Below are 134,767 nucleotides of genomic sequence, written 5' to 3'. Positions count from 1 at the left end.
TTCTCCGGCTTCCCCTGGGCATCCTGCAGCAGGCAGCTCTCCTCCCGTGCTTCTGTCCTCTTTTCATGATAAAAATCAGAATTCTCGCCCTTGTCGGCTGGCATGGAGCCCCAAGGCACTGTGGCTGCAGCTGTCCGTCTGAGCTGACGGACACCAGCCATGGCCTCCTTCCTGGGAACGGTGGCCCTAAGCGTGCCTCTCGCCATTGCCAAGCCCTCCCCATGCCGTGTGCTCCAGGGTCTTCTCCCCTGTGCCTGTGAAATGGACAGTCCCCAACTCGCCCCTCGCTCCTTCTGTTGGCCGTGCACTCCCCAGGCCGTCAGACACCCCCGTGATTTTCCCGGAGGATGCGCTCCCCATGTCCCCGGGAGACAGGCGGGGGTGCTCGGAGCCCCCAGGCCACAGACCCCACCTCTCACCCCAGCAGCCACAGCCGGGGCCCGGGGTGCCGCTCTGCGTGGCCCAGGGGTGGGCACAGAGGTCATGGGCGCTGGGATGGTGAGGGATCGGGGTGCGGGGAGTGGAGACAGTTTCCTGCCGGGGCCAGGGCCGGGGCCGGGAGGGCAGGAGCTGAGGTCCTGAAGACTGGCCCACGGGAGGATGCCTGCCTGCCCAGGGTCTCTGCTGGGGACGCTGCCCGGTGGGCCGGAACGGATGGTGGGACTCTGTGACCGCACGTGCTCCTGAGCCGGCCCTCCGCGGGCCACCTCTCACAGTTTCTCTTTCTTTGTGGTCACGGACATGTGACCGCATGGGCCACCCTCGCCCTCTGTAAGGGCCAGTGACGTGGCACCGAGCACAGTCCCCTCCTTCCTGCCTCTCCCAGAGCAGAAGGTCCCGGGACGCACCTGGCCTCCTTGGCCCTGACCCCCGTGGGCAGACGGATGGGGAGGCAGCTCCAGGTCAGAGAGGAGCCGCCCGAGACACAGAGAGGCCAGACGTTTTCCCCGAGGTCTCACAGCAAATATGTGGCAGAAGGGCCCCCACTGGGTGGACGGAGGGGAGACATGGCACAGAGCCCCGAGTCTCTGAGACAGGCGACCGAGCCTGCCCTCCGGACGGACAAGGCTCCAGCCCTGCCACCCACCTGCCGGCCGGAGGCTTCACTGGGCCGCCCTGACAGCAAAGGGGGGGTCACCTCCCAGCCTCTGGTTGTCATTAGCCGCTCCTGGGTGGGAGGGGGCCCCGCAGCCAGCGAGGGTTGGGGCTAGTGCAGGGCACCTGGGCCTCATTAGCCTCCAGGGTTGGGGTCTGCTCCCCGCCCCCAAGTCCAGCACGCTTGCCCTTCGCCAGAGCAGAGCGGAGCCGGGCTCTCCCCTCAGAGCCCAAGGAGCGTTTGTGGAAGGCTTAGCGCAGTGGCAGAATCGGCTGGAAGAAAGGGGCGGGGGCCAGATCTGGTCCTTTCCCAGCTCTGCGGGGCCTCTGTCTCCCTACGGTGGCCTGCGTTATGCGGCCGAGGCTAGCGCCGCCGCCCCACCGCTGACAAGCAGGAGAGTCTGGGGCATCTTTCCCGCCAGCCCCAGCCTGGGACAGACCCTCCTGGCTCTCCCCCAGACCCCCCACCCCTAGGAAGCCTCCGCACACCATGGGGCCGGGGGACCCTGGAGAAGTCAACCGTGGCCTGGCATCTCCATGGAGTCCGTGACCCCACTCTGTCGCCACAGGGGCCCCAAGGTCCCCAAGGACCCCCTCAAGGTGGCTTCGAGCGAACACCTTCAGCTTACAGGGACCGAGCGGGCCCGTGTAGGAAGGGGTCGCCACCTGGGGTTGGGCCCCTGGCTGAAGCTGAGTGAGGCTTGAGTTCTGACCCCACGTGGAGCAGAGGCCCGGAGCGAAGAGGCTCGGGGCGGGGGTGGAGGGCAGACAGCAGGGCAGGACCCCGGGGCCCGAGGCCGGCTGGGGGGCCGGTGGTGAGAGTTGCACACGCATCCCCATCTGGTCATCGGGAGCTTGGGAAGGATCCCGTGGCCCTCCTGGCTGACCACAGGAATGTGCAAGGTGGCTGCTGGGGAGAGGCAGGGGTGGGGCGGGGCGGGGCGGGCCTCCGAGTGGCTGACCTGAGTGATGGGAGCACATCCCCACCTTGGCGTCAGAACCTCCGTGCTTTTACCCACTGAGCAAATATACACTAAATGAGACACAAACGAGCACGGCCAAAGGAACGGCCGATTCTGTCCTTTCTTCTTAATCCCTTTGGCTTAGGATTTCCCCGGCCTGGACAGCCTGTCCGAGGGGAAGGCTGCCCAAGGGCACACGGGCATCCGTCCGGGGACATTCAGGCAGTGACCAATCCCTGGCCGCCCTGGCGTGCCCCCTGTGCTGTGGGCCTTTGCCCAGCCGGCTGGCGTGGAAGCAGCCACTGTGGGTCCTTGAGTCTTGGTGAGACGGCGCAGGATGGACCAGGACGGAGACCGGCGCGCGGCCGTTCTGTGTGGGACGGAGGAGCGCGGCCCAGGATGGAAGACATCTCTGCTGTCCTCTCGGCCAAGCCACAAAAGCAGCCCTCTCCCCCTAACTCCCAGCACCAACCAACCCGGAGACCACCCTGGCCGGAGCCCAGCATGGCCACCACCGCGTCTCGGCCGTCCAGCTCAGGACAGGTCAGTCCCTGCAGGTCGAGGCGGGAGATAGTCCTCGAAGGGCCTCAGGGTCCGGCTGGGGCGTAGGAGGGCCAGTGAGGACTCCTCTGCGTGCTCGGAGAAGACTGCTAGAGCTGGCCTGGGCTCCCGTCCTAGAGGAAGGTGATGCCTCCCTTCGGCAACCATCACCCGAGGAGAGTCCCGGATGCCGGCTCTGGGCCGCAGGGTACCCAGACCCCACCTGCAGACGGCTGCCTGGCAGACGCGGCCCAGGGTGGAGCTCGCCTCCTGCCGCAGGCAGGAAATGTCCTCAATGCCACTGAACTTTGACCTCTTTCCTCCCATCCCGGCTTCCCAGGAGATGGAGAGCAGAACCCGGGCCCTCCTGGAGGCTCCTTGAGTCCCAGAAGGGCGCCCTCCTAGCAGACGAGCACGCAAGCCCCCAGCTCCCACGGGACAAGTAAGCTCCTGCCATGGGTCCCACTCGCAGCCTAAGTGGCTTTGGGAAAAGCAGACCTCATCAGGAGGAAACCCCTGGGCCGCCCGCCCTCATCCCTAGCCCCAGCCCTGTCGGGCTGGGAGCTATGACCTAAGCAAGCAATCAGTGTGGGCTGAGAAACCGGGACCGGTCCGCACACGACTCCACCTGTCCTGCCCCCCACCCTCCAACCTGGTCTTGAGCTCAACGATGCATTTTTCTGGGACCTCCTCTGGATGCCATCCAGCTCTAACCCAGGGGAGGGGTGACGGGGCTGCCGTCCCCTCACAGGAGAGCACAGAAGCCCAGAGAGGAAAGGGGCAGGGGATTGGGGTCCACACTGGCCTGGATGGGGTCCTGCCCTCCTCACCCCAAGGGGAGGGTCCTGGGGATGGGGCAGGGACAAGTGAGTGGCTCAGGTTTTCTAGAAGGTTCTTCCGTATCTCTTGTGACTGAGTCACTCAATGCCGCTTCAGCGGGGCTGGGCTTTCTCTCGGCCGAGTGGGACGAAGCCCCCTTCACCGGGGCACTCACCGCTGGCCATGAGCGGAGCACCTGCCCTGGACCCCAGCCCCGGGAGAAGGGCACTCAGCCAGTCCTGGAGACCACCGTCTCCGCAGGGCCTGTCCTGCTCCCCGTGGGGCCCAAAGACGCCCCAGCCTCTTGGTGGGGCAGCCACGAGAGACGAATGGGGCCCCGGGACCAGCACCCTCCAGACACCGTGCACGCTGCTCGCCACCCCATCCCGCCAACCTCTGAAATAATTGGTGTGTTCAAGTTTTGCGTCCGCTGCCGGAGGGAACTCCTGCCTGCCCACCTGCCCGCTGCCCGGCCCAGGCCTGCTCCAGCCCACGGGGTAGCAGGCGGCCCGCGGGCACACGCGGGCATTACAAAATGGCAGCCCGTCTGGCTTCCCTCGGCAAGAAGGAAAGATGCTGCTCTTTGGCCAAGTGGGCGCCGCTACCTCTCTCCACGGCCCCCGCCCCACTTCTACTGCTCTCGGTCCCCCAGGGAGCAGCCCCCAGGGCTCCCGCGTCCACACTCCCGGCTCCAGCCACAGGGACACTCTTGTGTCCAGGACCGATGGCCCGTCCTCCCTGCTCGTCCCCAGCACCCTTCCTCTTTTCCTTAACGTCCACATGGTCCCCATGAAGACCCTTCATCCTTCCCAAGTTCTCCCACCTGTCCCGCCCGCCTTGTCCGACCAGCAGCCTAACCCTAACCGCCCTGTGGTCTCCACTCCTGGACTCTTCCGTGTCCTTGCTGGTCCCTCCTCCCACCGTGGCCAGAGGGTCGGCAGGTGACGCCGGTTCAGAGGGACGTCGGGCCGTGCAGATACGGTGGCCCAGGGATGTTGCCGACCTGCTCCCGAGGAGGTCCCAGGATGGGGGGTGAGGCAGGTAGGCGGGCGGGCCGGAGGGCAGGAGAGCTGGCTGTTTCTCTGGGAACCGTTGCAGGGAGATCCACACCCGGGCCAGCCAGGGGCCCGGGGAAGCGCTCTCGTTTGGAGCCAGGCAGGGCCATGTCTGGCCGGGCAGGGAAGTGGCTGCCCCATCTGGGCCTAAGCTTCGGGTCTGGCACGGAGTGCTGGTTGCTACGGGAACCACACACAGCTTGGACCTGGAACCCACCATGTCGTCGCCCTGGGCGGATGCGCCAGGCCGCCCCCTTCCTGAGTCACCGTGGGGTCCCCACTGTGGCCTGAGCACCACCCCGGAGCCTTTTCACAGTCCTCCAGGAAGCCCGGTGGGACTGGATTGGGGGTCCTTGGAAATGTGGGGAGACTGGGGATCCAGAAACAATCCAGCTACCAGGCCAAGACGGCCAAGGCCTTACTTGAACAGGGCTTCCCATCCCAAGTCGTCCAGATCCAGCCTCGCGGGGCCACGGCCGCCCGCCGGGTTCCAGGGGGGTCCGGGACGCCCTGTCCCCGGGCTCTCCCACCTCTCTGTGCGGCCGGAGTGCGGCTGGCTGGAAGAGGAAGCGGGCCGGAGGGTGGGGAGGGGAGGGCGCCTCCGCAGGTTCACTCCCCGCTGGGAGCAGGGGAAGGCCGAGGTGGACAGGAAGGGCTCGCGGAGGGAGAGGTCGGAGAGAAGGGGTCTCAGGGAGGGCGGCAGCATGGTGGACAGCACGCACGAGGGGAAAGGGCCGGGCCCCTGGCATGCGGCGGTCCTGGCCCCTGGCATGCGGCGGTCCTGGCCCCTGGCATGCGGCGGTCCTGGCCGGTCGTCCCTCCGGAGGCGCGCCACGGACCGCCTGGCCGGGCTCTGCGGTGTGTGGAGTTTGTAGAAAGTGCTGATCTGCCGAGCCCAGAAGCCAGGCGTGGAGGGGACAGGAAGGAACTTGCTGCCCACGTAGGCATTACATTTCTAGGACACCACAGCCACCAAATCCGCCAGCTCTGTGCCCGGGGACGGGCTCGCCGCATCGCTCGGGCTGGGTTGTCCGCCGTTTCCGGGCAGACGGCGGGGCACCCACCCTGTCTGCTGTCCCTGTCCGGGTCCCTCCCCATCGCCTCCCCACGGCCTCCTCCAAAACCCTGGATGGTAGCATGCCTCTCCCTTGGGACCAGGACGGGGAGGAAAGCAGAGGGAGCCGCCCGACCCCACTAGCCCCAGGGGCGCCTCCCGGGCACCCCTGCCTGCCAGCCTGCCTTCCCTCTGCTCTCCAGCTCTCAGGAGCCCCACACCCAAGGCAGGAAGGCCGGACCTCTGGGCTAACTAGCTCCCGCCAGGCCCCGGACACTAAGGGTCATGCTGGGCAGTCCGGGGTGGCCCTAATCTGTAGGGAGGGGTCTCCGAGGAGCTGGGAGGGCAGCCCAGAGACAAACCCCAAGGGTCTGTCCAGGAAGAGGGGGCCAGTGGGCAGCAGGGAGAGCTCTGTGTGTCCTCAGCTGCCCTCTCTGGCCCCGGCTGGTCACTCTCTGAGGGTCACAGACAAGTGCGTGGGCCATGCCACACGTGAGGTCAGTTTCCACAGGGTCAAGCTCAGGGGTCTGTTGCGGGTCCTGAGGGAGGAAAGGCGGAGGGCTTGGGAGGGGTCACGGGCCAGAGGCAGGCCGGGTCATCCAGAAATGCGGTGTGTGGCCCAGAGCCGGACCTAAGGGTGACTTCTTCCAGGCGCTACCTTGTGTGGGCCTGGAGAGTTCCCGGGGGGAAGAGAGGCTTGGATCCAAGCTTGATCCCAGGCAAGTGTGATGGGAGGCAGGGGGAGGGGCCCTGGAGGAGGAGGAGGACGCAGGACGCAGAGGGCCTGGCCAGGGCCCAGCAGTGTCGGGGACCCAGTCCTTTCCGCCAGGTCGGGGACAGGCAGAGAAGGGCCACAGAGGCCCTTAGGGCTCCGTGGGCTGAAAGGTGGACCAAACTGAGCTTGGGTGGGGGGTAAGACGGCTTAGGGGCTGTGCCCCATCCGTGGTGGGAAGTCAAGAAAGTGTGTCACAGGGCACGGGGTGTTCAGAGGGGAGGCGGGCGGCGTCCTGCGCAGGCAAGGACAGACACCCAGGCCTGGCCGACGCGGAACCGAGCCGGTAGCACCTGAGCCCGACCGGCTTTGGGGTGGAGGGTCCTGGGTTGGGGAGCTAGGGCAGCAGGGCCCGGGGGCACAGCTCTGCCAGTGTGGGTGGGGCCGGGGTGAGCAGAGCCAGCGCGCAGCCCCCTGCCCCGGTGGGCCACCCCACCCCCACCTCCGGCCCACCGCTGCCCGCCCGGGCTTCTGGATCCCATCACGTGCCGCAGCAATCTGGCTGAGACATGATGAGGCCGGCCGGGGTCAGCGGGGCGACCTCTCGTGGCCCCGATGTTTGGAAATCCCCAAATCGAAATGACCCAACCGAGGAGCCCGACACTGGGCTTTCCGTGCAGGCTCCTTCAATACCCAGCAGTGGGGGCAGGCGCGACCAGGCCCCTGAGATGACCGTCTCCCCCCAGACAGACGCACTCTGGCGCCCCGGGACCGCCTGGGGCCCCAGGGCCGCCCCCTGCCCGAGGATCCTTGAGGCTCCCCCATCCCGGGGCAGAGCTGAGCTCACTCCAGCGGACGCGAGCGGGGCTGGCACCGGGTAGGGCCGAGTCCCAGACACAGAGGGGCCCCGTGTCCGAGCCGAGTCACTAACTGGTGTTGGGGGAAGGGGTGGTGACCACGCAGCGCGTCCTGCCCCTCTCGGGCTCAGCCCCGCGCGCCCCGCGTCCTCGTCCCTCCCTTCCAGGTGCTGTTCGGAAAAACAAAAACAAAAAAACACACAAAACTTTTCAAATTACAGCTGAAAACTTGAGCACGAAGATTTAATGTCGGAGACCCATAACCTCTTTCCAGAGATAAGACACAGCCCAGGAGGAGCGGAGAACCGGATCCCTCCGGCCCAGGGAGTGGCCGCGGGCTGGGGAGGCGGCCAAAGCACGGGGCCCAGGCTGGGGCCACCCCCATCGTGGCCGGCCTGGATCTCCCTGGAAATGCCTGTCTCTGGCCCACCCTTGGGGTGGACGGGCCTGTCTGGCGTTGGGACCTGACATTTCTGTAGCTGGGGTGGCTCAGGCATCCCCATGATGCCCGTGGCTTCTTCCTCAGACCCTAATTTAGGCCTTGAGACTCCTGGCCGGCACGGCAGCGCGGCTCAGGTTGCCGACAGCTGACATGGGAAGGACAGCTGGGTCACGGCCGCACACGACCTCTCCCAGCCCGGTCCCTCTCCCTCCGGGACAGCAGCGCCGCCCTTTGGGAAGACGGTGCATGCACGAGTGTGCTTCCAGGCCCGTGTCCTGGGGGGGCTCACCGCCTCCCACTGCCCCGGACCCTGCCCCGTTTCAGATCAGCTCTCGGCCCTCCGGCGGCCAAATCTGGGAGTGGGCTTTGGGCATTGCCAAGTGCCCTGCTCGGGCCCCGGTGCCTGCCTCGGCTCAGGGTTGGGGGAAGAAGGTGAACGGTGTGCTTGCCTGGTTTCCTCCAGTGATGCAGATGGAACGTTCCTCAGGGGTCCCCAACAATCCCCACGGGAGCAAAGGCTCGGCCTCAGCTCTCAGAGCACCGCCAGACCCCGGGCCCCAGGCCTCCCCTGTCCCCCGAGCAGCAGCCCCGCACAGGCAACTCTGGAATGGGGGAGCCCCTTGGCTGCATGGGGGCCAGACCCCAAGTGCTGGGACCACATTCCAGGGCAGGGAGCGGTTAGAGGCACCTGGGATGCAGGGGCCTGGCGTGGGGCAGGGTCCCCCAGGCTCCAGGCCACCGTGGACCACCCTCTCTCAGCGTGTGACAGTGCTTCCCTCGTCAGGCAGCCGCCCCCGTGCCTCCGTCCCAGGCAGCTGCCCCCGCCCCTCCGTCTCAGTGACCCTCCCCAGCCCCGCTCACAGGATTCTGGGATCCTCACATGCTGAGGCGTGGGGGAGCTGGGGCAGGGTCCCTAGGTCCCCCCACCTCTTAATAGGAGATCTGGACTGGGGGACATTTGTCCTGTGAACCGATGGCCCAAGGGCCCCCAGATCTTGGGTTTCCAGTGGCCTGAGCCCCACTCTTAAAAAACCCTATGCCGGGGGACCCTGAACCCCAGGGGTTCCTGGTCATGTCAGCCCAGATCCCACCCCTCCCAAGGTGTGCTGGCGCGGGGTCGGACGGCACAGGGACAGGACAGGGGCACCCAGGTCCCCAGGCACGGCTGGAACCAAGCCAGCCCACGAGCTGCTTCTCCCAAACTTGGCGGTGTCTCTGAAGCCGTCCCACCCCCTCGGGGGGACGACCAGGAGTCAGGGGGCCCCTCTGTTGTGGGCTGTTTGCCGGCCCCTCCCGGCGTTGCCGTGGCGATGACATGGGGGACGGCCGGAGCCATACCTCAGAGGTGACTAAGTGCGCCATGCCGCCCTTATAGCGCCCGGCGCCCTCCGGGGCCTCTCACACCTCGGCCCCGGCCCCCGGCCCCCAGCAAGAATGTTCCATGAGCCCTGCGGGCAAGCACGTGGCCCGGCATGCCAGGCGGAGCGCGCCGGGCCGGCGCCTGCTGCTCCCCTCCTGCCCGGCCGCCCTGCCGTCTGGGCTCTCTTCCCCGCGGCGGTCAGGCCCTGGCTTCCTGGTGCGGGAGGCTTCCTGCGTTTCTATCTGGTCCGTGCACGCGGAGCCTCGGTGGCCACGGGCGTTCTTCCCGCCCGGCACCCCAGCCGCCCTGCACAGCACCCCACCCTCGGCGGGTCCCCTGCCGTCTCTGACCCCTCGGTTCTGGGGCCGGCGGTGGGAGGACCCCAGGGCAGGGAGAATAATGCAGCAGACCTGGGGCTGGGGCCTTGGGGTCACCAGAGGGTCCCCTTCCCACCCCCCTGCTCCTGCGGGCTCCGGAGAGCCCCCGGCCAGCAGCCCCCGGGAAAGGCCGAGGTCAGGGGGCTCAGAAGAGGCTACTTGGGCAGGGGCCGTGTTGAGCGACGGGGACAGCTGTGCCCTGCCTCCCGAAGCTATTCCCGTCTTAGCAGGAGTCAGGGAGGGTGGCTCTCGGGCTTTCCGGCATCCAGGCGGGCAACACGATATTTCCAGATAAAGGGCATTCCTGGCGCCCCCCATCACTGTCCTCGGGCAGCTGTCGGCTCCACTCACCCCCTAAGCCCCACAGGAGGCCCAGAGCAGTCTTCCCATTCCGTCCCGGCCCAGGGGCCAAGGCGGATTTAGCCGGGGTGAGGCGGGGTACGGGGCAGGCAGGGGATGTTCTGGGAGGTGAGGACAGGCGAGATGGGAACAGCAGCTGGTCGTAATCCCACTGGGCCTCCTTCAGGACCGGCCCCACGAGGCCTCTTGCCCAGTTTTTATTTTTAGGGGGCACCTCCTAGAATTCACGCTGCCCCGTCCTGGGGGCATGGGGACAAGCTCAGCACAGTCACGCACCAGGTGGCCCCTGGTGCAGGGCAGACCTGGGGGGCGTGGGTCCCTGGGTCCTGGTACCAGGACTCTGGGGACACGTGGCCCAGAGCCTCAGTCAATCTGCCCACGGGACACTTAGCCACACCTACACCCCAGCGCAAGGGGGCTGTGGGCAGGGTCCTTTCCCAAAGCCCCTCAGGGCCTGGCCTGCAGGGCGGGGTGGCCAAGCCACCCCTCCTTCACACACCTCTCGCCCAGGAGCCCCGAGGAGTGGGAGGGAGAAGGTCACCAGCCCCTGACGAGGAATGCCATGTCTGCTCTGGGGCTGGAGAGGGGGTACAGGAAGGAATCAGGTAACCATAGGCTTGTTTCCTTAAATGGGAAAAAACCCCAGCAGCGGCAGGAAGCCTCTCTGGTTGCTGGGCCTCCCGAAAGCAGGCAGGGGATCTGGAGGGTCCCCTGAAGCCAGGGAGGAGAGTAGGGAGGGGCGGCAGGAGGCAGGACTCGGGGCTGGTGGGGGACCCCAGGGCAAGGGTGAGATTGCTCAAGGCCCGAGCCAGCCCCTGTGCAAACTAGAAACGGCCCAGCGACGGGGCGGGTCGGCCGTGTGGCCCGCTGACCTCGCCCTTGCCACCCCAGGGTCAGGGGCCAGCAGGAAGGGAGGTTTCTGTCCTCAGCCAGCAGAACCAATGGCGTCTCCAAGGATGTGGCGTGACTGGGGGCCCATGGGGCAGGGGCTGTGGGTTCGCAGCCGGGTGTGTGGCGCCCGCTTCCGGCACCGCCTCCGAGGCCTGGACAATCTCCTGCGGGGTTAGACACCCCATGAACCTTCCCACACTATGGCTGTCCGACTCCCGTGGGCCCCTGCCTTGGGAGCTCCGCCACACCATGGCCGGGCAAGGGAGCTCAGCCCAGACCCACGTGCCACGCCCAGCAGAGACACAGGACGTGGCGAGCCACGGAGTGGGGGTGACGGACAGCCATAAGGACAAAGACCGGGCTGGCACTCGGGACCGGGACACGCGTGGGTGGAGAGCAGAGCCTGACGTCGGGGGTTGGGGTTCCCGGGAGCAGGGCCCTCGGCACCTTCCTGGCTGGTGTTCACACTCCCACACTTCACACAGGGAAAGGTGAGCCCACAGCCCAGGGCCTCCCAAGCTCGAGGGGAGACCAGGACTTGGCTCCAGGAGCCCCTCCCTGCAAAGCCTCTGGGCCTCGTCTGTGCCCCAACATGCTGTTGGCAAGGGGACCCTGCCCACAGTGGATGGCCATTGTCTGCCTGCTCTTAGGAGCTGGGGGGCAGGAACCGGTGCCCAGGGGCCCCGGGGAGCCCTGCACGGCCCCCTGAACACAGGGAGGGCCCCTCACGCACAGGGTCTCCTTGTCCTGCTGTCAGGTGGTGTAGCGGCCTCGGAGAGCAGGGCGGCCTTGGGAGGGCACGGCGGAGGGCACCCCAAGGGCGGGCTGAGGCCCAGAGGATGAGGCTCTGGCAGTGGTGGGCGCCTTTACAGGAGGCCCTTGCTCCCGGCCTGGCCGGCATCCCCAACCAGCCAGCGTGTGTTCCGGAGGCCCCTGATCTGGCCTTGAATGAGCACCCCTGCTTGTGGGTCCTCCTCAGTGCCCCTCCATGTCCTGGGGGGCTTATCATCTAGACTCCCCCAAGATGGCCCTGAGCTGGGTGCTTCGAGGCTCTCACGCCACCAGCGCTCAAGAGCACGTTCTTGGTGGCGCTCTGGGCCCGGGGTCACCCGGGACCTCCCAGGCCTGCTGCTGGGGGCAAGGACCAGCTGGAAGGAGGGAGCCCCACCGTCGTCAGTCAGGGCTGGCTCCCAGTTGAGAGAAGCCTGAGGGGCCGCCCAGCTCGGAGCGCGGTGGCTGCCCCTGACCCTGCCCACCGTCTGCACCTCCAGGCCCACTCCCCAAGGCTGTCCAGTGGGAAGGGGCTGCCCCGCCTCCTCCCCGTGCCGAGGCTGTGGGGCCGAGCCACACTTCCTGGTGAACGAGGCCGCGGCAGGCGTGTGGGGCTCAGGGGGGCCAGGAGCGAGGCAGGAGCCCCAGAGCCACCCCTCCCTCATGGCTCTCCACACCAACCTGCTCACACAGCGTGTGCCTGCGCCGGGAAACACCGGTGTCTTCAACGCCGGGCTCGCGCGGCCCCCCTCTGGCAGCAGACGTGGGGTTTTATTAGTGCTACAAATCAGATATCACACAGTTGGGGGCTGACATGGTTTTTATAAGAATTATTTAGGGCCCTGGCCGCCGGTGAAGTCCCAGGGAGAACCTGCCGGGGAACATCCAGCTGTTTGGGCCGTCGGAATTCCCAACACTTCGTAAAGCGGAGGTATGAGAGGCCGGCACCTTGTTCTGTTTAAGGGGGCGCGTCCCCCCTGCCCTGGGCCCGCTGCAAAGGCTTCTGGGAGGCACCTCCCCCGCGGCAGGGAGTGAAGGCCTGCAGCGGCCAGCGGAAGGGGCTGGGGGCCCCGCCAACACCCACCTGGGGGCACTGAGCCCCCTCGGTGTTCTCCCCAGCTCCGTGGAGGATTTTCGAGCTTCCCCTCCCGGCGGGCAGGGGGCCCAGGCCCTCCGGCAGACGTCGTCCGGCTCGCTCTGCACCAGCCGCCCCGGGCCTGTCCCTGGTGCCACCAGCTCGGGGCGGGGGGGGTGTCTTTGGGTTGCCCCCGGCACTGCCCCCAGCACCGTAGGTGATGTCATAGGACCCAGAGAGCTGTGCGGGGTCGAGGTGCCCACGGCGCCCGGTAGAGACCGCCGGCAGCCATCTCCCAGCCTCCTGCGGCCGGAGGAGCGAGGGCCACCAGCCCAGTCTCTGGCCCGCAGGCTCCCGTCCCTGCAGAGTCAGGCGCACCGGGAACCCTCCTCCATGGGGAGCTGTGGGGCGGGGGCTGGGCAGGAGATCTTGCCTGTCATGCGTCCCTCAGGGACAGGGGGTGGCAGAGATCCTGGTGTGTGTGGGGGCAGTGGGGATGAAACGCCTGCATGGTCCCGGGGAGTGGGGGACACCACGGAGATGAAGGCCGGGCCGGGACTCCGCACAGGGACGGCCTTGAACATAGCCATGGGGGGCAGAGCCTGGACTCCCCCTACAGAGCCCGGGCCCAGGCAGGGAGCACACAGACCTGCGGGCAGAGGCCTGGGGTCTCCCTCCCCCACCCACCCCTCCCCCGGCCAGGCCTTGAGCGGGGAGGGAAGCAAGGGAAGCGGCAAGGCCCCTCCTCATAACGTCAGGGCTCCAGCATCCATCCGAGGAGGCTGGGGCCAATCAAAGCCAGATGTGGGGGCAACACAAAAATGCTGATGATTTTGACTAGGAAAAGCCCTATTTACCGAGAAATAATGAAGTGATTTGGGGGGATTGTAGTGGGATGACCTCAGTCGGGAAGGAGCAAACGCAGATGCTGAACCGGTCTCCCAGTCCTGGGGTTCCCGTCGGTGGGCGGGCAGCGGGGGCCTCGCTCCGCTGCCCGCGGCTGCTGCTCCCTCTGGGCTGAGCGGGTGGAAGGAGGCCTGGCCCCTTAGCCCCCCAAGCCCTGCAGCCCCCGGGGCTGGCAATGGCCGGAAGAGGGCGCTCCCCGCAAAGTGGCTTGGGGTCGCCCCGGAGGGTGTCCCAGCATGGTGGGGCAGTAGGGCAGTGGGGAGAGGAGGGCTCCTTCTTTGCCCCGAAGGGACTTAGAGTCATCCGCACACAGATGACGGGGGCTCTGCCCGGGGCCCCCCGGATGTGTGGGGAGCAGCCCACACTGTACCAGCCGCCCCACACCTGGGCAAACAAGGATTCCAGAGGGTGAGGGCGGGGTGGTGTGTGAGGGGAGGGGTGCCCCAGGTGCAGCCTTCAGGGAAGGAGCAACATGGGGGCTGGGGTCCCCGGGCCCAAAACCCCTCCCTGTGCCAGCCTCGCTGGAGGGGAGGCTCCCCACTCCCACGCCCTGGCTCCTGCCCGGCCAGCAGAGCCCAGGCCTCGGTGGCGGGGACGGCCGCACACATGGCCAGCACTGCACAGCGTCCACGGACGTTTGGGACCGAGAAGCGTCCGGCTCGCCTGGGACACTCTGAGAGCACCCAGTCCTCCCCGGGGGACAGACGCGCACGGCCCCCAAATCGCGGACCCAGAGCAGGAAGCAACCCCAGGGTCTGCCAGAGAGTGGACCTGCCCACGTGGACATACACCACGGAGCATTACATGGCCGTTCACAGCACGTCCTGAGATGTGCCAGGCCACGACGGACCTGGGGACGCGGTGCCGACCACCGAGCCCGCGTGGGGCGGGGTCCCGTGTGTGCGACCTGCGGGGCACAGGCTGGGCCCGAGAGATGGAGAGCGGAGCTGAGGCCGACGGGGGTGGGGCAGGGCGGGGGTGGCCACGGGCTGCTTTCTGGACGACACAAACATGTTTTTAACAGCGGATCACAGGGCTAGAGACGCAGCTCTGTGAATGTGCTCAGACACCTCACGACATACTTGCAGGGGGCGGGCGGTGGGGTATGCGAGCTATGTCTCCAGAAAGCCGCGTGGAGATAGGAGAGGCCATGCGAGCCTTGCCCTGCATGCCGGGAGGGAGGCCCCCGGGGCCGGCGCTCCCCACCCAGCACCCACCCACGCCTCACCCAGCCCCCAGCCCCCGGGCTGGGACGCGGGGCCGTCACGTCTGCCTCGGCGGGCTCACGGGGCCAGCCGTTCCCCGGTTATGCTCCTGCACAGACTAGCAGAATTTAGGGTCACATGAAAGCCAGGAAGTGGGGGGAGCACGGTCACTCCAGACGTGCCTTCCAGGAGGCCCTGGGGCGGGGTGGGGGGTGGGGCAAGAGGAAGTGTGGCGTCCCTGGGCCTGGATCCTCCGCTTGGGGGGGGACCCATGGGGAGGGGGTGCACACGGGGGCCAGAAGGCGGGAGCCCACCCGACGGGCGGGGGGTGTGTGTGTCTGGGCTGTGGGAGCCGTGTGGGCACTTTCCCGGCAGAGGGCCCCGCGGCCTCTGCGCCTGGCGTGTGGGTGGCGTGGGGACCCTGCCCCAGCTCCCCTCTGTTATCTGCAGTCAGAGACTTAAGCCCTGGGTTGGGAGCTGGGGAGACGGCCTGGCGCAGCCTGGGGGAGGACCCGTTGGCCCTAGAAGAGGAAAACCAGCCGCCGACGGAGAGACTGCGGCCAGATGGGCGTCTGCTCCGTCCAGGCGGCCCTGGGCGGCTGGGCCTCACCTGCGGCTGCTGGGCGGGGGGCGGGGGGTCTCGTACACGTCCCCGGGGGCCTGGGCACCCACCCTGCTGCCGTCATACCTCATCGCACACTCCGGGAACTGGGCAGAGCACGCGCCAGGCCCCAGGGCCCTTCCCGGCCCCAGCCCCCCTCTGCCTGCCCTGCCGGCCTCTGCCCCCTCTAACCTGGCGTCCCCGTTCTCACTCCCTTTTGCAAAGTAAACAGACCTCCCACATGCACACCCCAGAAGATGGGGGGCTCACGGGGAGGTGGGGGAAGCGCTGGGGGCCCTCCCTCTCTCCCTCGGCCCAGGGACCTCCCCCACAATCTGGGGCCCTGCCTGCTCCCCACAGGACCGTCCCCACAGGAAGGGGCACCCAAGCCCATGCGAGATGTCCAGCCAAGGAGGGCCTGCTGGCCGCCCATCTGCTGTGTGGGAGACTCCCCACTCTGGTCCCCAAGCAGAGACCCGGAGCTCGTCTCCCGCTGTGCAGGAGAGGGGACACTGAGTCTCCGCCAGGACACCCGGGGCTATTGTCATAGGCCCTCTCCCTCCCCAGCCTCCAGCCAGGGAGCAGCCCGGAGGGGGAGGGGTGTCCAGCAGCTCCTCCCCGAGGCTCTGAGCCTGGGGGTGGGTGGAGCAGCCCCCCAGCCTCAGGCCCACTTCCTGGATTCCCGAGGACCTGCAACCCCCACCGCTGCCCTCCCCTCCACCCTCCTTCCCATGGGCCTGTCACGGGGCCCCAGCCAGGGAGGGGGCTCTGGCGGCCTGGGGCAGGGGGGTGGTGTGCAGGGGAGACCAAGGACACAGCTGCTCTCCCGCCCCTTCCTACTCCCCCGGCAGAAAGATGACCGTGCCTCTGGGGTGGAGCGGGCGGGGGGACCCGGGGGTCTTGGGGAGCTGTGGAGTGGGCAGACAGGGAGGCCAGCCGGCGGGGGCGCTGTGCCGTGTGTGGGGCGTGCGTGGCGGCCCGCACCGGACGTGCTCAGATGAGCGATGGGATTCCTCTCCCAGCCTGGAGTTGGGGTCCTCGGGGCCGCGGGGCCCCATGAATTATTTCTCCAAGGAGAATACCGTCGACTCGGCTCTCCGGGCGCCTTCCGGACCTTCCCCGTCACTTTAAATCAATGCTGAAAGGCGGCGTTTGCCCGGACCTTCACCCTCCAAGTGGAGGGGGCCGTGGGGCCCACGTGACGCCGCCGTCCCGGGTCTGGGTGTCCCTCGGGGCGGAGGGGAGCTGCGGAGCCAGGCCCCCACTTCCTCCTGCCCCTGCAAGGCCCCCCCGAGGCGGGAGGCAGCAGGGCTCTCCTCCCTGAGGCCTGGGAGCAACCGTGTCCTAGCTCAGGGGCCGTGGGGCCCACCGGGCTCAGTACCCCGGTGCTTTGTGGTTTGCTCCCAAGTCCCTAGGCCCGGCCGGCCTGCATGAAACCTGCACGCGGACACACGCCGGCAGCCCCGGCTCGGCAGCCTCGGCAGGGGCGGCCCCTTTCCCGCTGCGCGCGCTCGGCGCACTGCACCCAGGGCTCCCGGAGCATGACCACAGGGGCCTGTGGCACACAGAGCCACTGGCCAGCTTGGCCGCTGGCACATCTCACAGCCGCAGCCCCTCGGTGCACGCCCTGTGGGTCCTTCTAGACTGTCCAGCCCAGGGTGCCGATGGCCACTGCCCATGCTGTCCCATCCCGGGGCCTTCAAGCCCCTGATCCTTCCCACCTCGTCCCCCCTTTCCTGCCTCCTGTTAGCTTGGTCTGCTGAACACGGCTTCCTCTGGGTCCTGCCTGTGGCGCCGGGGGGTGCCCCTGGGGCCTCGGCGGGACCGGCCCCTGCCCGAGGCGCTCACCCTGGCTCTCCTCACAAGCTGCCCACACGACCTTCCTCGGAGACCCTGCTCGAGCCCCAGCCGCCGGCCCCGCCCCTCCCCAGCCTGAGGCTCCCAGGGCCGGACCGTGTCCCTGCAGGCCGGTGCCCTGTGTGCGGGGGGCGCTGGACAGAGGACACAGAGCCTGGGGCTTTGCTCCACACGTGGGACTTTACTGGGGCCGTTACAGGCCGAACCAGCTGGGCACGCCACCGCGCCGGGGATCCTGCCTCTGCCTCTGCCGCTGCTCCTCCAGGAGCTTGTCCTGGATGTCGTCGCCGCTGGGGCTGCCGTCGGGGCTCTGCTCTTTCTCGGGAAACAGGTCGGGGAACGTGAAGGTCTGTCCGTGGGCCTGCAGGGGAGACAAGTACTTGGGCTTGGACACCACACCGGCCCCGGGACCCTCCTGCCCCAAGCCCCCAGGGATGGCCACGCGGCCACATGTCCGGGGCACTATCCCTGCCTGGAACGCAAACACGTTGGCCGGCCACTGGCTTTTATCTCCCAGCAGGAAGCCAGGACTCTGGACAATGCCCCTTTTCATCGGCATTATCTCTTTATGGAGGGGTGTCTGCGGCGGCAGAGGCCTCGTTAAAAGCAGCCCAGCAAAGCACGCATTCACGGGCGCGGGGGCAGCCCGGTCGGACCGGGGGGCAGGAGCGAGGCACAGGAAAACACGGCACAAATCACGTCTGGTGCCGCGCTGAGACTTTTTCCAAAATACCTACAGGCCTTCACCCACATTAAAGCCTACCCCTCCTCCTGGCTCGGAGCTCGGCAAATAAAACGCATATAACGTACAAAGAAATGTACATATGCAGCAGTCTATAAATCAAGACCGGCTTTGCAAATTAACTGGTTTTACGTCTTTCACTAAAAGTTCAGAATGGGCCAGCGCCCGCCAAGCCCCAGCCCAGACTCCCAGCACGTGTGCACGGCACCGGCCCTCGCGGGCGCGGAGGAAGGAGACCCCAGCCACCATGAGGTGCCCTTTCAGTTCACCTCGGCTCACGGAGCGGCCCCCCAAGATCAGGGCATGGGGGTGGGGGAGTGAGGGAGGGGGGCGCACACCAGGGCAGCGCTGTCTGTTTCCAGACGGGCAAAAAAGCATGGAGGACGGCATCCCTATCTGGAAAATTGTAATAAGTAAAATCAGTAAAGCGCACTGGTTCTTGGAGACCCTTGTTTTGTAAAGAAATTTGGCTTTGGGCAGGCGGCCAAGTTTGATCTGAAACAGCCCACACGCCCCACCCGAGAAGGGAAGGTTTATAAATTCTGGTCGCATGGCGTGGCGTGTGGGCCCGAGTGTAGACAGTGGGGCCGTGTGCCCTTGGTAGCCGGCCGGCGGCAGGGCGAGCTCACCCAGCTCAACAGGGCACTTTCTTCCTTCTGTAAAACACTGAAGGGCAGCAGTTTCCACGCAGGCCGACTGCCCAGAACAGGGACTTAGTTTAACACATCGAGGTGATTTTGCTGGTTTGGGCGGGGGGGGGCCCGAAACGACATTTTAAAATATAAACACCAAGATGCCAGTTTGCAAGAGCTCCGGGAACACGGAGCCGGTGGAGGGTCTTCCCTTCTCACCAGAGACCAGAGCCACTTGCGGACGCCCCTCTCTGGGGACTGTCACCCTGGGCTTTTCCAGCATGAACCCTCGACTCCTTCACGGCGCAGAGAGAATGGGTTGGCAGAACAGGCCAGGGAAGGAGCAGTGTGGGAACCGGCCCGGGACCGGCGCTCCCAAGCGCCCCCCGGGGCCACTGCCTGGGCCCCAGAGGGCTTCGGCTGGCCGGTGACGTGCGGCGGGCCGTGGGGGGGACGCAGGCCCGCAGAGATGTGTATCAGGTTGGCGGGGGTGGGGTGGGGACATGGAGCCCCCGCCCCGCCGGACGGGCTCTTCCGCAGCAGTCAACTCAAAATAGATTCGGAAACTTAATTTGTGTTCGTGATTGACCCTCTGTGTGCTTTACAATTAGCTCTGTTTTTAGAAGCCCCAGAGCGGGGCCCATGGGGACACGCTGGGAGAGGTCGGCCCGGCAGAGGGGGGCAGAGAAGGGACCCCTTCAGGGGGCAAGGGCCCCGAGCTTCCTGCTGGTCTGCAGGCCGGGCCGGGGCAGGGCACTCGGGTCCCTGCCCCCGGCCGCGCCACCCGGCTTCGCGTGGGCAGAGGCATGCCCCGCGGCAGCTGCGCCCACCGGGTCGGAGCGGGCTGAGGCGGGCCCGGGGCAGAATGCAAGGGCTCGGCTGACTCAGAAGCCACTTGTAACCGTCGCTGGCCCGCGGAGGGCCGGCTGGCGAGTGCCCGCGCAGGGGGTGTCCGCCCGCACGCGTGACAGAGACAGATGGCCTGATTTCACACTCAGGACACAGGCGCCTTTATACGGCCAACGGGCGCTCTCTCCACCTGGACTGGCGGCTTTCATGCGCGGCAAATATCAGGCCAAATAATTACACGGGCCCCTGTTTAGAACAACACCGGCGACTGTTCCTCAGAGAGCTCCGCGCTAACCGCTCTCCCGACCAGCGGCCTCCTCTGCCGCGAAGGGCCCGCGCGGGCCAGGTCTGCACAACAGCGCTACTGCCATCTAGCGGCCACGGGCGGCCGCCTCCCGCTGCAGGCTCGCCGGGGGCCGTCCACAGGGTCTGGAAGAATCTAGAAGCCCCCCACCCACGCTGGGGGTTTCAAACAGTGGGGGCAGCGAATGGACCCTGCTAGCAGGGCCGTCCCTGGCAGGTCTGCACACAGGTGGCGGGGGACAGGCCGTCTCCGGGAGGGCTCCTCTGCCGAAGCTCGGCTGGGGTCCCCGCGGGAAGGGCAGAGCCTAAGCAGGGGGCTCTGGGGCCGTGGGTCTTCCTCTCCCCTGGACAGAGATGGGCCATGGACCCTCTCCCCACGCCCCAGGACAGGCAGGAGACACGGTCAAGAGAACACTGCAGAATGTGCTGGAGCCCCACAATCCAGCCCAAAGGGAAGGGGGCTGAGCCAGGACCCCGGGGCATCCGCAACGGGTCCAGCTCTAAGATCCAAGCCATCAACTGCCTCCCCTGCCCCCGTCCCCCGGGGGCCTGTCCCTCCGAGGACACGCTCTCCAGAGCCAGGAGCTTTGATTTCCGTCTAAGCCCAGGCCCCCGGGCCTGGGTGGGCCTGCCCAAGCCCACAGCACGCTCAAAGTCCAAGGGCATGACACAGCGGGCCACGCCGGGTCCTCCCAGGGGCTGACTGTGCTCTGAGCCCCAGCTCTGCCTGGGGCTTCGCTGGGGCTTCAGACTAAGTGCAGGCTCTGCCCCGCACCCGCCACAGGCCTTGAGCTCCTACCTCTCGGGGCCTCCCTGGGCCCCAGGCGGGGCCGCTGCACAAACACGTCCCCCGCACCAAGGTCACGGTGCTGGTAAGTCACGCCCAGCACGTGGGCCTCTGCCCGAAGCCCACTCACCAGCTGCACGTAGGCTACCTTGTAGTCTGGTCTCTTCACCCTGACGTTCCTGTGGTCCCTCTTCCTGTTGGAACCTGTTTGGGGGGGGGGACACAACACACTGTAGTCCGAACACGAGACCTTCAGTCCAACTCATCCAGGAACGTACTTTCTAGAAAGAGGCAAACACGTCAGACTTGGGTGGTCTCCCACAGATGGCAGTGGGTCCCACCCGAACGTGACCAGTCTGTGGGCCCAGCGCCACCACTGTGGGTCTCCGCTCCCGAATGGGTCTAGAAGAAATCAGGAGACCCCTTTCTCCCATTTGTCAGCACAGAGGCCCTACAACTCAGGGTGCAGTGGGGGGTCGGGGCCCACGGTAGAAGAATGAGGGGGTCAGGGAACCAAGAGGAAAGCGCTCTGCTGACCCTGCTTCCGAGGCAGTCGAGGGCAGAGCCCAGAGCAGGAGCGGGGCTGCCCACCCAAGCACCAGCCCCGGCTCTGCCCCGTCGGCAGTGTGGGCCCGGGAGACCACTGCGGCCCCGAGCAGCTCGGTTCCCGAGCAAGAACCAGCCCCCCCAGAGGCTGGGATGAGGCCTCCTGGGCTCGCCCTCCCCCACCGAGGGCAGCGGGGCCTGGCACGCACCGTGCTGCACCCTTGTCCGCACGGTGGCCACGGGCACGTTGTAGATACGCTCAAGGTAATTCCGGAGGTCCACCCTGGTCATCCTGAGGTCAAGATGGAAGAAAAGCAAGTCCCAGCCAGGCTGAGATGAATAGCAGCCACGTGACCCCACTCGGGGTCTCTCCCGTCCCCTGCATGCAAGTAGGGAGAGGCCACAGGGGGCTTGTGCTCACTGGGGGCCAGGCTCCCTGGCAGAGCTCTCCCCAGGGAAGGGTTAATGTGGGGGTGCCCCAGGCTGCCGGGAGCCCAGCCCACCAGGGCCCGTCCTGTGCACAGTGGCTGTCCCACCAGGCCCTTTCCGAGACACGCGGTGCTGATGGGTTAGGCCCCCTCCTCCTCCCACCTGAAGTGGCATCGTTGACACGGCCCTGCCCAGCCACCCCCAGCCCCTTGCACTGGGACAGTCACACTCTGAGGCTGTGCAGCAGGGCCCTGCAGCCTGGGGACCAAGTTGTGTGTCCCTCTGGCGCTGGGGGCCTCTGTAAGGGAACCACCAGGAAAACTAGGTTTTTGGAAGCTGCGGTAAACAGCTCTGAGAGCCTGGGGCCAGGCGCCTGGGAACAGCGCGCGGAGCTCCATGCAGTTAAAGAAGTGTGGGGCCTCCACGGGGCTTCCCCCCGCAGGGGGAGGGGGCAGTAGCTGGGGGAGGGGAGGGCGTGGGGGGGCAGCCCGGCCTCACCCAAGGCTCTGCAAACAGCAGGCCCTCGGTCAATATTTGCAGAGCAGCTCAGAGGGCCGCCTGTGGTGTTTTCACAGCGGGGAGAAGCCCCACAAACGAGCCAGGTTCTGTGACCCCAGCAGAACGAGGGGACACTCCCCGGCCCCGCATTCCTCAGGGGCTTACTCCATGGGGATCCGGAACTGCACGGTGTCCTCGGGCTGGGCCGTGCCGGGCCGCACCAGCCGAATGAAGAAGTTTGTTCGGAAGACGCGGAGCTGGGGGTTACCCAGCTGGTACAGGGGGTACCTGGGGAGGGGGAGGCGTCCGTGTCAGACAGAGCTCAGGACCCCAGGGTCGCCCCTGGCAGACCACCATTTGCTTACCCACCGCAGCAGCAGCAGCGGGAAGGCAAGGAGGCAGCTCTCCACAGGCCAGCGCCCCAGGGTCCCCTCGGTTCGCTGCACGGTTCTGCCCAGCGTGGGCCCCAAGACTCGAGTGCCCACCAGCGTGTGTGGGCTGCAGCCCTCAGGAAAGGACTGTCGAGTGCCTCAAGCAATAGGCCTGCCGTGGGGCTGCAGCCCTGGTCCACCCCGCAGCAGGGGCCGGCGTCACTTGCACAGTCTCCGTGTGGGTGGGAGAAGCACCCATCACCGGGACCATCACCCCACCCCCACCCTGAAGCCCGCCCCCACCCCCAGCGAGCAGTGAGAGGTCACCACCCACCGCCACTGCCAAGTGCACCACAGCCAGGGGAGGACAGTGGTCTGCAGGGGGCCAGGCCTGGGGGGTTGGGCATGCAGGGACCCGGCACCATCGCGGGTCTCAACCGTAACCCTGGGGGCCGCTCTGCAGCCCTGCCCGTGGCCCCTGAGCTTGGCACGACCAGCACCCTGAGAGGGGGGCTCAGGGAGACCAAATTCTGTGCTGGTGAGGATGAGGAGGGCCGGGGGTGAGAGGAGCAGCGAGCCTCGGGGCTTAGCAGGCACCTGGGGCGTGTGGACGGTGCGGGGGCTCTGGGAGGCCAGGGCACCTGTAGGACGGGATGGTCACATGCCCTCTGCCTGTGACCATGTCGCCGCGCGGCAGCTGCCCAGCAGGGTGGGCACTGGGGGAGGCTGGACGGGCAGCTGCTGGAGGGTGCGGGCCTCGTCCTCTCCCGCCCGGAACAAGAGGCCTGCCTCGTTTTACCCTCCACGGCAGGGAGGGCCAACGGCCGGCCACCCAAGGGCTCACTTATTCCCCCTGCTGACCAGCTGTGGCACTGCAGGGGGGCAAGGGCAGCCCTGGGGCAGCTAGGCGGGTAAGGACGCGGGGCTCAGACCCGGCCTGGGGCTGGACGCACGCCCAGGTGAGGGTCAGAGGCATAAGGCGGGCAGGACAGGGCTCTCCCCTGGCGTCCAAGGCCCGCTGCCCCTCGGCCCGCCGGACCCTCCCGCGGATTCCCCAAGCCCGACCCTGCTCAAGGGCAGCTCCCGACTGCCCCGGCCTGCTCCCAGCACAGCGCCCTGGCGGGCTGCCGCCGGCCCTACCTCCCCGGGGCCCCGAGGGTGACTCACCCGCGCCCCCGCCCTCCCCCGCGCCCCTCCCGAGCCGCCCCGGCCGCCGCGTGGACACGCCGACCCGCGGCCAAGCCCGCCGCCCTGCCTGCTCCCCCGGCCCGCGCCCGCCCTCGGCACCTGCCGGCGCCCCCGCCAGGCCAACGCGCATGCGTGCAGGCGGCGCTCGTTCGCTCGGGGCCGGTCCGCTCGCCCCGAGCCTGTGCGTCCGCCTGCACTGCGGGGGGGCCCGGGGGGGGCGCGGGGGTCCCGGCGACGCGGGCGGGGCGACCCTCCCTCGCGGGCGCCCCACGTGTGCGCCGCGTCCGCAAACCCCCGACCTGCACCGCCCCCTCCCCGCCCCCCCTGCCCCCGCGCCCCCCCGCCCCCCCCCCAGGCCCGCGCCCCCGGCCACTCACAGCACGTTCCGCGCCATCGCCGGTTTCCGGGCCGCGGGCGGAAGGAGGGGCGCGCACGGCCTGCGTGGACCCATCACAGCGCCCCCTGGCTTCCGGGAGGGCCCTCGGCGCCCCGCCCACTGCCCCGCCCCTGCCCCGCCCCGCGCACCTGCCCCACCGCCCCGCCCCGCTCACCTGGCTTCCCGCCCCGTTAACCGGCTCCGCCCACTCGGTCGCTCCGCCCACTGCGTCGCTCCGCCCACGATCCTCCCCCCGCCCCCGCCTATGGCCTCAGCCCCGCCCCGAGCACCTGTCCCCACCGCCCCGCCCACTGCCTCGCCCACTGCCCCTCACTACACACCTACCTCACCGCCCTGCCCACCGCACCTGCCGCACTCACCACACCTGTCTCATTCTGCCCCACCTTTCTGTCTCATCGCCCCCGACCCACGTCCCTACCCCACTGCTCTTGCCCCACCCACTGTCCCTGCCCCACGCACCTGGCCCCTACCTGGCCTGCCCATCTGAGCAGCACCGCTGACCTGCATGCCCTGTAAGAGCCCAGAATCTCTCATGCCCCTGGGTCTCTCCCAAGTCCCGCACACCCTTCGAGCGTCCAGAACCCATTTTGCCCAGTCCCGTCACTCTGCCCAGGCACCTCGCCTTGCCCGCTCCCTGCCCCTCACACCCCGCGGTGCCCTGCAGCATCCCCTTAGTCCCACGTGTCCCCCACACCCTTCTGCACCCCACACTACCCCATAGGCCACGCCCTGGTGCCCACAGGAACTGTAGACCATGGCCAGCCAGTCTTCCAGCTGCTGGCAGAGGTGGGAGGCGGGAGAGTGGGGAAGGGGGCTGAGTGGTCCTCGTCTGAGGCTGCTCTCTCCACCTGGCCAGGGTGGCTTCATCCCTTCCCTTATCTGGGGCTCCAAGGCCCCTCACAGTGCTTCTGGGCAGCCCTGGGCACCTGTTCCCATCCCCTGGGCCCCCTTCGCCCTACAGCTTCCCATACAGCCCTTACTCAGGGGACGCCCACTCTGTAGGGCACATCTGGGACCCAATGCCCCCTCCTCCCAACCTGCATGAGGACCTTTGGGGAGGGCCAGGTTGCAGCCTCCTCCTCCAGCCGGAGGCCCCATGCTCCACCGGCTTCCTGTGCATCGTGGCTTCTGGCCGTTCCTCGATCCCCTTAGCTGCCTCTCCCCTGCCACAGTGGCCTGTTGACTCTGCACCAACAGCAACTTCAATGCTCGTCAGAGCCGGGAGGACATGAGGGGGGTGTCAGGCGATCTGCAGGGAGAGCATGGGCCCCTAGGAATTAGGGAGAGGGTCTCACCTCTAGGGTCGGGATGGGTCGTGGGGAAGGCAGCAGGGGGCTGAAGCTGATGGCTGCCCCAGGCTGAGAAAAGGAGAGACTGGGTCGTGGAGAGGGGCTGGACCAGGGCCCTCCTTCTCCCTGTGTTTGGCGTAAGTGGGTTCCCCTGGAATGAAGATCCTAAAGATGAAGGGCAGGCACTGGGGACGGGTTAGCTGCGACAGTGGGGGCGGCCTTCCTGCTGGGGGAGGCCAGGAGAAGGCAGAAGGGCAGGCGCCCAGGCCCTGTGCGGGAAGAAGTCAGTGGGGAGGAAGCACGCTGAGTGGCAGGGAGAGTGAGGGAGCTGGATCCTGGGGCTCCCCGGGGCCAGAAGGCTTCTTTTTAGGAGGCGCTATTTGAACTCCCAGGCATGTCATTGTTTGGGAAGGGCCTTTGGAGGTGTGGCTGGACGCTGGACTCAGATTTGCGTGTGGCTCAGTGGGGGGCAGCTGTCAGTGGACTCTGTGTGGGTTGAGGGGGGCTGCTGCTCCAAGGAGGGGGTCCCGTCTGAATAGGGAGCTGAGGCCCTCACGGAGGGTGCGGGCAGGGAAGGGGTCTCCACTGTGCAGACCCCTCACACTCAGCCCCCACCTCTCTGATTCTCTGGGCACGGGGCTCCTCCCCAGCAGGCCTGGGGTTTCTAAGCGGAGGCTCCCGTCCGAGCCTGGGGCGCCCGAGAGCCCTTCTCTCTTCCTCCTCCTGCGGTCTCCTCAGATCGATGCTCCGATAACTTTTTATTTGTTTGTTTTCAATTGTTTTTAGTAGACATTGTTTTTAGAGCGTTTTCAGGTTTACAGAAAAATTGCACACAAAGTACCAGGAAATTCTAGTGTCTACCTTCCTCTCCCCACCCGGTTGCCCCAACTGTGAACAGCCCCGCTAGCTGGTCTCTTTGTTGCCACCGACGCGCCGAAACTGAGACATTGTTCCCGACTGAAGTCATTGACCTTAGGATTCACTCTTGACCTTCGATGTTCTGTGAGCTTAGAGGAAAGTATAAGGACGTGTATCCACTATCGTGGGCGCATGCGGAGTGGTTTCATGGCCCTAATCCCCTGTGTTCCTCCTGTCCCCCCCCACCAGCCTCAGCAACCACGATCTCTCTGCTTTCGCCATCGTCTAGCCTTTCCCAGAAGGTCACATTGTTGGAATCCCACAGGGTCTTGCCTTTTCACATGGGTTTCTGTCACTCGGTAAGATCCCATTCAGGCTCCTCCATGTCTCTTCATGGCTCGATGGCTCATTTCTTTTAGGGTTGACAACCCTTCCTTGTGTGGGTGGGCCGCCACTCATCCGTCCACCTGCCGAGGCCCGCTTTGCTCCTTCCAGGTCCTGACAGTTCCGAGAAAGCGGCTACGGACAGCTGCGTGCAGGCATGTGGGTGGACATGCATTTTCGGCTCCTCTGGGGACACACTAAGGAGCACCCCTGCTAGACCGTGTGGAAGAGCGCGTTCCGTTTTGCACGGAAATGCCCGGCTGGCTTCCAGCGGCCCCGTCCCATATTCCCGCCCGTGCTGAGAGCGTTCCCGCTGCTCCTTATTCCTGCCAGCGTTTCGTGCTGTCAGCAGCGTGTTGGACGTTGGCTGTAGTGACAGGCGTGCAGGAACGTACATCTTTTATCTTCGCATGCGTCCTCGTTGGCCAGCATCTGACACCCCACCCGCCCCCGCCATGGGCTGGTGTCAGGGAAGCCTCAGGAGTGACGGGAGCTGGCCCAGGGGAGGCGGAGCCCCCGCGGGCCGACAAGGAGTGCGCCCAGGCAGGAGCCACCCTGGGAGGCCTGCTTACATGCCGAGCCTCCCAGGCCAGGCTGGGGAGCTGGGGGTCCTTTCAGACAGCAGCGGGAGACCCTGCGCCGCAGGGAAAGGGCGAGGTGAGCTTGGAGGCGACTTCAGGCTGCAGACCAAGAGGGGAGGAGGCCGCAGAGAGGCCGCGTGTGCACTCACTCATTCACACACTCATTTATTTCTTGCGCCTGTGTCGTCTGGGAACCTACTGAGTGTCCTCCCAGGGGCTGGCGACACAGCGCCGCACAAAACTCTACACCAGTAAAGTCGCCGCCTTCGTGGTCATGGCCCCCAAGTGAGACAAAGGGCACCCAAGTCAACCAGCGAGATACAGCAGCTGCCCTTGGAGCTGTGTGCGGGGCAGCGTAGCGGGAGGTGGGAGGGGCGGCGTGTGCAAAGGCCTGGTGGTGGGCCGGTAAGCCCTTGGCCCTCAGAGCCCCTTGTCACCTGAGGGGAGGCCACCCCGTTTTCACGGAAGGGCTCCCCCGAGGATAGGAACTGTGGGCGGGAATGGGGTTGAGAAGGTTTCTGGAGGGAGGGTGTCCCAGCTCCCCAGAAGCAGGGTTCTGGACCTCACTTGGGTGAGGCCACACTCCCCAGAACCACACTCCCCAAGAACCCAGCTCACCTGCCCAGGAGAATGGGTCTCACAGTGGGACGCGCCTGCCTTCGCGGCCCGGCTCTGAGACGCTGCCCTGTGAGTCTGCGGTTCCCTCCCCGGGAGGCCCCACACCTGCTCCGTGCCTGTGTCGGCTTCCCCTCGGCACCTGTTCCTGCAGGAGCTGCCTCTACCCAGATCCGGCACATAACAACCAAGCTTAGTACCCCTCGTCAACCCAGGGCTAAAACGCGGTGTCTCACATGTTCGCTTTTCTATTTTTTGGTGACAAGTGTTCGTAGCCTGCCCTGCATTTTCCATTCATCGCTCATTTGCATTTCTGATTCTGTGACTTGTGTGTTTATGTCTTTTGCTCATCTTTTTTCCTGCGAGGGTGTGCTATGGGCTGAGTTGTGTCCAGTCCAAGGTGCTGTGTTGGAGCCCTGACCCCCAGCACCCCAGGATGTGGCCCCATCTGGAGATAGGGACTTTACAGATGTCCTGGAGGGAACACAGGGTCACTGGGGTGGGCCCTGACCCAATGTGACCGGGGTCCTCCTAGGAAGAGGGGATCAGGACACAGATCTACACGCAGAGGAATGACCTACGAGGACTGTCCACACGCAAGGAGAGAGGCCTCGGGGAGACCCTCACCCCCAAAGGCATCCTTGAACCCTTGTAACCCCTTCCCTCATCTCTCCCTCCGCCGCTCCCCATGCCCCATCCAGCAACCAGTGCCATGGTTAGCTTGCATTTTCTGGAGTTTTCTATAAATGGAAGCATGTAGCTTGTCCTCTTCTCTGTCTGGTTTCTTTCTCCCAGTGCAACTATTTTGGGACTCATCTGTGCTTTTGCATGCCTCAACCCTGCTTTCCTTCTGACCTCCACGGTATGGATGAGCCACAAGTCGTTTACGCGTCCCTCTGCTGATGAGCGTTTGGGCTGTTTCCAGTTTTGACGATTAAAAATAAAGCTGCCATTTACATTCGTGTGAAAGTCTTTGTGAGGACAAACATTTCCTCTTCTCGTGGGGAAATGCCTGGACGTAATGACCACATCACATGGCAGGTGTATGTTTAACTTTCCGAGCAAACAGATACTGCCGAGTGTATGGTTCAGCATTTCCACCAGTGATGTGAGGCCCCGCTCCATTCTGCCCAGCGTTTGTTATGTTTGAAGGGCTTTACAATTTTAGCCATTCTGATGGAGTGGTGTCCTGTGATGTTATCTTGTATCCCCACAATGACAGAGCTGTGCGTCTAGTCACGGGCCTCGTCGCCGTGCATCCGTCTTGTTTCGTGAGCTGCCCGTTCTGATCTTTGGCCCATTTTTAAAAGCTGCGTTATCTGCTTTCTTATTATTGAGTTGTGAGAGTTCTTTCTGTTTTCTGGATCAGCCCTTTATGAAATATGTCTTTTGCTAAGGTTTTCTCCCAGCTGGTGTCTTAGGGTTTCCTTCTCTTCATGGTGAAATACAATGAAATTTGAAGAGCAAATTTTAAACATTTTGATGAATTTCAGTCAGTCAGTCTTGGTGCGGCTGGGGATTGGGTTTGGTATTACGTCTGGAAAATCTTTGCCAATCCACATTGGTCAAGATTTTTCCTATGTTTTTATAGTTATTTAGGTCTACGCTCCATTTTGAGTTAGTTTTGTATTCAAATAACCCTCTTCTTCCTCCTCTTTCTTCCTTCTTGTGAGGCAGATATCCACCTATTTTAGCATGATTTATTGGGAGAGCTATTATTTCTGCATATGTATGGGTCTGTTTTATTTTCTCAATCTATTTGAAGATCTTTCCACCAATAGCACCATTTTGGTTACTCTAGACTGATCCTAATTCTCAGAATGTTAGCCTGATTTCATGCTTTTTCGGGATTGTTTTGGTTGGTGTGGGTCCTTTGCATTTCCATATGAATTATAGAACAGCCTTGTAAATTTCTGCACAAAAAAACCTGCTGGGATTTTGGCTCGGGCCGCATAAATCCACAGGGTAAACTTAAGGAGACCTGGCATCTTAACAGTGTTGAACAAGCCTCCAGTCCATGAAGACCGCTCATCCCTCTGTTCATCCAGGTCTTTAACTTTTCAGCACTGGTTCATATTTTCAACATGTAGCTCTTCCGTACCCTTTTTTCTCATTTTCCCCTATTTCTTGAAACTACTAGGAAGCGGTGTTTTTAAAATGTCAATGTCAATGTGCCAGGAAACTTGATAAACTCCCTTGTTATTTCTTGTAGCTTTTCCTATAGATTCCACTGGACTAGATGATCCAGTTGTCTGTGAAGAAAGCAGTTTTCCTTTCTCCTCTACAGTTCGTGTTACTTTTTCTTGCCAAATTGCACCGGCAAGAACCTCCAATACAATGGGAAAAGGAAGGGGTGAGCAGACATCCTTGTCTTGTCCCTCTGCCTTTAGCAAGAAAACTTTGTCTTTCACGATTTGATGGCGGGCGTTAGGTTGAGGGAGTTCCCTCTATTCCTGGTTTGCTGAGAAATTCTCTCTCTCTCTCTCTTTTTAAAATCAGGAATGGATGTGGAATTTCGTCCAATGTTTCCTCTGCACCTATTGGGATGGCCCTATGACTTTTCTTTTTTAGTTTGTTAAAATGGTGAATTACTCTGATTGATTTTCGAACGTTATACAAACCCAACCTTCCTGGGATAAACCACACTTGGTATGTAATCCATTTCATACATTGCTGATTTCCACCTGCTAAAATTTTGTTTTTGCATCAGTGTTGGTGAGGGATAGCGGTCTGTAGTTTTCTTGTATTGTCTTTGGTTTTACTTCCTGTTCTCTCTCTTGTTCCTAATTAAATTGATTAGAGTTTTGTCAATGTTTATGGATCTTCTCAAAAAACCAAGTTTTGATTTGATCTTTGAAGATTTTTTCTATTTCTTTTTTCTGTTTTCTATTTCATTGACTTTCATTTGATCTCTGTTATTTCCTTTCTGATGCTTACTTTGGGTTTCATTTGCATTTATTTTTTGACTTTCCTGGAGGTGGGAGCTGAGGTCATTGACTCGAGACCTTTCTTACTTTCTACAACAGTCATGTGGTGGTATAAATGCCCTCAGGACTGCTTTGATGGCATTCCGTGAGTTCCCTTAAGCTGCATTTTCATTTTCATTCAGTTGACAACACTTCCTAATTGCCTTTTTATTTTCCTTTGACTCATGAATTATGTAGTAGTGTGTTATTTAGATTCCAAACATTTGAGAATTTTCCAAGGATCTTTCTGTTATTAATTTCTAGCTTAATGCCACTATGGTCAAAGAATATAATTTATGTGACTTGAATCCTTCTCAACTAATTAAGTTCTGTTTTATGGCCCAGAACGTAGTCTGCACTGGTAAATGATATGTATTTGAGAGGAGCATTCTATAAATGTCAAGCAAGTCAAGTTGGTTGGCAGTATTGTTCAAGTCTCCCATGTCCTTGCTGATTTTGTGCTTGCTTGTCTGATTAATTGTCTAGAGAGGGTGTTGAAATCTTTGACCAAGACCAAGGATTTGTCCATCTCCGTTCAGTTCTCTTGGTTGTGGCTTCATGTAACTCTGTCATTCCTTATAATCAGTTGGTGTGTTTGTTTGTTAAAACGAGTTTCTTCCAACTGAGGGCTGCTGGAGGGGGTTGCGGAGGGGGGCTGGGGTAACTGGGGGGTGGGCATTAAGGAGGGCACGTGATGGAATGAGCACCGGGTATGATATGCAACGGACGAATCACTGACCTCCACCTCTGAAACTAATAACACAGAAGATGTTAATTAATTGAATTAAAATAAAATGAAATAAGATAAAATGAGTTTCTCGCAGGTAGCACAGAGTGAGGTCTTGCTTTTAAAATCCATTCTGACCATCTCTGCATCTTAGTTGGGCTGTGTAGGCCGTTTATGCTTAATGTACTTCTTGGTGTGGTTGGCTGTGAGTTAATCATCTTGTTACTCGCTTTCCATTTGTTTCACCCATTCTTTCTACTCCTTTCCTCTTCTTCTGCCTTCTTTTGGATTCATCAAGTCTTAGTTCTTCCCTTTTATCTCTTCTGTTGTCTCTTGAGCTGGGACTATTCGTTTTATTTTAGTGGTTGCTTTAGGGGTTTAAGTTTACAGTGTTAACTTATCACAGTTGATTGATTTTCTCCTCCTCGTGGGTCACATTCTCATATTTCTTTGTCTGTTCGATCATTTTTGATCAGATGCCAGACATGATGAATTTTTCCTTGGTGGGAGTGGGGTATTTTTATATTTCTACCAACCTTCTAGAGCTTTGTTCCAAGCGGCAGTTAAGTTACCCAGGCACAATTTGGTCCTTTCCGGTCTTCTCTTTCTGATTTGTAAGGCAGGTCTGGAGCGAGGGCTCCATTATTTATCCAGTGTTAATTATTCCTGCTACTGAGACAAGACATTTCTGAGTTCCCAATGCCTTATGAATTATTCACTTTTCCAGTCCGTTCGCTGGGCACAGACCCTCTTCCCACCCCTGTGTGAGCAGTAGGCCTTGGTCTCTCCAATCCTTTCCAGTGGCTCCCTTTTAGCCTCGGACAGTTTCTGTCCAGACCTGTGCCCTGCGCCTTGCTGAATGCTGGAGGACGCCTCTGCATGCCTCCAGCGTTCTCTCCCTGGGCACTCCATAGGTCCTCCTTCCTGCCCCAAGGCCTGGAAACTCTCTCAAGAAAGCAAGCTGGGCAATCGTAGGACCCAACCTGACTGCTTCCCATCTCCCTGGGAACACTGGTATTCACTGCCCAATGACCACACTCTTGAAAAACATTTTTTTTTTCCCTTTTTGAGTTGTTTCAGACAGGGGGATAAATTTGGCTCCTGTTACTCGATCTTGGCTAGAACTGGATGTCTGCCTTTTGATAAACACTTCTTGATATATAGAAACTCAACATTTCCCAGTAATGAAATTTACCGAGCTTTTCCTTGACTTCCCTGATGCTTCTGTGAGCTTAGAAAAATTTCCCCAGACCGACATGCACCTACATTTCTCACTAGTTCTAGTTTTAGTAATTTTTTTTCATACCGAACTCTCTCATTCTCCTGACGTAGATTTTGGTATTTGGCATGGAGTGAAAATCTCATTGCCTTTTCCTCTTCACACGCACGATTGGTTTTCTCCTTCATTCAGTATCTTACCACCCCACTTGCCCCGATCAGGCTGCTCTTAGATGCTTACGCGTACGTGGTATCGTGCTGCTGGGTACTGGAGGATTGGAAGAAATTAAGCAAAAGGGGTTTTGTCGGACCATGAGTCTGCAAGGAGCTCCCAGCACATATCAACCATAATACCTTCACTTGAGAAATCTGCTCTTAATTTTCAAATTTTCCTTAGCTATCCCTGCCTATTTTTCCTCCTCTATGAATTTGAGATTCATCTTGCCAATGACCTCCCCACTCCCTGGCTCACCCTTCTCTCCCAAGTAAATCCTGTTCGAGTTTTGGTTGAAAACCTGGCAAACCTGTACGTTGATTTGGGAAAGAACTGATTTTTTATAAACTTCCTACTCAAGAACAAGTTGTGTTTTTCTCTCTCTTTCTCATTTTTTTTTCAAAGTTCATTTTATGTTTCTCATTAAACTTTGTCCTTCTCTTCCTACAGACCCTGGACATTCCTAAGAGGGTTATTGCTGAGTATTTTATGCTCTTTGGTTGGTTTGGTTGTGTTTGAGAACCGTGTTTTTGTTCCAGTTTATCTTCTTGCTGGTCGTTGCTACAAAATAATAAAAAATGTCTATTTAAAATATGTATTTTGCATCTGGCTACTTTCCTGAGTTCTCTCATTTATTCTGAAAGCTCTTCCGTTGACTCTCTCGGGGCTCCGAGGAATGTGGTAGTTCGGTTTCCTCCTTTCCAGAAGTTATACGTCTTATCTCCGTTTCACATCTCTCTCATTGTCTTTCGTTTCCAGCCCAGGGTTGAAGACTAATGGTAAAAGCAGGCATCCTCGTTTGGGTCCTGTCTTGGACCGAAATGCCGTCGTGTTCCACCGCCAGACGTAGATAAAGGAAGTTGCTTATTTATAATTTCTATAGTTTCTCGAGCCTTTGTTTTGTTCTCAGAAATAAAGATTGAGTTTTGGCAAGTGCCCTGCCCCCGATGTTTAACAATTATGAACTATTTCAGATCACCAGAAGGTGTAAGTAAACATAGGAAGAACCTGCGTTTCCCTGCCCACCGCTTGGCTGAGAAATAGAGCATGACTCGCCCTGTCTCAGGGCTCTGGGTTGCCCTTTCACAATAAGAGCCCCTTCACAATAAGAACCCCTTCCCCTGCTGGAGGGGGGCAAGCCGCCCCGTCCCCCCGCGCCTTCTCCTGAGCGCCGGAGCCCGCGGCCCTGCCAGTGCTGGCTGCGTTCTGACCCGGTTCCGGTGCACCTGCTCCCCCGACCCCGAGCCCCCGGGAGGCTGTGACAGGTCTCAGAGCAACGACCTCTGCCTCCACAACCATGTTTCCACCATCACGCCACTGACACACGGGTGGCACAGTGTCCTCTGTCGCTTGGGGCTTTGGAATGGCATGTGATCAAGGCTGGCGCATTGTCTTTAATTGTCGTGCCCTTTCCCTCTTTTTTAATTTTCTTTTTGGGGGGCGGGGGGCTGTCAGGTCAGGGATGGTTTTGAAGAGTCTGCGCCGGATGTCTCGAAGGGGGGTCCCACAGCCAGATTTGTTGGGCGGTTTCTTCACGATTCGAATCGGGTTGAACTTTGGGCTAGAATATCTCGGAGGCGGGGGGTCTGTGGCGCGACCTCTTGCGGGGGCCACCGCCTGGCCGGCTGCACCCGCTTCTCCGTTTTCAAGGTGCTTTGAGCTTCACAAGTCATCGGCAGGGCTGCTGCGCACCCTGCCTGGAGGGGGCTGGGGGCGCCACTCGGGCTGCACCATCGTTTCCCGCCCCCCCGACCCTCACCTCCCACCTGCCTTGACCACGGCAAGTGGGGCGGCACAGGCGAGCCTTTCCCGCCCCATCCCCTCATCGCACACACAGCCGCCGTGCTCCCCGGAGCATGAGCCCCTCCTTCCCCTAACCCGCCTCTGTCCTTTGCCCCCCTCGTGTGTGCGGACTGGCGCTCCGTGGCCGTGTAAACGTGGTCTCCTGCTTCGCCGACATTCACTGACCGTCCAGGCTCTTCTCTGTGCACTCCGTACCCCCTTTGCCCATTTTCCTCAGCGGCTTGCCTTTCCCCCGGTGGTGCCCCGAGGTTCCTCCCCTACACCCGACCCTGGCCCGCGTCCGGGATGTGCCACAGAAGCCCACTCTCAGCACCTGGCTTGCGGTCCACTGGGCCCATGGCATCTTTTGGCGCAGATGTGGGAAGAGACAGCAGGAAGAGACAGACGGGGTCCCTTGTCTGGAGCCCACCGCCAGGCAGCTGAGCCCCCCCCACCCCCTCCCCGCTCCCCGTGTGGCCTCACCCTTTGTTTCCCGGGGCTCCTTCCTGCCGGCGCCTTGGCGCTGCCTGAGTCCGGAGGCCCCGCACGACGCCAGCGAGGACTTCAGAGCTCGCTCGCTCGGACCTTGTTTTCTAACCCGGAGAGATTCATGTTCTTAAAACACGCTTTACGCCGTGGCATTTGTCAAAGTCTTGTCCTATGCCTCGGAGCGTTCACACCTGCATGAAGCAAGCACCCTGTCCCGACAGCTTTCCGACGCTCTCCACGGCCACTTCCTGAAGTGGGATGTTTCCCTTCTCAGGCTCCCTTCTTCGAACAGGGGCCGACTCGCGGGGGACGGTTGTGAGGGGTGCGTGGTGTCCCCTTGTTGATTCTCAGAGGCGGTCCGTCTGCCCCTCAGCTCCCGCCGCCCGCCCGCCCCAGCACAGCCGCGTGCCCGGGGCCCTGCGCGCGGGGCTGTCCTCAGTATCCGCGTCCACGCCCGGGCCTGGGAGCCGGGTCTCCCCTCACACGGCCTGTGTTGTCCCCTCCTTCCCCACGCGTTAGGATCAGCGCAAATCTACACATGTCCTCGGGGGAACGTGGTTGAGTTGCCCTGAATGCACAGATGAATTTAGGGAAAATGAACAGTTTTAAGGCAGGATGCTTTCTCTCAGGGACATAAACCTCTCCAGGTATTGGTGCTTTTCAGATGTTTTCTCTCTTTCTTTCTTTTTTGAAAGATTTTATTTATTTATTTGACAGAATGAGAGAGAGGGAGAGCATGAGAGGAGAGAGGGTCAGGGGGAAAAGCAGACACTCCGCTGAGCAGGGATCCCAATGCAGGACTTGATCCCGGGACTCCAGGATCATGACCTGAGCTGAAGGCAGTCGCTCAACCAACTGAGCCACCCAGGTGCCCTTTTCAGATGTTTTCAATAAAGCGATTCTCTTATGCCTGGCCGTCCTACACAGGTTGGGCTGGATTTACCCTTATTATCGTACATTTTTACATTTCTGTTGTAAACGGTATCTTTAAATATTGTCCTCTAACTCTCAGCCCTTCTGTCTCATGCTCTCACGTACCTGCACGAACTCTTGATTTTGGTAATTCAGAATATTGCAGATTTTCTTGCTCATTTTCTTTTCTTTCTTTTATTATTATTATTTTTTTGTAGATAATCATTTGGTTGGGAATAGTGCCAATTTTTTAAGGCACAAGTAGGTAAGACAAAAAACTTTTTTGCTCTTCTGTCCTTTTTTTTTTTAAGATTTTATTCGTCTATTTGCTGTAGAGAGAGGGCATGAGAGGGAAGAGAGGGGTAGAGGGAGAGAGAACCTCAAGCAGACCCAACGCTGAGCCTGGAGCCCGACATGGGGTTCGATCCCACGACCCTGAGATCATGACCTGAGACCAAGAGTCAGACGCATCGGTCACTTGCTGCTCTAGAACCATCGGAAGCACCTACGGCTCCAGAACCCAGGGAGAGGGGATGACATCATCCAAAACAATTCCTTGCACTTCCAGCAGCTCAGCCTCTCGGGAACGAGACCCGTGTGCTCACGTCTCGCTCTTCCCCTCGAGTCAAGGCAGTGACGTCCTAGTCCCCGAGAAACTGGCCATCGGACGCAGTTTTCAAGAACACCGTCACGAAGCGGTTTCTGACCTCTCTCCCCCCAACCCCGGGGCTCTTGCCCAGCCTCCTGGTGTCCACCGCAAGGTGCCAGGCGGGGCCCCAGGTGTGTTCGTGTTTCTAAACATGCCGGTAAGTTTCCTGCCACAGGGTGGGACTGGCCGCAGAGGGCTGGCCTCGGGCTCCACGTGCTGGTCACAGGCCCAGGCTGAGGCCGCTCCTGGAAAGCATCACGTGTGCTCCCGTTTGCAGGAAGGACCTTCCACCTATGCCCGTCTCCCCCGCCGGACTGTCCGGTTCGAATCTGCCCCCATCCCCGCGGCCCTCCCGGCTTGTCCGCCGTGCCGATGTGCTCTCCAAGCTCCCACCGAGACCCCGGGCTTGTTCGTGTTCCCTGCGGCTGGCGGGTGCCTCGGGAGCTCACCCCTGTGGGGGCAGGGGGGAGCTGGCCCTCCTGACCCCGTGCTGACGGGCGCCCCAGGGCAGCCTCTCAGAACAAGGCGGCGGGAGCGGGGGATGGAGAGGGGGCTCGTGGGTCCCTCCCGCTGCTCCCCTCACATGTCCACTGTCGAGCTGGCCGGCTGTTAGAGTGTCTGCATACAGGGGTGCTGTGTGGAGCTGGGGGGCACGTACCGGGGGGCACGTGCGTGCTGGCAAACTGGTGAGCCCCACGCGGGGTGTGTGTTCACGTGGGGCGCGGACATGTGCGCTGGGACTCACGCGCTCGCCCCTGCTGCTGGGTCCCCCCCCACGGCAGACCGGGGGCACGCTCCCTCCTTCCCTGCAGCCCGCGGAGCCTTCCCGGAGGGGCGGCTCTGACCCTGGAAGCCTCGTCCGTGAATAGTCTGCTGTGCGAGGCTCCCCGTCTCCGTCCAAATTTTGTGATTTATATTTTCCATAATTCTGTTTGGTCAGGATTTTCACGTTTATTACACAGCTGGGCACTGTGCTCTCTTACAATATAGACAGAGCGGTCTGTGTCTGCCGAGTCGGCCTCCTGACACGTGCTTTCCTGCTCCTTTCCTCTGGGGGCGAGAGGCCCCGCAGGCTGTGTGCGCCCCCTTGTTCTGGACCCTGCTTCTGCCCCCACACTCCAAGGCAAAGCCCTTCTGCCTTGGCAGCGGAGCGCACTGAGGCGCTGAGGGACCGCTCTCGGGGGGCGAAGACCTCGGCTGAGGTGCAGATCTGAGGGTCAGAGGGCCTTGCGGGCCGGGGGCCGGGCAGCCGTGGAAGCCGCTGGCAGAGCCGGGCGGGGCGTCCCAGTTCCCGTGGAACCATGTGCCCTGACCCCCAAAGGGAGCCCCTTTGGGCCCCCGACCTGCGCTTCTCTCCTCCCTAGCCGACCCGCTCAGCCTCTCCTCCAGTCCGTGCCCCCCAGAGCCCCCTGTCCGAGAGCCAGCACACACTTGGGAAGGGAGTCCGTCAGCTTTATTCACAGACCCCAGGACATGGGGGAAGCCAGGACAGAGACGTTTGGAGGGGGGGCCTCCGCCCCCAGGCGTGCGGGCCGGACGCTGCCCCACGGGCTGCGTGGGCCAAGGGTCGCTGCCTCTGGGACCTTCTCTGGCTGTTTCACTTCCAGCGCCCGCCGACTTTGCCCTTGGCCGGGGCGCCGGCCTTCTTGCTACTGCAAATGGAAGCAAGTGGACCGTCAGTGGCTGGGTGTCTGGGCCCCCAGTCCAGCCCCTCCTTGGCCCCTCGCACGCCCCCAGTCCTGACAGCTCTGCCCACTCAGGCCACTGTCGGGGCAAAGCGTCCAGTCTGGCTTCGAAGGCCCAGGCACACACTCCAAGCTCCGGTCACTCACCTGTACGTGGCCAGGCTGGGCCGGGGCGCTTTGTGCTGGGACAGTTAGTGTGGTTAGGGGAGGGACCAGAGAGCACAGGACACCCTCCAACCCCTGCCAGGAGCTTGGGCTCCAGTGGTCCCACCTCGGGTGGACCCCAGGCCTGCCGGGGAAGCCGTCTCTACAGGTGGCTCTCATCGCCCCAGTGACTATGGCCTGGAGAAAACGGCCCAGGTCACAGCCTCCTGGGGCAGGAGAGATCCGGACAGTCAGCGGCCCTGGTCCTGACTCCTGGTCACCAGGCCGGGCCCGGCAGACTCGGGGCCGGGGAGGCCTCTGTCCCAGCCCTTCAGTTCCATCAGAGCTGGACCATGGAGTGGGGAGGAGGTCCACACCCTGCAGGGTGGCCGTCCTTAGGAGCCTGGCCCTGTCTGTCTGAGGCCCTCTGCACACCAGGGAGCCAGGAGGGACCTGGGTGCTGGGTCAGGGTCCCGCGGGTGGGGAATAGGGTGTGTGGGCCCCAGAAGCCGACCCTATGGAACGACTTCTGGCCGGAGGAGGCCATGCAGTTCCCAAGGCTGGCTTCGGGAGAAGCCCCGGCACCTGTGACCGTGCCTGTGGCCCGAGTCCTGCGGGGTCGGCCCGAGAACACTTCCAGGCGGCACACACACACGCACACGCACACACATGCACACGCACACACCCAGAAGGGCTCTCACGGGGCCCACGTCCGCACACAACAGAGCCCAGGGAGGAGGGGGTCCGCTTCACCCGTCCCCCGGGCTGGAAAGTCCAGCTCCGGGAGCAGGAAGTGGGCAGGGGCAGGGGAGGAGGGGCGGGAAACCCCATTCCAAGCAGTCCTGGGGACACTGCCCTGTGTGGGGTGGGAACCGGCCCTGAGAGCAGGCTGGGAGGCAGCAACCCCCCGTGGTGAGGCGGGAGCACAGGCCTCGGGGACAGGCAAGGTGCGGGCCTCTCTAGGCCCCTCTCAGCCGCTGTGCTGTCATGGAGCTCGCAGCCCCTGGGGTGACCTTACGGACAGAGGGTTCGTGTCCCGAGGAGCCAGAGGCTCCCCCAGGGCTGCAGGGAGACCCGTGACAGAGCCCGGCCTGGACCAGCTCACTGCTGAGGCGGCCCTGTGAGAGGGCATCTGGGAACCTTGTCTGGCTTTGCCAGGCCGCGGGGGAGCTGGCCCGGGGTCGCTGGCCCGGGGTCACCCACGTCCCCAGGGTCGGCCTCCTCCTAGGCTCTGGGGGTGAGGAGGGGGCAGATGGAGGCTGCCGGTCCAGGGGCGCGGGGCCCCGACCCGCAGCCTCCCTCAGGCGCTGGTTAGTCTTGTTACTGCTCTGTGGAGGGCCGGCTGCCCCCGGGACTGGCCGAGATCGCGGGGCCCAGGGGCAGACAGTGGCGGCCAGCCCCAGGGGTCCACGTGCCCGGCACAGAACCCCGAGGGCTACTCACTGCTTCTGGGCCTGGTCGATGCGGCTCCTGAGGTTGATGATCTGCGGACAACACGGCGACTTACCTGGCGGGTCGGGGCAGGGCCAGGCCGGCTGTGGCCGACGTACCCTCCTTCAGCGGAGCCCGGCCGCCTTGCCCGGGCCGCTTGCTCCTTTCCTGTGTCCTGGCTCCTCCGGGAGGAGACGCCAGCCCTCGGCCCTGGGGACGCTTGCCTCTGACGTACTTTGGGTGGCCCGCGCCGGAGCCCTGGGCCAAGACACACAGCAGCCCTGGAGCCACTTACCTGGGCAGGCGGCGCGGTGCGGGCGGGGCGCGGGGACGGGGCCGGGCTGGCAGGGCCCTGGGGCTGGTGGCTGTGAGCGACCAGCTCCGTGGCCCTTGGCTCCCCGGCCCAACGTCTCCTTCCTCCCCACGGCCTGGCGGAGAGGATAGGGGGAAGGCAAGGCCCTTCCCCACGTGCCAGCAGGGGACCCCTCAGGTGCAGGGGAGGAGGCCGGGGCGGGAGGCCGGCCCCCGTAGTCTCCGTGCCCGCCGCCACCATCCGCAACGAACCGGCTTTGCCATGCGGGAGGCTCACTGAGCAGTGCACACCACGAGCCCGGGCCAGGATGGGCTCTGGCTACTTACAACTTGGCCAGCATCTCCACTCTGGCCCGCATGTTCACGATCTAGAAAGACCGAGATTGTTAACGGGCGGGGCGGCGGGCTGAGGCTCCGGGGCCTTGCTGTGTGCTGGGCTAACCTAGGCCTGGGCCCTCATGGCCCTTCTAGCCCCCCGGGGACCCCCCATGGGTCGTGTACCTGTGTGTCGGGAGGCAGCGCGTCCCTGACTCCACCCCGTGGACCCACAGTGGCCAGCCGGCGCTCCCAGGGGACCATGGGGAGAGGGCAGTGCCGGGGCCGGCAGGACGGTCCTCCCCGGGGAGAGGTGAGCAAACCAGAGGAGAAGGCCCGCTGCCCTAGGGCTCCTGAGAAGGGGCCAGGAGTCACCAGTCACTGCGCACCCTCTATCTTGGTGGCCTGCAGGGATGGCCACAGGAGACGCCCCTCGGGTGTGAACTGTCTTCCCCCAGGGACCCGGGAGGACCCTGAGGGGCAGGGGCAGGGGCTGTGCTGTGATGGGGAAGCTGCGGTGTCTGCGTCTGCATGGAGCAGGTTGGTTCCCAGGACATCTCCTGCTCTCCAGGCCCCGCGGGGCCTCCGAGGGAACGCAGTCCGAACAGGACTGCCGTTCTGAGCTGCGTGCCCTTCCCAGGAAACTCTACGCAGCCACCCCTGAGACGATCCAGCCCCAGACCCATCCCCAGCTGCCAGACGGGGGCCCGAGGAGGTGACCGCTCAGGGACCGAGGCTGGGCTCCCCAGGGGCTCTGAGGAAGCTGATGTCTCCGCGGGCATGGCTGGGACCTCACTTTACAGGGAAGCTGCATCCAAGAAAGCTACTGGCATCAGCCGGGGGGGCTTTCCGCGAGCAACCGGCCATTCAGAAGCTGGACCGAGGCCGCTCGGTCTCTGCTTTCTCCCGCGGCCCTTAGAGCAGGGCCAGTTGCTCGGGGGCACGGAGGCGGGCTCAGAGGGCGCCCCAGGCACGGTCCCTGGCTTCTCGGAGGCGGTGGGGACTTGTGGGGGCGGCGGCCCTGCGGGCGGCCGAGCTGCGAGACGTCCGCACTCACGTCATACTTCTGGCGCTTCAGCTTCTCCCCAAACTCAAACTTGTCAGTCTCCAGTTGGTAGAGGGTGTCCCAGAGCTCCTTGGCCTTGTCCCTGGGGGGTGAAGGTGCAGTTGGGCCGGGCAGGCGGGGTCAGCAGGGTCCAGGCCCCCTGCCGGCTACCGCGGAGAAGCAGGGCGGCCTCCGGGACCCACCTGACCCCGGGGCTCCGGGATCCCCCACCCCGGGCTCCGGACCCCCCTACCCCCCGCCCCGGGACCGGGTCTACCTCAGCTTGTCCTCGCTGAGGTGGTCGATGTTGAGCGGCTTGCGCCTCTCGGCCAGCACCTTCTTCTTCATCTCCCGCGCCGTCTGCTTCTTGCCTCTCTTCTGGTCGGCCTGCGGGGCACGCAGAGGGGCCCGGCCTCAGGAGGGGCCCCGCACATTGCTGGGCAGCGGGCGTGGCGGGGCCGGGGCTCACCTTGGCCAGGTAGCTGCTGTAGTTGGCGCCCATGGAGGACAGGGCCTTCTTCTTCTTCAGGTCGTCCTCCGCCCTCCGCTTGGCGTCCTCCTCCTCCCTGCGAGCTTTCTCCTCCTGCGGAGACCCGGCCCGCGGGCCTCGGTGCCGGGCAGGGCCTCTCTGGCGCCGCCCCCCCCCACCCCACGGGGCAGGCATCGAGGACCCACCCTGGGCCCGGCACCGTCCGCAGGTTCTGCAGGACGTGGGGAACTTAGCCGCCCCCCACCCCGGTCCCCGGCTGGTGTCAGGGGGACGCTCGGGAGGACAGGGAACCTGTCGGGTCAGGGGTGCGGGGCCAGGCTCACCGCCAGCCTGTTCTGGCGCTCCCGCTCCTTCTCGGCGCGGATTCTCTGCTGCTCCGCTCGCTCCGCGCGGCGCTTCTCCTACGGGCGGACGAGCAGGTGGGCCCGGCCCTGCCCCTCTGGTGTCCGGCGGCCCCGCCCCACCTGCCACCGCACGGACTCACGATCCTCTCCTTGAGGGCGATCAGCTCCTCTTCCTCCTTCTTCCGTGCCTCAAAGTGGCTGTCGATGAGCGCCTGCAGCTCCATGAGGTCCTTGTTCTGGCGCTTCTTCTGGATGTCCTGTGAGCGGAAGGGGCCCCTTCTCTCACACCGCACCCTGCCTGGGCCACCGTGTGGCAGGTGCACCCTTCCTGGGCCCCGGTGGGGACGCCCTCCCTCCTCTGACCACCATGAAAGCTGAGGGTAACAAGGGACCTTTTGCCCTTGCCACATCCCCATGGCCAATGCGCTCCTGGGGGCCAGAGGCTGCCGGATCCCTTAGCTCCAGGGTAGGAATGGTAGCCTCCCCGCAGGTGAGTCCAGGCCCTGCACAGCCCTGAGGTCATCGGCACCCTTGGGAAGGACTCGGACTTGGCCCCAGAGATGCTCTGCATGGGCCCGACAGAAGGAAACTGGTGAACGAGGTAGTTTGTTGGGTGATGGATGGGTGGATGGATGGATGGACGGATAACGGATGAAGAAGAGGATGGGTGGATGGATGATGGATGGACGGATGGATGGACAGATGATGGATGGATGGATGGATGGATGGATGGACGGACGGACGGATGGGTGGATGGATGGACAGATAGATGGATGGATGGATGGACGGACGGATGGATGGATGGTGGATGGATGGATGATGGGTGTGTCGGTGGGTGGGAAGGAGGGAAGACGGGTGTCTGATACTGCGGGTGTTTCCCCTGATCCAGAAATAAATGAAGGCAGAACGGCCTGCAGCCAGGAAGGGCTAGCTCGGCTGCTTGGGAGCAAATGACCTTCACGGGTCTGGAGGCTGAAGGCTAGGGCTTGGAGGGTAGAGGCCGTGTGGCTCCAGGTCCCATAAACTTACATCAAAGTCTACTTTCTCCCCTTCCGGGATCTTAGGAGCAGTGAGTCTGGAAGAAGAGAGGCTCATGAGTGGGGGCAGATGGGGACCCTACCGGGGGGCTGGTCGTCCTGCCCTTCCCTTGGGACCCCAGCTGAGGACCCCCTGCCTGACCTTTATTCTGGTCAGATGTATAACCCACGGTCCCCAGAGTGGCCTGACCCCTTTGAGGACGTTTCAGTCTCTTCATGTCCCTCCGTTTCGCCAGCATCGGGACATCGAGAGGGCCGTTTCACCCCGGCCTGTGCAGGTAGGGCACTCTCGCTTTCTTTCTCAAGCAAAGAAAGAAGCACAGCCAGGCCAGGCCAGACGCAGCGTGGTCACTGCAGGCCCCCAAGGGGTGTTGGGCTCTGTGGTCGGGAACGGCTCTGTCTTGACCCTTCCCAGTCTCTGACCCCTCTTGAATCTTTCCTTCTGGGGACCCGAAGGAGGGGGGTTGGGCAGAAAGCAGTTTGGGGAAGAAATGAGACCCCGGGACCTGGCCGGCTATGACCCGCCGTCAGCCCCGGGCTCGGCCCCCGTGCATTCCAGATGGAGCAAAGAGTTAAAACAACAACACGGTTTTTCAAAACAAGCCACAGAAGGACGTGGAACCGAATATGGACCCAAATGCTGGAACAGGAGAGGCTTTCCTAAGCTCAGAAGCCCCAGAAGGTCCCGCTAGGGGAAAGATAGCCAGACGACTCCACGCAAATGAAAAACTTATGTATGTGGGGGAAAAAAAAGCAAAAATTGAAAGGGGAAAAAAAAAACCCCAACCCAGACTAGAAAAATATTTTCAGCAAGCACAGAGAAGACTTATATCCTTGTGCACGCCGATGGCTGAAAACACGGGGAGACGTCTGTGCAGCGAGATAAATGGGCAGGAGGCGCGCGCCGCCAAGTCTCGGGAAGAAAGGTGGCCAGTGAGCGGGCACGCGGGAGGCGCTCCCGGAGCCCTCGGAGACGCGCGGACAGAGCGGCCCTGAGAGGCCCCCCTCATCCATCAGTGTCCCCCGGCCGGGCGGTGGCGGCGCGGGGCGCAGACCCGCTCACGTCCGCGGCGGAGCCCGCCCTGGCACGGCCCCCGTGGAGAGCAATTTGGCAGCGAGCGCCCCAGCCTGAAGAACGCTCGCACTCTTTGACCCAGTAATTCCAGTTCTGGGAACGCGGCCTAGGGAAATAACCCGAAAGACGGAAAATGCTTTCCACCCGGCGTTATTTATGATAGTAAAATATTGGGGGAAGCTTTAATGTCCTGCAGAAGACGGACGGTTAGAAACATTATGGTTTGTCCAATTCATGGAATATTATGTGGCCATTCAAAATATTTAAGAAGACGATGTAAAAACACGGAAAAATGCTTATGAATAGTGCTGAATTTTAAAAAAGCAGAATGGAAGGTTGTACAGACAGTGCGATGTTTGAAAAACAGCTCAGAGTTTAAATCTTTTTTCCGAGCCCAGCGCACGGAAAGAGCGCGTAAAATTCCTCCCCGGGCCTACCCGCAGTCTGGCTGGCGGGCTGGGAGAGTTACAGACGATTTTTTTTTCTTCATTGGACTTTTACGTATTTTCCAAATTTTCTTTAATGAGGTGTTTTATTTTCATCATGAAAACACAAACATTTTTTGAAAACTAGAAAATATCTAGGACCCGGCAGCGCTATTCACCATTGCTGGAAAACCAAGTGCAGGGGACGGGAGCGTGCCGGCCGAGCCCCGGGGCTTGCCGCGGGGCCCATGCGCCCCCGAGGGCACCCCAGGTCCGGCCAGACTGCGCAGAGCGCAGGCAGGACACTCCGCGGGCCGAGGGCTGAATCGCACACCGTGTGCCCCAAGTGCTCGCCCAGCACTAGACGTCAGAACCGACGGGTTAAAAAACAAAATCCCTGAAATCGCCCCAAGTGGGTAAAATGAGGGAAAGGCCCCCCCCCCCCCCAGATGAGGAGGACGGCGCCCGGAGGCCCCGGGGCAGCGAAAGATGGCAGGTCCGCCGTGGTTCTGCTCTGAAGGGGCCACAGGAGTGAGACCCTCCCTCCCGCTGCCTCTCATGGTTGCCTCTCAGCTAGGACTTGGGGGCACCCAGTGGCAGGCTGGCAGCCGCAGGGGGCAAGAGAGCCCATTCTCTCTACCCCGTCTCCCCCAGCTCCCTGCCCTCCCCGTCCTCCCTGGGCCCCCGCCTCCTCCTGCAGGGAGTCCTCCTTGCCCACGCCAGACAGTAGGGCACAGCCACGCCCTGCTGGGCCCCCAGAGTTCATCTTTGCTCCTTGCTGGGGAAGAAGTGCCCCAGTGAACTCTGCTCCCCACCTGTGGGGGAAGGCACCAGCTCCCCCAAACAATCCCACTTTCTTCAGGGCCCTTCGTCAGACGCCTAGAGCTTTAAACACCAGATCAAGGAGCACAGACACGGCCACCTTCCCTCAGGGGCTTGGGGTGCCTTCTCCATGGTGCCCAAATGCGCTGTCTTTCGTGGGACCCCAGTTTCCCAGGTGACCTTGGTCCTGACCTCCAGGCCTCCCACACCGCCCATCCCCCACACCTGGCATCTGGCCCTGCCTGGGCCCGCACTCACCTGGGTCTTGGCTTCTCCTCTGGCCACCACAGCGGGCATGGGGAAAGGGAAGAGAAGCGTGGTGAGTGGGGTGGCCCGCTCCTGCCCACAGACTGCCTAGGGCCTGGGTTTCCTGCCTCACGCCCACCCGCTTCTCCCTCTCCTGCTGAGCCTGCTGCCCGTGCTCCTGTCCTGCCAGCGACAAGAGAAGGTGCCTGTGGGGTCCCAGGCCGAGAGCTCAGGGTGCGTGGCCCAGAATGTGGCCCAGGAGAGGGAATGCAGGGGGAAGGAGGGATTGCCAGCCAGAGGCACGGGGTCCTCAGGGACCAGCAGGGCCGGAGGAAAGGAGGTGGTCTGATGGGAGGTGGCAGACATGGGGACCCAGTGGGAAGGCAGGATGCAGCCCCCTTCCAGGCCCCTGGTCTGTCCAAGCCTGCTGGCCGACGATCCCCACTGACAGCCCCGCATGCAAGGCCTGGCCCGTGGAGCCCCTGGCGGGACGGTCAAGCCTGACCCCGGGAGAAGAGGAGAAGAGAAACACAGACAGGCGGGTCGTGCCATCCAGACACAGTCTGGAAGGGCTGTGGCCAGTGGACCTGAGGGCCTGACCTTCCCCGTCCTCCCTCTGCTCCTCCACAGCGGCGGTGGGCCAGTGGTCTGCTGCGTGGGGAGAGGGCAGAGTTGCCGGCTGCATCGAGGGTTTCCACGGGGGCCTGGCGGAGCCCACCCGGGAAAGCTGAGACCCTCCCTAACACTGGAACCGTGGAGCCGGGGGTGGTCCCTGCGGCCCAGGCTGGAGTGCTCCGAAGGTGAAGGGGCTCCCGACCTCCCCAGGAGACGAAGAGCCTTCTCTTCCTGACGTGGGAGGCGCCCCTCCTAGCTCGCCCATGGCCACCTCCTGCGGCTGCGTGTGTCTGTCCACCCAGGCCTCCAGGCCGGAGGCGAGCCCCTCCGGCCTGCGGGGGGCTGGATGCCCTCACGTGGGGACGCTTTCTCTCGGGGCGTGCCTAGCTGGCCGGGTCCCAGCCTGGGGTCGGCACAGCCTGGCAGGGTCTTGCCCTTGCCCCTTGGTCTCTGCTCTGGGCCCTCGGGCTCTCTAAACCCAAGCAAGCCCGGCTGGGAACACGGGCTGAGTCTCCTGCCTTCCTTCCTCTGCCCGCGGCCGTCCAGGCAGGGGACGGGGGGGGCGGCTGCTGGCGCACAGCGTGCGTGCCCTTGTCTCCCGCTGGGCTGGGGTCCCCCTGGTGCTCGGGCGCCTGCTCCACGCCCACAGACAGCACCTTGGCTGCCCACAAGCGCCCTTGATGTCACCCTTTCCCCGCACCTAGGGGGCTGTGGGCGTGAGGGAACTGAGCAAGAAAAGGGGGTGCTTTGGGGGCAGGAACCTGACAGAGGGGCAGAAGGAAGGGCTGTGGGGAAGAAGGTGCCACTGAGGTGCTCTTGCCTTCTCCGGGGGCCTGGCTGGAGCCGTCCCATGTGTAGGGGGCGTGTGAGGGGAGGCCGAGGGCTGGTGGGAGGGGGCCCCGCGCCGGAGGTCCCGCAGCGTGTCTAACCTCGCGTCCCCCCCGCGCCCCATCTGCCTGTCTGACTCTCAGCCTCAGGGTGGGCTCCGGGGACCCTGCTGACCATGCGCCCCTACAGGCCCGCAGCCCTCTAGACGCCTCACCCTGCACGGAGAGTGTCCACCGCCCCACACCGGGGCCGGCACCTCCCTTCATCGGCCTGCGGCCTCTCTGGGGCCCCGGGAAGGGGAGTCGCTCCCAGGGCTGTGCTTGTGGTTCAGGCCCAGCCCGGAGGCCCTGCGGCCCCGCCGAGCGGGGGGCCCCTGACTCGAACCTGGTGTCCCCTGCCTCCGCCCGGGCACGGCCCACCCGGGGGCCTCCTCACACCAGGATGAGACTGGCTGTGGCCCAGACGGTGGGTGGGATGCGGGGCCTGAGTGATGGTGCCTTTGCCCGCGAGGCCCCTGACTGTTCAGTCTTGCCTCGGGCCTCCGCCTGACTCTCCGCTTCACCCCTCCTGACGCCCTCTCTGACATGCCCCCCGGGGCGGGGTAGAGGCACCTTCCCTGTGTCTCCTCCTCTGCTCTTCTCCACCTGACCCTGTGTGGTCTAGAAGGCCCTGGCGGACCTCAGCGCCCTCGTCCCCAGGCCGGCACCCTCTCAGGGCTCTGCGCTCCATCTCAGGGCCGGCCGCCCCCACCTTCCTGCTGGCGGCCCTGGAAGGGCCTCCTCCCCGCACCCCCCGAGGGTCCCCAGCCCATGGGAAGGTGGCAGGAGGCAGGCAGGGAGCGAGGTGGGGGGAGACGTGCGGGGATGGGACGTACCTTCTTGGACCTCCTCTGCGGGAACAGTGCGGGGGACGGGGAGAGAGAGAGTCAGCGGTGAGCCTGGGCGGAGGCTGAGGGCAGGGGCAGGGGCGGTGGGAGTGGGCGGCGGCGCGGGGCCCGAGCGGAACCACACTGGACATCGGTCACACGGCCCCTCTTGTTCCTGCGTGGCCCGGACGCCTGCTCGCCCCTACACGCGTCACTCGTGTGCACGGGCACCCACACGGGACTGAAGTCAGGGCACATACCTGGTTCACGGACTTCACGGGGCAGGGAGGGCAGCAGAGCAAGAGGTCAAGGAGGAAGGATCCGAGGTTAAGGGGAGCATCGGTCGCCATTCGGGAGGGTCAGTGGCCGAGGACAAGGGGCAGGGGGCATGCGGGAAGCCAGTGAGACACGGTCAGTGTTGGCGGGCACTGCCGTCCCCAGATCCTGTCCCTGCCTCGCTGACCTGATGGGGAACCAGGGCTCAAAGGCGGCTCTCTGGGGGACACTGGGGTCCCTCCTGTCCTTCACCCCCAGGAGGGATCGCAGGGGCTCACGGGCTCTGGCCGCAGCCTGATGAGGGGACCCGGGAGCTGGCCAGGCAGGGCCCACAGCCCAGGGCAGCAGCCCCAGAGGGCACCGCACTTCCTGCCCCCACTGTCCTTCTGGTCCTAGCCTCTGGGGCACACAGACCTGGGCGCCAGTCTCGGCTGCCCTGCCCACTGATCCGACAGCTTCCCCGACCTGCCTGTCTTTACCCTAGGGCCCGAGGAGGGGTCCACGGGGCAGGATATGGGGGGATGATTGCAGAGTGTCCCTGCTGGGGGCTGATGGGCTGGACCTCGGTCACCCTGTGCTCATCCGCCCTCTGGCCGGGGGCCCTGCCCTGGTCCAGGGGTCAGACTCAGCCGCGGGCCTCAGTTTCCCACCCTGGGCCTGGTTTCGGGGCCGGTGAGGCCGGGTCTATCCAGCAGTCCTGCCACCGACCCGGTCTCCCTGTGCTGGGGGCATGAGCCCCATCTGCAGCCCAGTCTGAGTCAGGGGGCTGCCTGGCCCTGGGGGACCCCCCACCGTGGTCAAGCGTTGGCGGTGGTTAGTGGGTGATGTTACGGCCACATGTGGGAGTCCTTTGCTGGCTGGCGCCTCGCTGCCTCCCTGCCCTCTCCCCCACCCCCCGCGGGCTCCAGCCAGGCCCTGGGCCCCACATGGGGACCAGAAGTCCGAGGTGCTCGTACCTTCTTCATGGACTTCTGCGGGTGGAGGAGGCCGGGTGCACAGGCGGCGGCGGGAGAGAGGAGAGGTTAGGCCAAGAGCACACAGCATGTCCTTAAGGGGTGGGGGCACACTGGGGGGAGGCAGAGCGCTGAGAGTTCTTGTGGGGGCCGCGGTCTGGACCCCGCTTACCCCACTTACCTTCCTCCTGGGCCTCCTCTGACGTGGGTGCAGCGGGAGCGGGAGGGAGAGAGGAAACAAGGATAGTCGTTTAGGGGTTCACGTGGGGTGGTGGGGAAGGAGGTCTCCGCCCTGGGAGAAGGGGCAGCTGGCACTCCGGGCTGGAGGGAAATGGCGAGCCCTGGAGACCCGGACCGAGGCCCCGCCTCTGTCCTGTGACCCCGTCTGGGACCCCAGGGCTCTGGCTCCTTTCTCCCTCCTTGGGGTCTGGGTCCCCCAGATGGGCCTTGAGACCCCGCCGCCTGCCTGCCGCCCCAGCATGGCATGTCTTTGGTGTAGCCCAAGTCCTGCTCTGCGGGGGACGGGCGTGAGGACAGGGGACGAGACCCACTGTGGTAAGAAGCGCCTGGGAAGGCCTGGGCGGGTGACGCGGTCTCTGTGCGTGCCCGAGCTGACGTGGACACGGAGGGTCTTGGAGGAACACGGGGGCAGGGGACCCTTCCTGCCCGCCACGTGGCCTTCCCTCGGGGAAGGGGCGGCTCCCCAGGACCACGTGGCCCGCTCAGAAATGAGTCTTTCCACCTTTTCAGCACAGAAAAAGAAATGTTTTGCTCACGTTGTTAGGGTAGCCAAGTGTTTTCAAAATATTTTCAAAACATAGCACCCGGCACGACTTACAGCTGAGCCTGCCCGGCGGAGTCGCGTGGACGCTTCCCCGGGTCTGAGCGGGTGCCAGGGCTCTCCAGGGCCTCCCACTGGGCTTGAGAACCGCCTCTCCGCGCGGTTCCCAGGTGCGGCGGCTCCCGTGCGCCCCACACCTGCCCGGGCACGACTGGGAGGTTCCCCCCAAAGACGGGCTGTGCGAGGGAGGGGTCTCCACGTGGGCCTGGAGGTTAGGGCCCCAAGGCGGGCATGCTGGGAGACACGGGGACACAGAGATGGAGGGAGACAGGGACAGAGGCAGAGAGGGAGACACAAGCAGGGTCCACACAGCCCAGCCCTCGAGGTCAACCAGGGAGAGTCATGACGCACACGTCAGCTCTGTCCACACGGCGTTCCCAGGGTGGGGATTAGTGACGAGTGTGTGTCTGTTCGTGGATGCGGACATAGGAGACCAGTGCTGGTAGCAAGTGGGTAGGGCGGGCTGCGGGAGCCGAGAGCGCAGTGGGGCCGAGGCCGGGAGCCGAGGCAAGGGGCAGCCTGGGTTGGGGCGTGGGGCGTGGGGTGTGGGGCGTGGGGTGTGGGGCGGCAGCATTACCTTCCTCCTCGCACTGCTCTGTAATGACAACATGCAGGAGCCGTGTTAGAGGGCGGCCCTGGGAACCAGCCGCCCCACTCCCAAACCACCGAGGATGGGGTGTAAGGGGCCTTGGGCCCTGGACACCCCGGGATTCCTGTCGGGGTGGGGGCTGGGGGCCAGATCCCCCTGGGAGAGTGTGGCGGGGACCCGGGCCAAAGGCTGCCCCGGACAGGTCTGTGGGGCAGGCTGGGTGCACAGAGAGAACCATGTCTTGGGATGTGTCCTGGGAGGAAGAGGGCCCCGGGTGCGGGAGCAGGAGTGGGGAGCCCGCGTTCAGAGGGGCCGTTCTGCTGCCCCCTGCAGAGCACAGCGAAGCTCCAGCTTCCCGCCAGGGCTTCCCGCCCTGTTCGGGGGACAGCCCTGCTGTGGGCGGCCGGATGGATCTGTGTCATGTGGGACTTGTCCACTGGGTGTGGATGTAGGGGGGAAATCACCGGACACTTACCCTCGACCTGCTCACTGTGGGGGGCCGAGGGTTGGGGGGGAGAGAGAGAGAGAGAAAATGTGTGAGCTGGGCTTTCACTCAGTGTCTCCCAAGAGCCCCGGGTCCTCTGGTCTCTGCACGCAGCGCAGGTGCGGCCCCACGTGAGCCGGGCGGTGACCAGGGCTGTACTCACACTTCCTCGTCAGACATGGCTGAGCGGTGGTTTCTGCAGGGAAGAGCAGGACCAGAGTCAGAACGGCCTTGGTCTGGAAGTGCTGGCAGGGGTGAGCTCCTGGGGCTGGGGGCGTGAGGGGACATCCGGGGACAGGGTGGAGGCCAGCCCTCTGGCCTTGGCGGGCCTCTTCCACGGCACCCCCCCCCCCCCAGGGTTCCTGCCCTGGCTCCAGCCCGGAGCTTGGAACCCCAGGGCTGGACGGGATGTTGGGAGGTCGTGGCGTCCACCCCCACCCGGGGCAGACATCCTCTCCACAGCCTTCCCCGAGGGGGTCATCCAGGATGCCCGCTGCCAGTCCAGGCTGTTTCGGATGCAGGGCAGTTGTGCTGGAGGAGCTCGGAGCCCGTTTCTTGACTGCCTCTGCCTTTCGCCGAGGTGGTTGAGGGGTTTGCTGGGACCCCCGCTCTCCCCGTGGACATGCTGGACCTTCCTGGGCCTTTGGGCCTCACCAGCGCCCTGACAGCCCTCCTGGTGTGAACCCAGAGCTCCCTTCCCCAACTGACGGTTTACCACAGGGACCCCACGTTCTCCTACATGGGTGCCCTGGGAGTCCCCCACGGCCCCTGTGCTGGGGTGGGTGCCCTGGGAGTCCCCCACGGCCCCTGTGCTGTCCCCCCCACCAAATCACAAGGGTGCACAAGCTGTTCTCCTTGTCTTCGCCCTCACCCCCGCCCGGAGCAGACTGGGCCCCAAGCTCATCGGGCCGGGGTCTGGGCTGTTTCTCTGTGCCTTCCCCAGCCCGGGGCCCTGAGCAAAGGTCTGCGTGGACAGCCCCATCTGGCCGCCCCCTCCCCCCGCCGGCTTTCCCAGGCCCGGGGATGCTCTTGAACTCGTCAATGTCTGCAGAGGAGCTCGTGCCTGGGTCCCGCCCCGCATGCGCAGGTGCGGCCGGGGCGCTCGGGGACCCCGGCTCCGTGAGCTGGCCTGCGCCCCGGCTGGGGCGGCCCGGGGCCTGGGAGCGCTCAGAGCAGCCGCCTCCGAATGCTGGCCGGGGGCTCAAAACACAGCGTTCACGCCGGCCGAGCGCAGCCCAGTGGAAGGCGACCCTTGGGCCCCCAGCCCCCCGGGAGCCCCGTACAAGGAAACCACAAGCTCATCATTTCAACATGCGAGTCCGTCCCACCGCTAAGGCGGGAACGGCTGTCTGAAGCCTCCGTCCAGAATGTTAATGTCCCCAGAGCCGTTGAAGCCCCGTGCGACGTCAACCCCCAGATCTCTGCTCCCCGCACCCCAGCCCGAGACGCGGCTGTTTCCCGAAGCAGGACTCTGCTGTCCCCTCAAGTTACAGCCTCCCGCCTGTCTACAGCGGGGGTCTCAGCCTCCTGGTGGGCCCTGCCCTCGCCCCCCCGCCACCCCCCAGGGCCACTCTCCGGGGTGGGAGGGTCAGCCCAGGGCCTCGTCCTGCTGGCCCCCCTTGCCCTGTCCAGGCCCTACACCTGTCAGCAGTCTCATGAGGGCGTGGGGTGGCCCGAGCAGGGGTGGGTTATTTTTAAGAAGCCTGTGGCAGCTGAGGTGTCCAGAAATAGGCACCCGAATTAGCCAAGACGCCTCTGACCAGAAACCCAAGACGCAGGGAGGGGGGCTGAGGGCAGCCGCTGGCTCAGGTCTCCACCTGGCCCGCCCCCCCCCCCCGGCCCCCGCCGGTGTCCCAGGCCTGCCTGAGCTCCTGCACCTCCTGCTTTCTGGGCTGGAGCCCGGGGGCGGCAGGAAGACCCCCGTATCCCCGGGTGGGGTGCCTGGAAGCCGCTCGCAAGTCAGGGCGGCAAAGCCCCACTGACCCCGGGAGAGACACTGGCTTCTCCGGGATCTTGCCGCTCCGTCCAGGGGAGCCCCGGAGGCCACACCACAGGGTGGATCTGTCCCCCCAGCTCGCCATCTGTTGGGAGGGGCTGGGCTGGGGCGTGCCGGAGGGCAGGGGACATCGTTTCGACGGTTGGGCGGGATGTCAGATGTCCGTTTCATGCTCTGCCCTTGGCGGTGGGAGGTGGGGTGGAGGGAACCCAGCCACCGAGGTCAGACCTCCTTGGAGACACACACCTCCTTCCCAGGTGACCGGACGCCCGGCCGTGTCGTGTCACCCCGCACAGCCTTGGCCCCCGTCCTGTCCTGCAGGGGCTCCTGGCCCAGGTCTCCCCCCAACGAGGGCTGAGGGTGTGCAGAAGGAGCTGGCCGGTGAGGGTGCTGGGAGGGTGGTGCAGGCGAGGCCGTGGGGAGCGGGGAGGGTGGGGAGGGCAAGGAGTCTGGGCAGGGCCTCTGGGTGCACGTGTTTCTCCCCCGTGGGCAGCGGCGGGACGCGTCCAAGGCAGCAGGATAGAGCCCAGGTCCCCAGTCCACCCTGGCCTGGCCCTGTTTGCTCCTGTCCTTGGCCTCTAGGAGCTGTCCCTGAAGCCCCCACCAGCCACCTCTCTCCGTGGAACCGCTCCTGGGTGAAGTCCACCGGACCCCTCGTGTTCGTCTCTTCACGTGGCGGCACTGAGAGCAATGGCCACTTGAGGCCAAGAGCCCCCAGCCTCTGAGGGAAGCTGGCCCGGGCCCCTGCACTGGCTGGAGCCCTGCAGAGAGGCCCAGATGGCCCTGGGGGTGAGCCAGGACCCGGCACTGGGCGGCCCTCGGAGCTGTGGGCAGTGGCCTTCCGGGGCCCTTTGTCTCGACCCCTGCACCTCTCCCCACTTCTCCGGCCCCTTCCCTCCAGGGAGGCCCCTCCGCCCCCTCAGGCCTCCCCGGCTGCCAGGCTGCGGTCGGGGACAGCTTGCCCGTGTTCGCACCCTAGGGCATCGCCCTCCGTGGCAGCACCCTTGGGACCCTGGGTGGCTTTGCAGGTTCTCCAAGCTGCCGTGCTCAGAGCTGAGACGTGGAATCACGGCATCCTGGACCCTCAGCACCCCAGAACCCCAGGCGCGCCTCGAATGGCAGGCCGGCCCTGCCCAGCCCTGCGCCGTACCGACCTGTGGCTGAGTCCGGAGAGAAGGGCTGGAGCTCCCTGTGGACAGGACGGCTCAGACACTGCCCGCCCGGCTCACAGCCTCATGTTATAGTGACATTTGATCTTGCCCAGAAGCCCATTGGCCGGGGACTGGGTGGCCGGGCGCGTGGGGCAGGCGGGAAGGGGCTGTGCCCATGCAGGCCCCTTACCAAGTATAGGAACAGCAGAGGGGGAGGCCCAAGGAGGCAACGGTGGGGGACGCGTGCGGAGAAGGGGACAAGGAACTGTCAGCTTCTATTTTTAACCCCCCACCCCCTTGACAGCGGGCACATTCCTGACGGGCTGAGGAGGGCTGACAGGATGGACCGGGCGGCCCAGGGCTCTCAACCAGCCCCAGCCTGGGGCCCTGACGCCCCCAGCCCAGCCGCCCGCGCTCTGCGGCATCTGGGGCACATGTTCCTCAGCGCAGCCCCACCTGCCTCCTCCGTCAGAGCACGTGGCCCGAGGGCCTGGGTCTCCCGTGGAGTGGAGGGCTCGGCCAGTCCTCAGCCAGGCGTCCGTCGTGTCTGAGCCCCGCTTAGTGCCCAGACCTGGGGCGTGCGGGACAGATGGGCCCGAGAAGTAACAGCCCAGGCAGGAGCTCGAGCACTGAGGGTCCTCGTCACCCCAGGGACTGGCCCTCCCCAAGGCCAGAGCCACACCTCTGCCCTCAGCCTGGGAGCTCCCCGTCTGGGGGTCCAGACCGTGGGGACCTCTGGCCCCAACAGCTGAGCTCCGCGAGCCACTCACCGCACGTTCCGCCCTGTGCTGGGGGGGCCTGGCCTTTCTGTCTGTAGCACTCCACGTGGCGCCTTCTGTCCTCAGGACTCTGGGTGGCACGGTCCAGCTGGCAGACATCTTGCCCAGGCCTCTGCTGGTCCCCTTGCTTGCCCCTCGGCTAGGGAAACCGAGAGACGGAGAAGGGCCACAGCCGTCAGGCACCTCCTTCTAGACCGGAGGGCACCGGTCAAGGGGCTGCCGAGCACGGACAGTGGGGTCCGCAGGACGGCTTGGTCCAGGGCAACAGCTGGCGGGCCAGCACGTGGGACAGGATGAGTCCTGGCGAGATGCAACCGAGGCCCCTGACCTCTGGAGGCTTCGAGTCAGGGACGACAGCGTGGCGGGCAGGAGACGCACGCCCCAGCTCCAGCTCCACACGGCCAGTGGTCCTCGGGGCCTTCTGGAAGGGTCCCACTAACACCTCATTCAGTCCCCCAAACTGGGGATAAGGCCACAGGGACCCAAGGCAGGACAGGCATACCTACAGCTGTACGGCGAGGGCACACAGAAACCCTCTCCCACCTGCCCTCCCGAGGCCCGAGCTGCTGGGGACGGCCCTGCCCTCCTTCTCCGAGTGCCGCTGTTCCCCCCACCTGCCCAGGTCCTTGGACTCACAAGGGCTTGGAGGACCCCATGCCCTTGACCCTTGGCCAACTCTGCCCAGTGGGTCACCCGTAGAGTCCTTTCCAGGGGAGCCCCCGGGGTATCTCCGGGACTGCCTCCTCCCCATGGCGGGGCTTTCCCTGGCTCTTGTTGCTCTGCTCAGAGACCTGCGCACAGCCCCCGACCCTGCACACACAGACAGATGTGGGCACGCACATCCTGCAGCGTTTGGCCTTGTCTGTAGGTCGTGCTGGAGTCTGGCCCGGGAGGCCCCGCGCGCACCCAGCCCCGCACAGCCCACGGGTGCCCGGCTCCTGGGAGCTGCCAGCTGCCCCGTCGCTGGGGCCCGTGGTCTTAGCAGCTGCACCTGCGGTGGCCCTGCCCGGACCCTGCAGTGGCCCTGCTCGGCCAGCAGAGGAGGGTGGCCGCCAGCTCAGTGGCCTTGGCCCCTGGCAGGTGCTCTCCTGTGAATGGGCGAGCCAGGGAGCGGGCGCTGAGGTCAGAGGAATTGCACAGGTTTTATTTTGGGCATCCGTGACCTCCTCCTCGGGGCAGCAGGCCCGGGGTGCAGCGGGACAGTACTGAGCCGGCATTGCTGGATAGGCCGCAGGCCTCTGAGAGCCTTCGACAGGTAATCCACACCCTAGTCCACCGGGCCTGGCCTAGCTTGGGTGGGAGGAGAGGGCCGGGCAGGAGCCTGCTCTGGGGCCCGGATGGCGTCTGGAGGCCTGGGGGGAGGCAAGGGATAGGGGTGGCCCAGCCCTGGCTGGGGTGGAGGACTGATCTCCACCCCAGAAAGGGGTTGGCTAGGGGGACCTCGGGGACAGCTCGGCCCGGGGATGGTGGGGTGCGGGCTTCGAAGCCAGCAAAGCTGTTGAGGCCACAGAGGAAGGAGGAAGCTGCGAGGAGAGGCGGTGCCCCAAATATCTTGGCTCCGGCTGTCTTCAGAGGTGACCCCAGGGGGGTGGGGGGAGATCAGGGCCCCCCACAGTCTGGGTTCCGGCCCGTTTGCATGGATGGGGGTGGCGTGGCCCAAGGGACCTTGAATGGGTTCTGGGCCAGCACCACCAACTTGGGCTCTGCCAGGCCCCAGACAGAAACTGCGGACTCTGCACTTCGGGGACAGTCCCTCCCAGCCCTGGGCACCTGCCAGCCCGCACACCCTGGTGCTCCTTCAGGACCTGTAGAGGACGGGTCGGCTCCTGTGTCGGGGGCAGAGGAGTGGTGGGGCGGACGGGGCTCTCAGGCAGGCAGGACATCCCAGGCCAGGGACCCCTTGGGCAGAGGCCATTCCAATCCTCGGGACCCTTTAGTGGGTAGGCCCTGACTCAACGTCTCTGGGAGGTGGGGGCTTGCCATCACCGCCGTAGTGGGGTCAGCGGTACTCAGAGGTTGAGCCCTGGGTCCTCATCCTCAGAGCGCAGAGCAGGTTGAGCGGGGCCTGCATGGGTCCGGGCTGCCTGGCTGGCTGGCTGGCAGCATCCTCCCATCTGCCTCCCATCCCGTGGTGCCATCCACGCCGTCCCTGCTCTGTGTCCAGCCCTGGACCTTTCGTGGTCAACTCTGCTGCTGCCCTTGGACGGCCCATCCAGCTGGGTGCGAAGGGAGAGAGTGGTGTGTGCCCTGGGGGAAGTGCCCCCCAGCAGAGCGGTCTCTGAGGTGGGCTGTGGTGGGAGGACATGGCTGTGGCTTCGTGGGGTCTGAACGCTCCGGAGTTGGACCTGGTTACCCCATCCTCGGCGAGGCAGGCAGATTGTGACCCGAAGACCTCAAAAAGTGGACATCCGAGCACAGCCAGGCCTAGAATGCCAGAGGCCTATCCGTCCTGCCCTTCGAATGGGTTCCCCAGATGATGAGGGCATCAGGGCCCAGGGCTGGGGAGCACGGCCTCTAGCCGTCTAGTCTCCCCCTTCACACTCTGGTCCACTTCCGACTTCCCCAACCATTTTCTCCCGTGCATCCATCTCACATTCACTATCTGCCTTCCTCCCTTCCACTGTCCGTCCAAGCAGCGTACAGCACACTCACTACCAACACACTCACCCAGCCTCCCAGCCTCCCAGATGGCTGTCCACCCACGACTTATCCATTTTGTCTTTCTATTCATACATCAGTCCATCTACCCTCCATCCCCTCACCCCTTCACCCGCCCATCCATCCACTCATTTACCCACGCTTCCACCCACCACCCACCATCCAACCATCCAACCATCCACCCATCATCCATAATCCATCCATCCAACCATCTACCCATCATCCATTCATCCTTCCATCCATCCATCCAACCATCTACCCACCATCCATACATCCATTATCCATCCATCCGTCCATCCATCTTTCCACTGATCCATCTACCCACCCTTCCAACTATCATCCATTCTTCCACCCCTTCACCCATCACACATCTGTCCGTCCACCCATCCATCCGTCCACTCGTCTGTCCAACATCTCGTCCATCCATCTACCCACCCTGCCATCTATCATCCCTCCACCCAACCACCCACACATCCATCCATCTGTCTACCCATCCATCCATCCATCCATCCATCTCTCCACCCCTTTACTCATCATCCATCATCTGCATCCATCCATCCACCCTTCTATCTATCATCCCTCCACCCCTTCATCCCTCCCTTCATTCATCCCTCCACCCCTTCTCCCATCATCCATCCATCCACCCACCCATCTCCACCCTCCCATTGTCCACCACCTACATCTCTCCATCCACAAATCTTCACTGAGCATCACCCAGGTGCCAGGATAGGGAATAACCCCAAGGGGGGGTGTTGTTTTGGGAGGGGGCACAGTCTAGGGACAAAGACCAGAAATGCACCCTGTTTCATGCGCAGTAAAGTTTAATCAGGCCAGTCAAGGGGGGAAGCATCAGGGGGCTCTGGGAGAGGAGGACCGGATCTCAGCCATCACGAGCACCCGGGCCTAAGCCACCACGCACCTCGGATCCCAGAGTCTAACACTGCGGAGGGCCATGGGACAGGACAGGGTGTCTGAACCTGGAGGCCAGAGGCCTGGGTGCTACCCTCTCCAGGGCGGGTGGGGAGGGCTTCCCGACTGGGCTGACGCGCTGCCTTGTCCCTCCCCCGGTTAGTGAGCACAGAATGAGCACGTGGAACGCACGAGGGCTTTATTGCACCAGGAGGAGGCGGCTGCAAGCGGGGGTTGGGGGCCGGCCGGGGCCTGAGCATGTGGTGCAGGAGGCGCACTCTCTTGACCTGGAGACCCCCCGGCAGGTGATCTCTCTCTGCCCGTCCTGGGCCTTCCTTGGGAACCCTTGGCCTCTGTGAGGGGCGGCTCCTTGGGTCAATCACCAGTGACAGTCCCTTTCCTGCCCCTGCCGTGAGAGGCAGAGCGGGCATCAGAGAGTGGGAGGGGAGCGAGGTCAGGAGGTCGAGGAGCAGAGAGGCGGCAATTGCAGTGGGCGATGGAGGGCTGTGGGCAGGCCCAGCGGGCCATGGCGGCAGCTCTCGCGGCAGCGCCGGGCTGGCTTCGGGCCGGACTCTCCCCCACCCGCCGAGCGTGGGGGTTGCTGCCAAGAGATACCTGCAGGCTCGGGAGAGCTGAAACACAGGGCGGGTGGGGGCATGAGGCTGCGGTCTAGGGAGGGGCCACGTGCCCAGCCCTCCGTGCCGCCAGCCTGGCTCCGACGGCCACCTGGGCCCCGCCGACGCGCCGCCCTCCGCCCAGGGGAGACCTCCCTATTCCGGCTGCCGAAACGCTGTGTCTGCTCCCACCTGGGAAGCTTGCTTCCCCGACGCTGGGCCCCGGGACCCCGAGCCTCCGTGGGACTCAGGGTGGAGGGGGTTCCGCCCATCGCCTGCCCGCCCGCTGGCCGCGCGGCCCCGGAGCAGGACCTGGCGTTCCTGCGGTTGCTGGGGTCCTGGGCCCCCAGAAGCAGGCGCAGCCAAGAGCGAGCCCCGGGCAGATCCGCTTCTGCCTGACAGAGCCAGCCCCCACAGCCCCCACAGCCCCCACAGGGCGGCAGCTCCGGGCCTCCTTCCTGCCACAGACCGGCCGGCCTCTGGCTTGGCCCAGACGCCATTTGTCAACGTCCTTGCAAGCACGTGGCGCCCAGAAACCAGGGCGGGCGGCTTGGCCAGGACCACCCCAGCCAGGATGTCTGCGGGAATATCCCATTTAGCGTAGCTCAGCGAAAATTGCTCCCACCTCACGGCCAATCTACCTCTCATGATGCAGCCTCTGGCCGCCGCCCTCGCCGCTGGCTCGCAGTGGACGAGCCTGTGGTCTGACCGGCGACGGCGCGGCGCCCCTCACGCGTCTGCGGGCACAGGCGCTCTTCCTGCCCTGGCCGGCCGCCGGCCCAGCACGTGCCTCCCCTTGGAGCGCGCCCGCGGGCCCCACGGCCCAGGCTGTGCACCGGGGGGCATCCTCGTCCGTCACCCGCCGAGGGCCCCAGGCCTCTGTGGACGGCTTCTAAGTCAGCATGAGGTGCAGCCGCCCCCCCGAGTTGCTGACGCAGACGGATTTGCTAGGGATGCCCCCAGCGGCTGCCAAGTGGTCGGAAAGCAGAGCTCCCAACGGTCAGGCGGGGACCCCTGGAACCCCGGGCCTCCCGCATCATGGGGGAACCATGTGCCCCTTGCGGGAGGGGTGCTGGCCGTGAGGAGGGCTAGCCTGATGGCTGTCTCTCTCCTCCCCAGGCTGCGACGATGCTCATCGTGGCTGGCCTGTGCCCCCAGGGGCCCTCTGGACCCCCGCCCCCCCTGCTGCCCAAGCCGGGGAAGGACAACGTGCGTCTGCAGAAGCTTCTGCGCAAGGCCGCCCGGAAGAAGATGACGGGGGCTGGGCCTCCGGTGCCCCTGGGGGCTTTCCGCACCTCCCTGTCCCCCGTGAGCGAGGCCAGCCACGACCAGGAGCCCACGGCCCTGTGCCCCACGGAGGCCCCACCACCCACAGAGGCCTCGCGCCCCGTGGCTGCCCTGCCACGCTCGGCCCGCAGCGCCGTCATCCACCACGTGGCGTCACCTCCGCAGAAATCCCCGTTCCCCTTCAGCTTCACCCAGCGCAGGAGCCTGGCCGCTCCCTTCAAGGCCACAGGGCCACAGCTTGCGACCCCGGCTCCGGCCCCCGCCCGGCCCCCCAGCGGTCTCACGCAGGTCGCGACCCCCGCGGCAGGGGTCACCCACGTCAGCCACTTGCACATCCGGCTGGTGCCATCCCCACAGGCCGGGACCCCTGAGCCCCAGAAGACGGCCCCAGATGGGGAGCCTGGGGGGGAGGACCAAGACACAGCCCCGTGCCCTCCCGGGGCCCAGCCCCTGGTTCCCGTGGCCCACATCCGCCCGCTGCCCACTGAGGCCCAGGCTGCCAGTCCCTGGCCTGAGGCGCCCCCTGCCCCCAGACCGCCCCCAGGCTCTGAGGTCTCGGGGCCCAGAGAGGCCGGCCCTCGGGCTGGGCTGCCTGTTGCCCCCACCTCCTGCTCCCGGGGACCCTCGCCTCACGAGCCTGCCCCCGAGGGCCCTGCTGTGGAGCCCTCGCAGGTGCTCCCTGCACCCGGGCCTGCCGCTGAGGCCGAGCTGGGCTCCGGACCCCGTGGGGCCTCGCCCCCTGCCCCGCTGTCAGGCCCGCACCCGCGCCCTGTCCCCAGGGTGGCTCCCAAGCCCCAGCTCAGCGGCTGGACGCGCCTCAAGAAGCACCTGGTGGAGGAGGCGGAGGCGCCCCCGTTGCCGGGGCCGGAGCAGAGCCCGGGCCCGGAGCAGAGCCCGGGGCCGGGGGAGCAGGCGGCGGCAGCCCCCGTGGGCCCAGTGTCCCGGCCCCCGGCCTCCCGGGCCTCCAGGATGTGGGACGCGGTGCTGTATCGCACGTCGGTGGCCAAGTCCCCAAGCGGCCCGGCCGGGCCCGAGAACAGGGCTGGTGCCCTGGCTGGCCTGGGCCGCCTGCCCTTCCTGTGCAGGCCGCGGTTCAACGCCCGGAAGCTGCAGGAGGCGGCCACCCGGCCCCCGCCCGCCGTCCGCCCCGTCCTGGACCTAAGCCCCAAGCCCAAGAACTTCAACCGGACGGCGGCCGGCTGGGGGCTCCAGTGAATGGCCCGGGGGGCCCCAGGGCCCGGGACCATGGCGCAGACCGAAGAGGGACAGGGTGTCTGGGGGAGGCCACGGCCGCTGAAGAGGTCGCTGGGGCCAGACGGACGCTGGGCAGCCAGGAGGGGGCAGGGCGGGTGGGTGGTGGCCTGAAGGAGGGCAGCAGAAGGGCGACGAGGCTGGGGGCAGGTGGGGTGAGGGGGAGGGTCCGCGGCGGGTAGAGTGTGGGCCTGGCGGGGGAGGGGCTCGTGTGAGAAGGAACGCGCGCTGCGGGGGCAGGGGGGCCGACAAGCCCTGAATCAAAGAGGGGCAGGTCCGGGGCTCCCGAGGGGCTGCAGGCAGGCAGGGAGGGTCTCTGAGCCTGACTCGATCTCTGAGGCTCGTCAGGGCGGGGAGGATTCTGTGGGCTCGCTCCGCGGGGACGGACGGACATTTGCTGTGCAGAGTGGGACCGGCCGGGGAGTCAGCCATCGGCCGGCAGCAGGAGCTGAGGCAGAGGCTCCGCGCTTCAGGGAGCCGGACCCAGGCCTTGTCCCTTCTGGTGCCCACCTCGGGTTCTCTCACCGAGGGGCCGAAGCCTGGGCGGGGCTCGCTGCAGGGAGGTGGGGGACGGTCTCACCGTCAGTCAGGAGCCAGCGTCGCTGGCCAGGTGAGGAGGGCGCCCTCCGTCCTGGGGCAGAACAGCCCAGCGGGGCGGGTGAGGCAGTGAAGGAGACCCCAGGCCCCCGGCAGCTTTCGGGCCCCAGTGTGCAGCCAGGGCGGGGGTCAGGGCCCTGGTGGGTCGGCGGCGATGGGAGAGGGCCAAGGAGGTGACTGGGAGCAGGACACAGGAAGGAAACAGCAGCCGGTAGGCAGCCCGCTGCATCACCCGAGGTGTAATGAGAGCTGTCCGTGGACCCCGAGACCCGGGCCACTAATAAAGTGTGTCTCACTGTGGCAGTGGGCCGTTTCTTCACCGGGGATGGGCAGGGGGGTGGAGACTGGAGTGGACCCCCACCAGGGGAGTGAGAACCAGGTTCTGGCCCCTTGAAGACCCAGACCCAAGCTCCCGGGACATTCCTCTGCCCTGCAGGGGCCAGGATGAGCTCACCGGGCTCCGGAAGGAGGTCCGGGCTCCCCCGCGGCGCGGAGCTGGAAAGAGCTGAAGCCAGCCGTGGAGAGCAGCGCCTGTTTCAGTGTAAGCTGTGGCCCACTCGGGGAGTCTGAACGGCGGGGAGACGGAGACGGAGCCGCGCCCGGGGTCCATGGAGCTCTGAGGCTGCTCTGGCAGCTTGTAACAAGCGGGCCCTGTCCACGCCACCACGGTCCCACCATACGACGCTTCATGCTCGGGCCACCGCCCTGGACTTACCAGGAAGGGCCGCCTAGGGCCCCGAGCCCTCATCCACGAGCACCTTCTCATACTTCCCATGTCCGGTGGCCACGAACTTGTACCTCTTTCCAGATGGGGTGCTCTGCTGGGGAAGGAGGCCAGGAGCAAAGGTGAGAGTCGCAGAAGGGCCATGATGTCACCTCTGGGGAGCCCTCCAGGTGCACTGAGGACGGCCCCTCTTTGCTCTCGACTGCCGGACCAGCTGTCCCTCTGTCAACCACGTTCACGCCTTACCTTCATTGTTGATGGTGGCTTGGAGCCTCCTTTCTGCTCCCAGAGGCTTTTCTTGCTCATGTCTCCAGCTACAATGTCCTGGGGGCGCAGGAAGGACATGTCACAGGTGCAGACCCTACACTACAGAGAACTCTCTCTCCTGCCTCGCCTTACCAGACCGGGGCCTAGGCCTGCTCACCTGCCTCCGTATGTGAGAGCCCGGGGGAGAGGTAGGAGGGAAGACGGCACCATCCACGTGCCCTGGGCCAGCCCGTTGTCCCGCGTGACCTTCCAGTCTGGGGCAGCCCGGTGATGGCCAACCCCCAAATGTCCCAGTGCTTTGTCTCCCCACACTTCAGCCTGGATGGTCTCATACTTGCCTTGCCGAGGGGTAAGCCTCGCCCCGGGATGAGTCCTACCTTGCAGGAGGGGGCCTTGGCCGTGGACTGAGCCTGTACCTCTCCCGTCTCCCACCGGCTCTTGGTGCTCGCCACGGCCATGCTGGGCAACTCGATGGAGGGCTGGCGCGTTAGCTTGGAGGCCCGGCCGGCAGTCTGCAGAGGAGAAGGAGCCCGCTTTAGTGAGCAGCCACAGGAGACACATCAGTGAGGCCGGTGTGAGACCCTCCGACATACTGGCGATTTCCTCTATGTCTTCACATCTCCAGGAGCACCTTCCCGGCGAAGGGCTAGAGCGGAGTGCAGGGACAAAAAATGCACGGTCCTCCTTTCAGTGTTCTTGGGAAACAGCCTCTTAATCCGAGAAGCACAGGGGACACGGTGGGGGTAGGGACAGATAGGGGGCTGCCACGCCGCTCGTGACGCCGGGCTGGAGGAGCAGCCAGGGTCGGGCGGACGGGTGTGGGCTGGAGAGAAGAGTGTTGCCACGGCGGGGGGTGTGGGTCGCAGGGAGGTGCGGCCTGGAGTACGCGGTGGCTGGAGGGAGGGGGCATGGTGGGACATGAGAATATGGGTTAGGGGCGCCCGGGTGGCTCAGTCAGTTAAGCATCTGCCTTCAGCCCAGGTCAGGGTCTCCAAGTCCTGGGATGAGCCGCATGTCGGGCTCCTGCCCGGTGGGGGGTCTGCCTTTGCTTCTCTCTCCCCCAAGTAGATCAACAAAATCTTTTTTTTAAAAAAGAATATAGGTTAGATGAGAGGGTGTGGGCTGGAATGAGTGGTGGCTGGATGGGGGGTCGTTTGCGTGGGAGGGCACGGGTTGGACGGAAGTGCACCGGCTCCCAGACGGGCGCCGACCGGTCGGAGCGCTGTTGGTTGAATGGAGGTGCATTGGCTGGACGGAGGGGTCTCGGCTGGATGGCACAGTGGCTGTGTGGACGGAGGAGGGAGCCAGCAGAATAGGCGCGGCCCAAGCATACCTCGATGGCCTGAGTGTATTGCTCCAGCCGCTCGTCGATCTTGGAGATGGGCAGGGCCGGCCGGGACTTCTTCACACTGTCACTGGAGGGTGGGGGGAGGGTCACGCCCCGTCCTCCCCCACTTGGCTTGTGCAGCCCACCCCTCAGGCCCCTGGATCTCTGGCCCCAGACCCCTCTCTTCAACTGTCTCTTGGGGAGCCCCGAGTCCTAGTCTGGAAAACACACCTCTTCTCGATGGAGCGGTACAGGGACTCGGCTCTGTCAATGAGCTGCGGAGAGCAAGCAGAGACGTGAGCCTTCAGCCAGAGCCCCCCCCCCCCCAATTGCCCCCGTGGCTCCTGTCCACCAGTCTGGCCTTCCACGGATTCATTTCTCAGGGTTGGGCTGAGTGCTGGGCTTGGGGGAACAGTACCGAAAGGGCAGGACATGCTCCCTATTCCTGGACGTGACGTGTGGCTGCCGCTCTGGGGCTGCCGTTTGGTCCTGATTCCGGGAAAGAGAAGGCAGAAGGCTCTGGGCCTTGACCTACTTTGGTGCTGGGGCTCAGGGGAGGTGAGCCCTGTTCGGTAGCGCCCTCCAAGACCAGGGGGCTGGGTGTCCTGGGCTGCTGGCTTTTCTGATGCTAGAAAGAGAGCACGTGAGGTTATAGGATGAGCGCACCCCCTTTGCACCCCTCCTGCCCCATCCGGGACTTGTTGGAGCAAACATTTTCCCCTCCCTGGGCCTCAGGCCCGTTCCAGCCCTGACATGCTCTGGTTCTCGAATTCTCCGCAGTTCTCCCTTGGTCCCAGGGTCAGCAAGAACCTCCACCCTCCTAGAATGTGGGTGCTAGAGTCTGGGGGTGGGGGCGGGGCCCCTTGGAGCCAGACCAGCAAGGCTCGCGGGACGCGCAGTCAGCAGGGACCCTGCCAGGGGCTCGGAGCCCAGTGGAACCATCACCTGCTCGTCTGTCTCTCCAGCGTCTCCTGGCCCCAGGCCGCCCTGGATGGTCCCCTCGGGGCTCCTGGACTGAGTCTCCTCTGCACCCGGCCCCGCCTGGAGCTCGGAGCTGGGGCTCAGACATAGCTCCTCCGGGCGAACGTCAGTCGGGCTCTGCTCATCTTCGTCCTGCCTCCCACAGACATGCTGCTGGGGCCTGGGGAGGAAGAGGAGGGCAATCCCCCGGAAGGTCATTCAACTGCTTGCCTTGAGGCCCTTCCTGTTTCTGAACCTCAGTTTCTCATCTGAAAGACGAGGGCAGTCGGACGGGTGCTGAGGAATCCCGACCCCCAGCCTCACTGGGGAAAGGGGTCTAAGGACCTCAGAGCCAGCCCCCACCCCTGCTTTCTCTGACTGGAGCCACCCACACTCCGAGGCAAGACCCGGTCTCCAGGCTTTCCGGGTGTGACCCAGCCCAGGTCCTGCTTGTCTGTGTCCATCCGGCCGGCCTCAGCCCCCACTTGCTCCTGCCCTGCTCCGACAAGGGGTCAAGGAGACCAAGGAGGGGGCAGGGTCTGTGGGTGGTTTGGGGGCTGCTCGGCTGGAGGACAAGGCGAGTGTGGAGGCCACAGCAAGGATCGTGCCCCTGAGGCGAGGGGCGGCCTGCATTGGCCATGCCTGCTGGCAGTCAGCGAGACTCTGCCTTTGAGCAGGACTGAACCTGGGTAAGATGGGAAATTCTTGAGTTTTCCATGATTTCACGCCCCTGGGGGCCGGTGCCACCCAGACCCACCGCCCAAGGCGGGTCGGTCCCAGCCAGCAGCAGGCGCACAGAGGGCCCATTCAGCAGTTGCGGGTGCGGGGACTAGGCAGGTGTGGGGCGGGAGGAGGCCTGCTTGGGAGCACGAGGGTTCGACCGAAGAGCCAAAGTGCCCCCTGCTGTTGGGAACAGCCTGGCCTGTGGCGGTCGGGAGAGAGGAGGGAGCCGGCGTCGCTGAGCCACCAGACCCCCGTGCATAGGCTTTGCTGACCCCAGACCCACCTTAGACATCCAGAGTGTGCACTGCCTCCCAAAGGCAGAGGGGGGAAACTGAGGCCCAGAGGGGGCGCTGGTAGGCAGGGGGTCAGCCAGGACCAGGGCCCCGGCAAGGCAGCTGGCTCCTGGGGTGCAGAAGCTTATAGGGTGAAGAAAGCGTGGTGGGACGACTGGAGGGGACTTAGCTAGAGCTCAAGCCGCCCGGGGGGCCGTGAAGGGCCTGGAGGTGACCCGGAGAGGGGAGCGACATGGGACTGGTGACCCTCAAGGTACTGGGGGGACCCTGCTCCCCAAACCTGAAGTCCCTGAGCAGAGCTTGCACTCTGTCCACAGCACGGTGTGGGGCGCACTCAGACCCCTGAACTGAGGCTCCGGGAGCAGCCCCCCCCGTCTCATCCCCAGGCCCGGGGGCGCCTCAGCCCCCAGCCCTGCCTGCCCCGTTCAGACCAGCAAACACGTCTGCACATCTGGAAAGCTTGTCCCTCCAGGCCGGCTCACAGGCCCGCACATCTGGAAATACCTGCTCCCCTCCGTGGGAATGGAGATCAGCCAGCCCCGAGGGAGGAAGGGGCGGGCGGGCCGCAGGGGCGCGGGGCCTCCATTACGTCAGCGTCAGCCGGCTGCAGATGTGTGCTGATGTGGCAACACCCCGGCCGGGCTGCAGCTGGTCTGGACGGGGCCCAGGGGAGCCCAGGAATGAGATTTCCTCCCCAGCCCTCCCCGCAGCCCCTCGGCCCGCCGCCCCGCCGTCTAGCTCTCTTCCTCCCTCCCCCTGCTGCGGCTCCAGGCCGCTTTGCGGGGCCGGTGGCCGGTTCTCAGGCACAGGTCGGGGGCTCGGAGAGAGCCCCTGTCTGGCAGCCCAGCCTCCAGACGTTGACCCCCACTTGCCTGTCGTCCTCCTCCTGCCGGCCCTCTGGACTCTCGCCCCAAGGGGCCTCCCCAGCCCCCCAGGGCTGCTGCTGCTGCTCAGGCTTCTGGGACCAGTCGCTGAAACCCTCGTCCTCATCCGGTTCCGGAGCCTCTGCGGGCTTCAGGCCGAGGCTGAAAGAGCGGCACAGGGTGTTCCCCCCTGCCTCAGAACCAGGCCTCCAGGGGCCACAGAAGAGCAGCACAGGGTGTCCCTCCCCCCGAGCCAGGCCGCCAGGGGCCACAGACATACTACCCACATTTCTCCTCCCTTCCTCAGACCCTGGCTCCAGGGGTGGGAAGCCCTGTCTGCCGGGGCAGCACCCCACGGCTGGGCTGAGCCTCCCCGTGGTCACAGAGTCCCTGAGGGCAGGACTGTGTCTTCCCCAGAGTCTGGGGCTGCCTGAGACCAAGGTTGTGTCTCACCCTATTAAGCTGGGGCCCCCCAAGAACAGGCTCTGTCTCTTTCATGAGTCTAAGGTTCCCAAAGAGCTGGGCTGTGCCTCCCCCACCAGTCCAGAGTGCCCTGAAAGCTGGGCTATGTTTCTCCCATCAGTCTAGAGTCTGTTAAGCCTGGGCTGTGTCTCTCCCATCTGTCTAGGGCCTCTGAGGATTGGGTTATGCCTCCTCCATCAGTCTAGGTCCCCTGAGAGCTGGGCTATGCTTCTTCCATTAGTTCAGGGCTCCCCAAGAGCTGGTCTGTGCCTCCCCCATCAGTCTAGAGTCCTGTCAGAGCAGCTCTGTTGCTGTCCCATCAGTCTAGGGCCTTCTGAGAACTGAGCTATGCCTCTGCCATCAGTCTAGAGTCTCTTGAATGTTGGACTGTGCCTCCCCCATCCGTCCAGGGCTCCCCGAGAGATGGGCTATGCTTCCTCCATCAGTCTAGGGTTCTCTGAGAGCTGGGCTGTGCCTCTCCCATCTGTCTAGGGCCTCTGAGGACTGGGCTATGCCTCCTCCATCAGTCTAGGTTTTCTTGAGACCTGGGCTATGCCTCCTCCATTAGTCTAGGGTCCTCTGAGAGATGGGCTATGCTTCCTCCATCAGTCTAGGGTTCTCTGAGAGCTGGGCTATGCCTCCCCCATTAGTCTAGGGCCTTCTGAGAACTGAGCTATGCCTCCCCCATCAGTCTAGGGTCCCCTGAGAGGTGGGCTATGTTTCTCTCCTTAGTCTAGGGCCTGTTAAGACCTGAGCTATGCCTCTCCCATTAGTCTAGGGTCCCCTGAGAGCTAGGCGATGCTTCCTCCATTAGTTCCGTGCTCCCCCAGAGCTGGGGCATATCCCCCCATCCGTCTGGGGCCTCTGAAGACTGAGCTGTGCCTCCTTCATCAGTCAAGCATGACTGAGAGCTGGGCTGTGCCTTCCCCATCAGTCTAGTGTCCTCTGAGAGCTGGGGTGTGCCTCTACCATTAGTTTAGGGCCTTCTGAGAACTGAGCTATGCCTCCCCCATTGGTTTAGGGTCTCTTGAGAGTTGGGATGTGACTCCTCCATCAGTCTAGGGTCCCCTGAGAGCTGGGTTGTGCCTCCTCCACTGTCCAGGGCTCCCCAAGAGCTGGGCTATGCCTCTACCATCAGTCTAGAGTTCCCTGAGAGCTGGGCTATGCCTCCTACATCAGTCTAGGGCCTTCTGAGAACCGGGCTATACCTCTCCCATCAGTCTAGGGCCTCTCAAGAGCTGGACTATGCCTCTACCATCAGTCTAGAGTTCCCTGAGAGCCAGGCTATGCCTCCTACATCAGTTTAGGGCCTTCTGAGAACTGGGATATGCCTCCCCCATCAGTCTAGAGTCCCTTGAGAGCTGGATTGTGACTCCCCCATCAGTCTAGGGTCTCTTGAGAGCTGGGCATGCCTCCCCCATCAGTCTGGGGTCTCTTGATAGTTGGGCTGTGCCTCCCCCATCAGTCCAGGGTCCCCCAGGAGCTGAGCTATGCCTCTGTCATCAGTCTAAGGCACCCTAAGAGCTGGGCTATGCTTCCCCCATCAGTCTTGGGTCTTCTGAGAACGGACTATGCCTCCCCCATTAGTCTAGGGTTCTCTAAGAGCTGGACCATGTCTCTACCATCAGTCTAGGGTCCCCTGAGAGCTGGGCTATGCTTCCTCCACCAGTTCAGGGTTCCCCAAGAGCTGGGCTGTGCTCCCCCAAAAATCTAGGGCCTTCTGAGAACTGGGCTATGACTCCCCCCCAGTCTAGGGTCCCCTGAGAGCTGGACTATGTCTCCCCCCTCAGTCTAGGGTCTCTCAAGAGATGAGTTATGGCTCCCTCATCAGTCTACGGTGCCCCAGTTGCTGAGCCGTGCCCCCTCTGTCACTCTAGGGTCCCCATGTGTGGGGTTGTCTCCCTCTGCCCCCTCAGCTGTGCCCCCAGGGCTCTGGTGACATGTTCCTTCTCCAGGAAGCCCGTGCACCCCGTCCCCCCAAGGCAGGCCTGGGATCTGGTGCTAGCGGGCTCCCCCTCCACCCCTAGCCCCTGCCATCTAGACCGAGGCCCCGGCCGGAGGGGCCATGACCGCCGCGGCACCCCACCCAGCCCGGAGCTGCTGACTCGGAGAAAATGGAACAAAACAGCGGCGGGAGGAAGGGGGGCATTATTGTAAAAACAGCCCAGCCCAGCCGCGGAGGCCTCCTGGGCCCAGGGAGGAAACGAGCCGGCCTGCGGCCCGCCAAGTTGGACGTGGCCTCCATGAGTCACCGGCAGCGGGGAGCTTGGGCGGGGGGCTCCAGGGCCAGGGCCGCGCAGCTGGGGTCAGTGTCGGTCCAAGCAGGGGCCAGGACGGTGCGGGGCGGCCAGAGCCTGAGTCAGCGCTCTGGGAGGCTGGCTGGGAGGGGTGGCCACACGTGAGTCCGTCCGTCCGGCCAGCCAGCAGGCTCTGCTGGCGCCGGGGGCTGCGGGGACCCCCACCCTGAGAACTCTCCCCACTCCTGCCCCTGCTGCCGGGCTGAGCTCCTGCGTGGTCTCTCCTGCTCTGGGACCCCTCGCCCAGGGCCCGACTGCCAGCACGCCCCTCTGCCCGGGGGTATGGGGGCCGGGTCAGGCAAGCAGCTTACAGGGTCTCCTGCTCGGGCAGCTGGGGGGCCCGGCTGCCCCCGTCCTCGTCCTGGGCCCGCAGCTTGCTGTCCCTTTCCCGACGGCGCCGCTCTCGGGCGGCCTCCTCCTCATCTTCCACGCTCCACTGAGTGGTGAGCCTGGGGGACACCGAGAGACCGTCATAACACAGCCTGTGCCCCGCCGCTGCAGTCCCAGCAGGCTCCTGTCCCGGCCTCAGTTTCCTTGTGCACAGAGCGGAGGTCACGGGAGCTGGTCACCGAGGTGCCCTCGGCGCCCGGGGGGAGCTCCCAGGGCTCTCCAGGCCTGGGGATGGAGGGGCTCCAGGGTCGGTCCCCTCTACCAGCTGGGCTCCCTTGGCCCACCCAGTGCCGGGCCACAGAGGGCGTGGGGAGAGGTGGCGGAAGGTGTCAGGGGCCTGCCTGATCTGGGGGTCCAGCCGCAGCCCATCAGGTACGGCCAGGCTGGGCTGGGGTCTGGCCCCGGGGCAGACCCGGCGAGGCAGCTGCCTCCCAAGCCGACGCCGCCCCAGCTGGGGTGCTCCCTCCTGCTCCCCAGGGACCCGGTGTGTTGGAAGAAGGTGGCCCCCCAAGAGGGCCCAAGACCTGCAGAAGAGGCTGCGTCCAGCCCAGGTCGGACCCTCTCTGAGCTGTTTCACAGATCAGGAACTGAGGCGCCCCACAGAGCCCCTCACTCAGTGCACACTGACCCCACGGCTTCTTGGGGTCCCGCCCTTGGGGCCTCACAAGGTGGGCCTGGGACTGGGGGCCCATGGCCTGTTTCCCCTGACCCTGGCCCAGTGGGTCTCAGACTATTGGTGTCCGGCGGGGGGAGGGCAGACACCCCAGGCCTTGGCCACCGACATGGCCCTGCCTCCCCCAGCTCCCCTGGACTCCGGGAGGGGAGTCCTGGTCTCTGCTTCTGCAGGGGTCCCACTGCCCCAGGCTGGGGTCTCTGTCCCTTCCTGCTGGTGTCCGCTGCCTGACCCCGCAGCCCTCTCCTTCTGGGCCTCCACCCTTGGCCGGGACAGCCGGCTCCATGGTCTCGGCAGCCCTGCTGGCTGTGATCTAATCTCCCTTCAGTCCTCCCAGAGTCTCCCAGACAAAAACCAGGCCCCTGGCAGCCCCCGCTCTGGGCCCCCTCCCCCCGTGGCAGCCCCCGGGGACCTCAGCCACGCTCAGACCTCGGCACCCACCTCTGCCTACCCTCACTCCTCCGCGGTGTCATCGACCCCCGCCCCCAGGACCCCGGGAGCCCTTCCTGCCCCGTACCGTACCGGCTCCCATCCAGCTCAGAAGCCGCAGGGCCATGTTTTCTGGGGAGGTAGGACCTGGGGAGCTCTCAGGCTGTTGGGCACCTGGGCTCCGGGGTCCTTCCCCGCCATGCACACCCACAGGCCCTCCTCATGGAGGGTGGGAGCCCGTGGGTGCCGCGGGAGTCGGTGCTGGAACCCAGCTGTGGGGCAGAGCGTGGGCCCCCCAACCTTCTTGTGGGGCAGCCCCTGGGGACACCCCAGGAGGAATTCCCGGCCGCTCCTGTCGGGACTGGCCATCTCGTCCCCCTCGCTCCCATGTCCCGGCTGCGCACGCCCGTGGGCATGTTTGGGTTGGGACGTCGTCGTGTCTGGACCAGTGGATGGTGCACGGGTGCGCAAGCGTGGGCTCAGGTGGGGCGTGGGTGGCCCGAGGCCGGAGCTGAGCCTCAGGTGCCCCTCAGGCCTGCTGTCTGGAACCCCCGTGGGGCCTCGCCCCAACATGGCCATCGCTCCTGCTCCCCAGACCCTCCCTCCAAGATCTGAGTGCAAAACCCACAATGTGTCCCGTCACTCCCAGCACAGACGGGGGCTGAGCCCCCCGGGGTCCGCCCATACGGTGATGGGTCCCGGCCACGAGAGCCCCGTGCGGGCCCACACTCGGCAGAGCCCCGTGCACGGACACGCAGTGCCGGGCTGGGCCTCCCTTGCACACACAGACACACGCGTGCACACACACGCACGCACGCACACAGTCCCTCCATGGGCTCTGGCTCCACTCAGGCCAACGTCGGCACCCACGCCTGCCCCGAACGCGGCCCCGAACACCCCCCGGCACGCAGGCGGGCGTCCCTCTGCGCACGCAGCCGCGGAAGCGGGAACAAGGTGGGGGGCGAATGGGCAGGCCCCGTCCCCCCCGCCCAGCACCCCTGCCATCGCCTCGACAGCGGCCCAGGAGGGAGACCGAGAGCAGCACCCCGGGGAGGCAGCCCCTCTGAGCGTCACCCTTCATGACCTGCCGTTGGCATGTGGTCCCCACGCTCCCACAGGCAGGAGCTCGGGGGGAGCAGAGCAGGGGTGCGGGGCAGGGGCCTTCTGCTGTCCCCCAAAGCCCCGCGCAGGGAGGCCCCGCAGCCTGAGGACAGGGAGCCCTCCCCCCCCTCCCGCCCGCCAGCCCCAGGATGTGAGTCACGCGGCCCCTCCTGGCCCCTCCTGTGAGCTCACCCCTCACTGTTCCACAGCTGGGCTCCGTTCTGGGAACTGAGAGGGGGCAGCTCTCCTGGGGTGGGGTGGGGGCCCCTGGCCTGGGAAAGGCGCCCCCCTTCCCCGGCCAGCAGCCCAGACCCCTTGGCAGGCTCCGCGGAGCTGTCAGGACACCGGCGATGGCCGCCCCCCTCCCCGCCCCGTGGCCCCTGGCTCGGCCCGCGCGCAGCTGTAAGGGATTTGCTGTTCCTTAGCAAATGCAATTAGGCTGTTTCCTGTGTCTGCTCTGGCTCTCAGGCGGCCATCGGTTCGGCCCCGGGGGCCGGGGCGTGCGGTCCTGCATCGGGGTCCACCACGGGGCCGCGCTCCACCCGGGGCCAGCAGCGTGGGCAGACCCCAGCGGGTCCCAGGAAGGCTCTGAGCTCCCCATCCTGGGCCGGGGGGACCCCTGGCCCAGGGGCTGCCCCTGCTGGACGTGTCCACTGTCTCCCAGCCCCGACGCGAGGCGCCGGCCCCCTCTCTCCTCCCTCTGCAGGACCCCCTCGTGGTCCCCCCGGCAGGGCCCAAGGACGGGGGATAGGGTCTGAGCCGGCCTGGCCCCTCCGGCCTCGGCTGTCCTGCCTCCTTCCTCCCCCTGCCCTGGTGGGCTCCGTCCCTGCTTGACTCTGCCCCCTGCAGGCGGCTGTGCGGCACCCACCTGTCTCTGGTGCCCAAAGCTGGGCTCAGAGCCAGGGGAGTGCTGGGGGCAGGGCTTGGAGGCCAGGCAGGGCACCTGCCTTAGGAGAATTTTTCTTTTAGGCTTGCAGGGGACCCTCTTGGCTACAGGGGTCCTGGACACAGTGGGCGAGAGCTGCCCGAGAGGCCTGGGTGTAGGCCAGCCACCCCGCCAGGAGCAGGGAACACAGGTCTCCCCGCAGACCGCCAAGGTCTCTGTCCCCTCCATGCCCTGCTTCCCCACTGTCCCCTGGGGTGGACACTTGCAGAGCGACTGGTCCCCCAAGTGACCATAGAGCCCACGAGGGAAGGCACAGTGTGCAGGAGAAGGAGCCCACGGAGAGGCCTTCTTAGCGTTGGCTTCCGGGGATCCCCAACTACCAGAGAGCAGGTCCCCCAAGGGCAGAGGTCAGTGGCCATGTCAGGGAGTTCAGGGGAAGGCAGTGGTGGCTGGGCTACCACGAGGGAGTCCCCCACGGTTCATGCAAGTCAGAGGCCTGCCCCAGGCTGCGTGGGAGGGCTGTGTGGGTGTGGCACGGCCTGGGTACCGGCTGTCACCCGTCCTTGCAGGGAGGCACAAGGGTGCACCTGTGGGGGTGAGCCCGGAGTAAAGCCCCAAAGGGGCAGGTGGGCAATGGGGGAGGCAGGAGGGGGAAGGGGGAGGCACGCGCTGTCACCCCAGGTCAGGGGTGTGGACAGGGGAGCTGCCAGGAACCTCGCTCCCCCATGCCCCACCCGCCTGCCCTGGCGCGGGTCCAGCCCACGCTCCTGGCCATCCCTCGTCCAGCAGCACCTTTCTGGGTGCGCCTGTGTCCTGCTGCGCATGGGGAGAGATGACCCCTTTCCTCGACGGCACAGGCAGTCAGCAGGCCAGGGAGATGGTGCCCTGGGCAGCCCAACCCCATTGCCCCAGAGAGCCCAGGAGGCGACCTTGAACTTGGTTCTGAAAGATGAGCTGGGGTTCGTGGGCCAGGGAGAGGGGACAGTGAGAGCGGAGCCATGGAGGCCGGTGGCCAGAGCGCTCAGTGCGGTCATGGCCGGAGAGGGGCAGCTGAGGGGAGATGGACAGGAGGGTCTCTGAGTTCCCCGTGGGGCCCAAGTGGGCTGGGAGGGGGGCTACCAGCCAGGAAGGTGGTGTGGGCAAAGGGACAGCAGCCTCCCAGAAGGGAAGGGGGTTCCGGGGGCGGGTGGATTGGGGGGGAAGCCCCAAGTTAAGCCTGGGCCAGCAGAGTGTGGAGGGCAGGGGGCTCCTGGGGAGACAGTCAGGGCGGACCCAGGATGGGGAGAGCCCAGGGGAGGAGTCACCCCTCAGGGAGCTGAGGGGCAGCCATGGGGCGCCAGGGTTCCGGGGTGACCGGAGGGCAGAGAATGGCCGCGGTCGCAGGGAAAGGCCTGGAGTCCAAGCCCCTCGGCCCCTTCCTGTCTCCATCCCTCCTCCTCTAGGCTGGGCGCCTCCCAGGGGTTAGGGCTGCAGAGGTGCGGACAGCCTGGGCCTGCACCCCACCCCAGGGCCTCCATGTCCCTGCAGAGCGCTTGGTTCTACCCTGCAGGGGAGGGGGGAGCTCAGCCCCTCCCGACCCTGCCCTTGGCGGTCACTCCCAGAACGGGCAGCACGAGTTGGGCAGCACCCAGCAGCCTGGGGTGAGGTTAGGTCTCTGGGAGACCCAGGGCAGGGCAGCTGGGGACCCTGGGGGCTCTGGAAGGTTCTAAGCAGGAAGGAGCTCAGCGGAAGGCAGCTGGAGGGGATGCGAGGTGGGGGGACATGTTGCCCTCTCTGGGGCAAGGAGGATGGGGGCCGAGAGGAGGGAAGCATGGGAGGTCACCCCGGGAGGTGGGGCTGTGGCTTCAGTGACCCCTTTCTCAGGGTGAGACGCCGGGCCCAGCCTCGGCTCCCGGGGGCACAGACCTCACTCAGCCGTGTGCAAACCAAGACCCCTCCCCGGGCCGCCCTAGCTCCCACTGCCTCTTGACTGGTGCTATCGGCAGACCTGGTCCCCCAGGAGGAAGCTGGAGCGCCACGGGGCAGGGCCTGGCCCGCACCCCTCCTGGTTCCAGTGGCAGGTCTCATCTGAGAAGCCTCTCCCGAGGAGGGGACATCTGCCGCAGAGCTGGCTTCCCCCCCAACAGAGGGGCTGGCTCCCCAAAAGGCACAGGCTGGCCCTGAGATGTGGGGAGGGAGTGAGGCCTCAAGGCGCTCTGCTGAGGACACAGGACAGAGCCGCTGCCTCCGGGAGCCCACAGCTGGCCGGACAATGCGGACAATGCGCTCTCCGAGCTGTGAGCCCCAGGCCAGGCCATCGTAAGGTGACCACGCCCACACTCTAGCTCCTTCCAGGCCCGGGCAGGGGAACAGAGCCCTGTGTCCCGGGCAGGGGCTCTGGGCTCGTCTCTCGGGTGGGAAGGGCCAGGTGGCCGGTGTGCTGGCATCTTTCCTTCCACCTGAGCCCTGGGACCCCGCCAGGACCACCTTCCGCCCGGGCAGCCCCTTCTCGCAGCCGAGGCCGGCCCGTCCTCCATCAGAGCGTCATCTCTGTGGGACCCTCCCCCAGCCTCCTCAACCAGCAGCCTCTCGTCTTCCCACAGGGGGCAGCCCTTGTGAGGGGAGCCCCCAGCTGCCCCACGCAGCCCCCAAAGCCAAGGAATCCCCCTTCAGCCCCTCTTTCCTGACCGGCCCCAGGAGCGGACTGGGGAGTGTGGCCCCTGCCTCTGACCTCAGGTCACCAGGGACCCCACAGGGGCAGTGGGGTCAGGCCCTGTTCAGTCCAAGACGGCCCATCACGGGCTCAAAATGCCACCTGGTTCTCACCCCATTCAGGGGGGACCGTCACCCCAGTTTGCAGCTGAAGAGTGGGGTCGGGAGGTCTCCCTTGGGAAGGGGAACCCGGAGACCACAGCCACGGCTGCCGCCGTCCCCAGCCTCCCTCCCGGGGCCGACGTCCCTTCAGTGACAGTCCCGTATCTGTCACCTGCTCCATAACCTCCCAGGCAGCCCAAGTCCCTCCTGTTCCAGCCCCTGCTTACAGAGCCCAGGCAGGCCTGTCCCCCCACCCCCGATTCGCCCCTCCCCTCCCCCCGGGCTCCGCCTCTCTCCGTCCCTCAGTGGGGCCCACAGGACCTGCGGCGCTGCCAGGAAAGCCAGCGCTGACCTCTAGGCGAGGTTCAGGGACCCCAGGAGAGCTGCCACTTGGAGCCAGGGGGGCGGGAAGTGCCTGCAGGAAGTTCCCTCAGAGGAGGGCACCTGAGCCTGTGGCTGGGCCCAGCCCGGAGTGATGGGGACGTGGACGGTGCCACCTGTCAGAAAGGACGGGGCAGCAAGTCAGCGTGTCGCCCCTCCTCTCTGTCCCCACGCCCCTCCCGGGTGACCCACAGTCCCAGCACATCCCACGCAGGCACCCCTTGGGGACAGAGTCGTGCGGAGAGCATCTGTCCCCATGGGCTCCGTTCCTCCCACATCCCATTCCAGACGCGCCCAGTCCCAACCTGCCCCCTGCCTGGCGCTGAGCGGCTCTGCGGGTGGCACGCCCGCCCGCCCGCCCACCTGCCCGCCATCCACGCAGATGGGAGCTGCCCGAGCCGTAGGGCCAGGTGGGTCCCTCCCTTGATACCCCCTGTGCGGCCCGGCCCCCAGTTTCCTGCCACCACTGTCTCCCCAGACCTGCGGCGTCCTGGCTTCCTGGACCCGTGAAGGCCCTGTGGGGACCAGCCTCCAAATGCTGGTCAGGGCAGCCCCAGCCCAGGCCCATCACACCGCAGTCCCCGAAGGTGTCCAGGCCAGGCGGGCAGACCCTGGTCATCTGCTCTGACGGCCCGACAGGGAGAGTGCCATGCGAGGGGGGGTCCCTGCTCCCTGGTGCCCACCCACTGGGGACAGCTCCAGCCCGAGGGAGAAGGAGGCAGTGCCCCCAAAACCTACCTAGTGGGGCTTGGCCCGGTCAGGGGTCCCCTTTACAGTCTGGCTCCACAGAGCCCTGAACCGTGGTCCCACAAAGAGCTTTGGGCCCCCAAGCCCCTCTCTCCAGGCTTCCCGCCGTGCGCAGAGGCTGGCTCCGGGACCGTCCCCTTCTGCCCCAGAGTGGGGTCCGGAACCGAGCCTGACATCCTGCTGGCTGGCCCATCACCTCCCTGTGGCTGGGGGTCCTGCCTCCTGGGACGTGCTCCCTGGTCAACCTCCTTGCCCTTGCCCCTCTGGGCCTAGGGTCAGAGGTCAAGTCCCTTCCCTCTTCAGGTCCAGCCTGCCTGTTGGACGCTGGTGTGGCTGTTCCTGTCTCTGCCCCGTGCACGGTAATCGCCACTGTCCCTGCTCTGGGTCCCTGACCACAGCGTCGCAGGGGTCTGGGCCAAGTGTCGCGGCTGCCCAGGAGCCCGCCGGGCACCCCGCCCACCGCCATGCCTGTGCCGCACTCAGGACCCCCTCTGGGACCGCGCGGGGGGCTGACCACAGGGTGTCCCCGCTGCTGGCAGCCCCTGCCTCGCCTCCAGGCCCGGCCCAGGCTCTCTTGGCGCTGGCTGGCCCTCCAGGGGAGCCCGTCCCTCCCGGGCCAGGCTGGGGCTGCCCGGCAGCTCTCACTGCGCCCACGAGGCCAGGCTCCTGCACATTCCGTGACACGCGGCTGGTGGCTGGCACCGGCTGCCGCCTCAGCCATCCCTCCCCACTTTCATCTTGCCCGGGGCCGGGCGGGGTGGCACCCGGGTTTTCCCTACAGCCGGGGGTCCCTCTCCCGGCTCTCCTTCTCGGCCCACCCCGGGGTCTCCAGACCCGGCCCCCCAGTGCGCGGAGCCGCTCAACCCCCTGCCCGACACCGCCGTCCGTTTCTGCCCAGGAGCCCGGGGCCCAGCCTGCCCCCTCCCTGCCCTCTGCTTCCCTGTCCCCCTCCTCTGCCCTCCTCCCCTCTGCACGGAGCTTCAGGGGCTTGGGGCAATGCCTCCCCCTGACAGGCGCCTGACAGGCCGCAAGACTGCCTGAGCCTCAGCTTCCCTGTGCACACAGATGGGTACGTGGGCCAGCCCGGGACGGTCTGCTGGCTTGGGCCTCTGTCCCTGATGACTCCGGCAGGAGCGGGGGGTGCTACGTGGTCCCTCCGCAGCCAGCATGCGGCGCGTCACCCCGTTACAGGAGACGGGGTGACGTCTCCCTTAGCAGGGAGGGGCCCGACCTGGGGCTCCCCCCCGGCCCCAAGGAAGGTGTGCCCGGTTCCGGCCCCACGGCTCCCGCAGGCTAGTGCCGGATAGCAGGAGGGTCAGGGCGGGAGAGCCTGGGCCCCATGCGCAGGCCCCAGTCCGGACGCAGCATCCCCTCCTTGGTCCCCTTCCCCGTCCTTCCCTCCCACAGGGGTTTTCTCTCCTTCTCTTCCCCCTCTCTTGGCCTCACTGGCTTCCCCTCCTTTCTTGCGGGTCCCATGCACCCTCCTGCCATCTTCTGGGGGGGCCGGGAGCAGGCAGTAGACGGGGCCGACCCCCTCCCGCACTCAGCACCCACGGCACCTGGCCCTTGGGGCCTCGTTCCCTCCACTGCTGGGGACAGTGTGGGGCAGACAGCGTGAGAGAAGTAGGGTGGGAAGGGACATCGTGGGACGGACAGTGTGGGAGGGCACAATGTGGGAGGGAAAGTGGGAGGGACCCTGTGGGAGGGAACAGTGTGGGAGGGACCCTGTGGGAGGGGCTGCTGAGTGTCCACAGCTCCCGTTACCCCCAGCACACCCTGATGTCCTGCCCTGTGCCTTCTCTTTGTTGCTTTCATTCAACTTCTCCCTCCTCCTGGCCACCATCCTGTCCCATCCCATCCTGTCCTTTCTCTATCCTGTCCTGTCCCTGTCCCATCTTGTCCGTGCCCTCCTCCCATTCCTGGTCCTGTCTGTATCTTGTCCCATTCTATCCCTGTCCTATTCTTGTCCTCTCCCCCTCCTGTCCCCTTCCTGTCCCCACCTTACCCCCATCCTGTCCTGCATTGTCTTATCCCTGTCCAGTCCCCATCCCTGACTTATCCCGTTTCTATCCAATTCCCATCCCTGTCCTGTCCCTGTCTTGTCCCTGTCCTGTCCCCATTCCTGTCCCTGTCCCTGCCCTGTCCCCAGCCCTGTCCTATCCCAATCCCATCCTGCCCTGCCCCCATCCTGTCCCTTCCCTGTGCCCATCCTACCCCTCTCCCCATCCTGTCCTTGTCCCTGTCCTGTTCCCATCCCATCTTTCCCTGTCCTGTTCTCATCTTGTCCCCATGCTGTCCCTGTCCCCAGCCTGTCCTCGTCCTTGTCCTTGTCCTATCCCTATCTCATCCTGCCCTGTCCCTGCCCTGTCCCCATCCCTTCCCTATCCCTGCACCCCTCTTTCTACCGTCATGGGGACCTCCCACCCCTGCCCCTCCTCTTTGTCCTCCTTCACTCTCTCACTTCCTTTCTCTCTTTTCCTCTCTCCCTCCCCTCCATACCTGGTAGAACACGTTTTGGGAGAGCCTCGCAGCCCACTGGGGACAAAACCCCCGGCCCCCACCTCACCGCGAGGCCACCTCAGGACCCTTCCCTTCCCAGGTAGACAGTATCCTTCCTAGCTGCACTCTTGCCTTCCGGGGTGGCCCGCGGTCTGATCCCACACTCCCCCTGCCCCGACGGGCCACCGAGAGCTTCCCCCACGCCCAGCTCCCACCTGTGCCCCCGACACCTGCGCGAGCTGGCCCCAGGCCACCCACCTGTGCTGAGCCGCTCCATGCTCCCTGTGCTGTTCCGGGGAGCCGTGCCCGCTCCAGCCACCCTTCGGGGTCCGGGGGCCACGGGCTGCCCTCTCGAGGCTCCAGCAGGGGCGCAAGGAGGGGAGCGAGCCCTCAGGTGCCCAGTGCCCCCGGGGCTGCCGCCTGCTCGCCGCCCTGTCCTGCTCTGTTGGCGGGACGGGACTGGAGCCTGAACCTCAGGGCTCTGGGCTCCGGCCCTGACGCCCTGCCCAGGGGGTTGGGCCACTCAGTCCTCGCGCCCCCGCGATGCCAGCTCGCCCGGGCTCCTGGGGCAGCTCCGGCCGACAGACCGCCTGGTCCCGGGGCAGCACCACCCACGAGACGCCCGGGTTCTGCCAGGGGCAGGGCCAGCCCCCCTCCCCTCTGGAGCCCTGGGTGGGCCCGAGGCAGCCACGCCCCTTTGGACACTGGTTTGGAGGCCTGGCTTCCCCCGCCCCACCCCCACCGCCTCCGCAGGCTGGCCCGTCCCCGGCCCTGCTGGCCACACTGGGGTCCCCGGAGGCCTCGCAGACCTGGCTGCCTAGGGTGGGAGGCCGGGCACGAGGATTGCCGGGTGCCTATGGTGGACGTGTGCTCAGAGCGGTGGGCAGAGGGGGTTTGCCTCGGGGCTCCTCCAGCTCCCAAAGCCTCCCTGGGGGGGACCAGGAGGCCGAATGCCAAGAGAGACCCCAGCAGGGGGACCCGGTCAGCCCCTCTGGTCTGTGCCAGACAAGGCCCCCCTTCCCAAAGGCAGGCCCACAGAGAGCCTTGGACCAGGCAGGCAGCCGGAGCCCCGGGGCCTGTGGGACCGCAAGCTGCCCCCTGCTCATCCCGAACGCCGGCCTGGCCCAGGCTGAGCTTCAAATGGCCAGGCGCGGCCGGAGAGGACAGAGGGACGGAGCCAGGCCTGGGGGCGCAGCAGGAAGAGTCGGCCCGGCCGGACACCTGAAACCTCCCCCTGGGCAGTGACGGCCAGCGAGGACCTGTGTGGCAGCCACGGGGACGGTGCCAAGCTGAGACGGGGACACAGGTGGGCACGGGGACAAGTGCCCCCGCCCAGGCCCACTTTTAATCTACTGACCCGGGACCCCATGCACCTCCACCCCCACCCCCGCTGACTTCCCGCGCGCCCCGGAGCCTTCACAGGGAGGGGCCTCACCCTGCACCCGGGCGGGCCCCGGCGAAGGAGTAAGGTGATGGGGGGGCGCGGCTGGCAGGACCCCCCCACCCCCCGAGTGACCCCGGGGCAAGTCGCTAGCCTCTGTGAGCCTGGTGTTCTGCCTGTCCGACAGGGACCGGGGCCACCTGCCCGGGCTTCGGGAATTGAAGCCGGTGGGAGACGAGACAGGTGCGAACATCGGGCGGCGCCACGAGCCGCCTGGGCCCTGGAGTCCACGGGCGGGAGCAGAACATCAGGCCCAGGGCTGGCTCCGCGCATGCCAGCGTTTCCGTGTGAGCTGAGTGACCCGCCCGCCAGGGCTGGATGCGGACCCCCTGCTGCCACGCCTCGGGGAGACTCCCGGCTCCCCACCCGGCCCCCAGCAGCAGGACAGTGTGCGGAGCTCAAAGGGGCACGTCCATCTGTCTCTGTCTTGCCGGCCTCTGCAGGTCCCCCAGGGGCTCGGGGCTCTCCCCAGGCTGCCCTGCCTTTGGCCGCGCTGGGGCTGCACGTGCCCCGTTGGTGCCTCCATGGCTCCCACCAGGGCGGCGGGTAACGCTGGGCTTGGGAGCAGAGCCGAAGCCACTGTCGGACAGACATTTGTGGCCCAGATTCTCCTGGGACGAGGGGCGTGAGTGCCGCTACCAGGGGACTCTTCCTGTCGCTCCCCAGCAGACCATATGACTGCCCTCCTGGGTCTCGATTTCCCCATTTGTTCAGTCATGAGCCCCCGGTATTGACCCTGGGCACCTGTTAGTCCTGGGGCCACAGAGTTTTCTGGAGAGGGACAGGAGCTGTGTCCCCGGGAGGACACATCCCGGCTGGGCAGGGAGGAAGAGCCTTGGCTGGGGGTCCCCTAGTCAGCAGCACCAGGGCTGGCCTGGCCGAGCCAGGAGAGAGCAGCGGTGAAGCCCAGGAGCGGGGTTCTCCTTACGAGTGGACAGGGTGGGGATGCGGGGGCCTCCCCCAGACCCCGTAGCTGGTCCCGGCTTCAATGGTGGCCCCTGGGCCGTGCTTGGGTGGGGCCAGGAGAGAGCCGTCACTCGGCATCTGAAGGCCCCGACCACGGGAGCTGGAGGGGTCTGGGGTGGCTCTCTGCGCACCTGCACGCCGTGTCTCTCCTCCCTCCCAGAGTCGAGGTGTGGTGGACCTGAGGAGGCTGAGATGCCTGTGTCCCTCCCTCCAGGAGCCTGCAGTCTGCCCAGCACGCTCCTCGCCATTGGAGGAGAAGCCAAAGCAGGCTGCATGGAGGAGGCAGCATTTCAGCTGGGCCTTAGGTGCCTGGAAGAGTAGAGGAGGAGGAAGGGCACTGCAGGCGGCTCAGAGTAAAGCGCCAAGCAGCCCGTGGTACGGAGCGGTGGCTCCGGGCCCGCCTCTGGCCCCTTGTTTCTGCTCTTTCTACTCCTCTTTGAGGTGGGTGACACCACGCCACCATTTTATAAAGGAGGACACTGAGGCCCAGAGAGGACAGGGTCCTGGCCCAAAGCCTGAGACGTGGGAGCCAGGACTCCAGCCCAGAGAAAATCGGACTCCGAGGCCCAAGCACTCGCCACAGCCCCGCAGCGCCTCCCACGCAGGGCTGGTGGGCTAAGGGGGGTGGGGAGTGTGGCCACGAGGTCCCGGGGTCAGGGGAGGCGTCTGCAAGGACAGCGGTCCCGCGTGGGCCAGGCGGGCACGCAGGTGGGGACGAGCGCGGGCCGTGTGCACACACCCGGCGCATGTGTGCACCCCTCACCCTGGCCCTGTGGCCCGGCCCTGCCCGCCCTGCCCCAGCCTGGGCCGGGGGGCACCTACCTCACCAGCTTGTCCAGGCCCCATTTGCTGGAACTCCTCAGGAGGGCCGAGCCGCTCATGCTGCTGGCGGCCGCCCGCGGGCCGGCGACCTGGCCTGACCCCAGCCCTGGGGACGCGGCAGCTCCTTCTTCAAAGGCCGCCGGCCTCTGTCTGCTGCCCTCCCCCTGCTCCTCCTCCTGCCACTTGGACCCCTCTCGCCCCTCCCCTCTCCTTTCTTCCTCCTGTCCCCTCCTTCGCTCCCTTGTCCCCGTCCCCCGGTCCAAGCCGTCTCTCCGTCCGGCTGGCCGTCTGGGCTCTCTGACGTCCACACCCCCTCCCCGTCTGCGTGTCCTGTCTCCCCGTCTGTGGCCTGCATCTGTCCACCCGGGGCCCTCTCGCCCTGGGGGTCCCCCGGGCTGACTCCCCGTTAGCCGCCCTGGGCTGCGGGGTGCCCGTCTGTCTGTCCCCGTCTGTGCGGCCTCGCGGACTCTGTGGGTCTCTCCTTCAGGACGTTTAGCAGCTGCTTCCCTTTTGTTCCCCCCCAGCCCCCTTCTCCCCCCTCGGCCTCCTCCCCCTCCCCCTCCTTCCGAGACTAGTAAAAATGTCAGAGAGAAAACCCTCCAGCCCAGCAGCTCCAGGGCTCAGCAGGACCTCAGCAGCCTGGGGTGGGCACGGTCTCCCTTCGGCCACCTTGGCGGCCGCTCCGGCCTCACTCTGCCGGCCATTAGCTCATCCCCACCACTGGCAGGGCATCGGGGCGCCCCCCTCGGCCTCTCCATCCCTCTGTGCCTCTCTCCTCGCTCTGGGCCTGGCCCCACCAACACTTTGGCCCTCCTCTTGTCCTCGCCTTTATGAATCTTTTGGGTCAAGCCCCCCTGCCCTGCACCTCTCCCCTGCCCTGAGCCCTTCTGGCCGGGGCCCTCTGCTCCTTCCTCACCAGCCCCCAGCCCTCCCCGCTTCCACACCCAGACCCTGTCTCCTCTCCTCTCCCTCCGTCTCTCTCTGCCCCTATCTCTGCTCCCCTCCCTCCCCCTCTTTCCCTCCCCCTCCTTTCCTCTCCCCTCCCTTCCTCTTCTCCCTCTCTCCCCTCCCTCCCTCCCCCTCCCTCTTGGTTCTCCAGTTTTCCCCTTGTTTATGCCCAGCTCTCTGCTCCACTTATCACCTCGAGGGGGAATCCTCTCTGCTCCCCAAATGGGGAGGTTGCTGCCCCCCGCCCCCGGCACCCGCCACTCTGCACTGGGAGGTCGGAGCAAGGAGACCCCAGAGGCAGGGACCAACACGGCCTGCCCTGGTTGGTAGCGGAGAGCATGCTCCCAGGGGGACCAGTGGGCACAAGGTCAGCGCAGTGCCCTGGCCTGCGGGCCCCCTGCCCCTCGTGCTCTGGCCAAGGCCGGGGAGGCCCAGCCCAGCCCACTGTTCCTCTGGTTGGGCTTAGTCGCCGTGACTCACTTGAGAAGGCTCGCGGGCGAGTGACCGGACGAGGCGGGTACGGGACTTGTGTCTGCGGGGCGCCACGGAGCCCCGCTCAGTGCCCAGCAGTCACGTCCAGCAGCGTGGCCCGGCTCACCCACCCTCACAGCCGCTGCACCCAGGTCCCGCCTGGGGGAACCGAGGCTCAGACTAGCGTCCCAGCGTGCAGAGCTGGGGCCAGCAGAGCCAGAACCGTGAGCCGGTGGGCTGACCGCCCGCCCCCACTGCCCTCCATCCCCGGAGCATGGAGGAACGGTCCCTCTCACTGCCCCGGCTGTTCTGGGCCAGGGCACCAGGACCGAGAGCACCTGGGGGACGTGAGGCCGGATGGGGCTGCGGCTAAGATCAGATGGGCAAGCAGTGCACTTGCGGGCAAGTCACGGCAGCCACGTGGCCCGTAGCTCTGGTCCGTGGTGACTCAGGTGGTGGCTGGCTGGTGCAGACTTTGTGGGCGTCATGAAGTCTGGCTCTGATTCGTCCCCCTGCCTCTCCCCACACACACCAGGCTGTGTCCTATGACCAGCCCTGGAGGGGAGTTCACAGCTCTCTCCTCCCACAGCCCCAGGGGCGCCAGAGAATGTGGGGGTGTACCCCAGAAGCAGGGGGCCCAGCATCCAGACAGGGCTGCAGATGCGTCAAGGTTCTAGAGGAATGCGGAGAAGGGAAAGATGAGCGGGGCCCTGGGGTCGGCCCTCAGGTGGAGCCAGATCGCCCAAGGGAAGTGAGCCTGTGCCTCCTTTCCATCACAACGAGCGCGTCTCCCCCTTGCCTCCTGCTCTTGGTTCCGGAATCCCAGTCACAGACAGCCAGGAAGGAAATGTGCCAAGACAAATTTTGGTTCAAAAGAAGGAAAAATATTCCCATGGGGAGAAGGCTGCCTTGGAATGGCAGGAGTTCTCTGTCACTAAGAACTTAAAATACAATTACTTGATTATCTATCAGAAATGCTGATGGGTGGGGGGTGGCAAAAACAGACCTTTAAACACAGGGGCCAGCATCCGTAGCTTCAGAACTAGGGCACGCCCTACCAGGAGCCATAGGACAGGGTGTTTGTCTCCAACTCTACTGTTATTCGCCATGCATCTATCCATCTATCCGTCTCCCACTCCTCCGTCATTCATGCATTCTATCATTCATCACCCATGCACCCACCCACCCATCCATCCATCCACTCACTCACCCACCCATCCATCCATCCATCCATCCCCTTATTTACCTATCCACCCATCCATCCAACCACTAGTCAATCTATCCATCCATCCAGTCATCCATCCACATACCTATCCATCCATCATCCATCTATCATCTGTCTATCATCCATCCACCCACCATCCATCCATCCACCCATCCACCCACCCATCTGTCCATTATCCATCTATCATCCATCCTTCCACTCACTCAGCCACCCACCCATCCATCCATCCATCCCCCATCCACCTATCCATCCATCCCCCTACCCATTATCCACCACCCACCCACTCATCTGTCCATCCACCCATTCATCCATCCATCCTCTTTATATACTTATGTCTTCCCGTGCATCATTATCAATCCATCAACTTCTCAAGATATTGATCCATTCAGTTATCCATATAAACACAGTATATCCTTCCATCAATACATTCAAGTATTTTTCAATACATATATACCTATGTCTATTCATCTCTCCTTACGTCTCTTTATTGAGCAAGTATCCACCCATCTCTCCATCCACACACTCATTCATCCCTCCATTCATCCATCCACCCCCCACCCACCCATCCAGCCATTTATCTTAATGTTATAATACATATAAAACACTTAGAAGAAGTATTCAGATAGTCATCCATCCACTTGGAATTAGCAAGTATGTACCTAATTACCATTAGGTACATACTCAGCCACCAATTTGTGTATCTATTTCACCAGCTACCCTACAAGTGAACTATCTGTTCATTCTTCAATATATCCTTTTATCTCTGCAGATATTTTTCTGTCCTTACTTTCATTCAGCTCTCCAAATATTTTACTTTTGATCAATCTCATTTATACTCCCACTCACATATCTATCTGACCAATATGTCCACTCATATTCCTATCTAGAAAGTCACACGTATGTGTATAAATGCATACATGTTCATAGTTCCATATACATATTGCCCATTACTCTGCCCATTAAGCCATCCAAATGAGTTAAAACTTACAATAGTGTTGCAACCTAGCAACGCTTCCATAGGAGATACTATTTTTATCCATACATTCACTCATCCATATCTCATCCAACCAACCAGTGATTTATTCATAACTCCATTTATCTTCATGTTTGTTCATCTATCCATATAGTTTTCAACAGACTTATTGTATCCATTTTTTTAGGCCCTGGGATTTGGCATTAACAAAGCCCATGCTCTCACAAGACTGCCATTTCAGAGGGAGCAACAACAAAAATAAAGAGTAAGTATATTCTGTAATATATCCAATGGTGATAAATACCGTAGGAAATATAATTCATGGTGGGAGGACATATATATGATAGTCAAAGAAAACCTCATAGAAAGCAATAATCTTTTCCTTATTTGAAAAAAGACTTGAGAAAGATTAGAGATGGCTATATACATTTGTGGGAGAAAGTATTGTAAAAAGAGAAAACAGTGAGTGAAAAATTCCTGACTTAGGTGCTTCTGTTCACCAATCTATCTGTTTGGTAGTTTACCCAGCAACAACCATATATCTATTTATACATATCTATCTTTCCTTTCATCTATCACTTCCTATATTTCCCAATCTGTCCATTTAAAAATCAATCCATTATCTATCTCCACTCATATGTCTTGATAACATTCTATTAGTCTATCCAATCATTTATCTGTTAGCATTCCACCCCATTTATCCATCAACCTACCTATACTTCCATTCAATGTGACTATTCACCAGTCCATCCACCCATCCATCCATCCATCTTACCACCCACCCATCCATCCATCCAACCACTCACACATCCGTCCATCCATCCATCCATCCATCCATCCATCCATCCACCCATCCATCCATCCAGCTATCCATCCATCATCCACCCATCCCTCCATCTATCCATCATCCATCATGTATCCATCCATCCATCCCTACATCCATCCATCCACCATCCATCCACACATCTTTCCATCCATCCATCCATCTATCCGTCCATCCATACACACATCCACCCATCCATTATCCATTTATCTATTCATCCACTCGTCTACCCACCTACCCATTCATCCATCATCTATCCACACACCCATGAAACCATCTGTCCATCTGTCTATCCACCCATCCATCCACCCATCCATTTGTCCATCCATCCATCTATCCATCCGTCCACATACCCATCAATCTAGTCATCATCCATCCACCCATCCATCCATCCACACATCCACATCTCCATCCATCCATCCATCCATCCACACATCCACCCACCCATCCACCCATCCCTCCATCCATCTATACATCCATCCATCCACCCATCCATCCATCCACCCATCCATCCATCCACCCATCCATCCATCCATCCATCCATCCACACATCCACCCACCCATCCACACATCCATCCATCCATCCATCCATCCACCCACACATCCATCCATCCATCCATCCATCCATCATCCATCCACCCATCCACCCATCCATCCACCCATCCATTCATCCACTCATCCATCTATCCATCCATCCATCCATCCATCATCCATCCATCCATCCACCTATCCATCATCCATCATGTATCCATCCACCCATCCATCCATCCATCCACACATCTTTCCATCCATCCATCCATCCATCCATCCATCCATACACACATCCACCCATCCATTATCCATTTATCTATTCATCCACTCATCTACCCACCCACCCATGCATCCATCATCTATCCACACATCCATGAAACCATCTGTCCATCTGTCTATCCACTCATCCATCCACCCATCCATTTGTCCATCCGTCCATCTATCCATCCGTCCACATACCCATCAATCTAGTCATCATCCATCCACACATCCACCCATCCACCCATGCATCCATCCACACATCCATCCATCCATCCATCCACACACCCATCCATCCATCCATCCATCCACCCATCCATCCATCCACATACCCATCCATCCATCCACCCATCCATCCATCCATCCACCATCCATCCATACATCCATCCATCCATCCACCCATCCATCCAGCCAGCCATCCAGCCATCCAGCCATCCATCCACCCATCCATCCATCCACACATCCATCCATCAATCCATCCATCCATCCATCCATCCATCCATCCATCCATCTATCCATCCACTCATCTATCCATCCGTCCACATACCCATCAATCTAGTCATCATCCATCCACCCATCCACCCACCCATCCATCCACCCATCCACCCACCCACCCACCCATCCATCCATCCATCCACCCATCCATCCATCCATCCATCCATCCATCCATCATCCATCTATCTATTCATCTACCCATCTACCCACCCACCCATGCATCCGTCATCTATCCACACATCCATGAACCCATCCGTCCATCTGTCTTTCCACCCATCCATCCACCCATCCATCCATCCATCCATCCATCCATCCACCCACACACCCATCCATCCATCCATCCATCCATCCATCCACCCACACATCCATCCATCCATCCATCCATCCATCATCCATCCAGCTATCCATCCATCATCCATCCACCCATCCACCCATCCATCCACCCATCCATTTATCCACTCATCCATCTATCCATCCATCCATCCATCCACCTATCCATCCATCATCCATCCATCCATCCACCTATCCATCATCCATCATGTATCCATCCACCCATCCATCCATCCACACATCTTTCCATCCATCCATCCGTCCATCCATCCATACACACATCCACCCATCCATTATCCATTTATCTATTCATCCACTCATCTACCCACCCACCCATGCATCCGTCATCTATCCACACATCCATGATCCCATCCGTCCATCTGTCTATCCACCCATCCATCCACCCATCCATTTGTCCATCCGTCCATCCATGCATCCATCCACACACCCATCCATCCAGTCATCATCCATCTATCTACTCTTCCACCCATCTACCCACTCACCCATCCATCCATCATCCATCCAACCAGCTGTTCCTGCTTCTTACTTTTCTTCATTCACTTTTCTTTCATTAGTACTTTTCTCCATCATTAAGTATTTTAAATTCCTTTTAAATCTTTCAGTCTTTTCTTTCTTCATGGTTCATAAGCTTGTAGCCCAAGAAGATGAAAGAGAAAACTCTCATGGTCCATTAGGCTGAAGAAGTAGGAATCTGTCCTCTTGTTCAAACATTCTCAACACACACACACACACACACGCACACACACACACACACACTCACAGAGTGGTATCTTGATGAAAACTGCAATAGGCAGTGGGACCCAGGTTGGGGTGGGGAGAAAGGGTAAGGGGGTAACCTCCATGGCTCCTAGGTGACCCTGGATAGAGAACTGTTCTGACTTACAGAGAAGGTAGCCTCCAAATGCCTTGAGTCCCTATCTGCTTCGTGTGGCTCAGCCCAGCAAAGGGAGAGGACCCAAGGTGGTGGTGTTGTGAGGAAGCTGGGATTGGTTTAGGGATGAGACCAAGATAAGGATTGAAGATTTCTTTCTAGGCTCCCCCAGAATCCACTGGCTAGATCCATCTGTCCTGCGTCCCGTTTCTCTTTTGAGGCGAGGTAGTGGGGGGAGGATGGGGGAGGAGAAGAAGACAGACTTAGTTAACGTCAGAAGCAAAACCGTCAGAATAGCCAGTTACACTCGGGAAGGGGGTACAGCCCCTGTGGGAAGCAGGGAAGCAGCAGCACGTGAGATCCCGCCTGCCAGGCACAGGGCAGGCGGTGACCCTACCTGCCACTCCCCCCCATTACTGCCACACCACACACCCCTGCTGCCGGTCCCAACAACCAAGTCTCTCCCACACCTGTTGGTGGGACGTGGGTACCTCAGAGGGGGCCGTAGGCAGGCTCCGTGTTCCCAGACAGCCCCTCCCTGCCAGCCGGCAGGACCAGATAGTGGTCCTACTAGGACCTACCAGGACTTCCCAGCTTGGAGGCGGTTAGCAGATGGAGTTTGGGCAGGACTGGCCTGGCCCCAGGAAAGGATGAGGGGCTTTCTTCCCTACCTCCCACGCTCACCTCCTGTCTGCCTGTGTCTGGCACCACAGAGCTGTGTTGGCCTGCAGGGTTAGGAGGCCTGATTTCTTCAATTCCCCATTCACCTGGTCACCCCATACCCCACATAGGCCCCTCGTCTCTCCAGCCTCATGGGGGAGGGGGAGGGGCAGGCGTTGGGGGCCTGTGGCACTACCACCCATAGGAGAGGGTTGAGAACTCCCTTTGCTGGTTGTCCCAGATCCCCAGTCTCCAAGAAAGTGTTAGAGGCCCCTGGAAAGGTGCCTTGGTGGGAATGGGCTGGGGCCTGGGAGAGATGTCTCTAGAAGGAATCAGCTTGTTCTGACAGTACCACATCGCAGTACCACAGATGCCTTTGGGGAGGTCTCTGGGGGTGTCTTCTTCACCTATTCTGGAGGGGCCCCAGGAAGCACCACCCTCGCCCTGATGGGAACCCGCAGGTTCGGAGCCATCCGGCCGAGCTGCATGGCGTTAGCAAGTGCCTCCAAGGGGCAACCCAGACACCCTGGGTCCCCAGGGCCGTCAGATTCCCAACACCCCAACTTTGTGCCCCCCGGGTAAACAGACTCCCCAGAGAGCGTTCCTGCAGGGGAGCAACCCTAGGAGACAGGCCTCCAAGCGAGGGCCAGCCGCGTCCCTCCAGGCTCTGGCCAGTGTCTCTTAACAGAACACTCAGTTCTTTGAAGCTTTGGTTTCTTCCTGTGTAGGGCCTCACTGGCCGGGAAGTGAGAACCTCTGTCTGAAGAGCTTGATGGGGCTGGCACATGGGGAAACTGAGGCTTCAGGGGGCGGGGCTTACTGGTTCCAGAAAAAGGTGCTGGACATGTCTCCGGGACCCTGTGCCCCCATCCTCCTCGCCCAGGCCCCGAACTCAGATCCTAGGTGCGCAGAGCCCAAGCTCTCAGCCAAGCTGCTGAACTCTCGTCTTCCTGACCGAGGGCTCCCCCGCCACTCGACACCCTCCCGGAGAAACTGAGGCACACACAGGCTGGTGGGGTCTGCAGCCTGCCCCAGTCTGTTCCCCGAGACCCTCCTGGCACTGCCCCCGCGTGGCTCCAGCATTGTTTTCGTGACGGGCAGGTGGGGGACCTGGGAGGGGGCCAGGATGCAGGGGGAGGATTTCCGGTTTCCTGAATCAGCAGGGCTGGGGCCTGCCATGTCCCCAAGTGTGGGGTGGTGTCCTCTCCCTGTCCCCCACCTAGGGAAGGAATGTGACAGGGCCCAGATGGAAAGCAGGAGGAAGCCAGTGACGCCCGCCAGCCCCAGCATGGGAGGAGGCATCCATCATCTGGGCTGAGCTCAGCCTCCCCCTCTCCAGGAAACGTCCGGGCGCCCAAGACTCCTGACCTGGAGGGAGGAAGAGAGGAGGCCCAACTGGGCATCCCTAGGCCTGGCCCAGCTCTGGCTGCCGTCTTCGGGTCTGGACCCTGGGCAGGGCCACGCCCGTTTCACCCACCCTTCAGCCTGCCACCAAGGCAGGGTCCTGGTTCCATCCTCCCTCCTTAGTGGCCCTTGGCACTGCCTACCTCCCCAGTACTGTGCGCCCTGGCTCTACCGGGGGGTGTCCAACCTCCCTGGGAGGCAAGTGGGCGCAAGGACAGCCAGCGTGTCTGGGGAGTCCTGACCCGCGGGGCACCGGCCCTCCAATGCCCTCCGATGCCCCAGGCTACCCCTCTTCCTGGCTCCCTTAGCTGGATAGGAAGATGGGGCCAAGTTGCTCATGGCCTCCGAGCTAGCTCAGCCCCCACGTCGGCTGCCAGCCACCTGTAGCCCTGAGGGGACCTGCGTCTTCTCTCTTAAAGACCCTGAAGCCAGATGGCAAGGCCACAAGAGGTCCGGGAAGGGACTCTGCACAGGGTGGCTCCAGTGACCGTCCCCACCCTCTCCTGCCTCTTAGCTCGGCACAGGGAGAAGCGATGGAGGGGCAGTCCAGACCCCCCTGGGACCCGGAGCCACGCCTTGCCCAAAGGGTAGAGGGGGCCAGAAGCCTAACGGGGTAAGGAGACAACTGCCCACCCAACTGCTGCCCCCACCAGGGTCATCCAGGGTCATCCAGGGTCATCCAGGGCCAGAGCAGCCCAACAAGCCTGGGGTGGGGCAGGGTGGGGGAGGTTAGAACAGGGCTCCCAGGCAGGACGAGCGTTCCTGGGGTAGAACCGGGGTTCCAGGACAGAACTAGGCTTCCCAGGGACAAAACCAGGGTTCCCAGGACCAAACTAGGGTTCCCCAGACAGAAGCAGGGTTTCAGGACTGAACCCGGGTTCCCAGGATAGAACCAGGTTTCCTGGGATGGAACCAGCAACTCCCAGGACAAACCAGGGTTCCCTGGGGAGCCCCGACTTTGGGCAATGCCGACATCAGGGATCCTGGGGCCGTGATCACCCAAGACGGACCAGGGGAGCCTCTGGAAAGCTGCAGAGGGGCCAGGACAGCCTGGTAGAGCCAGGAAGGACGCACCCAAGGCCTGCAGCGGTCTGGCACCTGCCGGAACTGGGAGGTGGCAGAAAGTGCCCGACCTCGGAGGGGAAGTGAGGTCGGCGTGGCCAGGGCAGGCCTGCAGCGGCTGCCCAGGGGCATGGAGTTTGCTGGCCCGTGGTCAGCGATTCCACACGCGGGGTCCGGTGGATTTGTGCGGAAAGAGCATGCTGGGCAAGGGCCTGGAGACCACCAGGAGAGGGCATCTTGCCACGCTGGGCGGCAGGCTGGGCTGTGGCAGGGGTGAGGCCTGTCTGCTGGTGAGGGGCAGGCCTTCTGCCGTGTGGACACAGGGAGGCCCGGCACAGCATGGTCTGGCCCTGGGGAAGTTTGGGGCGCACACGGGACCTCCCAGAGGTTGTGGTCCCAGGATTTGGACCTGTCAAACCCAGGATCCCTGGGATGTCCTGCAGCCCTCTCTCCGGGCACCGATGTGGGGGATCTGCCCTGCACTCCTCGGGGGCCTGGGTCCCTCCCTCCCCACAGGGTGCGGCGCTCGGCCACGCCTCAGCTCCTCCAGGGAGGCCCGGCGGAGCCATGTGAACCGCCGTGGCCCTGGCCAGCCCTGTGGGACCCTACAGCTGGGCAGTCGGGGTAAGGAGAGAGCGTCTCGACCTGGCCTACAGGTGACACAGAAGAAGGACCAACGCCCTGCCTGGGGCTCACTGCTGGGGTCGCCCCGGGCCTGGGCCCCAGTGTGAGGTTCTGAATGGGGAGGCCCCATCCTGGGATAGTCTGAGGGGAGACACCCTATCCTGGAAGTCTGAAGGGGGAGGCCGCATCCTGGGACAGTCTGAAGGGGGAGGTCCCATCCTGGGACAGTCTAGGGGGCTGGCCCTGTCCTGGGACAGTTTGAAAGGGGAGACCCCGTCATGGGACAGTCTGAAGGGGGAGGCCCCATCCTGGGACTGTCTGAAGTGGGATGCCCCATCCTGGGACAGTCTAGGGGGCTGGCCCTGTCCTGGGACAGTTTGAAAGGGGAGACCCCATCCTGGGACAGTCTGAAGTGGGAGGCCCCATCCTGGGACAGTCTGAAGGGGGAGGTCCCATCCTGGGACAGTCTGAAGGGGGAGGCCCCATCCTGGAACAGTCTAGGGGGCCGGCCCCGTCCTGGGACAGTCTGAAGGGGGAGGCCCCATCCTGGGACAGTCTGAGGGGAGACACCCTATCCTGGAAGTCTGAAGGGGGAGGCCGCATCCTGGGACAGTCTGAAGGGGGAGGTCCCATCCTGGGACAGTCTAGGGGGCTGGCCCTGTCCTGGGACAGTTTGAAAGGGGAGACCCCATCCTGGGACAGTCTGAAGTGGGAGGCCCCATCCTGGGACAGTCTGAAGGGGGAGGCCCCATCCTGGGACAGTCTGAAGGGGGATGCCCCATCCTGGGACAGTCTAGGGGGCTGGCCCTGTCCTGGGACAGTTTGAAAGGGGAGACCCCATCCTGGGACAGTCTGAAGTGGGAGGCCCCGTCTTGGGACAGTCTGAAGGGGGAGGCCCCATCCTGGGACAGTCTGAAGTGGGAGGCCCCATCCTGGGACAGTCTGAAGGGGGAGGCCCCATCCTGGAACAGTCTAGGGGGCCGGCCCCGTCCTGGGACAGTCTGAAGGGGGAGGCCCCGTCCTGGGACAGTCTGAAGGGGGAGGCCCCATCCTGGGACAGTCTGAAGGGGGAGGCCCCGTCCTGGGACAGTCTGAAGGGGGAGGCCCATCCTGGGGCATCTAAGAGGGCCACCTATTGCCCAGTTGGAGGGGTGCAGCTTGACCTGGCTGGGCTGGGCGGGGGGGGGGGGGGTGATGTCCTGTCCTGGTGGCAGGTGTTGGCTGCAGTGCCCCAGCCCCAGCAGACCTGGCCCAGCCTTGGCTGTCCTGGGGGCTCCTGGGTGGGGGCTTCCCAGACCACACATCCCCACCCTGGGTTCCAGGCCTTCTCACCACCCTGCACAGGAAAATCCCCCGTTCTCTTAGTCACCTTGTGAAATGAGAACCTGCCTCAGGCTGGGGCTCGGTTTCATTCTGACACGACATTGTGGGGGGGTTGACCTTTGCGGGGTCCCAGGCTCTGGGGGGTGGCTGCCAGCCGGGGCGCCTGACCCAGTCGGCAGCCCCGCCTCCTGCCTCCTGCCTGCCCAGGCCTGGGCTGGGGCCACACTGTCCTCCCTCTCCTCCGTCTGCGGGACAGCTGGGGGGGGCGGGCCAAGGAGGGAGGCGGGGGGACGCGGCCAGACGACTCAAGCTGTGCCCTTCTATGGGCACACAGTGGCCGGAGGAGCACGGACAGTGCTGACGCGAGGGGCTGTTCCTGAGGCGGGCACAGCTGTCTGCCGGTTGCCACAGGGTAGAACACCAGGAGCTCCACGGCCCCGGCCCTGGCGACCGGTCCCCTGGCGACCTTCAAGGGGCCATGTGGCCTCACGGGGACACCACCCTGACCCTGACCGCTCTTTCCAGACGCTGCTCAGCCTCGTACCTTGCCCCAGTGCACGGGCCCCCAAAGTCCCCAAACCAGGGCCCCCTGTGGGACAGAGCAAGGAGAAGGCAACGGTCCCTCGTGCACGCGCACACATGTGCCCACGCTCACACACACACTCACACGCGCTCACACGCGCTCACACACACGTAGACTCACAGCACATGTTTCGATCGTCCTCTCCTTATGAATAAAGGCTTTGTCACAGGACCAGGCCACAAGCCACCAGCCACCAGCCTCCAGCCTCCAGCAGTGGGTCCTGGGGCTGTGGGGAACCCCGTGCCCTGGGGCTGCAGAGGCCAGGCCTGGGGACCCCGCCCAGCCCCGCCCAGCAGCTGTCCTGGGGCAGGTGACCGGGGCCCTGATGGCGCTCCCATCTCCAGGCTTGTGCTCCTGGGTGTCTCGCTGCCTCTCCCTCTGGCCTGGGGCGCCAGCTTCTTACCTTCTGCTCACCGAGATAAGCAGCCCCCACCCAAGGTCCTCCTGCGTGGGGGCCTCTCTCCCCACTGGCCGTCCATCCCCCGCCTGCTGGAACGCGGGTCAGCTGTGTCTAGAGTCGTCGGACCCCGTGGCCTGGCTCGGCCCGGATGCCTGGCCTGCAGCAGCCCCTCTCCCCTGCCCTGCTCGGGCTGGCACCCGACGGCTCCGCAGGCTTGCTGCCCGCTCTGGCTGCAGATCTCGCCAGTACACGGTCGCTGCCCATGGGCCCCTCTCGTCCCATCTTCCACCTCAGAACAGGCCCCGGCCAGCACCCCCAGCCTCCTCCGTCACCGCGAGGCAGGGGGGCGGCCTGGGGACGGGCGCCCGGCCCGGCCTCATGTGCAGCCCCCCTCGGCGGGTCCTTCTGGCCCAGGCCCGTCCCTGCCGCCACCCACGCCCCCACCTCCCGCCCTCAGAGCTCTGGCTCGACGACCGAGGCCCGTCTACTCCCAGGCTGCCCCAGCCGCATCCGAGTCCTGGCATCAGGGGTCCTCTCCTCCTGAAGCCCGGCCCCAGAGGCGTCCACTCGCCATGGGGTGAGACGGGGTCCCAGGAAAGTACCGTGCCGCCCCCTCGACTGCCCTGAGACCCCCACAGCCCTGTCCAGCACCCGGGCAAGCGCTCCCACTCCCATGGAAACGCAGAGACGTCCGTGTCTCGGAGCGGACCCTTACCCCGCGCCGTTCTCCGCCAGCAGCTCTTCCTGCTCCTCAGAGCGGGGGTGGCGGGGCGCCTCCGCCATCGGGCTGGCGTCGGGCCGATCCGGGCCGTGTGTCTGTGCTGCGGTTCTGGGTGCTTCCTCTGGCGGCCCCGGAGCCCCTCCCCCAGCCGGGTTTCACGTCCCCTTCCGGCTGCAGGTTGAGGTTTGCGGCACACTGAGGCTGGGGTTGTTTTTTAGTCGGTTGATGCAAGAGGAGAGAAAAAGCCGAGCCATCAGGAAGCGTTAGGCAAGTTGCAAGGGCAGGGGTGAGAGAGAGGCGCCCTGGGAAGGCGGAGGTGGGTGCAGGGGCTGGAACAGGGTCCGAACGCCTGCCCGGGAGCCCCCCACGCTTCTCGCAAGTCCCCTGCAGGCCTGGCCTCAAAGTCTCTTCGTGCTGGGCCTCCAGGGAGACCCCGTGGCCTCTCCGAACGGAGCTCTCCCGGGTGTTCGCTGAGCTGAGCACGGAGGCACCTGCTGCCCGAGCCTCGGTTCTCGAGCCTCAAGGCCTCGCGCAGAGCCCCGCCGGCCAGTCTGAGCCTTCGGGGGCCCGACGGCTGGGGCTCTGCGGGAAACGCCCCACATCTTCTCCGCGCCTCCTTCACTTTCCCAAACTGTCGGGTCCCCACTCTCCGCGCTGCCCTTCCCCCGGCCCCCTGACCTCTAGACTCGGGGAGCTTGAGCTGACCATGCCCGGTCAGCGTCACCAGGCTCTGGAGGCAGGGGGCTCACGGGCTCCCCCGGGAGGCACTGGCTGGACAAGGGGACGGACTGAGGCCACGTCCACCTTTCATGGTCCTCGGCTGCTGGGGGTCACCAGACCAGGGGCTCAGAGACCAGGGAGGGGCGGCGGGTGACTGTGAGGGCCAGAACCCAGGACTGACCGTGGAAGCGTCAGAGAATGCCCTGGCAAGCCGGACTGACCCCCCGGGCCCCGAGAAGGAAAGGAGGGAGTGCCGGGCCGTCTCGCCATTGCTGGTCAGCCACGGGCCTCGCCACCCACTGGACGGGACCTGCAGAGGCTCCCAAGGCAGAGGGAGGCGGGACGGCTGATCGGGCCCCCAGCGTGCCTGGCCGGCGGGATGGGTCCGCCTGAGGGACAAGACAACGGGGAGGCCGCAAGCCCCCACCCCCACACACACCAAGAAGCCTTCCCACTCCCCCTGTGAGGGGAGGCCTAGGAAGCAGCCCTGCGCCGGGGGTGATGGGACAGGGCCTGACTGAGGAACCCCCAGGGCCCCCAGGAACCCCTCAGCCCGAGGCCCCTCCTGCCGCTCTGTGCTTTCTGAGGGTCACTCAGCGTCTGAGCATGGACAGGGATGCGAGGCGGCCTGTCCGTCCGAGTGGGGGCTGGGCCCCTGCACCCCCGGGGACCCAGGCCATTCCAGCACCTTGTCAGTGGCTGCGACCCCTGGGTCAACCCGGCCCCGGGGTCCCTTTCTCTGGCCTGCAGTGAGGTCGGTCCCAGCTTCACAACTGGGAAATGTCGGGGTCTTGCCAGGACAGGTGGAGGCCGGGCACCCCCGACCCGTGGCTTCTCTACCTTGCCGTTTGCTGTCTGAAGGCCGGAGCCCTGCTGCGAGGGCCCGGTACGAAGTGAAAACGCGGGGCTCCGGAACCAAAAAGTGTTAAGAATTTTGAAAGGGAAAAAGCGGCGCTGGAACCCAAGTGCGGGAGCCTCGAGCCCACGAGGCTGGCTCTGCCATGACCGGCCTCGAAGGACTGGCCTCGTGTGCCCAGCCCACCTGCTTTATCCCCTCCCCAGAGCCGGCACGTGGGCTCCCCAGAGACCCCGGGCCCCTCCAGACCGTGTTGCTCGCCCCCTGCCTATCCCCGGCCCCGAAGGCCCAGAAGCAGCCCAATTCTGATCCCTCCTGGTGGGGGTTAAACTGTGTCCCCCCCAAATTCCTCGGGGAAGTCCTGACCCCCAGGATCTCAGAGCAGGACCTGATTTGGGAATAGGGTTCTTGCAGGTGGGGTCCTTCGGGCGCACCCCTCGTCTGACACCACTGTGTCCTTATGGAAAGAGAAACTCGAGTTGGACTTGCTCGAGGGAGAGGCCACGTGAGGACGGAGGCGGAGGCCGGCGGGGCGGTGGGGGGCGGGGGCTTGTCTACAAGACGGGGAACTTGGAAGAAGCCAGGAAACCACCGCAGCGCGGGACCGACCCAGAATGGTCTCTCCCAGCCTCAGAAGGGACCTACGCGCCCACACCTAGAGCTGGGCCTTCCAGCCTCCGGACAGGGAGGGACGAGACGATTCCGCTTTCGAAGCTGCTCTGGATATGGGACTCTGCCCTCCCCTCCCCACCCCGTCCCCCGCCTCCCCAGCACCTGCTGGGGCCCAAAGGCAGGAGGCTGTCCCCTTCTCTGGGGGTTCTTCTCTGGGACGCTCTGTGGAGCCTGGGGGTACACAGGGTGCACCTGGCCACCCAGTGAGGTGTCCGGAGGGGAGGGGCTCAGACACTGCCGCCCCCGCAGAGTCTCCTGGGCCCCCCTCATCACCCCACAGTGCGGGGGGGGGGCATGGAAGTCAGCGCAGGTGGGACTCATCTGGCCCCGTGTTCCAAGCTCTGGCTCTGGCCCGGGATCTGTTATGCTCCCTGCCCCGCAGCTGGACCCCCCGCACCCCCCACGACTCCTGTCACGGACAGGCCTCCCTGGCCTGGTTTGCATCCAAACCCTCCGCCCCGACCAGGTCCGGAGCAGCCGAGCGAAGCCACAAGGGGGTCCCAGGCTCGAGCGAGCTCTGCCGGAGGCCAGTGGGAGCTGGGCAGGCTCCTGACACCGGACGTGCTGAGCCGGGGGGCCTGAGCTCAGGCCACCATGTGTGGAGGGAGTGTCCCCACGGGCCAGCATCCAGGGTCGGAGGGGGTGGCAGAAGTCACAGCACGGGCCGCGGGAAGGCTGCGGATTGGGGATGAACGGGGCGGCTGGCACCGCGGGTGGGAGCCTGGGGCAACGGGGAGGGGTCTGAGGGCCCAGGGGGCGCACCGAGCGTGTGTGACTGTGACCGTGGGCAGACGGCCATGGGCCCAGCGGCGCCCTCACGGGTCCCGGCCTAGGGGCACGGCCGGCCATACAGGAGCTGGTGGCTTTGCGGGGGCTGGAGGGCAGACGTGGTCACTGGGCCCTGACCCAGCGTGATGGGGATCCTTTCAGGAAGAGGGGTCGGGACACAGGGAGGGACGAGCCCGTGAGGACAAGAGAAGAGAGGCCCGGGGTCCGGGGCTCCGCCCTGCCCGCACCTGCATCCGGGGCGTCGGCCTCCTCTGGGACCGCGGGACAGAGAGTGTCCGAATTTGAGTCACCTGGTCCGTGGTCCTGCCTTACGCTGCCCCAGGACGCTGACGTGGGGAGCTGTCGCTCGGGGAAGGCAGAGCTCAGGGGCTCCGTTCTCGCTCCAGTCCAGCCCCGGGGCCACTGTGGGATCAGAGGGGGCTCTGCTGCTGCTCCAGGACCCCAGGCTTCTGCTCCCCAAGGACCTCAGAGTCCCCGGCTGGCAGGGGAGGGGCAGGAAGAGCGGGAGGAAGGCTGGGGGTTCCAGGGGCCAGGCTGGACACACACAGCAGCGAGAGCTCAGGGTTGGGGCCTCACCCGTCCCCGAGGTACGTTCCCGGGAGGGGGAGGGTGGTGGCGCGGTGGGCAGCCAGCCAGCTCCTGTCTCAGCCCCCTGTGAGATACGGGGGTGAGGCGGTGAGGGGTCAGGGTGCCCAGGGTGCTCTGGGGGTCCGGGTGGGGTGGTCAGTAAGCTCAGGCACGAGGCAGGGAGAGCCTGGGTGGGACACAATTCCGGACGCAGATGCCCTGGGCTGCAGGCGCGAGCGAGAGCCAAGCGAGGGCGTCCGTGGCGGCACTGTGAGTGCGCTGAGCTCGCCCGGGCTGGGGTGCATGGGGTGTCTTTCACACGGTGCAGTTCCCGGGGGCCAGTCCCTCCACGGGCAGCCACAGACGCTGGGCGGGTGTGTTGTGGGGTCCCCCTCCCTCCATCACTGCGAGCTGGGTCCCAGATTCTGGGTGTGAGGACTGTGAGGAGGAGGCCCCCTGGGCTGCCTGGGGACAGGTGGGGACAGGACATGGGAAAGGGATCCAGGGGAAGACACGTTGGGGACACCAAGCAGAGGTCCCTCTCCCCTGGCCGTCCAGTGAGGCAGGTGTTCTCTTCTCCCATTTTACAGATGGGGAAGGCGAAACCAGGTCTGGAGCCCCGGGACCCGGTGAGGACGGAAGGGACAGCCGAGTGGAGGAGGAGGGTGCAGCCACTTATGGGAAGGGTGACAGGCATGGCGTTCTGCTCTGTGGCCTCGGATTTGGAGGATGAGGGCTGAGGTTCCTGATGTGTGAGAGGGTCCTGGGGGGCCCTGCTGGGGCAGTGGTAGGGGTCAGCATGGGCGTGGATGGGTACCGTCTGTCCCTGGAGTTGCCAGAAATCCTCTCCGGAGCAAGGGGGTGGGTGCAGGGCAGGAGGGCCCCCTCCCCGAGGCTGGGGTCCCAGGTGACCGTGGGTGGGCACAGGGGGGCAGAAGCTGTCTGGAGGGTCTTCCCATGGGCTGGGCCTCCTCCAAGGATGAAGGCTTTGAGTCCAGCAAGGACGCTGGCGATCGGGGGGGTTGGGACATGGGAAGCTGTAGGGGACCCTAGCAGATGTTGGGGGGCCTCAGGCAGCCAGGGGAGTGAGGAAGCATGTGCACTCTGGAGGCCAGTTTGGACAGCAGACACCCAGACTGCTGTGTCCCCCCCAACAGTCTACCTCCCCTCCAGAGATGGTTGTCCAGCCCTTGGGGCTGAGGGCTCATGGAAGCCTTCTTGGGGGAGGTGACGTCGAGAGTGGGGTGGAGGCAGCCGCGGGACAGCCCAGAGATGTTTCTAGGCGGGGGGCTGAGGCGGGTGTGGCAGCTGTGAGGCTGGGGTGAGCCTCTGGTGCCCCCCAACCCTGGCCATGCCGTGATGAGACGCTCCCTTCTCCGGTTTCATAGTGGGGGAGACTGAGGCCCGGCAGCCTGTCTGGAGGAGCCAGGGAAGCAGAAACAGGGCAGTGGGGGACAGGGAGGCCCCATGAGGGGCAAAGACAGGTGGGCCCAGACAGAGCTGGTGCTCAGGGACCAAGGAGAGGACAGCTTGCAGGGCTGAGGCAGGCCGGAAGAGGGCTGGGCCGCGGTGGGCGGACGCTCACTCACAGAGGGACTCTGCCTCCAGGGCCCCACGCGGGCTTCCCCTGGGCCAGCAGGGGTGGAGGTGAAGAGGTTGGGAAACCCCTCCAAGTCCGGTCATAAACGGGAAAGCCCCTGGACCACGCCCATCCCAGTCCCCCCTGCTCCCAGGTGTCATGTCTCCTGGGCCCGTCCCCACTCACCCCCTCAGCGCCACCTCATCCAGGGAGGGGTGCGGTGCCCCCGCAGCCCGGCGCTGTGGTCCTTGACCCCGGTGCTTGCCCGACGTGGCCACATCCCTCGTGACCTGTTTTCACGTTTGCTCAAGAATTTCATCGTTTCGATGGGCAGAGAAGTGTCACGTTGGAGAAGTTACTTCGAACGTACAGCAAAGTTTCAGGAATAAGAAGGATACGAAGAAGGGGCACCTGGGGGGCTCTGCTGGCGACCCGGCCGCCTTCGGCTCAGGTCCCGGGATCGAGCCCCGCGTCGGGCTCCCTGCTCCGCGGGAGCCTGCTTCTCCCTCTCCCGCTCCCCCTGCTTGTGCTCCCTCTCTCGCTGTCAAATAGATACATAAAATATGGTAAGAAGGACCCAGAGGAGACCCGCACACCCCCGACCGTCCGCCCCGGCTCCTCGGGGCCCCGGCATCATGCGACCCGCTTCCTGGAGACGGGGCGTGGGTGTCCTGCCTGCCCACGGCGCAGACCTGGACACAGTCCGTCTGGCACAAAACCCCACTTCTGTTGCCCCTGCCGCACAGCGTCCTTGTCACCTGCTGCCTCTCTCGTGTCGTTGCCCCCCCCACCGCCCGCTGGCCCAGTGCTCAGCCGGTCCTCCATGAGGCCCTCCGTGCAGGGTGTCGTCGGGGACCAAGGCCTGGGCGCTGGGGTGCTCTGCGCCTCTCGGCCTTGTGGCCTGTAGACAGGGAAGTGGCCGTGGGCACGAACCTGCCCCACGCAGGGGCACCCCACCCCCCGACCCCTGCACACAGGCCAAGCTCACCCACCCACGCCCTCCTGTCCTTGAGCTCCAGCACGTGCATTCCAGACTGCACCCTCTCCCGCCACACCCCCGCTGAGGTCCCCCCGGGGCCACATGTCCGCCCTGACCTCCGGCATCACCCACTGCGCAGGCCCATCCCCTGCACCGAGGGTGCCCTCCTCCTCCCTTCGGGGGTCCTTCCTGGGCAGCGCGTGGCCTCCGGGAGCGACGTCCTCTTCCCGCCCCTGCCCGCCCATTGTCTGGGCATCACTCACTTCCGAGGATGCCCGGATCCCCATCTCCAGCCTGGACCCCTGCCTCCAGCAAGCCCACAGCCCAGAGCCAGCCCCCCACCCACTCTGAGCCCCTTCCCTGGAGAACAGTCCCCAGCCTGGTCCTCCTCAGCATGGGCCTGGGCCTCCCATCTGTCTTGTCTACCAAGTCCTCTCATACATCTCCCCGTCTGGCCCTGCCCTCCCTCCCGGGAGGTGGCCATGTTTCCTCTCCTACTCCAGCCCGGCAAAGATGGTTCCAGAATGCAGAGCCGTCCCCACCCACGTGCTGGGGGCTGGGCCACACGCTCGGCAGAAATCCCACCAACGGCTGTGGGTCTGCAGGCCCTTCTGCCTGGGGAGCACCAGGAAGGCCGGGCGGGTGGGGGAGAGGCGGGGGGGCCGGAACGGGGAGCTGGTGCGGAGCTGGACTCGGTGTTTTCTCCATGGTCTGGTCTGGTTTTCCGCGTCCTCTGCTCCCTCATTCACTCACTCACGTGGTCATTAGAGAGTGTGATAAACACCCACAGATCCGCTTCCCGGTTGGAGACTTACAACATCCCCCAAACCTACACGCTTCTCTGCCATCTGCTCCGCTCAGATCCCAGGGGGGAATCGCAACCTGAATTTTGTGTTTGACATTTCCTTGACTTAAAAAAACCCCAAAAACTAATTTCTCCACACACCGAGTCTTCTCAAACCCAGTGAGCTGAGTCTTGTAGGAACCGGGTCCCCAGGGTCCCTGCCTCCCTCTCCTGGAGGACGCAGGCCCTGGACAGCTGCCCGGGGCACTCTGTTAGGTCCGTGGCGGGGCCCTGCCTCTCTCGCCCTATCCAGCCAAAACCTGCTCCTTGAATCAGGCCGAACACCCCTGGGTCCTCTCCACCCTGCCCTCAGGTGCAGGGGCCCGAGGGTTGACTAGGCAGGGCCCCAGGCTGCAGGCTCTCTGAGGAGAGGCCGTCAGGTCGCCCCTGGAAGGATGGACGCAGACCCCGGGGCTGCAGCAGGGCCCCAGAGCTGAACTCAGGCGAGGCCACAGGGCAGGCCAACATGGTCCCTTGACGTAGTCCGAGGCCAAGGGCATAACCCTTCCCGTGTCTGGCCACTGGCACGTGCAGAGGGCAAGGGCATGTCGGGCAGCCTGTCCTTCCTGGGCACCCCTCCGATGACCTGAGTGGAGCGACCTTCGTGGGTCATCTGTCATTCCCTGCAGAGGACGTGGGACAGTGTGACCTTGCTGGGATGGTCCTCATCAGGGCCTGTCTGGGACATCATTCCTGGATGTGTGAGGAGGCCTCTGGCCTTGGGGAGGGGCGGAAGGCAAGGCAAGCCCTCCCCAGGCCTGCTGTGGGGCTGGGTTGGCCTGTCATCAGTGAGTGTGGACCCCAGCTTAGGTGTGTCCCTGCTCCGTGGGCAGAAGCCACCCCGGGAGCTTCTGACCCAGAGCTGTGCCCGTGCGTGCCCCGCGGGCAGAATGGGAGCCGCCCATCTTGCACGGGGAGGGCCTGCCTGCATGGCCCCCGGCCTGGGATCATGCCGAATGGACAGGGTCTCTGGGGCCGGCAGGTTCCCCCAGAGGACCACGCGAGGGACAGACGCTCTCCTCTCCAGGATCCTGGCTCACACAGGACTCAGACCACAGGGTGGGGCGTGTCCAGGGCAAGCCTCGGGGAACCCCAGGGGCTGACCGGTCACCACTGAGCACAGCGCACAGCTCTAGGGTGCCGGCTGGGTGTCTGCCAGTGCCTGGCCACCGGCACCGCCCCAAGACCCGGCAGCACGTCGGGGCTCCCCGCCGCCCCTGCCCCGGGCTTCCCCCAGCGCGGCGGTTTGCTGGGCGCCCGGAGGCAGCCTGTGGGCAACGAGGCCGCGCAGGACCAGATCAGACCAGACCAGACCAGTTGTGGGGATTGGAATCCTTTATTGACCCCTGACCGGCTTCGTCCTCCTCCTCTCTGGGGGCAGCGCCAGGCCGGGCGCGGGGGCGGCGGGTGCCTAAGACTCGGTCTCGAACATCTTCTTCCTGCCCTCCATGCCCGACTTCTCCTCGATGTTCTTCCGCCAGTCGCCCACATCGCGCAGGTCCCGCTCCTGCGGAGGGGGTGGCAGGGAGCTGAGGGAGGACAGCAGAGCCCGCAGCCCCGGTCCCCCCCTCCGGAGGCGGGCGCTGGGCGGCCCTGCGGGGCGGAGGGCCTGCGCGTACCTTCTCCGTGTCCTCCTTCTTGACCTGCTTGAGGTTGGCCCGGAGGTCCATACACACCTTGTGCTTGGAGCCCAGCAGCGCCTTGAGCATGGCGTCGGCCGACATGCGCACCCTCCTCAGCGGGGGCCGCTTGAACTTGCCTCTCAGGTCGAACAGCTTCTGGTTCATGTCCTCCAGCTGCGGGGCAGGGGGGCGTGGGAGCCAGCGGTGGCCAGGCCCCCCTCCACCCCCCGCCGGCTGGAGCGCCCCCTCCCCGCAGGCCCCACCGCCGACCCGCTCACCTCCTTGGTGCTCTTCTGAACCCTCACTTCCATGTCATACTTCTCCTCCTCGGCGGCGTCGATCTTGGCGTGCAGCTGTTTGCAGAGCTCCTGGGGGAGGGGGCAGCCGGTGGGGGGGGGCAGTGGTCCACCTGCCCTCCACCTGCCCTAACCACCTTCTGGACCGACGGGGAAACCGAGGCAGCAGGCCGGAGTGCTGCGGGGGCGGGGTACCTGTACTTCGGACATGGAGCTGGGGAGGTGCAGGGGCGGGCAGTGCTCGGACAGGTAGTTCTGCTTCTCCGACTCCCGGCGACCCTCCTCCTTCTCCAGCTCCGTGGCCGCGATCTGGAGCATGACACTCTGCGGGGGTTCGGGGGTGGGGGGCGGACCAGTGAGCGGCCGTGGGGGCCCAGCCCCACACGCACCCCAGGATGGCCCTCTCGGGGGACAGCACCTACCTTCAGGTGCTGTCTCCGGGCTGTGATGGCCCTGTTGCGTTTCTGTGGCGGGGGGGAGCAGAGTCAGGGCCCGTCTGGTCTGGGTCCCCAGCACCCCCACATCCCTCCCCACTTGTCCTCCGGGGCCGGTGGGCCCCGTCTGGGAGGCAGCTGGACCTGGGGCTCCTGAGGCCTGCTAGGGGGCCCGGGCCCAGAACACCTGTGCCCAGGTGGCAGGTGAGGTCCGAAGGCTCCGGGTCCGGGTGGGGGGGTGGAGAAGGGCGGTGCCTCAGGGGCAGCAGGAGGGGCAGGGGAACCCAGCAGGGCCCAGGAGGTGGGGGGGCAGTGGGAAAGGAGAAGCGATTCTGGAAACCAGCCACAGCCTCACTTCCCTTCCCCCGTGAGGCTGTGAGGCTCGGAGACCACTTCCTCTGTCTCTGCTGGCCTGGGGGCTGGGTGGGGCACTTTCTGGGGGCGGGCTGGTCAGCTTCCCTTGAGCTTTGACCTCTGACCCGCCCCAAGTAGGGGGTCCCATCCCCTCTATGTTTCATGCCCTCCCCCATCCCCCTAAGCAGGTACTTACCTCCTCACTGTGGGGGGGGGGCGGGGGGGAGAGAGAAGAGAGAAGTTAGGGACATGGATGGGACCTTGTGACGGGGTCGGTGAGAGTGAAAGCAGCCAGAGGGGGCTGGGGGAGCTGCAGAGACCCCCAGGTGGGGGAGGGCGGCAGGGCCGGGTTTGGGGCTGACTTACTCCCCCATCCTGATGTCCTGCGCTTAGAGCCTGTGGGAGAGAAAAGGTCTGGGCATGAGGGCCATGGTCCCCATCCCTGTGTGGACACCCGCTGCCCGCGTGGGGGGCCAGCCCTCACACCAACCCTGCCCCCTGTCGCCCTGCTCCCAGCTCTGGCCTCCTTGGAGGCGCTGCCTTGGGATTCCCAGGGCGAGAAGAGGAGAAAGTGTTCCCGAAATGTCCTGGGCGGGGCCTGGGCTGCTGCAGCTGTCCCTGGGCTGGTGGGGGGGGACAGGCTGCGCAGGTGGCCACCAGAGCCACCCAGCTATATTTAGTTCTGCTCCTTCGGCTTTGGGCCCAAGTGCATGCAAGAAACTGCTCCTCCCCGGGGCTGGGGTCCCTCGACCCGTCAGATCCCCTCCTCATGTCCGGCCCAGCAGTGAGGCCCGTGATCGAGGGGCTGTCCGTGACCCCTGCACCCCCCGCCGCCTCTAGATGCGTCTCTGCCTGGCTCCCAGCTCCATGGAGCCCCCAGACAGGCTGCTGGAGGCAGACCCCAACCCCCAGGACCCCCGCCCTGGGATGTCATCCTGCAAGCCAGCTCACGAAGCGCGTGTCCTCGGCCCAAGCTGGCCGGGCTGGCCTCACCTAGCGTCTGGGCAGCAGCACTCGGAGCGAGGTCAGGCCAGCAGCGGCAAGCTGGGCTGGTGGGCCCAGGGGGAGGGGTATAAATGGCCTCCCCCAGGCTGGGCCCCTGCTCAGAAAGGGCATGGAGCCCTCCTCAGACCAATGGGGGCACAGGGGCCTCCCCACCTGCCCAGGCCGCCTGGCCCGGCCCAGCCGCGTGCTGTCGTCCAGTCCAAGAAGTCTTGGTGGTGGGGGGGGGGGGTGCCGAGGTTGGGTTGCTCTATTTAGAGCTCGGTGACAAGTTTGAGAATCCTCCCTTGTTCCTACAAGGAACTGCTGGTCAGCTGTCTGTGGCCTTGCTGGGCTACCGCAGGGCACGGGCTCAGGGTCAGCTGAGGGATCACTCAGGTCCTAAGCCAGGGCGCGCGCCTCGGTTTCCCCTCCGCTTTCCCTGGAGGGCAGGCTTCCCCTGTAGCTCCTACGGGGCTTTGAGCTGGGCCAGGGCTCCCCGGCATGAGCTGGCCACGACTCTTCCTTCCTCCAAGCTGGCTCCAGCTTGGGGGCAAGGCCTGGACCCCCAGATGTGGCCCACAGCCATGGCCGGGGTCATGGGTGGGGGCTGCTCTCCCCCCGGCTGCGATCCCGTCCCCCCAGCCGGGAACAGGAGGGAGGGAGGGTGCTGGACGTGCAGCCGGCCGGAACGCCCTGCCCTGGGGTGGTTCCTGGCTCACTCGGAACCCGTCCTTCAACCCAGGGATGGCGGCACCACCCGCCTGGGAACCTCTCCCTGACCCGAGGGGCCTGGGGCCTGCCTGGCTGCCCGGGCAGGCCCGTATTGCTGCCCTTCTCACCCCGGCCGGGCCTGCACCCCCCCGCCCGGGCCCCCCCACCCAGCAGAGACATCCGGAGGACCATGACTTGGAATCCTCTGAGCTGGGGGCGCGTGGCCCCAGCCCCGCCGGCCTCACGGGCCGTGGGGAGGGTCAGGGGGAGCTAAAGCCGTCCAGATGTGTGGGGATTAGAGCTGCATTCCTGGCCAGGGCTGAGCCCCCAAGGCCCTGAGCGGCTTCTGAAGACATCTACCGCCCCCTGCCGTCTCGATGGGGAGGCCTGCGGCAGCCGCCGTTGGAAAATGAGGGGGACCTGCGGGCGTCTAAAGCGGCCCCTTGGATTGGGGTCCTTTCCCACGGCCGTGACCACCCCCCAAATGCCTCCTGATTTCCCCTTGTGTCCCCCTGGGGCCGGCTGCGGCCTCCCTCCCAGACCCTGCAGCCCCACTGTCGGGGAGGACGCCTGCCTCCTTGTTCCTCCCCTGCCAGCCCCGGAGGGGACCCCTTCACCCGCTGAGGGGTCAGGCACGGGTCAGAGGCCTCAGGGCCCCAGGACTCTGGAAGGAGTCCTCTCCGGCGGCACCTGGAGAGGTGGAGCCCCTGGCCCCACGGAGTCTGCGGGCTCAGGAAGGACACTCGGCCACGGCAAGAACAGGGATTTATTACGGCGTCCCCCGGGGAAGCCAGGACAGCACCCCCACCTCAGTCGCAGGAGCCGGGCAAGGTCAGATGCAGGCGGGGCTTCAGGCCCAGAGCACGGTCCACCTCCCTGGCTGGAAGCAGGGGGTGCCACTGGGCGACGGGCCGCCGGGCGTGGGCCAGCATGTCCGCCCAGTGCTGCAGGGACTGACCAGAGGCCCGGGCACCGAGCAGCACCTTGCCCACCGGCTCCGCCCGAAACTGCGGGCCCCGGGCCCAGACAGCCAGCACCAGGTCCACGCGCTGGGCAGAGGCCCGCCGAGGTGCATGGGGGAAGAGAAAGACAGCGGTTGATTTGGCCCCAAGCGTGAGGGGAGGGAGGGGGGAGGAGGGGAGGGGACCCCACCCACCCCTTCCTCCAGGCAGCCCACCTGGATCTGGCTGAAGGGCACAAGGAAGGTGAAGGCCTCGTTGAAGTAGGGGGAGGCTGTGCCCTTGTGAGCCGATGTCTTTCTCTTCCGCCACTTTCGCTGGTTCAGCATGAGCTGGACCTTCACGTAGGGGTCTGGGCAGGAAAGGGATCCGAGCTGTCCCAGGTCTGAGGGCGAGCCCAGGGCCCCCCCGAGCAGAAGGGCACGCACGGCTCTCACCTGCCAGGCCCGGGCTCAGGCCTCGCGCCTCCAGCACGACTACCGTCATCCGGCCGGAGCCGGGGACATAGCGGAGGGAGAGACACAGCTCTCCCGTCGGCTCGGGCTGCGGGCACAGAGCGGGGCCTCAGTCTCGCAGCGGTGGCCAGGGCAGGGACGGGCCGCAGCCCCGCAGCTCGCAGCCTCACCTCCGTGGCACCCGGCGGGCACAGCGGGTACCACTGCTCCAGGACGTGCCGCGGGTCGACGGCGCCCAGCGGCAGGCTGAGCTCCCCCAGCGGCTCGGGGGCGGAGAAGCGCTTGGAGCCCAGCACCCGCACCCGCAGTGTGGCCCCGGCCAGCTCCTCCGGCGGTATCTGCGGGCAAGCGTGTGAGCCGGGCACCCCCCTCGCCGGCCCGCGCCCCCCCCCCCCCCAGCCCACCCAGCCCCGACGCACGCGGAAGCAGCAGGTCTCCTGAAACGCGGGGCAGAGCGTGCCGCGGTGCACCCTCGTCTCGTGGCTGTGCCCTGCCTGGGTGGAGAGGCTGACGCGGGCGTAGGGGTCCGCCGTGCCGCCCGGCCCACAGGCCCTCAGGTCCGCGGCCTGCTTGAGGCCCACCTTGATCTGGGAGTCGAGGGGACTCAGCCCGGGGCCCTCCCTGGTCAGCCCCGCACTGCACCCAAGCCCTCCCTGAACCCAGAGACCCTCTGGGCCTGCCCGGGCCGCGCACCTCCTGCCTTGAGAGGTCGTACTCCAGGGAGAGCTGCAGGCGCCCCCAGTGCTGGGCGTCTTCCGGGGCAGTCTCCGAGGAACCCACCTCCGGTTGCACCTGGGGGGGCGGGTAGGGAGAGGCAACAGGTGCCGCCGGGCCAGGCTGGGCTCGTACCCTCAGCAGCGCTGTGAGGTGCGCTTGCCCGACTGACCTCCTCCAGACGCTTCGAGAACCACTGCCTGCCCCGGACCTTCCCGCGGCTCCACACGGCCCAGGACCAACCTCTGGCGCTGGCGATCAGGGCCTCCAGGCCTTAGTCCCACCTGCCTCCCTCTTACCCTGGCTCGTCACTTCTCCTACTCGTGGCGGGGGGGGGGCTCCCTGCCTCTGCTCCTGGGGAGACCAGACCATCGCTGGGGCCCGAGCCTGCCCCTCAGGCTGGGCCTCGAGCTGCTCTCGGGGATGGCCGAGCCGGGAGCTGGGCTCCAGGAGCGTGGGTGTCCGCTCCTCACCAGGTGGGTGCTGGTGGCCCCTTGAGGACTGCCCAGGCCCACAGCCTCCCTGTCCTCGGGCTTCTTCCTGTGGCCACGGCGGCGGCGGCAGCAGCAGACAGCACAGAGGAGGCAGGAGACCACGAGGACGCCGGCGGCCACGGCGATGGCAATGATTGCCCAGCGGGGCCCTGGGCAGGCGAGTGCGGAAGTGGAGCCGAGATGCCTCCCTGGACAGCAGCTGCCCCCCGCCGGGCCCGCCGTCCCCATGTGCCTCTGGGGGATCCCACAACTCACAAGGGAGCCTGGCGATGAGGTCCGGAATGAGCCCGGGTAGAGGCGCAGTGCTGGCCGGGGACGGGGTGCTGTGGGGGTCCAGGGGGTGCCCCATCTTTCCTCCCTGCTGGCTGGGAGCAGACAGCAGGGGTGGCTGGCTCACCTCTGGGGCTGGTCCCTCAGCCCCCGGCCCACTGCCCCACGGCCCAGTAGCAGCGGGCCCGGGGTCTGCCTGGGCAAGGAGGCAGCCTGGGGTAGCCAGGGGCGAGGGCTCCGAGTGGAGCCAAGGGGGGGGGGGGGCGCTGGGCTCTGGCCAAAGTGCTGGCCCCCAACTCCCAGCCCCAGCCAAGCAGGACAGTTGTCCTCCTTACAGAGCCCCCTCCTCCAGGAAAGCCCAGTCCTTCTGGGGCTCCTTCCCTTGGGCCCTGGGCCCTGTCTGGGGGCTGTTGTCGGGGTCCCGACTCATCCCTGGCTCTGACCTCAGGCCCACTCCGGTTTGTCAGTCACACAGGTGGACCGCCCTGGCCTAGGAGTGCTCAGGGAGCAAGGAGATGGGGGCTCTGAGGGGCCAGGGCTCTGCTGGGGTCACGCGGGCACATAGCGGGAGGAGTGGGGGTCGGCTGCCGGGGGGCGCTTGTCCGAGCAAGCCTGGGCTGGAGGTGCGTTCCCGGCACGGGCTCCGTGCCAGCAGCGCCTGGGGAGCGGGAGAGGTGGGGGCAGGCAGGGGCAGGGTGAAGCTGGGAGCGGCCAGAACATTCCTTGCAAACTGACTCAGCAGCCACTGCCCAGACCTGCCCACCTGCCGACCTGCCACCCTTCTGGCCCGGGGAGGGGGGGGGGCGGTGTGGCGCAGCCTGCCTGCCGGCGGCCCGGGACAGGAGCACACCTGGCCAGCCTGGGCTGGCTACTCCCACCCACACCAGGGACCGGGGACGCAGAGTTGGGGGTGCTGGAGGCCACGACGGTGCCCGCCGGGACCCCAGACCCACGGGCAGGCCCCCAGCTTAGCTCCTCCTGGCCTCCCCCGGCAGGCAAGGTTGGAGCCTGCCACCCCCCAACCAGGGATTCGGACTGGGCCGTGATACCCACGCACACGGCACCAACGCCCCCTCCCCAGCAGGTCGGGTGGAGGCCACCCCACTCCCAGCACCGTCCTGAGCCTTCAGAGTGCAGGGGCGGGAGTTTCGTCTCCGAGAGTGCCCAGGCCCCAGGGGTCTGTCCCCCTGCCCAGGCCTGGCCGTGTCATCCTGGAGGGGCTGTGTGTGTCCCCGTGGGGTCTTGTACAGATGGGAAGGAGCCAGCTGGGAGAGGAGCAGAGGGCCAGGGAGCCACAGCCCCAAGAAGGGATGAGGCGGCCGGCCCCGCGGCAGGAAACTGCTCAGAGAGAGGGGCCGCGGCCTGCTCTAACGCCCACCGGGGCTGCCTTGAAAGTCTGACCATTTTGAACCAAAGGCTGCATGTTTTCCGCACGGGCCCCGCAAGTGATGGAGCTGATTCTGGTTCCCTTTTGGGGGAGCCCCTGCTGTGGGATGCGGGCGCTCAGGGCGGCCCATAGGCCTCCCCCGGCCTCTGTCCTCAGAAGGACGCCGCAGGGGGGCTCCGCTTCCCAGGGTGGCTGCTGGAGGGCCCCGGGGGGGCGGCGGGCGGCCTGCGGGGTCCTCGGAGCAGGACACCCGAGGGCCGGCCCAGAGCCCGCAGCTCCCCCGCTGAACCGAGTCAGCCGAGCCTTTCTGGAATGCCAGAGCCCACGTGTCTTCTGGAATTCAAGTCGCTTCATGGGAGATGTTCATGGTTGAGAATTCCAGGAGCCACGTCAGCACGGAATCTGTGTGTGTGTGCGTGTGTGAGTGTGGACAGGCCGGTGGGTGTGCCCGCGCGTGTGCGTGCCTCTGCCCGTGCCCGTGGCGGGGCAGTGGGCACGGACTCCTGGGGCCTGGCAGGATTCCCCGGCCGCCCAGGGAAGATGGACCCCCGGACCACAGGCCATGTCTGCAGCCGGCCCCCGAGGGTCCTGCGACGCGGGGGTGGTGCTGGCCACAGGCGCTGCGGGACCCCCAGGCCCGGGGGAGGGCACAGGGTCCCTCAGGACCTCCAGGTCCTCACGGTGGTGAAGGTTCTGGCGGACGCGCAGCCACCAGGTGGCGCCGACGGCTCCGTGGGACGCAGGAGAGCGGGAGCCCCGGGGGGGGGGGGGGGGGGGGGGGGAGCCGCAGCGACTCGGGGGCCCGAGGGCTCTCCCGCACCAGCGCCTGGGGCCGCCTTCCTGCCCGCAGCCCCTGGGTCCCCTTTGCCCCGCAGCCCCCGGGTCCCCTCTGCCCCAGCTCCAGTGGCCCCGCAGGGAGGTCCCTCTCCTGCCCAGAAAGGGAGCCGCCGGGCGTCCTTCCTGAATTCAATCCGGCCCCAGACGCGGGCCAGGGACGCTCCCCTGCACGTGCAGACACAACCCCGTGGCTCCGTGGGGACCGCATGGCCTCCTGGCCGCCTCCCTGCATGGTCCGGGCTCTGCTCCCACTGCCCTTCCATCCCACTACTCGGCCCACTCCCCCTTCAAGGCCTGCATGAGCCCCACCTCCTCCAGGAAGCCCTCCGGGGCACTCCCCGCCCTCTGATGGACCGGCCTGGCAGTCTGTGCTGGACCCAGTCTGCGTCATCCACTCAGGAGCCCTGGCTCTCCCGGGCAGAGGGGGCTCCATGGCAGCCCGGAGCCTGGCACCCTTGAAAGCCAAGCCAGCCACCCACCTCCACCTTCAGTCTGACTGGCATTGTCTGTCCTGTGGGCCCCCCTCCTGGGGAAAAGGAAGGCCCCCCAGATGCCAGGTGGGGGCGCAGACCCCCAGGTGTGTCTCATTCTCACCTGCTTCCTGCACTTCCTGTGACTGGCCTGGCCTCCAGGCCTTTCTCCCTACCCCGGGGATGTGAGGACCGCGCTGGGTGCCGTGGCCAGGCCTCCGGGAAAGAGACCGTCGTCTTGGTGGGGGAGGGGGTGAGAGGCCGGGCTTCAGGGAGCCCCACCTCAGGGCCGGAACTGCTGGCCCTCAGGAACTGGGGAACTCCCTTGGGAGGAGGGTCCTCCCCGAGACCTGGGCTCTGGGCCACCCGCAGGGGTCCTTCCGGGGACGCTGAGCTCCCTTCCTCCCGGAGGCCTTGCGGGATGGGGACGACCGCCTGTTTGGGCTGAACGTGAGGAGGGGCAGCGGGAGGGAGGTCAGGCCGGACCTGGTTTGGGAAGGTTCTACACCCCGAGGAGGTGCCCTGAGTCATGAGGACTCGGGTTTGGAGGAGCGCAGCTTTCTGGAGCCGCTGAAACCAGGCACAGGGAGCACACAGTGTGGCCAGGACCGCACAGCGCGTGCCGGACAGGGACCCGGCCGGGCAGCGCTGTCATCAGGCGACTGTCTGAGCCTGCCTGGTCCTGCCAGCGCCTGGGCTTCCAGACCTTCTGGAGGTCACTTTACCCCCGCACCGGGCCGGTCCCCTCCCCAGAAGTCTCGGCTCCCGTTGGGCCTGCAGGCTGAAGTCCCGGCCCGCCTCCCCCATGGCCCTTGCTCCGGCAGAGCCCGCAGGGCCGTGAGCTCAGCTCCTGCACGGCTCTGGCCAGCTCAGCTGGTCTGGTCACCCCGGCTCCGGTCCCTGCCTGGGCCCAGCCCCGAGTGGCCCTCCCAGGCCAGGGTGTCTCTCTGAACCTGTTCCTGTGGCGGGGGGACACGGAGTTGGTTAATGCTTAACAGGACAGCCGCTGGCACCCGGGCAGCCGGCTGGGCTGGTCGGGCAGGACTTCCAGGAAGCCGCTGCAGGGACACAGCCGCACGGAGGCGGGCGTGCGGGTCAGGCACCGCAGGGCTCTGGGGATGCGTGCCCCTGTGCGGGGCTCAGTTCTTTCTCCAAGTCGTCCCCAGTGAGGGGGATTTGGCAGAAGCAGCTCGGCCCTCGGGGACCAGGAGTAGCCCCGGCTGTGCTCGGGGTGCTCGGGGGCAGGCTGTGGCCCGTACTTTGGGGGGAGGACGCAGCGCGGGTGCACACGTGCTGTGGGGTCCTGGCGTGCAGCGAGCACACGGCCCCCGCTTGCGGCCCTCCCCAGCCCCACTGTAGGGTCTTTGTGCCTTTCTCAGGATACGGCGCCTCCTTGGCGAGACGGGCGTCTGAGGCTCCAGGGCGGGAAGGGGAAAACCAAACAGAGCTGGCAGCCCCCGGCCAGCCCCGCGGCCCCCGAGACGGCGGCTTGGCAGCCAGCGGCCACATGGAGGCCCTGGCGGGGCTCCTGGACGGGGGTGCTTCCTTTGAGGTTGCCTGGGGAATGTTTGAGGTTGGAACTCATGGCAAATGCTGGCTCGGGGTAGCCGGGAGCTGCTGGCCCAGAACTGCGGGACGGGCCAGGACAGCACGCACGTGCGCACCCTGCCCACGCTGACCCCGCGGCCGCCCCCAACTCCTCCGGGCTGCGGGGTGCTCGCCTCGGTGTGGCCCTGGGCGGCGTGGGGTGCCCTGCGCCCGTTTGCTGGCTCTCCACGGGCATGAGTCCCAGAGCTGAGAGGCCGGCTCTCCAAGCCTTCTTCGTCTGGGGTGCCCGAACCCCACGCCTGAGTCTCCGGGAGCCTGCAGCCCACTCTGCCCCACGCGTCTGAACACTGACGCCTCGGTGCCGGCTCCAGAGCTCCGTGCCCTTCTCCCGGGAGTCCCCGCGCTGTCGGCGAGCCCGGTTTCTGGGGGATGTGAACCCCACACCGTGGCAGATCTCGGTCAGTTAGGCCCGGTTTGCCTGGAAGTCAGAGCATGTCTTCCTCACTGTGTGGCTGCGTGTGGACCCGTGTCAGAAAACTGGGGTTCCTCGTGACCCGGGCGTCAGGGACCTCCTTAGCCCACTTGTGCCCCTCCCCACGGACGGCCCCTCCCGAGGGCTTCTGGGACCATGGTGCCCGGGTCCTCTGAAGCTCTGGGTGGGCCCCCTTCACCTGCTCTCAGGCTCTCTGTTCTTGGCATCGGGGCGAGTACCGAGGGCCCCCGAGTGTCAGGCAGCCTTCTCCCCTCTCACCCGAGGTCCGGACACCAGGACTCTCCGGCCTGCAGTCACCAGGTGCCTGGACACCCCGTACCCCCTCGTTGGCCCCTCGGGTGCCCGGATCCCCCACTAACACGTCTCCCATAGTCCGGAGCGCCAGGCCAGACCCGGTGGCCTCATTCCTGTGGCTTGGACAGAGCCCTGGGCTCCATCTGCCCCCGGCCTGTGCATGTCGCCCTTGTTACTGACTACTTGTGCTGTTCTCTGTGTGCTGGGCTGTCTGTCTGCCCTGCCGCCCAGGGGTCTGGGAGCTGGGCCCCCACCCGACCAGCCTGGGGTCCCGAACCCCTTCAGCCTCAACAGGGAGTCCTGCCCCCGTTACATGGAGTGCCCGGGCTCTGGAGCCCATTAGTCTGAGAACCGGCGTCCCACACCCAGTATGTGGGTCCTGAGCGCCCTCAGCTAGAGCATCTGGGCTCCTGTGCCCCCTCAGCCCCCCAAAAACCTCGTGCCTTAGCCTCTGCGGCTGGTGGCTCGTCACCCGTCCTCGTGGATTCTGTTCTTGTGGCTCGGGGGTCTGTTCCCGTTCCCTGGAGCGTCGGGGCGACCTCTCTGCCATCCAGCCCCCTCAGCCTTCCTGAGCTGGGTCAGGCTGGGGACAACAGACCTGGAATCCCACGAGTCCCGCATCCGGGTGCCTCGGGGCCCAGGCGCGTCCCAGCGGGCTCCCGGGAGGCGGCTGCCTCTGGCTCTGCCAACCCCAGTCCGGGTCACCCCGGTGTGAGGCAGCCGGCCGCCCCCCGAGTCTGTGTGGCTCTGGGGAGCTGCCCGTGTTGCAGCCCGCTCGTCCACACAGATGGGGGCCTGCCACCATGAAAATCTGGACGCCAGCTCCCGACTCTGAACATGCGCCTGGCCCTCCGTCCCCCAATCTCCCAATCTGGCTGCACGGTCCCTGAAGGCCCCGGCCCCGGGCAGCCCGTACCCCACTCCTCTGAACCTCTCAGCAACGAGACTTCGACCGTCAGCCTGACAGGGCTCTGCCTGCCATTTCCAGGGCCTCGGGGCCGTCACCCCCGGTTGGAGGTCGGCAGGGTGCTGGCCCCCCACGCTCCCTCCTGCGGCTCCCTGAACCCCAAAGTCACGAGGGTCTCGGGCAGCCTAGCCCTTCACCATCTGCCTCTCACGTCAGGCCGGGGCTCAGGCCCCATCTCCGGATGTCCGGGGCCCGTCGTGGGCGTCTGACCTGCAGGCCCATCCCAGCGTCTCCGTGCCGGGTTCCCGCGTGGCTCCGCGCAGAACCCCTGACGGTTCTATGCCCCTTCCTTGGGGGTCTGAAGCCCCACACTTCCTGGAACATCTGAGGGGCCTGACCACTACTACGCAAGGGTCTGGGTCCTGGCCCCCCATGACCATCCATGGCCGACGCCCAGGGCCTCATGGATCCAGGAACGGGAGACCGGCACTTTGACCGCGGGTACCTAGATGCTCATGGCGCTGTGGCCATTTTTCCCTGCTGCTGAGCGCCTGAAACCCGTACACTCGTGACTCTGCGTGTCGGGGTGCTCTGTTCCCCGTCCCTGGGGACTCGGGCAACGTGTACCCTCAGCGGCCTACACCCCACACCTCACGTAGGCTCGTGTCCCCGGGTCCCGGGCCCCACCAACCAGGTCCAAGTTCCACCGCGTCTTTGGACGCCTGCGGCCCATTCATGGGTGTCCGTCCTGTGTGAGCCCATTCATCTCGTCCCGGCACGTCTGTGCCCTATTCATGCGTGGCTCTGGGCCCCCGCCCACCCATGTCTCAAAGACAGTCTGTGCTTTGTCGTGCCTGTTCCAAGAACAGCCGCGTGCAGCCGGCAGGCACATTCCGGGGTTTGGCCGGAGGCCAACGCAAACGCTGGTCTTGCTGGCACTGGCCGCCCGCGGGGCAGGGGCGGGGGCTGGCCGTGGGGAGGGGAGAGTGGGGACCCTCGGTTTGGGAGCACGCGATCAAAGCCTTCCGTACATGGGGCATGTCCCGGACAGGCCGCCAGCAGGAGTGGGGCATGCACGTTCCAGACCCCTCCGCCAAGCCCGCCGCTTCCTGCCGGGAAGGGTGGGGGCAATCTGGCTGCCAGGCTTGTCCCCCTCTGCATGGGGCAAGGGCCCGGGGTCCCCGGCCAGGGCTGGGAGCCGAGGCTGCTCGGGCAGAGGTGGGGATCATCTCTGGAGGCCGCAGAACCCTGGCCGCCTGGTCAGCCACCTCCCCGCCGGGGGGCTGTGGGGTCCCCGGGAAGACGGGCCCCGGCTGCAGAGCCCCGGCCTCATCAGGCTGTCTCTGGGGGGAGCCTCGCTCTGCCTCCATTGTCTCCCTGCCCGTGTCAGGAGCAGGAAGGGAGCGTGCATGCGACCTCTTCTTGCCCAGAGGGTTCCCCGCTTCTCTGGGCTCCCCATGGGAGCCAGGACGCAGACACGGCCCCTGGGGCCCTGTGTGGGAGAGACCTGGTCTGGGACACGCAGGCTCCCTGGGGGTCAGCAGGGAGCCCACAGGCCTGTGCTCTCGGGTGCGAGCCAGGTTTGCCCTGGCTTTCTGGTTCGGGCTTCCAGGGTTGGGGGAGTAGGCCAGGATGGTTTGTAGTCTCTGGGGCATCTCCATGTGGACCCTTCTCTTGGGACCCCACACCCAGGTTGGAGCATGCTGGCCCTCACCTGCCATCCTCACCTGCTCGCTCACTCTCTATGGGTCCCAGCCTGCCCCTTCCCACTCCCTCGGAGCTCAAAACCGGGCCACCCGCCCCGTTCCCACCACCACTGACCACCCCCTCCCCCAGCCCCCAGGGCTGTGGCAGGCCCACCCGGGTTTCTGGCCAGAAGCACAGAACCCCAGTCTCAAGAATGCTCGGGGCAGTGGCAGGGAGACCCTGGACCACGGGAAGCCAAGCCTAGGGCAGCGCCGGCCGTGGGCCCTGGGAGGGCTTATGGACACGTCGACAGCAGGGGTACCCCTTTCTGGACCATCTCCCGCGTTTGTGGGCTGCTGGGACACCCCTGTGGGGTGGGGACAGTGACCGGGGACCCTGACCTCCAGCACTCGTGGAAGCTCCGCCGTGTGGACCGTGGTGAGCACTGAGACGCCTCATTACAGACGCAGGGAGCGAGCGGGGACCCCAAGCCCCCACAGCCGCCCGAGTCCCTGCGCAGCCCGTTCCAGGCCCGCAGCGTCTGCTGCCCCGGGCAGCGGCTCTCCCCACCGGCCCTCACCCAGCTTTGGGCTGTCCGTGAGACATGTCGGGGGCTCCCTGGCCTCTCTCCCAGCACGCGGCTGGCGTTCTGCAGGTGAGCGTGGGGAATGCTGGTTGGCCTGGGACCCTCCCCATGGGTCCCCCCTCCTGGGCCTCTCCGGGCCTCTCCGTTGCGCCCCCAGGGTGGCCGGAGTCCCCAGAATGCTGGCCCCCTCAGTGTGCCCTGGTCCAGGAGGTCGGGCCAGGGCCTAGGTGGCACGGTGGCCCGGCAGGGCCAGATCAGTCAGGTTCCAAGCTCCCCCTGCTGTCCGCCGGCCGCTCCTGGAGGCGGCCTGACCTCCGGCTCCCGCCCGACCCTGTGCCGCCTCCCTGCCCGCCCAGCCTGACTCCGCCTGCCGCCGGGCCCTGGCCTGGCCGCCCTGGCAGGCGTGTGGGCGCCCCCTTCCGTACACACGACTCTCGCCGGGCCCCTTCAGCACAGGCCGCGGCCTGACCCTCTTCCCAGAGGCCGGTCCTGGGACCCCGAACCTCCAAAACTCTCCATCCTGGGGGCCGTCCCCGTAGAGGGGCCACTCGGGGACCCTCTTCCCGGATCACAGACCCCCCAGGGGCCTGGTCTGAGCAGAAACCTTTGACCAGAGGCCTGACCAAGCCGCCCTTCACCCTGAGACCCCTCCTGCCCCCCGACGAGCTCAGGGCCTGTCCGGCTGGGGCCCCAGAGCTGGATCGCCGTGGAAAGAGGTTTGATTTCCTGATCTCAGGCCTTCCCTCCAGCCCCCCAGCCCGAGGGCCACTTACGTCCTGGACACAGAGGCATCGCAGGCCAGGGCTGGAGTCCCCTTGAGGCTGGGAGGGAAGGAGAAAGGAGCCAGGAAGGCACAGGGACGCTCTCCAGGGCCCAGACCTGGGGACCAGCCAGGATGGGTTCCCATCAGCTCGCAGATGGAGGGACAGCTCCCGGGGTGCGGGTGGGTCACAAGGCAGAGAGTGGCCTGGGGCAGAGGCCGTGAGGACGGTGCTGGCCGACTGGGGTAGCAGGGCTGGGGAGGCAGTGAGGACCGGGGAAGACACTCCGGCCCCCTTCCTCGGGCACGAGGAGTCCCCTTGCCACCACCCGGGGGCCGCGGAGCCTGGGCAAGGGGTGCTGAAGCCCACAGGCACAGGCTGACGTTCAGAAGCCCATGTTGGCCCCCCAGGCTGCCCTGTGAACAGCTCGTCCTTCTGCCTTCTCACCGCCTTGGACACACAAACCTGCTCTGGGCGGCAGGAGTCCTGGTCCCACGACGGCCGTGGCTCGAGCCCACCACGCTGCGCAGCTGCAAGTCCCACAGAGACAGCAGCGCTGCCGCTCTGGCCACGAGCAGGTGGCCCTCCAGCCGGGTGTGCTGGGGACGCAGATGCCCGCTTTTCTCCAGCTGCTTCCACCTCTGCGACGACGGCTGGGCCACAGCCCTGGGTCCCCGGCAGCGCACACGGGTCTCACGTGACCGGCACCCAGCCCAGAAGCAGCCTCGCCCTGCGGGATGGGGGAGAGGACCCTCCGCCCAGCCTCCGCCAGCCCAGCCAGCCTCCAACCCCATCTTTCTCCGTCTGACCCCCCCAGCCCCTCATGCTCCGGCCGTGTCTACCGGCCAAGAGCCCCCCCCCGGCCCTGGGATGTGCTTCTCGCTCTGATGCCTGCCTCCCAGCCCTGCCTCGAGCCTTTGGCCTCCAGCAGCCCCTCAGGCCTCTTGCCCCCAGCCAGGGGCAGGAGACTGCTGTGTTGACTCTGACCTTGGGGAAAGGAACTCCCGGGGTCCAACCAGGCCCACCCCACAGTGTAGCCCATCAACATTGGCCCAGGCCCACACTGCAGCCGATCAGGGGCACAGCCTGCCCACGGGCAGGGGACCCTGCTCTCAGGAGAGGCCTGACCTGTGCTGGGTGTGGCCCAGAGGCCGGGAGGGAGAGGGAGAAGGTGCGGGCCGTAGGCCGCAGGACCCGCAGGTGCCCAGCCTAGAAGCAGCGATGCAAACCCAGGGCTGCGTCTGGCCATGGGAGCCCCTGACGGGGGCCTGGATCCCCTCCCCATTTACCCCACTGCTCATCCCTATGCTGGCTTTGCCCAGAGATGGCCTAGGATGAGCTCAACCCAAGCGAGCCAAGGGCTGGTTCCTGCTGGGGCTGCAGGTGTGGGAGGCCATGGGTCGCGGGGCAGGCACCGGGGCCTGGCCTGGAGGGGCTGACCTCAGACCCTATCGACTGTGCCACTGTCCCCTTGCTTCCCCTGTCCGCCCAGGTGGCCGACTCCCTGCAGCCTTAACCAAGTCTCATGAGGGCCCGACTCCTGAGGCCAGAGGTTTTGGAGACCTGAGGCCCAGAGGAGGGGTGAGGGTGGACGTGCTGAGGCCAGCTCGGGAGCAGAGCGTGGGGGTCTGTGCCCACGGACTCTGCTGCTCTCGGGGTCCCCACGAAAGGGACTCCTGCCAAGCTGTTCTCCCAGCGCCTTCGGCCATGTGGAGTGGGGGCTCCGGAAGCCGGTCCCCCATGACCCCGCTGGGTGAAGACACAGGACCTCGTCTGCTGGAGGGACTGGGTGCCGGGGCACACTCTGGCCAGCCCAGCTGCCGGACTCACCAAGAACCAGGAGAGCTCTGAGGCCCCTGGACATAGCTCTACCCTGGCAGAATGGGGTGTGGGCCAGAGGGCCTGGCAGGAGATTTGGGAACACCACTGACCAGCCTGAGACCCTGGCCCACGCAGCAAGAAAGAAGGCCGGGGAAGCAGGAAGCAGGGAACACCGTGGGACAGGGGACATGGAAGCTGACGTCCACGGGCCATGGCAGCTCTGCCCCCAGGCCGGGCTCTGATCCGGGCTGGGCTGGGGCTTTGCACCCAAGGTGACCCAGTTGGGATGTGACAAGGTCCCACAAGCGTCCAGGCCACTCTCAGAAGAGCAGAGGCTGCGGGAGGTTAGAACGCCGGTGGCGAGCCTGCCCCGGACCCCAGCACCGGGCAGAGCAGGGTCTGCCGTGGGGCCCGCAGCCCGTGAGGGGCCTAGAGGCCCACCGCACAGGCCCCAGTGATGGTCACTAGCTTCAAGAGCCCGTGGACATCCCTCGGGTGGGAACAGCTTGGGCACATATGGATGGAAGGGGTCTCCGAGACACACGCCGGCCCCATTCACAAACACTTGGCGGTCCAGGGGAGCTCCCGGCCCCCATGCCGACCCTAGTTCCCGTGGGGTCCTCTAACGGGGGAGGGCTGACTTCCCCGGTGCACCCAGCGCCGCCACAACCCCAGCCCCGGCCGGTCCGCTAAGACCGTTGGCTGCAGCTGGAGAATCTCTCACACAGACCAGAGCACCGACGTGAGGACCCTCACCCTGACTCAGCCACTGTCCTCTAGCGGCCAGTCTGGTCCCCGCTATACCCCTCGACTCACTGTCCAGGTGACTTTCAGGCAAGCCCCGGACGCACAGCATCCTGCCCGCAGACACGTCATCACACCTTCCCATGTGGCCGCTGGAGGGGTTAGGGCAGCTTCTTTACATCTAGACCCCCGCAGAACTCGCACGGGCACAGCTGCTCTGTCTCTGGGTCCCCCTGTTAGTGAATAAGCCCCCCGTCATTCTTGCCATCAATTTGTTGAAGGAACAAGCTTGCGGGTCTTACGGGGTTTCCAGCATCCCGGACTTCGTGGATGTCTCCCCATGCTCCGTATTTCTCATTAGACCCATTGGGTGTGAGGTCAAGTTTTCGGCAAGACGGCTTCAGAGGTGGAAGGCACTCGAGGGCTGGCATGTCCCCTCCACCGTCAGTGGACAGGGTGTGGCCAGCTAGAACCGCCTGCCCTCAGGTCCCCCATCATGGGTTCTCATGGTTTTAGCAGCCGCTGGTGACACTTTTGGGAGCAGGAGTCAGCAAGCCACAGCAGCCGTTGGCCAAATCCCGCTCACCACTGTTTCTGTAAATAAAGTTTTATTGGAATAGGGCCCCCGCACATTTGTTGACATGCCATCTATGGCTTCTTCGGAGGTACAATGGCAGTAGTGGGCTGAGCCCTAAGATCCCTCCCCCACCCCTCGGGCTCAGGCTACTCCCACGAGGCCTCTAACGGCAGAGAGTTGTTCATCAGCCAGAGCCAGAAGAGGACAATGGAGTAGTTCATGGCAAGAGACCTGATATGACTGCGGGTGGGGGGAGCCCTTCCCCAAGGCCGAGAGAGGCCCCCACTCACAGCCGGCCGGCAAACAGTGCCCTCGGTCCTGTGCCTTCAAGGGGCCGGATGCTGCCGACAGCCTGACTGGGCTCGGGGCGGGGGGTTTCTGTCCTGAACCTGCAGGGAGGAGCCCTCCTTGCTTCCCACCTGCAAGGCCCTAAATCAGCGAGCCGGGTGGAACCTTCTGGATGGGGCTGAGGTTCACTCACTGATCAGCCAGAGCCTGGGGCACCTGAAACGTTTACCCTCTGGTTCCTTAGAACAAATGTGTCCAAGATCGGGGTTCTGCGACCTTGGCGTTACTAGCATTTCCTACGCAGTGTAAGGAATGACCACAGACTTGGTAGCTTGAGACGCTGCCCTGATGCTGTCCTCTCACGGCCTTCCAGCATCAGCAAGCCCCGCGCAGCTCACTGGATTCTCAGCTGGCTGGTGACCGCAGGGGCTGCATTCTCATCTGAAGGCCCCACCGGACAAGGACCCAGTGTGGTTGTCCGCAGAGCTCATGGCTGCGGAATTTGTGGCAAACCTGTGTCCCCCGAGGAGCCCATGGCAGAGACGGTCTCTCCCAGAGGGGCTCCTGACTTCGGCCTTCAGAGAAGGCCTGGACCCTCTTCTAAAGGGCTCACCCGACTGGCTCAAGTCCCGCAGGAAGACCTCCTCTGATGAACTCACAGGCTGCTGGTTAGAGACCTTGCCTACCTCTGCAGAATCCTTTTGCATTTGCCCTACTCCGCTGGTGGGAAGCAAGTCCATGGCCTGTCGTGCACCCAGGGGAAGGCGTGGCACATGCCTCATGACTCATGTCCCTGTTCTCTTGACTGGTGCCCAGACTGCTGTCTCTGACCAAAGGGACGCCCTCCCCATTGACCGGTGTGCTGTGCTGACATGCCACAGTGGTCTGGACAGTTTCTGTGCATCTCGTGAACGTTGTGCCCTGTTCTGGAACCAGCCTTGCTCCAAGGATCCTGGGTCCCTTTCACAGGGACGCTGGTGGGTACTCAGAGGCCCCACTTTGGGCAACAGCGTGCTTTGTTGCTGGTTTGGCCACTGTTTCTAGGTCTTTTTGTGAATAGAATCGGGAAATCCATGTTTTTTCCAATTTTTCTTTTTTATTGTGGTAAAATACACAGGACATAAAACGTACCGTCTTCCCCGTCTCCAAGCCCATGGCTCAGGGGCACGAAGCACATTCACACTGTCGTGCGGCCGTCCCCACTGTCTCCAGAACTTTCCATCTTCCCAGACTGAGACTCTGTCCCTGTGAGACACCGACCCCCATCCTTCCCCCATCCCCGGGGCCCATTGTCCACTCTCTGTCCCCCTGAGACACCAACCCTGTCCCTCCCCTGGCCCTGGCACCCACCGTCCACTCTGTCCCCCTGAGACACTGGCCCCCAGCCCTCCCCCAGCCCCAGTGCCCACCGTCCACTCTCCATTTCCGTGAATCTGGGGCCTCCAGAGACCTCATGTGGGTGGGATCCTGCTGTGTGTTTTTAGGACTGGGTTAGGAAAAACATGTTTTTAAAAATAAAATCCATCCTGGAATCACACCGCATTTCCGATTTGAGTGTGGGATTTCAAGTCTTCTCTTGACTCCTTGGACGGTGTATCTCAGTCTGTGTCACGTTGGAAGTCTAGCTTCCTGAGGACACAACACGACTGCACACACAGGACGCATGTCGTCAAGTGACTGTGTGTTAAAGTGCCTGGAAACAAACTTTCGGGGGTTGAGTGAGCAGCTGACAGACGGCCCAGCTCCGTCTCCCACTTTCCCGCTCGAGGGCTCACTTTTGTCCTAGTGTTTTATGCCACGTCACACGCTTCCGTGACATGAGGTCACAGGGGGATGGGGCAAGGTCACCCGCTCTCCCTGTCCCCTTGGGGCTGTTTCCTCTCTTGCCTGCTTACACGCCACTTGTTCACACCCAGACCCTTTGTTAAAGCGATGATTGGGGGTGGCCGCCCGGCCTGTCCCCGTGGCTTCCCCAGCCCAGTCCTGGAGGCCAGCGGGCCACACGGGGCGGACTTCTCCCTCCTCCCTCGCCGCGCAGGACTAGAGAGTGGGTGCCCTGTGGTTTATCCGTCGGGGCGTGTGGGTCACTTCCAGTTCTGGGCTTTAACATAGAGCGTCACCGTATGCAGGGACTGACACAGACACTATCACACACTTTGTTTAAAAAAAGATTTTATGTATTTATTCAGCAGACAGAGGTCACAAGCAGGCAGAGAGAGAGGGGGAAGCAGGATCCCTCTTGAGCAGAGAGCCTGATGCAGGGCTCGATCCAAGGACCCCGGGACCATGACCCGAGCCGAAGGCAGAGGCTTAACCCACTGAGCCACCCAGGCGCCCCTTTCGCACACTTTTTTAAGCTTTTTTTTTTTTTTAATTTATTTATTTGACAGAGAGAGATCACGAGTAGGCAGAGAGGCAGGCAGAGAGGAGGAAGCAGGCTCCCCGCGGAGCAGAGAGCCCGATGCGGGGCTCCATCCCAGGACCCTGAGATCATGACCTGAGCTGAAGGCAGAGGCTTAACCCACTGAGCCACTCAGGTGCCCCTTTCGCACACTTTTTAAAAGGACTTTATTTGTTTATGAGAGAGAGGGAGGATGAGAGAGAGCACGGGTCAGGTTAAGGCCGGGGGAGAAGTGGACTCCCGCTAAGCGGGGACCCCGAGGCCGGACTCGATCCTGGGACCCGGGACGCCGGGATCATGACCTGAGCCGAAGGCAGACGCTTAGCCAACTGAGTCATGCACATTTTGAGGCTGTTTTGGATCGTCCTCATCTGGAGTTGACCTGGTCCCAGACAACACCTGTGTCCTTGGGCCAGTCCCCAAACCGCTGTCTGGGCAGCGCCCGGTCCCAGGAGTGTCCCCCCTGCTTCCTTCTCGTGTCTCCGTCCAGGGCACGGCTCCTGCTCACCTTCGCAGGCCAACGCAGGGCGTGTGCTTCCTAGTGAGCACTGTGTGCGACGCAGAGACCTCGCGCTCGGCCCCGCTGCTGCGTCCCTCTGCGAGCCTAACCTGACTTCCTCGTCCCGGGTCTGCCGGTCCCTTCCGCCAAGGCTCCTCACCAGAGAGCCAGGCCCTGGTCCCTGCCCAGGGGTCTGTGCGCACTCGCAGCCTGGCCCACTCCTCCTGCGTGGGGTGGACCCTCGGGAGCAGCCCACCCACTGGAGAGACCTTCCTCCTCCACCAGCTTTCAAGGCCGCCTGTGACAGCGACGGCAGGTCTCCGTCGTCCGCGCCGACACCTGCCACCCCGTCGCCTCCCACCGACTGCGCCAACGCCTCAGCTCTGACTTCCTCCGTCTCTTTCCAGGTCATAGGGGACCGCCCTATGGCCACAGGCATGAGTTGGGGGACCGTGGTGGGTGACACGGTGGTCTAGACAAGTGGGTCATGTAGCTTACACGGGCGCTCTGGTTCTCCTTGGACTTGACCTTGGAAGACCGTTTCCAGGTTGCTGTGGAGGGCTGCGGGGCCTCCGACTGGCGGTACAGCGGAACCCGGCCATCCAGCTCCTGGCGGCAGGTGTCTCTGGCCACAGAGCGCAGCGACTGCTTCTCAAAGCGTCCACAACTCTCGGCTGTAGGCCATCCACATTGCCTCGGGCCCTCGGTTGACCCTCTGGAGCCACAGGCTCGCGGGGCGCGTGCTGCAGTTCGGGGCTTTTTGCTGTGCCGGCCGGACCTGCTGCGGGGGCTGGCGAGGCCGGCGACCTTCTGCGCCATCCGGGCTAGGTCAGTGTGAAACATGTTTCCTCCGGGGCCCGACAGAGGAGAGAGGGCTCGGTACAAAATGAAAACAGAGAATTTTACTTTTGACGGTTCTGGGGGCGCCTGGTCCGAGGGCTGACCCGTCCCCAAGACTGACCCACCCACCCCAAGACCTCACTTGTCTGTGGTCACTTTTCCCAGCCCCATGCAGACACTGTTTCTACACTCTGCTGGGAGGCAGTGAGGAAATGAGCAGAGACTTATAATTTCTAACAAAATGCAGAATAGTAGGCTTCAGGACTCCCCACGCAAAACAGCCACACGTGGGAACTAGGACCCTTTGAACACGACCGCTGGGCTTCCCAGAAACAAGGCAGTCTGCAGAGGATTTAAAATAATAAACATAATTTAAAAATAATAAAAATAAAGGAAGAACTCAGCCTCTGGAAATGGCCTCGTAAATTGTTCTGACCAACTCTGCTGCTGAGAACAACTAGAAAAATCAGTGGTGGGGGCCGTGGAGACCCCCTCAATGACCTTTTCAAGACACCGGAGGCTCATCACGCTCATCTATCTGTCCAAGCTAGAGCCAAAGACGGAAGAAGAAGCAGGCGAGTCGGACTTCGGGACCACGTTTTTGCTTCGGGAGACTCCGTGTTCTTATGGCAGTTTCCGCAGCTGGAAGGTGGAGAAGTTGGAGAGCTGTGAGTTGTCTCCCACGGCGGGAGGGACAGACGCATCTCAGAGACCCTGGTGAGAAGCGCAGGTTTCGGTTGGGACCCTGGAGAGTCACCCGCAGGGACAGAGACGCGCTGAAGCGGACTGCTCTGAGTCAGTTTCACTGGGCGCTGGTTCAGTCCTTGCTTGAAAGAAAACGATCGTCTTTAGTTTGGTCGCCAGCAATTGCAGAAGAAAATCCCCTCTGGAGGTAGGGCTGTCCCCAGAGCTCCTCGTCCCCCGCTGGATGTTCCGGGCAGTGGCCTGGAACGCAGTCGGACGATTGTGGGGTCCAACCGCAGAGGAAGAACCATCGGAACCGACCCGCGAGGGAGCGGATGCTGGAGGCACCCCGAATATGACTGATAACTCTGTCGTGAGATTCAAGAACGTAAGGAACCAGGGGAGAAATTCAGCAGAAAACGAGAAGTTATGAAAAAGGCTTTAATGGGATTTCCAGAATTAGAAGCTCAGACAGCTCAGTGGTGGTTGGACGGACCCAACAGCAGTTAGACGCAGCTTCAGTGGGAATTCTTCAAGTGGAAGACAGACGAAGAGGCTGTAAGAAACACAGAAAAGAACAGAAGAGCTACCGGACGTGACGGAGACATCGAACGTGCAAGCGCGCATGGACGGAGCCCAAGCAACGGTCGAAGGGGAGGCGGCCGAGACTCTGCAACACGGACCTCAGCACCCAACCAGAGACTGAGGAAGCCCTACAAAGTCAAAAAAAAAAAAGGAGGGGGGGAGAAAGAAAGGAGCAAACAGTGGCAGGTAGACATATTACAATTACCGACAACAGAGAAAACCTTCAAGAGGGCCGACTAAACAAGACAGATCACCGGCATGGGAACAACAGGGACACGAACAAACAGAAACACGAACAAACCCCACAAAAATGCAGGGATCTCATCAAAGCCTGAAGCAAAATCTACTGGCCTAGAATTCTATACTCATGGAAAATATCCTTTAAAAATAAAGCAAATGCTCAACGGCAAGAAAACGCAGGCCATGATTTCAAAATGGACGAAGGACCCGAGTACACGTTCCTCCAAAGGGAGCATGAAGATGGCCAGCGGAAAATGCAAGTCTCCCCGACCTCATTCACCCCCAGGAAGGGCACAGCACGGCCGTGCTGAGACTCACCGGCCCCTGTCAGAGGCTCGAGCACCAAGACAATAGACGGCATGTGTGGGCAGGGCGGGCGGAAACGGAGCCTCGTGCACCTTGGGGGGGATGCAAACCGGTGCAGCCACGGCGGAAACCAGAATGCAGGGTCCTCAAAAAAATTGAAAAATAGAAATACCTTGTGATCCCCAGTTCTGCTTCTGGGTATTTTCGCAAAGGAAACAAAAACAGGGTGTTGGAGGATCTGCACTGCCACGTTCACGGCAGCGCTACCCACGACAGCCGAGACGGGAACAACCCAGCTGTCCAGCAGCGGGTGAACGGAGAAAGAACACGGGGTACGGGGATACCGTCGGATATGACTGAGCTGTGAAAAGGAAGGCAGTCCTTCTGCTCGTGGCGAGACGGATGAGCCTGGAGGACATTACGCTTGGTTAAATGAGCCAGACCCCGTACGAGCCCTATCGGACCCCGTGGAGATGGGCAACCCAACAGAGCCAGCGTCACGGAGACAGAGTCGAACCGTCTCGCGCCAGCTGTAACAGGCTCGTATACAGTAAAAGTGATCGGGTCGGCAAGACCTAAAATTCAAAAATTTCTAACCTTAAATTTGATCCAGCGTCCATAAAAAGAGCAGTTAATGGGAATAGACTCCAACAGGAGCCAGATTTCGGATTTACACGCTTTGCACAACTATCACAAGTACGTTCTCGACGGGAAGTACGGTCTCGATACGAGGACATAAGGAAAATGCCAAAGAGGAATTAAGACTGAAAAGGACCACGTGGAAATTCTAGAACTCAAAAGAACCATGACCTGAAAGGAATAACTTCCGGAATGGGCTTCCCGGCAGTTACATAACGACCGAAGACAGGGTCCGTGCAGCCAGAGACAGACCAGCAATGACGATCAGGAGAGAGAGACGTATCAGAACACATCGAACGGTCTACTGGGAATGTAGTTGGAATCCCCAAGAGAAAAGAGATGAGAAAGTCACAGAAAAAAATATTTAAAGAAAAATGGGTGAATATGTCACCAATCAGACAGAAAAACATTGACTTTGAAGTTCAAGGTCAGTGAAAATCAGGATATATGCAAAGAAAATCATATCTAATGATACACTGCGTACTGGGGCCAATGGTACAGACTACGCGTAACTCCTCACCTGAGCCACGGAGGCCGGAAGACGATGGAACGACATCTCTGGTAGACACGCGCCGGCCAACTAGAGTGCTGAGCCGGCGAAAGCAGCCTTCGAAACTGGAGTGAACAAAGAGCTTTCGGATGAAGGTTGGGAGGACTTCCCGGCCACAGAGCTGCACGAGGAGAAACACCAGATGGTCCTCAAGAACGTGAGGAAACGACATCAGAGAGAACCTCCGCGGTGCACGAGGGAGACCAGGGATTGCTTCGGGCTGGGCTGGGAGGGAGGAGAGGACACCGCGAGGGCGTAGAGACACGCTGGGGCCGGCGGCAGGTTCCGTATGGGGACCGCGTGCGGGCGTGAGGCACACGTGAGCCAACCACACGCTTTCAGTGTCTGCAGCCTGGCGTGCAGGAGGAAAGCTCTGTCTCAGAAGCTCCGGGAGTTCGATCAGGACATTCTGCACCCGTGTTTCTGCTTCTGAAAACGCCACATGGGACGCGGCTGGGGAAAAGCAGTGAGTAGTGTACGACCAGGTCCAACCAGACGGGAAGACGGTCTTGCCGTTCTCTGTAGGGTCACACACTCGCCTGTCCCGTGGCCACGTGTTCTAGAAACTTACAGGAGAAGCACGTCCGCGCGCGTCCTCAGAAGGCCTCCTCCGCGGACAGTCAGGGCAGCTGAGTCCCGGCGGCCGGACGTGGGAAACAACACAGACGTCCCCGCGCTGTTGACGGAGCGCACTGTGCCGCCTCGATCCCAGCGATGACCATCGGTCACCGGCCGCAGCGCCCACCGGCACCGGGACCGTGCAGACGTTATTTTGGGTGGACGAAGCCAGATGAAAATTAGTATCCGCGAAATTCAGAGCAAACGAAACTCATTTACACTTACCGTTGACGGAACTCGGATCGGGGCGGCTTGGGACGGACCCGTGGGAATGTGGGGGCAGGCGGCCCAGTGTGCATCAACCACAGGGGGACGCGAGTGGGCGTCGTGGAGGAGCGGAGAGGTTTCCTGCCCGAGGGCAGTCGGGCTTCCGCGAGGTGCCTGTCGGCCTCTGGGCACCGCACACCGCAGGTCTGGGCCCGGAACTGTGCTCGGGCTACCCCGATCCGGCGGACGAGGAGCGGCCCCGCAAGCAGTGAGAAGAGAACGTGCCGCTGGACCGCCCTGCTGCCCCAAGCGTAGGGGCTCCTGGAGCTCGACGAGGAGAGAGCGGGCAGTTCTGCTGAAAGTCAGCAAGTGACTGAAACCTGCTCCACACAAAACTGCATTTCCAAGTCTCCAATAGTTACACGAGAAGCTGCCTATCGGCAGGTGGGGGAGCAAATTGCAAGTAAAACAGTGGAGACACTCGCAGGCGGGCGCCGTGTGCACACGGGCACAGCGGGTGTGGAGCCCTGTCGCTGCACACACACGCCCGGGACTCACGCAAGCTCGCGGCCTTCCGAACTGCGCCTCGGTGGGTCCCGCGCTCCCCGCCGTTTGCTAGTCACCGCAGGGACGTCCGCACGTGCTGACCTGCTCTGGTGCCGATGGCTGTTACGTGATCACCAAGATCGCCGCAAGCGCAGCGTGGGGAGTGTCAGAATCACCCGCATCGGTGGTGAGCGGCTACTGCGTAAGCAAGGAGAGGCTACGGCGTGCGGTGGCTCGCGAGGCCACGGCCTGTGACTCGGCCTGAGCGCGGGCAGCGGGCCGTGTCCTCCCCAGCGCTGTGTTCACCGGAATGGTCAGACGGGCACGCGGCCGGATGAAGGCTCCTTTATTGTTTGCACCCTCCATGCCCTAGAGATGCCCGTTCTTCCCCAAAGAGACTAAAAGCAGTTTGGATCAAAATTCGCACCCGTGTTTGGTGGGAATTGATAAACCAACTGTAAAATCTGGGAAGCAACGGAAAGGGGCAGGAGGGGCAAGGCCCTTTGGGAGCAGAGGGAGTCCGGAGGACGTTCCCAAGCGGACATGAGAGCGCCCGGGGCTGTTGCAACGAGGATTGCGTGGAATTTGCATGCGGGGTGACTGATAAGGACAGGGAGGGGGGATGGAACTCCAGAGGTCACGCCACACTGTTTGAACAAGGGACATGCGGCCACGCGGCCACAGCCCAGGCACTGGAGAACGTGGTGCAGGGACTAGAGGATATCCGTGCAGCCGGAAGGAAACGTGCGCGGCCCCCTCGTGTGCATCCGTGTCCCAAACACTTGAAAGAGACCATAGGGGAGTGTTTTCATGACCTAAGGCAGGAGAAGTTCTCTGAAACCGAATTTGAGAGGCAGATAGACTTAATGTATTTTTCCGCGTTTAAATCTAGTGACCTCTGCAGGTTCCCTTCGTCAAAAGACACCGTAAAAATGGGTTCAAGGAAAAGCCACAAACTGGACAATGGGTCTGGAACGCATTTAATAGCAAGGACACGGTGCACAGAGTCAACAAGAAAGCCAGGAAGACACAGAGCAGAGGCTCTGGAGAAAGCGAACACTGGGCAAGCGGGACACTCAGGCGGCCGGAAGACGCAAAGAAGCTCTTCTCCCCACCAGCGATCGGGGACTGCAGATTACACTTGAATTCGTCCTGGACGTTTCTCCGCGGAGGACGCAGGCATGGCCAGCAAGCTCACGCCCTCAGCAAGTCGGAGCCTCCGGGAGGAACACGCGGCACCTGCCAGGATGGTTACAGTCAGGAAGGAGGACTGCTCGGAGGAGGGGGTAGGGCAGCGTGAGCCCTGGAGCCCGGCTGCTGCGGACGCGATGTGGTGCGGCCGTGGTAAACAGCCTTTCCCCGTGGGCCTGACGCCGCCGAGTCGAGATGTGCCTGCGGGGCCGTGGAGTGGGCGGCCGGCTCGCGAGGGTGCCCACGGACAGACCTCGGGGCGCTGTCCGCTCCCACACTGAAGTTCCTGGGACTGTCTGCAGCATTTGCTGGTGATGACGAGTGCTGCTTCCGGCCTCGCCCCCGGGGCCCCGTGCTCCCTGCTTCCTCCGCCGCCAGGTGCCCCCGGGGCGAGGTGGCCCCTCTCACCCGCCACACCCCAACCCTCACCCACCGCGCCAACCCCCGAAGCGCATGGGTCCCTCCACTTTCTCTGGTCGTTGTTTTCTTCAGATTTTGCCCTCCTCCTCCCCGGCCGACCCAGGCTCCTGGATGCCAGGGGTTTGCGTCCCAACGGAGCACCCCCACCCCCCGTTTTAGGACACCCTGATACCGGGTAAGGGGCTGCCAGCAAGCCCACCCGCCTGGGAGGGAGACGTGATCCCCGCTGCCCCCAACAGTCCGCCCTCTGCCCCCGGGGGCCTTAAGGACCTTCTCGGGCCGGGAGCTCGGGGCCGTCCCGCGTGGGCCGCCAGCAGCAGGCGGTCCTGAGCCGTGCGTCCTTCTTTCCTCCGTTGCGCTGGCCGGGATTCTGCGTGCGCTTGCGAGTTTTCTCTCGTGCTTTTGTGCCCTGTACTGCACTGGTACCTGGTCTCGGTCTTGACTCCCGCTGGAGCTGGTTAGGGGGAAAATGTATTTTAAATCCTTGTTCTTTGCTAAAATAGTCCCTCTAAGTGATCCGTTTCCTTCGAAGCAGTAACCGCACCCCCATGATGGTGTGTTTTTATTTTCATTTTTCTTTAACTCCCATGTTTTCTAATTTCCCTTATAACTCCTGTCTTTTGGGTGGGGGTAAATATCAAATATTTAGAGGCTTTTCTACGTATTTTTAATTTTTTTTCTAATTTCCATTTAGGTCCAAATAAAAAAATTCTAGAAGACTTACACCTTCTGAAGCTTTTGAAACGGATTTGCACTGTCTTTGGTTTTGATATCTGGACGATGTTGGCTTCATAAAATAAGTTTCAATTCCGGTAGTTTTAGGGACATTCAGATGATCTATTCTGTCTCAGCCAGAAACAGGTAGTCTGTGGGCTGTCAGGAGCGGGTCCATTTCTGCTCATCTGTCAAGTCTGCGGGTACCAAGTGGCCCTCGGTGTTCTCGCACGGCTTTCGTTGGAGCAGACCCTTTACGTACTGCCCACGCTTCTGGAACGGGCAACGCCTTCGTCTCACACCTTGCTTTGTCCTGAGACTTCATCCTGGGGCACAGTCTGTACTCTGAGGCCATGGCCCTTCTGGGGCCCTTCTGAGCGCCCTAAGTGCGTACCAGATCCCTGCTTTGCTGGGGCTCAGACTCCAGGCTCTC

At 64.2% G+C, this 134,767-nt stretch overlaps 6 protein-coding genes across 14 annotated transcripts; 1 reads left to right on the top strand and 5 right to left on the bottom strand.

The window, feature by feature from the left end:
* Window positions 1–17,100: 17,100 nt before the first annotated feature.
* On the bottom strand, window positions 17,101–23,779 carry MRPL23 (mitochondrial ribosomal protein L23). 2 transcript variants are annotated; one of them, XM_046017728.1, is made up of 6 exons: window positions 22,287–22,490; window positions 22,095–22,231; window positions 21,891–22,013; window positions 21,008–21,090; window positions 20,383–20,456; window positions 17,101–17,300 (listed from the first exon to the last, which is right to left on the bottom strand). In XM_046017728.1, exons 1-6 carry the CDS (start codon window positions 22,365–22,367, stop codon window positions 17,133–17,135), a joined length of 666 nt encoding a protein of 221 aa, XP_045873684.1. In that variant the 5' UTR covers window positions 22,368–22,490; the 3' UTR covers window positions 17,101–17,132. The 2 variants fall into 2 exon arrangements, with proteins under 2 accessions (XP_045873684.1, XP_045873685.1); XM_046017729.1 differs by lacking the exons at window positions 22,095–22,231; window positions 22,287–22,490 and adding an exon at window positions 23,662–23,779.
* A 14,066-nt stretch (window positions 23,780–37,845) lies between these two features.
* TNNT3 (troponin T3, fast skeletal type) lies at window positions 37,846–45,803 on the bottom strand. 3 transcript variants are annotated; one of them, XM_046015653.1, is made up of 9 exons: window positions 45,749–45,803; window positions 43,161–43,206; window positions 42,272–42,388; window positions 42,111–42,188; window positions 41,767–41,880; window positions 41,575–41,684; window positions 41,310–41,400; window positions 40,265–40,305; window positions 37,846–38,017 (listed from the first exon to the last, which is right to left on the bottom strand). In XM_046015653.1, the coding sequence occupies exons 3-9, from the start codon at window positions 42,353–42,355 to the stop codon at window positions 37,963–37,965; spliced, it is 573 nt and encodes a 190-aa protein (XP_045871609.1). In that variant the 5' UTR covers window positions 42,356–42,388; window positions 43,161–43,206; window positions 45,749–45,803; the 3' UTR covers window positions 37,846–37,962. The 3 variants fall into 3 exon arrangements, with proteins under 3 accessions (XP_045871609.1, XP_045871608.1, XP_045871610.1); XM_046015652.1 differs by lacking the exon at window positions 40,265–40,305 and adding an exon at window positions 39,638–39,678; XM_046015654.1 differs by lacking the exon at window positions 40,265–40,305 and adding an exon at window positions 39,638–39,678 and having other exon boundaries at window positions 37,846–38,014.
* Window positions 45,804–58,574: 12,771 nt separating this feature from the next.
* Window positions 58,575–97,337, bottom strand: LSP1 (lymphocyte specific protein 1). 5 transcript variants are annotated; one of them, XM_046016145.1, is made up of 11 exons: window positions 97,191–97,337; window positions 70,657–70,794; window positions 67,596–67,748; window positions 65,693–65,888; window positions 65,283–65,375; window positions 64,979–65,022; window positions 64,754–64,835; window positions 63,798–63,932; window positions 63,400–63,477; window positions 63,145–63,250; window positions 58,575–59,086 (listed from the first exon to the last, which is right to left on the bottom strand). In XM_046016145.1, the coding sequence occupies exons 1-10, from the start codon at window positions 97,256–97,258 to the stop codon at window positions 63,158–63,160; spliced, it is 1,080 nt and encodes a 359-aa protein (XP_045872101.1). In that variant the 5' UTR covers window positions 97,259–97,337; the 3' UTR covers window positions 58,575–59,086; window positions 63,145–63,157. The 5 variants fall into 5 exon arrangements, with proteins under 5 accessions (XP_045872101.1, XP_045872102.1, XP_045872103.1 ...); XM_046016146.1 differs by having other exon boundaries at window positions 58,575–59,312; window positions 63,145–63,247; XM_046016147.1 differs by having other exon boundaries at window positions 63,145–63,247.
* Window positions 59,319–61,909, top strand: PRR33 (proline rich 33). Its single transcript, XM_046016143.1, has one exon. The coding sequence runs from the start codon at window positions 60,423–60,425 to the stop codon at window positions 61,794–61,796; it is 1,374 nt and encodes a 457-aa protein (XP_045872099.1). The 5' UTR covers window positions 59,319–60,422; the 3' UTR covers window positions 61,797–61,909.
* Window positions 97,338–105,542: 8,205 nt separating the features above from the next.
* TNNI2 (troponin I2, fast skeletal type) lies at window positions 105,543–109,847 on the bottom strand. 2 transcript variants are annotated; one of them, XM_046016265.1, is made up of 8 exons: window positions 109,781–109,847; window positions 107,275–107,304; window positions 107,105–107,111; window positions 106,543–106,584; window positions 106,316–106,444; window positions 106,103–106,192; window positions 105,822–105,998; window positions 105,543–105,709 (listed from the first exon to the last, which is right to left on the bottom strand). In XM_046016265.1, exons 2-8 carry the CDS (start codon window positions 107,280–107,282, stop codon window positions 105,614–105,616), a joined length of 549 nt encoding a protein of 182 aa, XP_045872221.1. In that variant the 5' UTR covers window positions 107,283–107,304; window positions 109,781–109,847; the 3' UTR covers window positions 105,543–105,613. The 2 variants fall into 2 exon arrangements, with proteins under 2 accessions (XP_045872221.1, XP_045872220.1); XM_046016264.1 differs by lacking the exon at window positions 109,781–109,847 and adding an exon at window positions 107,902–107,927.
* Window positions 109,352–114,403, bottom strand: SYT8 (synaptotagmin 8). The gene is made up of 9 exons (XM_046016263.1): window positions 114,314–114,403; window positions 111,481–111,590; window positions 111,205–111,374; window positions 110,711–110,809; window positions 110,437–110,604; window positions 110,188–110,355; window positions 110,000–110,105; window positions 109,781–109,914; window positions 109,352–109,652 (listed from the first exon to the last, which is right to left on the bottom strand). Exons 2-9 carry the CDS (start codon window positions 111,572–111,574, stop codon window positions 109,413–109,415), a joined length of 1,179 nt encoding a protein of 392 aa, XP_045872219.1. The 5' UTR covers window positions 111,575–111,590; window positions 114,314–114,403; the 3' UTR covers window positions 109,352–109,412.
* Window positions 114,404–134,767: the final 20,364 nt, after the last annotated feature.

This window comes from Meles meles, chromosome 8 (genome assembly GCF_922984935.1).
Source record: "Meles meles chromosome 8, mMelMel3.1 paternal haplotype, whole genome shotgun sequence".
NCBI classification, from domain to species: domain Eukaryota; kingdom Metazoa; phylum Chordata; class Mammalia; order Carnivora; family Mustelidae; genus Meles; species Meles meles.
The sequence above is the reverse complement of the archived record's forward strand: the minus strand, read 5'-3'. Positions and strand labels throughout refer to the sequence as shown.

What these genes read in the sequence shown, in the direction of transcription:
- MRPL23 (XM_046017728.1), bottom strand. Translation starts at nt 22,367, where the DNA reads ATGGTCCCGGTGATGGGTGCTTCTCCCACCCACACGGAGACTGTGCAA. An exon ending in TTCCCGCTGCTGCTGCTGCG is followed by an intron (nt 22,014 to 22,094) that starts GTGGGTAAGCAA and finishes CCCCCTCCCCAG; the next exon opens with GTACCCCCTGTACCAGCTGG. An exon ending in CAGTTCCGGATCCCCATGGA is followed by an intron (nt 21,091 to 21,890) that starts GTAAGCCCCTGA and finishes TCTTGACCTCAG; the next exon opens with GATGACCAGGGTGGACCTCC.
- TNNT3 (XM_046015653.1), bottom strand. Translation starts at nt 42,355, where the DNA reads ATGGAGCTGCAGGCGCTCATCGACAGCCACTTTGAGGCACGGAAGAAG. An exon ending in TCGCCCTCAAGGAGAGGATC is followed by an intron (nt 42,189 to 42,271) that starts GTGAGTCCGTGC and finishes GTCCGCCCGTAG; the next exon opens with GAGAAGCGCCGCGCGGAGCG. An exon ending in GTGGAGATGCTGGCCAAGTT is followed by an intron (nt 38,018 to 40,264) that starts GTAAGTAGCCAG and finishes TTCCATTTGCAG; the next exon opens with TAGCAAGAAGGCCGGCGCCC.
- PRR33 (XM_046016143.1), top strand. Translation starts at nt 60,423, where the DNA reads ATGCTCATCGTGGCTGGCCTGTGCCCCCAGGGGCCCTCTGGACCCCCG.
- LSP1 (XM_046016145.1), bottom strand. Translation starts at nt 97,258, where the DNA reads ATGGCGGAGGCGCCCCGCCACCCCCGCTCTGAGGAGCAGGAAGAGCTG. An exon ending in CGGCAGGAGGAGGACGACAG is followed by an intron (nt 65,889 to 67,595) that starts GCAAGTGGGGGT and finishes CTTCCTCCCCAG; the next exon opens with GCCCCAGCAGCATGTCTGTG. An exon ending in TACCGCTCCATCGAGAAGAG is followed by an intron (nt 64,836 to 64,978) that starts GTGTGTTTTCCA and finishes CCCACCCTCCAG; the next exon opens with TGACAGTGTGAAGAAGTCCC.
- TNNI2 (XM_046016265.1), bottom strand. An exon ending in CCCGGAGACAGCACCTGAAG is followed by an intron (nt 106,445 to 106,542) that starts GTAGGTGCTGTC and finishes GAACCCCCGCAG; the next exon opens with AGTGTCATGCTCCAGATCGC. An exon ending in TTCAGAAGAGCACCAAGGAG is followed by an intron (nt 105,999 to 106,102) that starts GTGAGCGGGTCG and finishes CCTGCCCCGCAG; the next exon opens with CTGGAGGACATGAACCAGAA.
- SYT8 (XM_046016263.1), bottom strand. Translation starts at nt 111,574, where the DNA reads ATGGGGCACCCCCTGGACCCCCACAGCACCCCGTCCCCGGCCAGCACT. An exon ending in CCTCATCGCCAGGCTCCCTT is followed by an intron (nt 111,375 to 111,480) that starts GTGAGTTGTGGG and finishes TCGCCTGCCCAG; the next exon opens with GGCCCCGCTGGGCAATCATT. An exon ending in AGGAGACCTGCTGCTTCCGC is followed by an intron (nt 110,356 to 110,436) that starts GTGCGTCGGGGC and finishes GCTTGCCCGCAG; the next exon opens with ATACCGCCGGAGGAGCTGGC.